Raw genomic sequence first — 120,350 nt, 5'->3', positions numbered from 1 at the left:
GATAGAAGCTGATTATCCAGCAAATGATAATAGTTATAATTAATAGTAGATTAATTTGTAGTATTTACCTTTATGATTGGTTTTATTGAATGAATATGAAAATTTAAGTTTTTTAATGCAAAATGCAATTTCTCAATTGTAAGCTATTGTTGTGATGAATGAGTAATACATTAACTCATTTTACGCGTGATTTTGAAAAGTCGTTCAATAGATATTATATACGATGGAAAACTGAGCCAAAAAATACTCAGAATAAAAGGTTGGGTATGGGATTATCGTATCAAATCCGTTAAAATGGAATTAAAACTGAATGCAAAATTTATAAAAAAAATGTTTAAAACGAAAATCTAGCTACAACTCAGTCAGTCGATATTAATACATTTTATAAATAATACAACTCCGCAACATGACATAACAGGCACTATATTTTCCGCACAGTTTGAATCTGAAATCTCAGTTTGTACTCAAACTGTTTGAATTATAAAATTGAAAAGATCCGAACAATTTAAGATTAAACTTCGAAGTTAGAACTTTGATCGAAAATTTTAAGCATTAGTTTAATGTCCTCGTATAGAACTCTTCATCTACGTTTCTTATATTATTTACTGTCCTATAATTCTTGATAAGACATTTGCACTTAGCAATGATCTAACGATTATATTTATTAACATTAAATATATGTATTACCATACAGTAATACATATGCTAATCGTTCATTAGCTGTATAATAATTATTTACAGTAATAAAAGTTAGCACTTGAACGTGTAATTACGCAATTTAGAAACTTCAAAAATTTGTTTTTCGCAAAATATATCTCGAATAAAATTTTGATTTATCATTATATCGAAAGTAATTATTGGTTTACAATATACTCTAATTTAAACTTTGTATAAGCTGCGAATTTTTAGATAGTTTTTTTAATACTATAAATAAAAAAAAGATTCTAATAGAAGGAGCACTTGTATACATATTTCATTATAATATTTATTATATATATATTTATAGATAATTTTATAGATAATTTTTTCGTTTTTGCAGGATAAACAAATATAAAATAATTTTAAAATAAAAAGTTATAATATTTTAAGATAAATAAAGAAAATATAGAAAGTGTGCTTGATTGCCATCTAGGAATAAAGCGTGGAACTACAGGTAGTCAACATATAATATTCTAGTATTCAATAATGTTGTGTGTGTATATATATATATATATCGCAATCTTCCTTATTAATATATTGTCGGCAGATCATCAGTCGAATTCATCTATTATTAATATCTTTTGCAATTTCTTCGATAATACTTTCGCCAATTATAGAAAATATATTGTTAGAATTTATTGAATCATTATATTATATTATAATATAAAAAGAATGATTTTATTCCTATTTGAAAAATACACATTGTTTTGACAGGTAGTAGTGCGAGAATTACTATTATCTAAATTCATAGTAATTTTATCGGGCATAACATTAAAAGAGTCTAAAAACTCTACAAACTTCTAACAAATTTCAGCCGCAAGAATGACTTCTTGCATGAATGATTGGTAACTAAAAGAGTCGACATTGTTATAAATTATACAAAATAACAAATTGTTTTATTAAAATTACAAATTAAATTATTATTATAAAATATTAAATCATGTTAATTTATTAAATAGTTCAACGTTATTAAGCTAACTCTATGAATGCTCGAATCTAACACAAGTCATCCTTCAATCGTCGTTTTTGGCGAAGCATTTTCGCACGGTCGGCTGACTCTGCAATATTAAAAACTTTACAAATTACCGTGGCTGAGATCCACGGTTAAATCCACCGCCCTAGATCGTAGATTACAGCAATTGTGGCGGAGAGATAGGAACGCGAAAGAGTGCGCGCCGCTGGTGGTGGCGGTGGCGGTGGTGGCAGCGGCAGCGAGGGTGGAAATACGAAGGAAGAGAGTCTGAGGCTGTTCGAAACACGAAAAGAATCCACGGGAGGAAACGCGCGGATCGTAGGGAGTCCAAATACACGGCGGGAGAAAACATAGGGCCACGTTTCGCCATACAATACACACGTACGTGTGCGCGCGACGTTACGCGTGTGTGGCACGTTTTCCTCGGGATACAGTCGTGCCGCTTTCACGCATACACACAAACACATGTATATACGTACACATACGTACACAACTTACACAGCCGCGGCCGGGCCACACCGACGCATAGATTGCATACTTATGTCGGCACTGTGCACATAAAGTTAGGGGGGCGCGCGCTCTCCTTCGCTGCCGCACAAGAATAAGAAACACGGTAGCATACATAAACAAGAAGGTTGGGGATGCAGCAATTTAAAACGTACCCCGGAATTCCTCCCAGTGGAGTCGTAGAGCGGCCCTCCGTATTACGAATTCCTCCCTTCCCCTTACGCCGGTGTCCTCCTGCATCTTACTGGGAATTTCGGTCGTATAAAGTGGTACTATGGGCGCGAGAAGCCGTGTATTAGCGGATATATCTGTCCGACGATCGCTACCTGAGACCCCAGATCGTGGATTTCGATGACGTGTAATCGGTCGTATATGCGGGGGTGTTTCCCTGTCGCACGCGCGCGCGCGCGCGCGCGCACAAATATGCGGTGTCCGCGAAGATGAGCGGTCAGTAGAAGAATTTCGCGATCTGTGAAATTTTGTGGCGATTTTTACGCCTGCAAAGTGAATCTTTTATATTTTTTAATTCGCACAAATGCCAATTTCTTATTTTTTCAAAAACAAAAAGTGTTTTGTAAACATTCGAGAAAGATTGCAATGTCGCTAGCTTGTTAGAATTTCTTAACTTCCGGATGATGTCTACACACCTTTGAAACATACTTTTATTGATCTTTTTAATCGCTTCTCTGCAGCCATTTTTTTTAAAATCATTTTTCGCTAATTACTTTATTTTAAGATAAATGAAAAATGAAACTGCTACGATAACTTGTGAGTTTCGAGAGATCATTTGTATAAGTGCACGTTGGAGATGTATAGTTAGAAAAATGCTTATCTTTTTATGCGTGTCTCTGAAAGGGATATGTTTTATAACTAGAATGAAAGAATAAAACCTGAACAATATTTATTTAATTTGTATGAATTAAACAGACAAATAGATACCACGAGGAAAAATTTCAAAAATATTTTTTTATCTGTTAACTGGCCAAATTAGATTTCATGAATACTCCTCTAAGTAGTTTTCATACGTGACAAAGCAAACGTATTTACATAATTTTCTTACACGCGGAAACCGAGTGTTCGTAATTTGCAGTTAGATATAATGTTACTTAACAGAATTGTAAGAAATGTACATATATCCTTTATGAAAATTTTACGCGAAACTTTATAAATATTCATAAATGACGCACAAAGTAGCGCCTGCGCCATACACATGGGACTGAACATTTCGCAAGATAGCGTTCACACGGTACGTGGAATGCAACAGACCTGAAAAAAAATAAAAAAAAATATAATACTTTGTAAAGGTATCTGGCTCTTATTATACATGAAGTGCACAATTTTGAAACAACTTCAACTTATAATTCTTAAATACTCGTCTTAATTTGCATTATACCGCTATTTAGATACTGCTTAATTTTACTTTTATAAAGAAAACTGAATTAAATTTGAAATCTATTTATCAAGAGAAAAACAAGCGTTTCCATAAATTATTGAATCAAACAGCAGACAAAAAGTATGTGCACTTTTATAAGTTTAGCCATAAAAAATTAGTATAAAATGCCAGATGTTATTGTCAGAGTATCGGCACAAATAGTGTAAAGTTTTGTCACAGATATATTTTTCAGTTTTAATGTTGCATCGAGAATCCATGATTCTGACTCGCGAATTGAAAGGTGTTAAACGTATCCAGGAGTAACAGACAGAATTTTCGGTAAGATTTTAACGTGCACAGTCGCCAGTCATGTTCGTATTAAACAATCTTTAGTTGAAAGTGCACAAAATATCCGTCACAAGATGAATAAAAGAAACAAAATAAAAACTAGAGCATTGGTTTAGTATTGATTCATTTACAATATCAAAATATCAAATGTCAATTTAGCGTGCGGTATTCATGTAACATATTTCTTATAATTTATCGGATTTTCTGATATAATAATTCTCTGTCAAATCTTACAGAGAAAACATAAGGAGGAAAAAATATCTCAAATCAAATTTTTAAATTTAAACTCGCAAATTGCACATGAAATATTTCGTTCTAAATTTCCTCGTGTCGTTCCCGAAGAAATCTGCGAGCCGTCGACAGCGTTGCGCGGCGCACGGGCCTTAATCATGGTGCTCGGGGAACTTAAGCGAACAATATGAATCCTTTCACGATATTATTACCTATTATGGAGATCAGCGCGCCGGCATCAGCGCGCGGATAAGTCAAATAACGTTAACAATGGAGAATTTCATGTTACTTCGGCGTTGTGAATCGAGCGATTGAGTGTTTGAACGGCGGTGTCGCCTCGGGCGGCTGTGTTTGCAGATATAAGGGAGTCGGGAGCCGCGGGGAGGTCCCCCTCCCTCTCTCTTTTTCTCTCTCTCTCTCTCACTCGCGGCAAGTTGGGGGAGTTCAATTGGTGGCAGCAATCCTAGTAATGTACCCGTGGGGCTGTGTCAAAGTGCTCTCTGCAAGAGCACGACGTTGCATTCTGCATTCTACACCTTCGTTCTTAGGCACGGCGGATGGGGAGAGGATGGAAAGGCAGTACGCGAGCAGGAAGCGGCGACTCCTGTCGGAATCCATTCGTCCTTCATCCTTCGACTTATCGGCGAGATAACAAAGATACCTGCGGGAGATGAATAATTTAGGGGAGCTGACAAATCGTGAATATTTGAGCGGCGGAACAGAAATTCGGGGGCACGTGGAAACAAGTCTTTTTCGGATGCGAGTAGCTGTAAAATGCGCGGCGGGATATACGTATTGTTTATACAGACGACTACGTGAATCGAGCGCGATATGGCTGCTCTCGTGACTTGCGAATTATTTATATAAAGGCGTATTACTCGGCGGAAAAAATATAAAATAAAAAAAGTAAGAGGGGGAGACAAAGAAAATATACATGAATTGTTTGACAAAAATTGTATTGTTATACTTTTGCATAATTTGATTTATCAAAACCCAGTCGTGGCTGCCTTATCATCGGTTGTACCAAAAACCGAGCGTGAACAGAGACTCTTAGAGCTCTACAGAGCTATAATCCGGTGAAGACCGGTTATAAAGGCGCGAACGCAATTGCCATTCTTATTCCGCTAAGAGATTACTCTCGCGCGCCCATCCCGCCGCTCGCGTTAATGGCGCCGTGCGAAATCCGGCAGTTTAATTGAATGTCGGTAGCGAGTCGCGCGACTCCGCTGGCATACATTTTAATTCTGCAGATGCGGCTTTGAATAGGCCTTCGGTCTTTTCGCACCTTTCGCGCCCCGGCGACTTCGCTTTAAAAACCGTCGCGGCTAAATAATGCATATCACGGCGGCGAGAGCGGGCGGTAAAACAGTTATAAAAACACCGGCAACTACGTTAGGATCAATTATTTAAGATGTACAGCTCCGTAAAGAGAGAGTAGACCAGTCGTAAAGGGGGCGGAAGAAAGTAGCGCTTCTAGGATGGTTTCAACGGGGCAGGGAGAGGCGGAAGCTGCCGCGGGAGTTATAAAGGTTGCAGTTAAAAGTTCCTTGAATTATCAAGGGATTGACTAGTCGGAGACATAGCTGACGGTTATTTTAAAATGACGCGCTGAAATTTCAATTCCGCAACGTCCGTCGGCGCCGCGTCGAAAATACGCTCCTTCTAATTGATAGCGCGTTCCAATTCTCGCGAACGATCGATTTTCGAATGACCCGCGTCTATTATTTATTACATGTCGCACCGTAATGAATCGGTCCCTTTTTTCTAGACTTTTTTTTACGATTTTTATGTTTAAAATGTAAGTCAGACGTATGTTTATTCTGCATCATTTCGTTAGAGAGAATCGGAAAAAGAATGACAATTTTATACCATATATATTTTATCTTATTTGTGTCAGAAGAATTCTACTGTCTCTGAAATATTTATAAAACTATGATAGTCTTTTCTCTATATATTTAAAAATTTAATTAAATAAGAGAGAAATCAATTACAGTAGAGATTTAAAAGATAATGTTTGATTAAGACAAATCTTTATTTATAAGTATAGATTCAAAGATGTTAAGATAAAAATTATGTAAACACTTAAAGCATTTATGTGTCTTAATTAATATAAATATAAAATACAGTCTGTTGTAGAGGCTTCAATTACTACATCATTGTATGTTACATTATGTATAATTGGATTCAAAAAGTTTATTTTAATTAGCTCGATTATGACGATTCTCTGCACAGAGACGTTAATGTTTCGAGATCAGCCGAAGTGATAAAGAAGTTCGTCTCAGACGAATTGAAGCGGCCAGTTAGGAATTTTTGCAAATTGTTAGAAAGTACGTATACTTTTCGAGCGTCATTATCGATAACTACATCTTGAGGAAACACCAATGTCGTGTTGTCCTGCGCCACTAATTCTGAAAATAACAATTATACATAATTTTAATATATGCATAATATGTATATATACATATATATTTTAACATATAACATGAGCTTATGAAACAAAATAGATTATAATTATTCATTATTCTATTAATTCATTAAGAATAATTTTTACATGTTATTGTATCCGAAGTTAATGGCTGAAATAACACGGGAGCATACACGGAAAAAAAAGTAGTGTCAAATCAAAGCTTATATACTCAAATTAACGCGTTCATTGTTTCGTATATACGCAACAATTTATAATCTTCCGACAAGAATTTAATAATCTTAAATTTTAACAATACTATTGTCTTATATATATATATATATATATATATATATATATATATATATATATATATATATATATATTTCCATTTTATAATGATTACTTGAAGAATACAATATTTAATTTTACTCTAAGAAAATTATAATCTTTTATTTGAAAAATATGTTATTTTCTATCCAACATTTTTTCTTTTCCATTCAAGAAAATTATTCTTAAATAATAAGAATATTTTTTTCTTGGTTGAACTATATAAAATGATTTCATTCAAGCCAGTTTTCTTTGTTTAAAGCAATATAATCTCATTTCAAGATTTTCATGTTAAAAATAAAGATATTTTAAAAATAAGAATATCTTTTTTTCCGTGTATTAACAGATTGTATATCTTTACTACTTGTAAAGTACTCGTAAACACGGACATTTTAGAGACATCTCTGATGAAATATGTGGACTAGATTTCAGTAGATTATTCGACTTTGCAATATTTTGTTGAATAATACAAGCGAGATAGAAAAGTTTTTATTTTTAAAATCAATATTTTTTTAAATTTAATTTTCAAACATAATTTATCGACTTGATAAGCTAATAAATACCGACAAAACATTTTGTTGAACCAATTAATAAGGATTTTATTACAGAATACTCACTGAATGTTTCCGGATTTAATTTCGTTGTAGTATCCCAACACGCGATGCCGTTTCTGTTCACTTGAGCAAAATAATTGATACACGTTTCCGGATCAATGACGGAAGATGGTCCTTGAGTCAGCGGTCCCTTGGTACCAGCGATGTGAAAATTATGATAGGTATCTGACTTTTTTAATGTATTATCCTGCAGAACGCTTGTAGACACGCTAAATTCCGTGATACCGGACATAGCGTGGAAATACAGTGTTCTATATCCATCGTTATCAATTGGCGACAGCGACATTCCAAAAACACCGTCAGTCCATTGGAAGTTGTAGCCGCTGATATTATAATCACCTGCCAATGATTATAATTTTAATAATAAAACATTCGTGAAATAATAAGAATTAAATAATTAATAATAAAATAGAAATTTAATTAAATGAAATTAAATTATATAAAAATTAATTTAATGCATTATATTAATTTTATTTAATGCACAAATAAAACTTGTAAATTAGATTTTTTTAAATTATATTTTAATGGAAAGAATTTAATTTACTAATTGTGTAAAAATGTAGTGGTATAAAACGCAATATATATATGAATAGAACAAACAAGAAAAGCAGAATCAGAGAATTGTTATTTCTATTTCTATTTTTGTGACGTATTACCATGCAGTGGATCGAAATGGAAGAAGTTGTGATTAATCCGCCAGGAATCATTTCTTTCCAAACTGAACACCACTATGCCATACTCGGTCAAGTCACTCATATATGCGTACGCTTTGTCACATTGTCCAGGTGCAACATCGACCACAAGATCGGCGATGAAACTTTCCGTTTTTACGTCTTTATCTTTCAAAGGGTATCGTAGAATAATCTGCAACACACAAATATGTGCACTCATATTATAAATATGCAATTCTGCGATTTTAATGCACGAATCAGATAACTTGAAAATCTTTCAATATTTTCTAGAATTAACGTTAACCGCATAGATCAATAACAGTCGTTGCGAAGTCTGATTAAAGTCCGAATCATTTAGATTAATAGATAAATTATGACAGTGCAGCAAGAAAATAGTGTATACGAAATAATACCTTATTCGTTTTTAAGTCGATTACAATGAGTCTCATCGGTTGCACGACTTTTGTATCTCCCAAAATATCGTTTACTCCCGTGTCGAGACCCCACAAACGATCGCAAGCATCGACTCTGGCGCGAAAAATGCTCACAAGGCCATCGGACGAATGAATGTTATTTGCCTCAAGATCAGGATACGGCATAAAAACTGGACTCTCTAAATGAATCAAATGATCGAAAGTAAGATATCTCTTTGTTACAAAACAAATGTATTTCAGATATTTCTTATGTTTCTTTTTTTACTAAGTTTACGTTCGACATTTTAGATATATCTGTACATATTAAACACTTTGTTTATTTTTATTATTAATTTACTTACGCGTATCATCTTCCGTTGAAAGAGTATTTAAAGTCGCCAGAACACCATTTTTCCACCGCGGTATTGTAACGAACACTTTTTTATGCCAAATGGCCAAACCTAATGGCATATTATTCTCCGGGACGAAATCGCCGGAAGCTATGTACTCGTTTCGGATGGTATCATTTGGAAGTTTAAAATCGACCTGCTTCCACGAGAAAACGGTACTAAAGGTGTGGCCAGTTGCCGCGGCCAAACAAGCCAAGAATGATAAGTAGAACATATCTGTAAAAAATCAATTCCCATACGAGATTGTTACAAAAACTGTTATATAAAAATTAGTACATATTATATACAGTAAAATAAAACCATTATCACAAAAAACAATAAATAATTAATAAGAACATAAAATATAATTACAAAATGTACAACAAAAATAAGCTTTTTTACAATGCGAAGTACGACTATGAATTCTTACTAATTCCGACACAAGATTAAATGTTGAATGTCGCGTCCGTAATCATCGTAATCATAATGCAATCGTAAATGACAACCATTCTTAGAAACGTTAGATGCAAAGCTAATTATTCACACTCGATGGAGAATTTAACTTTTATCACAAGACAACACTATTTATAAGACAAAGATGAACACGATAATTTCAATAATGATTTATTGGAAAAAATAGAAAATGATGTTACGTATAGTTATATATATATATATATATATATATATTTTTTAATTTTTATAACAATATAATTATTGTCATATGTACTTGCAGCGAAAGAAATTAAAAATTACAGCATAATTGGAACAATAGCAAATATTAATTATATCGGTTTTTAAGGAAAGCCATTTTTATTATTATAACAATATTTGTTGAAAATTTTTATATATTTTTGTAAAATTTTCTGGACACGAGGAGGTTTCGCTTGCATTTTTAAAACTAATCTTCTTGAGTTTTCAGCGTTTCTTACTTTCCGCTTGAATTGCCAAGTTTTTAGAACATTTTATGGATTTTTCTGTTAATTGTAACTCTGGTATATCACATACACATTGAAAGACATTATTTGTTCAATTTTAGATTACTACAAATTTTAAAATTGGAACAAACACGCAAAAAAGTAACTATTAAAAACAAGTGAATTTAAACAAATTATTAACTTTAATAAAGTATAAAAAAAGTTCTTAATATAATGATACATCTTTGTGTTTGCATATTGCATAATGAGATACTAAAGACTTTTCCTGTTTTATCCATTCAGATTTTATATACATCATTTAAATCGACTAATGATTCTGGGAGATTTCTAATAGATGCGGTATATTACATAATTTTGACATAAAAGAGATAACCTTGACTAAAACCGATATTTTATGAATAGTATGATTAACGGCCGTAACGAAAGCGTAAAGTGATGCGGATGTAAATCGATTTAACTCGAAAATGATCAAGAATGGAAAAAAAGACAAGCGTGGCAATAAAATTGTTATAAGTTGCTTAATAAACATTCTTACTTGTTCAATTGACTAATAAAATTTATTTTATTATTCTATCAAATAACAAACAACGTTTGTGTGGGTTTTTGAAAAGTTTACTATTAGGAAAATCGATTGAATTTTGTTGGTTATCTTACATTAAATTGTCTTACATTACTTTAATTGTTACAACAAAATTTGTCAAATTTTTTAACGGTAATACAGAATTTTTCATCAATTGTTTTATTTCTACTTTATAATGATAAATTAATGTATTGTAAGACTTTTGATTAAATGTACTATTGATTAATTCTGAACATGCAATGTCAATGTCAAAGACATAAGATATCAATATAAATGTAGAATGCGCCTTCGGCAAAATATTTAAATCAAATCCGTAGCTAAAAACTCCAGAATCCTGTTTTGTAACAGAACAGGATTTACAAGTTCTTGGTCTAATGCCTTAGCACACAATGTGTATTTATAAAACTGTTGGACGAATCGTTTTTAAAGATTGAAAGGTTTTTTCGAATTAAATGTTAGATGCTGATAAATAATGAAATTTAATCTTTTATTTAATGTTAAATACATTGTATTAAAAATTATATTAAAATTGCAATATTGGTTATAAACATGAAAGAATATTATTAAATATAGTTACGCAAGTATAAATTTATATTACAGACACAATTGCTAACATAAAAATAAACTTGATAATTTTCGGCATTATAAATATTTATTTTCTAATCAAATAAAAATTAGTTTTTTTACTAAATAAAAATCAATGTGATGTTCGAATTTTATATTATTAAACCATTAAATTTAAGTTGCTCCACATTTATAGAAAAACAAGATACTTTAAATAATTGATGCACAAAGTACTCACCGCTTGAACTGGTAAACCGGTCTTCTCTGCCAGGATACAAGGTGGAATGATGTATAGTACTGCGTGTCACCAGCTTTTATACACGATACTCCCTTCCAACAGCAAGTGTCTAATAGTAAGTCTATTGAAAAAAATACAAATGGCAACCAAATGCTGGATAAAATACCGAATAAAAATACATGTGGTATCAATAATTAAAAAGTTTTTTTTTTGTACAGCTTAGTAACTTTTAACAAATTACTTTAATTTTTACTTTAATATAGTTTTTGAACCAATACTCAATAACAATCTTTATTTTAAAGTGTAAAATTTGAAACATAAAGAACAGAATATACGTACGTTAATAGTATGTCACGCAATCTTGTAACATTTAATATTTTATAGCATTAAATATATTTGAAATAATTTTGCAGCGTAATTTTATTTTCTCCGCAGCATATGGCGTACGTGATGAATGAACAATCATCTTATCATTGGCAAAAGTAGTTTAGGCGTTACATAGCCGCGGCGGAGAAGGAAATTCACTTCCTTCCGCAAAACGTCGCGAGTTCGCGAATTAAACATTTTTCTTGCTTTGCAATGCAGTAAATTAAGTTTGATCCCTTCCAAGGGTACACCTTGTCGCGGTGGAAGGGCTCAGTACCTGATAGGTTTATTCTGAAGGGGAAGCTAACGTATCCATTCGCGTGTTATTAACATTTAAAGTATTGTTGAAAGTGTCGCGCAGTCGTTGTGGCGCCGCTATAAAATTCGTGTCGAAAGTATCGTGCAAAGGTGTCGCGCGTTTGTTGTTTTTTAATTAGTACACAATCGTAATTAACCGTGTGTCTTCGCGAAAGATCGTCGTGTCGGAAGAAGTACCGTGCTGCGTAAATTATTTCCGCGAGTGAAAATGTAAGCACCGTGAAGAAGCAATCACCAATGGACCATTCTGAGAGGAGGAGGAAACTCAGAGAGTGTCCGGCATCGGCGGAACAATCGTGAGTTGCATAATTTACTCTTTCTTAATTCATTAGTTATTTTTTTGTTTATTTTTAGAATGACATGATTTATTATATAATACTTTTATGAAATATTTTTCTAAAAAAGAAAAATTTCAATGCACGATGTATCGGATTGTGTAATAAGTAATTTCAGAATTTCCAATAGAAAACTTAATGAAATGAATCTAAAATAACTTATTACACAACGCAATATTATATTTCTTTCATGTAATATTTAAAATATTAATTATTTTCAACGATGCTATAATTTTGATATATTTGTGTAATATAATACAAATTAGTATTTCCACTCTTTTGAGTTAAAATATTTTATATTTTATTTTTATTAGAATTAATTATATGTATTATAGAAAACTTTTAATAGTGTAAATGGAGATCGAAAACTGGAAAATAATAAGGATGGCACTGTCGGAGAGGATAATGTGTCGAATAAAACGTCGTATGAAACGATCTGCCCTCAGTCTGTCCTGTACGAGGTGTCGCCATACGCATGATAAGGGTATAATAAACGACTTCGACGCTACTTTGTTTTTGATGTGTTTATTGCCCCCTTATTATTCGCTCGGTTTCGCGACACTTGAACGGAGTAGATTGTTCCGTATAAGCGTGTTATCTTCTCCAATAATACTTTTCTTATTATTTCCCGTACTGTTCAGTTTTATCCTTTCAGTCGTTATTTATTACGAATGCGCAGAGTGTCGAACGTATAATCCATGCGATATTATTCCGTGCAAGTTTTACTTTTGTCTTAATATGACAAAGTACGCATTGGTAGTGCCGTTTAAAATATTGTGTGATTTTTGTATTCGTGCCCGCGAACGCGAGTGAATCCTTTAAAGAACTGTAAGGAGGACTGACGATGCAAAGAGGAGGAGGCGGAGGCGCAGGAAGGGCGGTGGAGCAACTTTACAGTAAATAATCATTTATTTATTATCTATTATTTGCAAAATATTGAAAATAAAATAGCAAATATCAAATAGCATATTGCAAATAAAATATTGCACATAAAATATTAAATAATGTAAAATTCTACGCACAATAGAGAAAATATTAAAAATAAGAATAAATATTAAATATTAGGAAGCGCAATTTGGAATTATTTTACTTTAAACAAGGGAACGGAATGGATTAATTATTTCTAATTCTTATTTCCTAATTCATGATATGTTAATCTATTTCATTTTCTTGTTTTTGAAATGAAATTATATTCTTACTTTTATAAATATATATAAATATAAATATAAATATTTAATATTTATTCTTATTCTCAATATTTTCTCTATTGTGCGTTAAGCCTAAAGGCATAGAAGCAGATAGAAAATTTAAAACATTTAGTAAAGAATTTGCAATTTTTATTATTTTTAGTTATTAGATATAAATACATTTTTTATTAGAAATTTGCGTGAAAGAGATGAGTTAAAGATTAATGTGCGTAATAATTATTTTAAACTGCTATAATTTGGATGTATCTTGTTAAAATGTTACAGATTATCGACTTCTGAACAACTCCGCTGCTGCGCATCGTGTCGGTAAGTCAATCCAATGTTTAGTTTTAATATCATTAACTGATTAGATTTAAAAAAATATAAAAGGTGTCTCAGACGTATCATATTATCAGTTAATAGCAAATTTCTGAAGTTTCTCATATGGTAAGAATATAAAAATTAATATGCGACGTGCTTGAACGCATGAATTTTTGATAATCTGATTGATCAATTTTAAATATTTTGCATTTAAAAACTACTGTAGTTTTGATATTTGGGTATAAAAATTTTTATTTCTAAATAAACTCAAGAATCTACTATTAACGGGTAATACGATTAATCTGTAAACATTCTGTATATTATATTTTATATACTGCATCCATTTTTTAATGGAAACTATATGTTGTGTGTGTATATTATATTTAAATGTATATTTGAGACATTTCTTCTGATTTACACTTTGTGGATTTAGTAAGAACATATGTATGTCAAACAACAGTGTTTACCGGTAGTACGAAAGGCAGATGTGGCTATGTAGTTCCAATTCTAAAATGGATTCAGATAGCGGTACTAAACAGCGATTAATAAACGTAAATTATTGTTTTTTCTACTGACGTTATTATGAGAAGACAATGATAAATTCAAACAAATAGAGCAATTCAAGCAAATAGAAAGATTCTAAATAATTAAAGTAAATTTTTTATAGAATAATTATTATTAAAATTAAGTCATTAATATTTGAGCAATTGCCTAATTTTTCACGATGCAAATAGATAAACTTACGCAAATAAAAATTATACATATTATTATTAACATAATTTTATTACGTTAACAATATAATTGGCAAAGTTGAGAAACACATGTCACACTATTGACAAAGATGATTATTCTTTTCTCCTTTATCGTTAATCGTGATTATGTCATTTCACAATCTATATTGTCAGAAGATTATTTTTAATTCTCAGACCAAAAGATCATAGATATAATAACTATCACGTAACAATCGTAAATTATTTGCTATTTGCTTACTTACGCAACTGGGATCGAGGAATTATCTCGCGTCCTCAATTAAAAGTAAGCAGTTTTAATAATTATGCAGAAAAAAAAGTTTGAAAAATAAATTTCGCGCAATGTTCACTGTGTATGAAACAATAAAATATCAATTTTTGCATAAAAATTTATATTTATATTTGTAATATATATTACAATAAATTATATAATACATTAAAGCACTAAATATTTAAATTTTTCAAAAATTGTTTGGAAGAAATAAAGTTACGAACAAAAGTTAGTATTTTTGGAAAAGCTTATATAAGGTGTATTCTAATATATGACAATTATATTTTTTATTATATATATTCATATTTATAACATATATTGCATGCGAAGAAATAGAAACCGTCTGAATAGATATTAGATGTTCACACGATGTTACGATCACAAAGATGAAAAAAAAATAACGGATATTATTGAGTATTGAGTATTTAATGAATAAAAAGATGTTCTTATAAAAGAAAATTTCTATTTATACACATATACAGCCGATCAAATCTTACAGAACATTTACGTATATTTATTATTTGGCAGTATAAAAAGCTCAGTTAATACTTTCGAAACGTGTTTGTGAATTTTTCAAAAAATCTTTCATCATAAAATATGTTAAAAATACTCTTCATTACTTATACTTTTGAACTATAATATAAAGAATATGAATCACAAATGTAAATGAGATGAGTAGCTATTGCGTTAATATTGCCAAAGTAATTTAATAAATAAAAATTGCTAAATATGCACACGCCTGATTGTAGAACGTGAAAAACTTGCTTTCAATTAGCATTCAACTTGCATTAAATTTGCTAATATTTCGGCTTGGAAATATTTAAAATTATGGTGACCAGTTTAGAATGCCGCTTCTGTTTCGATATCTCCATGTTTTTTTTTCAATTTGCACTTCCTGGATATAAAAAAGCAAATGTTTTATCGTATATTGAAATTATATCTAATATAAATTGCTTCTTCTTGGCATTATATACATCAGCATATTATGTTATTTACCTATAATTTACACATCAAAAACATAAAAAGCGATATATATACAATTCTGTCAAAGAAATTGATAATAGTTTATGAAAAAATACCATATATTTGCATAAAAAGAATATTACTTACTTTCCAAACTCTTCGCCATCTTGAAGCGTTTCCGGTAATGTACATCCGGCAGTTTCTGGTAACAATAAGCACAATGCCGCTCCAATTAATGGTAAAATACCGAATATAATGGGTGGTAGCCACGCTTCAATATAATTCTGAAATAATATCCGCAATTGATAATCTAGGGAATTATGAACAGGCCGCGACTTGATTTAGCACAAATTTAGTCAAATATTTAAATATGTATGTATAACAGACAAAAATCAAAGTAGTTTTGCATATTTTGTTCATATATACAATCAATTTTAAAGTAAATTTACCAATGAGACTACAAAGGGTGCTAGAATAGAGCCTAGTCTGGCGCACATGCTGCTCGTGCCAACTCCGATGTTCCTTACGACTGTAGGAAATAGTTCGCCGGAGAAAAGGTAGGCTGTTGTAAACGACACCGACATGCCGACAATACCGAGGCATGCCAGCACCAATCTTAACCAAGCCATATCTATTAGAATAAATATATGAATTAATACATAAATTTGGAAATTATCGCTTATTATTTAGTAAGAAAGTCAGGCAACTTTTTTACCATCTGAAACGATTATTAAAAATAGACAAGCCACGCCGGCTATAGAATTGCTGCAGATCAGAGTGATCCGTCGGCCTAATTTAGTCATCGCCCACCACGCGACAAAGTTTCCGGGAATCTGCATTGCACCGGACACCGCGAAGTTGATGAAAATATCGCCACCGACTTGGCCGATGTATTGTGACATGCCGAACAGACCCATTCCACAAACGATCCAGTTAAAGAAAATTGAGAGAGATTTTGTTCGCATGTTCGGTGTGCGAAACAGGTCCAAAAACGAGGCTTTGTGATCCAACGCGGATTTCTTAGAATTCTAAAATGTAAAGAAATATGCATTACAAGAATTTAGCGCTTTTTAAACCGTGCAATAGTTTTTGTGAATTATAAACTAAATTCGAAAAAATTACGAAAATCATATTCATATGTTTGAATTGATTTTTCAAGATATTTTGGTACACAAAAAATTACTCTTACTTGATGCAAACAATGCTTTCTGACTACTTCAGGAATATCCACATTCTCCACTTTATTAATATGGGTAGCTTTCTGTAGTATTTTACATGCTGCTCTTTGCCTTCCCATGGCCAGTAACCATCTGGGTGATTCAGGTACTATCCACCAGTAACTTAAAAGAATGATGGATGGAAGTGTGATGGCAATTTGCAGTTGTTGCCAATGTCGAAACCAGTATGCAAGTCCTGCTAACGACATGTGACCGAGACTGTACGGAATTTGATATAAAACAGTGATGGCGGCTCGCCATTGTGTACCCACGATTTCCATACCTGGAAAATATATTTATAATTAGAGAAAATCATTCTAATCGATTACGCTTTATCTCGGCGCAAATAAATCATGATTGTTAATTATTTTCACAACATACAAATACACATATATTACAATACATTAGACTTATGATTCAAAGTTCTAAGAATCAGATATTACCTTATTAATAAATTTGTTTAAATATTTAATTAGCATTTAAATTGATATTTTAAACATTCATTTTTTATATGAAGACAATTGCAAGATCGAAAGATTGATTACAAGCTTTTATTATTTATCTTTGCAGAAATGTCTTTCCTCATGTTTTGTAATAGTTTTTATACTTTTAAAAGCCGAGATACTTACAAATTACATAACTAGTGACCATTGTGCCTCCAGTGGCTAATGCACTTAATAATTTCATCACCAATAATGCTTGAAACCAAGGAACTACGGCGCATCCAATACCTGATAACAGTTGGAGAATAACTGATATCATCAACGGCATTTTCCTGCCATATCTGTAAGATATCCATGTACTTTTACTCCTTTGTGACCGTTTTACGCTTATGCGATTTAATCACTCGTTTAATAATATATGCACTTGCCTGTCTGCTAAACTGCCGAAGATTATGTTACCGAGAAGCACCCCGAACATAAGAATGGATTGCTGAATGTTTGCATAATGCGTGTGATCGCACACTAAATTCCACTGAAACGATAATAGCTCTAGAATAGCTGTCAGAACATTGATTAAATCAATACTAGATCTAAAAGCGCAACTAATGCATAGCGACAGAGCACTCAAATTATTAATTATATTATTAAGTAAAATCTAATACTTAGCATTTGATAGTTCTATTTGTCTTACAAAATACTTTTCAAAAAATTAAAGTTACAGTTACATAAAGAAATGTCATGAATCATGTATCAGTTGCATTTTATTTATAAACACGTCGGTTTCCAGTTCAAAACCAATAATGTTTGATCAATTCGTATAATTCTTTTTCACTTACTTGCGATATGATAGTCTCCGGAAATATTTTTCTATCGTACTCCCATTCCGTGCATTTTACCAGTGTGCCGTTTAGATTGACCGAGCATTGGTCCTTCGAGTCTACAATGGCAGGTTCCGTGCAATTGTAGTCTTGATGAGCCGCCATAAAAACGATCGCTAATTGGTGCCATGCTACCGGAAATTTAATTAGAGAAATTGCCAAGCAAACAACAATTTGCCACTTGCCGAGGTTACCGATCGTGATTTGCACGGCATCGACACTTGCGCCAGAATCGACGTGATCGTCCTTGCCATTGGAAACTTGCTTACCATTCACGTCCGCTACAATTGAAAGAAAATAATATTCAAATATATTTTTGATGTTTTACAATCACGTTCTTCGATATTTCATATGAAATTAAAATTGAATTTTATAGTCTGTAATATTTATTGATGTATTTACTATAAATATTCTTTACTCGGAATCTCCTGAAAAATTACCATTTTTTTCTGTTAGAAAACAATCTGTTTTCTATGTAAATGCTTGTATGGTACTAAAGAAAGCGATAGAATCATAAAACATTTGTTCAAACTTTCTCTGTTAATAAAATAGTTCGTCATGAAAGACATTTGCATCGGTAATACATTTACCGAGTATATACCTGTTCACACAAGCTTTTATTTGTACAACTGGTAATTTATGAGCGTCGACATATAATGGTTTCTCGACAATGATAACACGCACGAGAAATTGTGTAAAAACAATTGCGCACACGTACGAAGTCTAGCGGGGACTGAAATAAAGAGTCAATTAGTGAGAAAAACAACTTATGATTTTCCTCCTTTAATACCACAGAATCGAAATTAAATCATCAATCCGTGATTACATTTGTCAGGTATAACTACGTAATAAAAGATTTAACCTCGCCTGCTCGTGACAAATGGCTCATAAATATGCATACATGAAACAATGCTCGTACAAATAATTCTGAGTAAGCTTCAAATAATTTCCTTAATGTAATCAAATCGACCTGTTATACAAGATGCGACAAAAACATAGAAATTGAAATCAATAAATTAGAATCGTCTAAGAATTAATAAACATTCGAAAAGCCCTTGTCTTTAAAATTATCAAACAATTTTTATATATAAATGATTTAATTTCTTCTCTTTTTTGTATCCCACGAATAGAATACGTATGAACGTTTAGTTATGCAGATGGAAATTTTGTTAAAATTAATTATACAGTCAAGTAATCATGAAATCTGCAACGAGCGATATAGGCATTGCTGATAATTGTTTGATAACACATGTGCGCGATAGGACATATATATGTAGTAAATGTACATACTATGTACAGAGCGGTAAACGACGACCAAACCAGTTCGTAGAAAAAAAAACGTTAGACAGTGCATGTGAACCATAAAATGTATGTTAACCTCGAGACATCAAAAAGACCTTCGATCTCGAACGTTCCAACTTATCGGCATCCTTCTTCGGTGACTTGAAAGGTCAGTCTTGCCTTTCAAGCAGCCCTGTCTCTCAATACGGATTCGAAACTTCTACCGTTGTTATGCACTAGTTGTCAAAATAAGAGCGCATCATATTCATAGGGCTAATTTTTCTATCGAATTTTGAGTCGATTTTTATTTCACAAAAACAAAAAGATTACCTCTATCGTAACTTTCGTAAGTTTTATATAATTGCAATCCTTGTGTATACTTGCGGTTGAAAACTCTTACTTAAAATTGCATCGATGTCCACATGAAATTAACTAAACAATATGGTTTTGTTATCTACTTGTTTCCTTGAGTTTCTCAAAGTAATCAAATTCAGTAGTAAAATTCAGTTTATGTAATACGCACATAAATTTAACATCTGTTCTTGGGCTTGTTAAATTTTCACGAGATTTCTTAATGTTTTATTTAGTAACGTACCATATTCGTTGGTTTTCGTATCCTTCATATCACGGCCTGCTTCCACTTTCCGTTAAGTTAATCTTTTCAATACTCGGATATCTGTAACATGGATGATAAAAGATGTAAATATGCCAATGACAAGTTAAAGATACTGATCGTTACTGACTATATATTTCATTAATCATTATTAATTATTTATTAGATGAACAAGACAATGCGTGCCAGTTCGTATTAATCGTTATTAAAAAATAGAATTTTCTTATTTTTCTAACCTTTTCTTTTCTTTCCTCCTTTCACTTCTACTGTTTTTCTCCTACCTCTTTTACTTATAATGTAGCAAGTAAAATGTTTTTCGCAATAGCGGACATTCCTGAACCCGTAACACAACAAGGCTAATGGCACCTGACGCGGCGATGAATTCGCGGCATTACATGACAACAAACAGCCAATTGTAATTAACTAGAACAACCATTGATCATTGACAACTGACCTATACAAATTGGTTTAAACTAGATTAAAACCAGACATCTTATACGTATTTGTTTCGCTATCAGAGGAGAGTTTGATGTTCTTGATATATCGCAGTCTTTTCTTTTTTTAATATTGCTTATTTGTTATTTCTTCTAATACCGTCTTGAAAAAATTTTGTATTTCAAAGAGTAAATAAAAAATAAAAAATATTAGCTGTCTCTTGTAGACTAATTTATTAAATAATTCTTTAAGAAAATAAAATTAAAAATGTAGCACTAACATCCTACGACGGCTCTCGATGCCATTCTATTATATTTGTTAAAAAATATTAGTTTTACAATAGCAATTTAAAAATTTCAGAGAAAAATTTCGAACAAAATACTCAAACTTAAATAAGCACATCTGAAATATGTTAACTGATTATAATTGCAATGAAGTATTGAACGATCTATTTATAATAAATTACATTTATTCTTGGAAAAGAGAGGATCTCGAGTCAAAGCAGGATTTCAGTTGCTTCAATAATCTTCTTTATTCAAATGTTTCAGTCGAGCTTTTGATCATCTTCAATATACAGAATCGTAGTAGTTTATATTGTTAAATTAAATTAAGAGGTTAAATGTATAAATTTTTTAAAAAACATTTTTGTCTTGCCCTATTTTTACAATATAAGACAATTTTAAAACATGCCTGATAAACTGATGTAATTACGCATAATCCATGTAAGGTACAATATTATTTATATTATATTATAAGGGGGGTGATTTAATATATAAATACAATATATTTATATATTAAATTATATTTAATCAATGGACAAAATAATATTCAATCTACTAAGTTTCATTTTCTTTGACTTTTTTTTATATTTTGATATAGCAATCGATTTTATGTACAATTTGTACAATTAGAAAGCGAGTTTTTAGTATATCATCACTTTTATTCAGATATTAAATAAAGTTTTAGCATCCGACATCGGGATGAATAAATTTTGTTCATCTAGCTCTTAATATATAATCAAGAGTGATTTATGATATCTTGTGTTATGACATTCGATAATTAATTTTGTGTTTACAATATCTTGCAAAAATAAGCCTTGAGATATTGCTGTAAATGACAATATTTATGCCATGATGTTTATTAACATCATGTCAAAATGTTGGGACGTTGACCCAAACAGAGAGAAAGGAAACAACGAGAAGGAAGTGAACGCCGTTACGAAGGGCACAGAAATATGCAGGCGCACTTAATAACGCCTCTCGCAGACGCAGCTTTTCTTCACTGTTATTACCGCGTTATTACTGTTATCATGCCTGCTGCGGCCTAATTACGATTGGGGCGCGGAAACCGCAAGTGGCGTCGACGCGCAGTCACACCTGGCAATTTAAGCAGATTTTTGCAGACGATCTCAATCCTTACATATGCACTTTGTGTTGCAGTTTTAAGGAAGTTGTTTCGAAACGTATTGAATTACAAACAATTAAATAAAAACTTATGAATCAGCTTTTGAATTGAAGAGGCAGATAAACAATTCAAAATCATAATCTTTTTTTAATTTTAAGTGAACTTTAACAGAATTTTAATTTATGGTTTAGCCATATAAAAATTGAAAAAGAAATTTTTAATTATGATAAATGTTATCATTTTTTTCTGACGCACCTTTTCGCGTGGTAGGAAAATCGATATTAATTATGTCAAAGAACTTGTTATTAAAATTGACGTTCATAAAGCATTCCGTATTCATGCAATAAATTATAGAATTTTAGATTATTCAAACTTATCGAATAATCGTAATTAGATTGATGGAAAAATTTCGAGTCAACTCGCATTTTATAAGTTCCGCGTTAAAATGGATTAATCGCACGATAAGTGGTTACGATAGAAAGCATAAATTCATTCAAGAGTTAGTATTAACTGTGCATCAATTAATGAAAATCTATTAGACACGTGCTTACGTGAATGAAACTCGAATATCCGTATTGGCTTGAAAGATCGACAGACCGAACCCGCGCACTCGCATAACACCACGCACAAGTTAATGAAGTGGCAAATGCGTTTGCACTCGCGTATAGATCGTGTGAAACTGACGGCTCGAACGTAACGACTATCGCATACTCGAGACGTAAGTCGCACAAAATTCTTTCAAGCTGCTTGTTCTCCAATCGAAGAGGAGGGATGCCGGCGCCGAACGTCACGTTGAGACGCGGCGCCGCTATATAGAACTGCAGGAAAAACCTACCCGGGGTTTGCAACCTGCAATTTAATGCGCGAGATGACAGAAGTAAATCAATGCCATCTTCCAGGAATGAACTGGCCGTGAAGTTCATCCTAGAATACTAATTACGCGTTTGCGCTAGTTGCATTTTTTATACTTTGCAGTTGTTTTTTTTTTATGTTTTTCCTTAAAATTTTGAATATGTATACCGAATATGTTACCGTATACGTTATGCCATTTTAAATATAAAAGTATCTGCAAGAAATAAAATTGAAATAAATTCAACAGTTACAGTTGAAATTTATTCGGTACAAAAAAGTGATAAATTTTGTTATCAATGTTATATTATCTAACAAAATAAAAGATAAATTTTGCGTCGTTAAGTCATCTTTGTGTGTGTGTGTGGGGGGGGGGGGTGTATATATATATATATATATATATATATATATTATTATTATATATATTATAATTTGATTTCTCTCACATAAGCGTATTAAAATTTCCTAATAAATGTTTGAAAGAACATGCAGAGTATAGTAAATTTAATGATTAATATTCAGTAGAGTGTAGTATTTCAAAGCGCTTTGCACGTGTTAGATAATCGTTTAATGGTAATTGTGTGCACTAATCATTTATATTGGCACTGCATGAAGTAATACATCAATTAGTACCATTTTAAATTTTTCTTCAATGGAATATTTTGCTACGTCGCTGATAAGAACGACGCACCGTTGAGCGGCATTCTAATGTCGAAGAACCGTCACTCAAGCTGCAATTTACATACCTCGCAAAACGGTCGGTTGCTTTCGATATTGTGTGTACTCTTATGTTTAAAAGATTGAAACTGCCTTAAATATATCTGAGTGACTTGCAACCGTCATATGAAATGTTGAGAGCGAATTTTTTTTACATAAACTGAAACAAAAAAAATTTATATCGGGAAATTTGAAGGCTCCGATCGTTTTCGAGGTGTTCGATCAAAAATAAAGGCCCTCTCGCGAGTCACACTTTAGAGATGTAGAAAACTGATACAATTTTACTCCTCGTTTATAATTTCGAGTGAGCTTTAACGGATTTTTAATTTAGAGATTAATAAAAAGTAATTGAAAGCTAAAAATTGAAAACGCGGTTATAATCAAAGCAGTTTTTACCGCAAATCGTTAATAAAAAATTCAATTTCTTTTATTAACGATGTGCAGCGCAAACTACTTTGGCCGTAACTACGTTTTTATTTTTGCAAATAAATAATAATCTTTTTTGATGTTTTTAAAAATAAATTCCAATAAATACGAAATTTCAATGCTAAGTATACCTTTCCAAAAAAGAGAAAATCTTTTCGGAAAATACTGATCAGTTTTTTTTAATAAGTTTTTTTTCGATATGGAAAGCATAAAAAATTACATGGTTTTTTCCAATAAAAAAATTACGTGAATACGTGAATATTATTCTAAATGAAAGCACACAAAGTAAATACTTGATGAGAATATTTTAGAATCGAAGTGTACGTTTAATAAATAACATATATCTATACTTTTTAATATTTTGTTTTTAATTTTAATTACTACTGTGCTATTAGTTTTTTGAATAATAAAAATTATAAGTGAAATTTTTTGTTTACTTATTACAACTAATAATTGTAATTCTTCTTAAATTGTAAAGTTTGAAAGATGGACAGAGCTGAAATTAAATTCAGGTTTCATATATTTTGTAACAAAAATCGTACAAGACATCGTATCGTTGCTGTCAGTTTGTCAGTTTCACTGAATTAGCTAAAGCCGATTTTTGTGAACAGTTCTTGCATTATATACAAAATTTCTAATTAAACGTGCGGTTTTATAAACAAATGTCTCGATTTGTTCTACAAGTGTGCGATCGTTTATAATGTTGTACGTAATATTAATTATCAATTTTCTAATACGATATTTTTTCGAAAAATTTAACAAATTATAAAACCAAGATAAAGTTCAACAAGTTAATTTTTTTACGTATTATACGTACTGAATTTTGTCAAATATTTAATTATTTTTACATTTATAGAGGGATATGTTATTTAATCTTGAATTACACGTCAATATGATACGACCGGCAAATTAAACATGCAAAAGCTATGTAACACAGTCGTTTCCCCATTAACCTCAATTAACTTAGTCTTTTAAAGATATTAGCCATGTGCAGAACGTGTCGATGTGCGAGGCATAGACATTTCCATTTGCATTAAGTGGCTTAATTGTCACAAATTTGTTGACCACCGTACGCTAATCGGAGAAATGATTCGGTCAGTGTTCTTACAGCGTCTTGGTAGTATGATTTCTCAATTTTATTCTTAAAGTTTTATTTCCTAACATATTACTTATAATTGAAAAGTTATTGATGATCCTTAGTTTATCCAAGCATTTTGGCAACAATCTATTTTTTCTAATTATATAAATGCAAGAATGAGGCAAACGGTCAATTAAATGAGAATTACAAATTATGATATATATCTTTATACTAATAGCAGTTGAATTATCTTTTATCGCGACAAATGCTTGATGACCCCAAAGTTTCTGAACTCGTGTAACTAGGATACGAGTTTATACAATAATGCCCGAATTTAACTCGTTAGATATCTCCTAGAACTATGTGGTATAATATAAGCTTAATAATTTTTGTTTTATAACATTATATAACATATTATGTAACATATTATACGATACAATAAAATAAAGTTCGTATAACAGACAGCTTATTATTTAAAAAGGATAGAATTGATTAAAACACTTAAGGCTTAAAGTTTTTCTAAAGTTGAAGTGTTTTAAATTTTTCATAATTTTGAAAAAAGATAGTTTTACATAAATGTTTCTATTACAATTGTAATAATGCTCGTATCTTTGCGTTATTAATAAAATTTAATTATAATTTATAAATACAATATTTAGAATATTTAGAATTTTTTTTTCGAAATTATTATAAATCTGAGATTCTTAGAAAGTTTCTCGGAAAACTATATCAAACTAAATTAGATATTTATACGATAATAAAAATATATTAATTTGCCAAATCTTGATTTGCATATCGCAACTGATAACAAGTTTTACTTGTGATCACTGCTCAGAGTAGTTGCCACATGGTGGCGTAGAAATGTATCTTGTCCATAGTGCAGTCGGTTCATTTTACCTCTAAACGATAATGTGCGCCTAATATACTGTTGCTTGACTAGTATAAATCGATAAAATTTATTTACGATAGTATATTGACGCTTATAATATTTATTCTTAAACAAATTTTTAAGAAATTAATTTAATTTTTTAAACTTAAAAATTATACCAATGAAAACAATAATTCCAGATGCAATAATGCAAAAATTTTTTACGCAATTGATGATTTTATGTAAAACATAATCTAGCTGTGAAGTGCATGATATAATAATTTTGATAATTTTATTATAATTAAATATAGGTAAATTTAAGAAAGATATTTTTTCTATAATTTGATTAATAATAAAATTATTACAAAAAATAAATTTATAATCTATTATTTCGACTTTAAAAAATCATACGTGTATAATACAATACGCATATATATACATATTTTTTTTGTGTGATATAAAATATATGAGATTTATAAGGCACTCTTCAACCAAAAAACTACGCTAGTGATAATTTCTTCAAATCACTGACATTTCATCACTCACATTTAATTTTTATTTTTTATTATTACACTCACAATTTCGTTCTATTTTTTATCTTATGATATTGTTCACATGCTACAATATAATAACAAATATATTAAATATTTTCCATTACAAATCACTTTTATAAGGTGATAATAAATAAACCTTAAGTTTATATAGTAGAAGAAATGTTTAATGTCATTGAATTAATTTTGAAACTGTAATGGCATCCAGGAAGACCATGGATACATTGCAGGCATTTGCATATAATTACTACCAATACCTTCGAACTTGATAATCTCTACTCTCGAAATACCGCTGTGTACGCTTGTAAAATCAGTTGTGTTGTTATTAGACACATGAGATGTGTGTAGACGTTCACGAATTCGTAAATTGCTGATTACCGAAGGCTTCTGGTTACAAATACTGTAGTGATAAAAACGATCACCTGTAAAGAATTATTCATAAATATACTGTTTAATTTTATACATATCCGCTATAGTACTAAAAAAGCTATAGTACAAAAATTGTATAAAATTTTACATATTTTTAAATATTACATTGTTGGTATCAAAAAGTTGGTTTTTTCGGAACTGTTACAAGAGTGAAGAAAATTATTTTTTAAATATTTTTTATGGTTTATTAGATGTTTTTTTCTGAGAGATAGAATCCCGAATCTGTTGAAAAGAGTAAAAAAAGGACCTCTCACTTTTTTAAATAAGATAGTATATGAAGTTTTTTTTGTCATAGAATAAATTGAATAAATCCCGTATAATCTAAAAACAATATTGTTGTTACCGTGTGATCTCATATGATGATGCAAAGCGCCAAGTTTACAAAATCCTCTGTTACACACTGAACAGCGCAATGGCCAGTTACCAGTATGAGAATATCCGTGAGCTCTCAAATCACCGGGAGTTGGAAAAGATCGTCCGCATTCATCGCATTTATGTGGCTTCTCCTGCATTTTGAATAAAAAATACACATTATAATATTAGTATACATTTTTCGTTCAGAAATAATTTATATTCACAATTATTACATGAGTATTTAATAGCTTTTGGCTGTAAAAAAACTAAGTTTTAGATCGATTTATTTTGTATTAATCTATCATGCATTTCGAAGCTGTATTGATGCGCAATATTTAAAAAACTCATGGATAAGTTACCTTATAATGCGTCATGCGATGATAATACAAATTTGATGAAGCAGTAAAGCGTTTCCCACACATTGGGCATTCATGAGGGCGTTCACCAGTATGAATCCTAATATGAGTATTCAATGAACTGCTCGTGCTAAACATTTTGCCGCATATTGTGCAGCCGTGTGGTTTTTCGCCTGAAATTAATTTTGTTATATTAATCGTTTCCGAAAGTACAAAGAAAAATCCCAATTTTGAAACCAATCTTTTTACACAAATTTTTCATGGAGTTTTCAATTATTTTAAAAATATTGTCACAAATATTTACAAAAATACTATGATCCTTCGGTATCGGAAAGATTAAAAAAAAAAAGACGAATTCTTTACATTTTTCTCGCGAACTTACCTGTATGCGTTCGCAGATGTCTTTTTAAAAGAGATGGTCTGTCGAAACTTTTACCGCAAGCTTGACAGGGAAGACGCCGTTGAAATTTAAAAGTATTGACAGTATTAGTCTTCCATGCAGTCCCATGTCTGCTTAGATCCAAAGGTGCATTTTGCGTTACGCTCCATACTATTATCATATTTATCCAAACAGTATTAATATATAAATTATGTAGAATTACACAGAATATTTACTAGTGAAAACAAAAAAAAATTTTGACAAATATTGATTTTACAGATGTTTATTCAGACTTGTTCCCTTATTAAAATTTATAACATATTTCATAAAAGTTAATAAAATTTTTTGGAAGCACTTTATATAAATAGTCACGTTTTTATTGAAACTTTCCACTTTAATTATTGATAGGACAGAATCACTTTTACATAAAAATGTGTTATTTTTGGAACATTTAAGTATTAACTTGAGATGCTTTGTTTATTAGCTATTTGTATATTTATATGTTTTTGGCACACGCTCTATTATATAAATTAATCTCTGTAACAGAAATTATTTTTCTCGAAAAATTATTTTTAATGCTTACCAGACATTACGACTTTTTATTTTTGACGACTTAACAAATTAGGCGAGTGATTGTTTGACGACGAATAAACGAGTTTGCCGTGTCGAATTACAGAGTTTAGTTCACACAAGTAACATCTTACCACTTCGCGGACAGATTAACGCGTGATTAGAGGTAAGAAGCGGTGCAGCCGCTAAAACGACCCTCCGGCGCATGACGAAGGCGGTGTTCTCACACAGGGCGGAGTTTGATCGCCGTTTGGATAAATATGCTTTGTAATTGTGCATGGGGCACGCCTAGCAATTTCTCAGATTAAACATCAATCTCAGTGCAAATTGCAAAAAAACAATGGTAGGAACAGTTAAATTTCTGATTTGTCAAATATACGATGTGTGAAAGTAAAATCGCTACAGAAAATGCAGTGAGAGATCAAAAAGCAATTGTTATTTAATCAAAATATGATGGCAAAGAGACACGAGTGTGTGAAGCAAAAATTATGATTATTACATTTTATGTAATATTTGTTTGAAATAATATAAAATTATTAATGTTTTATTTTTTTCAAAATGTTTTGCTTTGAAAAAATCTATAGTCAAAATTCTGTCTTGATTTTTTGAAATTTTCGGCATGAGTATTGATTGTCTCATAAACATAGCTAGATTTTTTGATAGTTTGCATTATAAGCAGTGCTGAATTTTTGGAATGATAAATCTAGATCATTCGCCAATTTCATAAAATAAATAAATGCTTGATATTGGATTTTAACAATGAAGAATTTTAACGATAAGCTCGCTATGACTTTTAGTTCGTGAGATAATATGATCGCATTATACTACTGTTGGCGCCGTCTGGTACAAACCGCTACAATAGAGGACACAATAGAACTTCCGCGTGGCGCGACAAGGGTACACGACTTGTTTGCATTCGTCCAATATTTCTTTATGATTGTTATGATTAGAAGAGAAAAAAATATGATAAAATACATATATAAATAATAATTAAGCTTCTTTAAATTTAACATTTAGAAATAGCGTTTTTATAATGTTATAATGTTTCAAACATATATATTAATTTTTAATATTAATCAATAATTTTTTCAACTTGATGAAGACTTAAAACATCTTGATAACATAATTATTTTACATTCCAGTTATTATTTAAGTTATTCTTATGTCTTATTATTAACTTTATCATAATTTTTTAAGGCAATTAATTGTTGTTTCTTTTTTGCGTATCTTTTTTATTTAACTTGATTTTAGGAAGAGAGTTTTTTCAATCGAATAATCTAATAATCATTAAAATACCCAAAAAACACAATGTGCAGAATATGGAATATTGCGTGTTTACTGATTATGTCGTATGGATCCCGTATAGATCCCGAACAATGAAGCGGAGTGACGCAACTTTCACGTAAAATTGCAATTCAACCCTGAAATTGTCAGAAATCTAGTTAATTGATTTGTAAAGAAGATACTTTCAAGGTCATAACTGGTCTTTCTGACGTCTAGGCGGTATTGAATGGAGCTCTTTCATTGTAAAATATGTGAATCCATAATATTCTTTGCACCTCCAGCATTTATTTGTTTATATCTTATCACATTTATATGGAAAAATATACTACATATACGTGTCTGTTAGATCTTAAGATAAATTCTACCGCACGAATGAAGTACGCATAGTAGGCTGCCAGTAAATGCTTCGTCATCATACTCATTATCACCCATAGTATTCGCCTGGAACGGCGTGAGGTGGAGGTGAGATAATTCGTCGTGTGACATCGGTCTATCGGGCATCCTGCCGCGCGGATCCCTCATTTGTCAACGCGAAGGATATTAAAGCTATTGAATGCCCCTACGGGATCTTTACAAATCGGTTCTTCATCGACCATAGCCGACAATGTGCATATTTTTGCTGTGTAGCGTCGTGGTATTATCGAAGTTGATCGATTTCCGTAGCGTGGAAACTACCGCGAAATCTTCCTCTTTGAATGCTTTTATGTTTTACAGATATCGGGATGACGTGTTTTCAAAGTGTGTTTTAAACTTTTAACAGGCGAAATAAGATAAAGACAGTTTTAAATCGCGTTGATTTATTAATTTGTAGTAATCGAAAATTTCATCAACAAAATTTTCTTGTCATTCCGAATCAATTTATTTTGTCATAAAATATATTTGCAACAACGTTAATTATTTGATGCACAAGTATCGAAGAATTTAAATATTGTTCAATTAAATTTCTACATAGCATGATTCACACTCCAGTTTATCAAAGAATATAATTAAAAAATATATATACAACCTCCTAGGACATTCCATTTATAGATAAATATATTTCAGACGAAATATTTTGCGCAATAGCGTTGTATATTTTGTATGTAGCCATATGCATTTTACATTTAAAACTAATTTGCAATATAACTTGTGTTACCGACATTCCGTTAATGCGTTTAGATAGCACGGAATCAAACCTAAGTCGCGTGTTATCTAGAAAAATTTGCATAACTAGCTACGAGTTTCTAAAGAGAGATAAATGGATATAGATTGCGTTTTCGCTGAAATTAATTTTTGCTGTCAATATAAAATAAAAATAAAATTAGGATTGAAACAAAAGTTTAGTTTTATTATATTATAATTATACTTTTTACAAGTTTGTAAGTATAAGTTAACTTTAAATATAAAACAATTAAACAAAAACGATTAAGTAATATAATACAGGAAGATACAAGGCGGATGATTTATTTTATGCTCTTTTTTGTTAATTGTAATTATGTATGAGTTGAATGTATTTTATGGATACGTACACTTTAGGTGCCAATCTATAAATACACGTTGTTCCATGCACATATTTTTTAACGTTGATTTCGAAATTGAGTTGAATGAATTGTTTAACTATTTAAATTCAGCGATGCTGTGCCCAAGTTTGGTACGGCTTGAAACTTCATCTTTCTCGTCTGCGACACGTATTCCAGTTCCAATATAATCAATTCGTTCTCGCCTGTACGAAGATACGGAGCTGGAACGTACAGGGTTATTTGCGGGCCGACTAAAGGCCAGTATCTGCCGAGATTGTAGCCATTTACAAAGGCTACTCCTTTTCCCCAGCCAGTAGTATCCAAATACGTGTCTAGCGGTTGTCCGTTAATTGTAAAGTGCCCACGCAGGAATACTGGACCATTGTTCAGAGTTCCGCTCTCTATATTTACAGTCGTCAAGTTCCGCAGAGAGGATATGTCAGAAAATGCATATCCGGTCATAGTCCAATTGGATAGTGAAATTCCGCTAATAGTCACGTTTGATATACCCTGAAAAGCCAGAAGAGCGAAAATATAAAACAAATATTGAAAAACGTTGAACGCCGAAAGTGAACAAATTCGCACGCATTCATAAATGAACAGGATTATTTTTCTTTTTCATTTCTCGTTAGTATAAAAATTATCTCTCTTTCTCTTTTATTATAACTTTGAAAGTATAATTATTATAATTAGAAAAACATTTCTCAGTTCTCTGAAAATTATGTAAGTCGTACATGTATCAATTTTAATGTCTGGTAATACCTTAAAATCGTGGATTTCGTTGCCGAAATTCAAGCGTCCTTGATTCTCCACCAATAAATTCAGGCGACGACCATACGGGCTTTCTAATGGTATAGTAAATATCTTATCTATGCGACTCAGAGTACCGCATAGCCGATTATCCACGTAAACCAGTGCTCTGTCACTCGTTTTCGCTCGCAGTATAGCTGGATCTGAGATAGAAGACGGCAAGTCCGTCTCGTAAAGCACAAATCCTTGATTCACAGAGAGAGCCTCGAAGGTTTTAGGTTGCTCGCCGGTCGCCAGACTCACCACAAATGGAGACTGACTGTCGAGTAACTTCTGTATCGGTTCCAATAATACTGGACCGTAATTGCCCTTTGGTGATGCGACCGGCAGAGTCATGTTCGGCAATGGCAAATACTGCAATTTCAGAGCATGAGCTTTCGCAAAGTATTGATTCTTATCGAGAATAAAAATATTTATTATTTGTTATAAACAATTACATAACAATATACAAGAAGCGAGATATTGTGAAATTTTAATTACTGCTAAGATATGACAGTAAAAAACATACTTGACAGATATCAAATGGAAGATGCGCTGATAGCATATTATCAAAAAAAAATTCTCACCTGACCAATAACATCTCTTATGGCATAATATTTATCTGTTGGATCTCCAGCTTCGGTCAAAGGAGCGTCATAATCATAAGAAGTCAATTGTGGACTGTAAGCACCTGCGCCGCCATTAGCTCCTGTCAATAATGATTATGTTACATAAAATGTACTATTTATATTTGCTGATACAGTCACTGTTAATATTGTTGTTATATAAAAGTGACGAATTTTAATTAATTTAAAATATTACCACAAAGACACATTTTTGAAAATGCACTTCTTTTCGACAAATTATGAAATTATGCATACGAACCGATGCATTAATTTATAATTCGATTAAATGCAGTTTTTCCAATATAAGAAAAAAATACAAGTTATAGAAAAATATAGTAAGAGATATAGTCATGATCTACTACTTACTATTAACTTAAAACTAGAAAAATCCACTAACCAGAAGTGAAACCAAAGTTTGTGCCGCCGTAAAACATATAAATATTAACGGAGGCACCTACATCAAGCATTTCCCTCAATGTCCTCGTGACAGCCTCGGTTTTTATTCGCTGAAACGCTTCCCCCCAATGCGTTAACCATCCTGGGTAAAATTCAGAGTTCACCAACGGGCCCTAATTTTTAGAAATGCTTAAATGCGTCAATTTTTCAAGATTTATAATTTTAACTAAACGGCATCACTTACTCGTGGTTGATAAAGACGCATGGACTGAAAACTGTTGGTGATATTAACAGATGTCCCGAAGTCGACAGTGGCATATGCACCAGGTACGAATCCGCAACGAAGTAAGGATGCGGATGCACCGTCAGTTGTGTACAAGAGAGCTTTGTTGCCAATTTTTTCAATTATAATGTCCTTCAACATATCCGTATAATCCGTATCGCAAGCTTTGTAACTGCCGTATTCGTTCTCTACCTGTTAATGCAAGAGCAATAAAACGATAATGAAGATAAGACATTTCTAATATTGTATTAAAGTAAAAACATTTAAGTACATGTGTGTGCAATTTTAAATTTCTTCAAATCTGATTTTATCTATAATTATTGGTTTTACTACTAATTACTTTATTACTACATAAAATAATTACAATCTCTTGATGTTTTCCAATAGATCGTAATATATTATTGTACTTATTATAAAAATACTGCGATTTTTAAGCGTATATTGGTATTCATCGATATAAGCATAATTCGAAATCAGTGGAGAGCGATAATGTAGATTAAATGTATTATTTCGGAGCACACTGTCAGCCGTAAGAGATAACCTTTGATAATCTCTGACATATCTGATGTTTTCGTAAATAACATAACAATAACAATATTCATTATTTAACAGTGTTACCTGAACCATGATTATCGGTCCTCCATTGCCTCTTAGAAGCGGCTTTATTTTTTCTAATACCTGATTTAAATATGACGTAGCGTGTTTCATGAAAGCTGTGAAAACGGAAAAATGAGTAAGCTTGATTTAATTGGCTGCTGCAATAGTACGTGTCATTTTACTACATTATCAATGCGTTTAGGCAGTAAGAAGCATGAAAAGGAAGAGTCATTATAATCACAGAATAAAAAATATTTATCTCTTATCACGCAAGTATTGGGTCGTTGCGCATGACATGTCGATTTTGTATCAAGTAATTTTCGAAAGAACCAAAGCTATCTAATTAAAATAATTTAGTGATGTTTTTTACATTTTTGAGAATAAGGAAAAATTCTTATTACTTTATTATTTTGGTGAATTGCAAGATAGAAAGTTCTAAAAATCTAAAGTAAAACTTTCAGCTTTATATTCTAGATATTACTCGAAAATTTATATTGAAAATTGTTTCTGATGTCATAAATCATAAAATAATTATTTGCTTACTTCATAACAATCGCTCATAAGGAGAATTTACCAAGAAGAATTATATCTTACCTACATCTTTTGTGCGTAACCGTATATTCGGCTCGTCACGAAGCAACCAATAAGGTAAGCCACCCTAAAAACAGATATACATATATTAAAATTATTTAAAAAATATATATAAAGAGCTAATGAACCAGGTTGGTTGTTCACACTTAAAGCATGTTTTTAATCGATCTGTCGAAATGTCTGTTTGATCGAACAGACATTTCGGCATGAACAACTAGCCTAGTTTATTAATCTCGATATACAATAAATTTAGATTTTTGAATCAATTGAATCATAATTTTCTTATAATTAAGCATTAGCTTTTAGTTAATCGAAATGAGATTACAAAAAAGCACGGAAGTTCATAAAATTACCCTATAATTTATTATAATTAATGAAAAGCTTAATTTATAACTTTAAAATTCAATTTATTACAAATCTCATATTTTCAATTTCTAATTATTCGGTAACTAAGTATTCTGATATTTTTATTGAGAAAAAAGCGACATCAATTTTTGTTATGTGAATATTTTTGTTATAATGAATGAAAAGAAAAGGCGAGTTTTTAATTTTTGCTTTAGATGCAAGAGAACAGCAACTCTAACTTTAGAAAATATGTATTTACCAAATCTCTTTCTGCGCAAATATATGGGCCCGGTCGCAACAATACGAGCAAGTCTTCCTCTTGCGCAATATTTAAAAATTCTACTAGATCTGCGTCGCCGACCCAGTTAAACTGACCTGGTTCCGGTTCGTGAAGACTCCATTCAACATAGCTATGTGTTACGAGAGTAAAAATCAAATTTAATGAATTTTTCAAGAGATTAATAATAATTAATTAATATTGAGATAAAATCTTTTTGTGAGAACGTATTATACAAATTGCGAACTTACGTAGAGATAGCATTAAGTCCTGCAGCGCGCATTTTCCTTAAACGATCTCTCCAATACTGTCGAGGTGCTCGAAAATAATGGAAACTGCCGGAAACATATCGGAAAGGTTTGCCATCCAACAGGAACTGATTATTCTCGTAATCAACACCGAAGCTGTATTGCCATTCCGAATCCTGCAATCGTTTGTAATAAACTTTTGCTGAGATATTTGTAAAAAATTAATTATTAACATATCACTTTTTACAAATATCTCAGGAAACTTCGAGGATATTGTTTACTTTAATTATTAATAATCAATTTTTATATAACTTTTTTATTTATATAATATGCTGTATTGAATTGGAAACATTTGTTCTAGGCTATTTTATTTATTTTGTGGCCGAATTAATTATAACTGTACTATTCAGTTTTTTTTATTTGTACAGAATATGCATAGCGCGTGTACGCGTTTTACGTTACTGACACAGGTCTTATTACATTCTTAGCAAGCCGGTTAGTGAATTTTAACGGAAATATGGAACGGAATCAGCCTATCTGCTTATCAGCTTATCAGCTATAATGAGTATAATCAGCTAATTCTTTTACTTGTCTGTAATTAACATATTCAGAATATGCCACACATGTATATGTGTTTCAAGTTACTTGCACAGGTTTTATTACATCCTTGCAAGCCGGTTAGCAAATTTTAACGGAAATATGCATATAAAGCAGGTTATCGTAAAAGCAGTTGATTCTTGATGTTTTCTTGTCTTCCTGCTCAACGGCTGTACTAGGACAACTGTACTATTATAATAAGACAACTGTGCGAGAACTATTTTTATATTCGTTAATCATAAAATAAATGTACATATTTTTACAATAATATGCAGTGTGGTAGATATTTTGACGAGTATCTTTTTATTATTTATCGCAAAGAAAAATCGCGAACAAATAAACAATATGTATCAATATGTATCTCTAACTACATAGACGAAATTTTTCCTTTATTATGTGAAGCAGATTATTTTATATACAGCTGAAATGCATTTCGTTTAAAATTTTAGTTAAAATTTAATTATGCCTTAAATATGATTTTGTCTGTGTGCCTGTATAAAAAGTGGGTATAAATTCAAGTAACGTTTTAGTATTCGATTAACGATGATTCTATGTGGGATATGGGGTCGAGGACAATCATCAATCGGTAGAATCAATCTACCTACTTTATGACTTGCATTTAAATTTCGTGATTTATGCGAACGTAGACAAGAGCCGTATCATGAGAATCACGTCTTTAGGATCGCTTTATTTTATTAGATTATATTTTATTTTACACTTATATCTTTACTTTCACAGTAACATCTATATTCCTATCCGAGAAAAAATGGTATAATTGGTCAGATATAAATATATATAATTGGTTATGAAAAGATCTCATAACACATATGTAATTTTATATGATTATATAAAATATTACATGTTATCAGATCTTTTCATAACTAATTATATATATTTACATCTGACCATATTATACCATTTTTTCTCAGGTATTGTAACTATAAAACCTATAATAACTATAATATCTATAATCCTAATAACTATAAAAATTATAGTTGGTATAATTTTGTTTCTAATTCAAAAGAGCTTCAAAAGAGCTAACAAATAGATTGAAAAAACGACACTGAATCCCATGATTTATTTTCTTGTAAACAGAATAACAGTTTATTATACAAAAATCCGTTTCTTCTAAAATTGTCGTTTTTTGTTCAACTAAATAATAAAATGTATACATTTCATTTACATACTTCTGTTCAGTTATGTGTTTATTTATAAATATTTTGATATAAAGACTAATATTGCATAAATAGGTGAAAGCATTTTTCATTCAAAATATTTTTTTAAAAAATTAGAAATATAAAAGCCGTGTACAGAATTGCTACTAATTATAGATAAAAAATAATCTACATTTGTATTTCTCAAGAAGAAAGTATTAGAATTGTTTAATTTTGCAAAGATTAACCTATAGATTACTTTAATATTTATTCTAATGATAAGAGAACCAAGAGAGACTCTTTACACAAAAGGAGTGCGTTATTATAACGATCATAATATTTTAAATAGTGTTTACGTACATTGCGCGGTAGATTCACTGTCTCTGCTATAGCACTACTTAATGCCAAGGTTGTCACGAACATTAACGGCCACATTTTCGGACTAATCTGACGTCGTTAGTTCTGTCGCGATCTCGACTGTTACTCACTTTCCACGCTGGCGCGTTACTGACGATACGTAGCGTGTCCAAGACAAGCCACTCATGTTTCAAGTTTATCGGGGGTGATACTCGCCGGTCATACTACTACTATCACTCGTGTATTGGTTGATGTTGTGCAGGTATTAGTTATGTCATTATAATTATCCTCGACTTATCAATCACAATTTCCTGTGAACGATTCAAATGTAGATATCTTCGTGATATTTTACAGTTGTTTCGAAATAAAGTAAACACTTTTTGACTTATAATTTATTTGCACATTTATATTTAATTATTTTATTAAATTTGTTCTATTATTTAGGTTTAATGAGATTGTTACTAAGCTGTAAATATAATAAATTATATCTTACGTTATTAGGATGACGAAATAATTCTGGAAAATATTATTAATATAAATACATTAAAATATTAGAATGATACAAGTTAAAAATACAAATGACAAATTTGTTTCAGAAATCGAAATTTAGATAAGATTTTAATTTAATTTAGATTTAGATTTTAATTTAGAAAAAAATATATTTTGCAAATATTCTTAGTTTATCATCATATTACGTGGAGAGGAAGATTACATATTGTTTACGATGATATCTGGTTCATATTTTTTTTATGATAAATAGAACGAGTTTCTCGAAAACACTAGTTTTCTATTTGCTTCTTGAATATGAGATAAATATTTATGCGTACAAAAAATCTTATTAAAAGTCTATTATTTTAATAAATAAATTAAAATAGCTTTTTATTTACATGTGATACCAGTAGATACGGTCTATATGTTTTTTAACATGTTGATCGAATCGAGATCTACTTCAATGTTTATCTAATCAATGTATTATTATAGAATTTTTTGTAAGATATCAAACAATTAAGTATCCTAGTAAATAAAATTTTATCTTTTGTTTTTCATAACAATAATTTTATTATTTTGATTATTTTTGCTAGACAAATAAAAATTTTATTGACATACACAGCATGATTTGCACCGTGATAAGTTACTTTTTCTTGAAAAGAAAGATTGTTATAATCTGCAGAAAAAAAAGTTATATCTATAACATAATAGAATAAGTTATATTTATAATATAATAGAATGGGCCGAAAAAATCAACTGGGATAATAGAAGAAAAATTTTGCTGTCCAAATTTTAATGAGATACTAATGTACATTATGTACAAATCAATTTTAATTATAGATATTTTGTGCGCAAAATGCAGATTATTTTGCGAATCTTTAATTCTCTGACAATATGATTAAACAATCGTGCTATTGACGTACGCTACATTTTATAATTCAAATTGCGTGAGTTTTGGAATATGTACTTTCTTACTCCAGTACGTTTTGCAACCTGGGAACGCAGCAATATGTTGGAATATCGAATATACTTCCTCAATTCCGTCAAACCGCAAGATTGTTATAATTGTCATAATTGTCGTACTTCCGTAAATTATCAGTTATAATTAATGGCAGAGTTGTTAATGACAGTTGTTAATTGCAGTTATTAACTCTGAGTCGCATGGGGATGTAAAGTGGGGGATGCAAACATAGTCACCCGCAATATTTCACGAACTTTTGCTGCGTTTGCTTTTCTCCGTATTAGTTACTGTCATTTACGCGGAAGAGTATACATATAAATTGAAGTTATACGTTGCGTTTTATTCAAGGCTGTTTAAGATATAAAACTGTATTGTGTACATGGATATATGTGTAAAGTAGGTTCATACAAATCTCAAAATTATTTAGTACGTGTAGCATTATGATAATTGAAAAAATAGCGCAATCTCTTTCTCGAACGCTACAATCGTAAAGTCGAAAAATATCATCAATTATCTATGTGTAAAGTAGACGATTGAGAATTATGAGGTAAAATTTAAAGTCTTTAGCTGTTAAAATAGAGAAGGAATAATTCTCAGCGAAATATAAATATAAAAATTTTGCTATTTTACAAACACCTGTTATACCTTTAGAACATTCAAATGTGCATATCTTATTATTTCCAACGTATTTATGTAAGTATTTCATCCTATTTTATCTCCAAATTTCAATGTATTCTTTTCACTTTTAACAGCTAGGAATTTTAAACATTATTTGCTAAAGTTTGAAGCAATGTAATTATTTATATTTATTTACATTTAAATAATTTCAAATTATTGTAGTTTTAATATTAATATAATCTTTCATTATTAATTCATTATTAATTGTTATTTTAGCATAATGATTCTGCTACGTCTTAAAAGCCTTGCGCAGATTATATGAACTGCATTGTTTAAACTAGACAGCTTTAGAAAAATTGAGGTCACACATCTTATTTGATTGCTACAATAGTATAAATGGAGATACTATCTCTTAATTTCCTATTATACACTATGAGTGGCGTGTGGCGACCGATCGAATGGACATCGATACCCGCCAAGCTCTTGTATGGCATATTTACTTGTTCCACGCTATATTTGTTAAACTTTTCGATGATGACTCAGTTGATGGACATTCTTCTTGTTGTTGACAATATGGATGATTTTGCTACGACTTCCTTAATGTTTCTTACGGCTATCGGTGCATTCTGTAAAGCAGTTACTGCCGTAATTCGCCGCGATGAAATTATTAACTTGATCAAGATATTACAAGACAAACCGTGCAAACCTGATAACGATGATGAGATTAATATACAGATGAAATACGATCGCTTAATCAGGTTAGTAGATACAACTAATCATATAACTATTGATAACTTTGCTAAATAACTGGTTAAATTAATCAATATTACACTGTCAAATAGATATTGTAAATATAATAGAAGAATCTATAAATGAGAAAAGAGAATGACATTAAATTGTATTTTCAGAATAACATCTACAGATTAAAATATTATAAATGTTTACTAAAATTAATTTTTCTTTGTTTACAATAATAAAATAATAAAATTAAAAGTGAAAAAAGTAAAAAATAAAAAGTTTGTGATATTTTGGTCTGGAAAAATATTGTGCCTCTTTTTAAATAAAATTTGTATAACATTGCAGACAATAAATAAATTTTAAGTTTTTAGAAACAGATCTTTATTTCTGAGGAAATTTCTTTTTCAGAAAATTGAATAGATTTCTTTTTAACTTCTTAAAAAATTGATTAATTTTTTATTTTATTGAATCTTTCCATGTCTGTTCATATTTTATATATTTTATTTCGAACTGCATGCAGATTATGTTCCATAAGTTACACGCTTTTGGCATCGTTTTCTGCCACTGGTGCTACTGTGGGAGAGATATTCGCTGTCTTACAAGGCGAATTACCGTACCGGGGGTGGGTACCCTATGACATAAACAATTCGTTCGTTAACTTCTTGCTTACATCCCTTCAAGAAATGTTAGCTCTAGTTTTCGGGACGATCGTAAACATCGCTACGGAAACTTTGGTATTAGGATTTTGCTTACAAACATGTGCGCAACTCGAAATTCTTAAATGTCGCCTCGAAATGGTGACAAAATTCACAGGGAATGAAGAAATTTTAGAAAAGTCGTTAAACAGAGTATCGAATAGGACAAACAGATTGTCAGAACACATTCGTTATCATCTCTGTATAATTAGGTTAGTTAAGCAGTTAAAGAAATTATTTTACCGCACACGATTACTAAAATTTTATTTTGCTTGTATGTTTTTCGATTAAATTTATTGAATAATATTTGATTTAATTATTGCTGATAAGATATCTTACGTTATGAATAAAGTTAATACAGTTTACTGATTTATAACATTTAATTTGCTACATAATAGCTATATATTACGTGTATATTTATAGATTCGCAGAAATGGCCAATGATATATTCAGTCAAGTACTCTTTGTTCAATTTTTTGGAAGCATATTGATATTATGCTCAACTGTCTACTATTTATCCTCTCATATGACTGTCGCCGATTTCGTGAAACTAATAATTTATACATTTTGCATGTTTGTACAGATTTTCGTTTATTGCTGGGCTGGAAACGAAGTAATCCTCAAGGTGGTTATCACTTTTTATGGATACAAAAATTAATTTTAATAATTAATTAATTTAACAAAATAAAAATATAACATTACCATAAAATGCATTTGTGTGTTACAAGTTATTTGCAATCACAAATCATTTTGATAATGACTGATTATATCGATCGTTTTCATAGAGTACTGGATTGAGTGAGGCGGTATATGAAATAGACTGGATGCTGCTGACGATCAGCGAGCAAAAAGATTTACTGATGATTATGAAGCGTAGCACAAGACCTATCAAATTTACCAGTAGCTTCTTGGTGACGTTGTCCTTGGATTCTTATACCAGTGTCAGTACTGCAATGAATTTTTCTCGATATATTGAATACAGCACACAATATCTACTAAAATTTTATTTTGCTTTATAGATTCTCAAAACGTCTTATTCTGCTTTTAACTTACTGCAACAATATTGAAATTCGGATATTGTAACAATATTCGAATAATGAAAATCTAGGTTTTCACAATGCACAATATAATATATGAAGACTTATTATGAATAAATACATCACTTGTCAGAGTATGGAATTATTATTTAAAAAGTATAAAAATAGAAAGATATATATGTACGCGTACACACACACACACACATATGCATAAATAGACTTGAATTTAAATGTTATTAATGTCTTCCATTTTTTAATCAAACATTATTTTACATCCCCCAGCATGACATAAATATGAATATCATTTACGGATGAATAAATATTCTGTAATGTCAAATAATACTTGTGTATATTTCATAATTTATTTTGTATTTTACACAATTATATGAACCCCAAGAAAAAATAAAGAAACATTTTTGATTAATTCGGAAATAAAAAAAATCTTTTACTTTGCCACTTTTGTATAAAAGATTATTTTTGTTGCTACATTAATTTTTCGTCAGATTAGAGCACTTCAAAAATTTGATGCATGTGTACGCGCGTGCAATGTATAGTGCGTGTAACTTTTTTATAACTATGATCAGCTGACTAATAAAGTAATAAGATATTACGGTATTACAATCAGCTGGTCGGTAATAAGATGGCAATAAATCGAACGAAATGGCAGTTGTTAATCGATTTTGTTTTAGGTCGAGATTACTCGGAAAACATGATTATAGATCGATAACAGTTGTCAATATCCCCTGCACAACGAATTCTACTAAGTTTTATTTGTTGAGATTTTAACACTTTTTTATAAGTTTAGAATTATGTATTTATTTTAGATAATTGACTTCCAAGATATCGATTAATTATTAATATAAAATTAACTCTTTCGATACGCGCCATAAGCGGTCGAATGCGCTCTCCTAACTTAAAGGATAAAAAAATCCAAAACATTTTTATTAACGAATTATTGTATAACGTGATCTGTTTGTTAATTTTATGTGAAATCTGTTGCCTTTGTCGAGCACTTAAAAAGCAGTATTTATGCAATCTAATTAAATTATTAATTATATTAGTATTAATTATATTGATCTCTGTTCTTTTATGTTTCACTAAACATATAGATATATACAATAGAAATTTATATGTATACACCCTGTACGCACCGCGTTCACTTGAACAATATTACAAATGAACTTTACAGATTCTTACACCTCTGATGATATAACGAGACATCATTGATGTACGGTACTTTATAATTAAAATCGCGTATTTTGAAATAAATACTTCCAGTAGAGTGCTTTATTTCCTGGGAATGCAACAGCATGTTGGAGCATCGAATATTCTTCTTCGGTTTCAAGAACCGTAAAATTACGTCGTAATTATAATTTCCATACCGATGGAAAGCATCGGGTGCGCTACAATAGCCATCACTCAAGTTATTTATGATCGTTGTCAACATCATACTGTATGGAACAAAGTTGGGGGTGTAACCGCAGTTACCCGCCGACGTTTGTCGCGTTCTGTAGTAATTATTTCCATCGACACCGGAAATTGTACGTATAATTATATAGTTATATGCTTCGTTTTACCATTGGTTTACGCAGGACATTATGACAAGAAATAAGACAGCAAGAAGCTCGAACTGTAACATTGTAGAATCGGCCAGCACCGAACTCAGTTACACGCGTAATTGATGCAGAGTGAATTAGAAGTTTTTTCTGCTGAAATTTTTTCGTCCAAATTACAAATACACGCAGTGCACAGTGTAACATGTATTATTTGATTGTTAATATTTGATTGAAAACATTCTTTTTTCTTCTTCTAAATATTATTCGAGAGATATACGCAATGTATAATTAACTGTGAATTAGTTTGGACTTATACTTAAAATACTATAATGTTTTAGTAATTTTAATTAATATTAACGATACTATATTTTTTTAATGAGAAGTTTTTCTGGTTTTAGCAACTGTAATAAATGCAGATACTATCTCTGAATTTTTTATTCTACACCATCGGCGGTGTGTGGCGACCTATCGAATGGTCATCGAAGTGCTCCATATATTTGTACAATGCGTACACCTTCTTCGTTATGTATTTAATGAATTTTTGCGCTTTGGCGTTTTGCATGGATATTATCCTTGTTGTTGATAATGTGGACGATTTTACCTCGACTTCCCTAATATTCTTTTCGCTTGTCGTTACGATATGCAAAGGAGCTATTGCCGTAATTCGTCGCGGTGAAATTATTAACTTGGTCAAAATATTACAAGAGAAACCATGTAAACCCTGTGACGAGGAGGAAATTGACATTCAGAAGAAATACGATCGTTTAATTAGGTAAAAATAACTTTTTACAATATTAACAAGTGGGTAGTTAATTAAAAGCGTGATTGTATATGTCAACTGTTGAATATATTTTGCAGTACAAAAAGAATCTAATTAAAGTTGATAATATTACAGAATTAATTACAGAATTTGTAATAATTATATTGCGCAAAAAATATAAATTTTGTATCTTTATGCAATATTTTTATTAATTATTTTATATTTCTATATGATAAATTAGTTTAAAAAGACTGTTTAAAAAGACACTATTTCCGTAAAAAATTATTTATAAAATTGTAGTCTGTGCACAACGCAACAAGATAATTTTAAATTAACTTTTTTATAAATTCTTATCTTAAATTTGATAAAATTAATATAAAAAAATTTTCTTTTTAAGTTTAATCGAAATTTATACGTGGATCATTACAATAATTTTTGGAATAAAATAGAAAAATAATTTATATTTTTTTAAAAATTGGCAATTTTTTTTATTTTTATTAATGCTATTTTGTTCCGAAAAATTGTCAAATGATTCATGTATTATATTGAGGTTTTTACTCTTATAATACATTGTTTGTACATATATTATATGTTTATTGTATGCTTTGAATTATATGCAGATCGTGTTCCATAAGTTACGTGCTTCTAGCATCGATGTCTGTTACTGCTGGTACAATAGCAGAAATTTTCGTTACTTTACAAGGCGAATTACCTTTTAGGGCGTGGGTACCCTATGATTATAATTCGCTCTTTTTATTCTGGCTTACATCCCTTCATGAAATAGTAGCTATGATTTTCGCAACGCTTGTAAACATTGCTACAGAAACTTTGGTACTAGGATTTTGCTTGCAAACATGCGCAAAACTTGAGATTCTTAAACATCGTCTTCAAGAAGTGGTGAAATTTAACGATAAGATTGAAATTTGCAAGAATTTCAACAATATGCCGAAAAAGACAAGTAGATTATCAGAACACATTTGTTATCATTTATGTATAATCAGGTTGGTCAAACAGTTGAAGATATTATTTTATTTCTATTTATTGTTTATTTATGTGTTAAACAATGCTTCGTGTTGCTATTTATTGATGATAAATATATAATTTATCTCGAGAATGTGTCAAATTAAAATAATAGAAAATTATGCGAGCGTAAATTTATATCACATTACATAAACATATTTTAAATACTGACTAATTATTATATAATATGCAGTTAGAGCGTTGGACTTTTTTATATAGTGGCTTATAACATTTTATTTGCTAATTACTATATAATACTATATATTTTTAGATTTGCCGAACTGGTCAATGATATATTCAACCAAGTAGTATTTATCCAATTTTTTACCAGCATAATTGTAATATGTTCCAGTGTGTATTATCTGTCTTCTCATATAATGTTTATAGACTTCATGCACTTAGCAATTTTTACATTCTGCATGTTTGTGCAGATTTTTGTTTATTGCTGGGCAGGGAATGAAGTTATACTTAAGGTAATTTTTTAATATTTTATTAAGGATACAAATAAGTTTTAAAGCGTTTTTTGTAGAACATAAAAAAGTAATTCAAAATTTAAATATTCTCCCGCTCTTTTCCGTTTTTGTAATGTTTATATGGTAACATAAAAAATAACAATCAACTTCACGATATTGTTTGTGTAACCTAAAATTGCAGCAACTTGAAAATGGCAAACGAGAAACAATTTATTCGGCACTGCATTCGCTATGAATTCCATCAAAAAAAGAGCGCCGCAAAAGCGTGTGCATCAATTTGTTTGACTCTTGGAGATAATGTTGTATCCAAAAGTACGTGTAAATTTTGGTTCAGACGGTTTAAAGAAGGTGATTTCGATGTTAGCGATCGTGAACGTAGCGGAGCCCTTCTCAAGACTGAGGACGATGAATTGCAAGCATTACTCGATGAAAATTCGTCCCAAACGCAAAAAGAGCTTGCATTACAACTGGGAGTAAAGCAACAAACCGTTTCCAACCGTTTACAGAAGATGGGAAAGATTTAGAAAGAGGGAAAGTGGTACCATCAACAGTACCACCAACAGTACCACACGAATTGAGCCAGAAGAACAAAGATAACCGTGTCGAAATGTGTCTGAATCTGTACAACAAACAGCACAGAAAGTCTTTTCTGTGGAAAATCGTAACGGGTGATGAAAAGTGAATATATTACGATAATCCCAAGCGAAAAAAATCATGGGTAAACCCCGGCCAATCATCCACATCAACGCCAAAGCGGAATATCCACGACCAAAAGGTGTAATGCTCTGTATATGGTGGGATATGCAGGGTGTGCTATATTATGAGCTTCTGCAACCACGTGAAATGGTTGATGGTGATTGTTATAGTCGACAACTATTGAGATTGAACGAAGAAATCCGTCGAAAACGTCCATATACTGACAAAGGATTGCGTCCGGTGAAATTGCTTCATGACAACGCTAGGCCTCATGTCGCTAAAACGGTCAAAGAAACATTATTGACGCTTGGTTGGGATGTTCTACCGCACCCGGCCTATTCGCCAGATATAGCGTCAAGTGATTATCACTTGTTCCGGTCGATGCAAAACGCATTGTCTGAGGTACGCTTCCGGAATATTGAAGTGCGAAAATGGGTCGACTTTATTAAATCAAAAGACGAAACTTTCTTCACTGCCGGAATTCGTAAGCTGCCCGAAAGATGGCGCAAGGTCATAGATAATAACGGAGAATATTTTGATACTTAAATGTATTATTGAATTTCTGCAAAAAAATCTTGAATTTTCAAAAAAACGCTTTAAAACTTATTTGTACCCCTAATATATATAAAGAAATATGTTCAGACAAACGACAGTGTTACAGCATAATACTTTAATATGCAAGCTTTTTGCAATCACAATTTGTCTCTGATTACAATTTTATTATTCTAACTTTTGATTCTTTATTTTTACAGAGTGTTGAATTAAGTGAAGCAGTGTACCAAATAGATTGGATGCTGCTGACGATCAGCGAACAAAAAGATCTTCTGATGATTATGAAGCGCAGCACAAAACCTATCAAATTTACCAGCAGCTTTTTGGTGACATTGTCTTTGGATTCGTATACTAATGTAAGTACTACGATAAATTGTTTTTTTGATTTTGCTTTTATACATAATTTCTATATTAAAATTTTATCTGATATTATAGATTCTCAAAACGTCTTATTCTGCATTTAACCTTTTGCAACAATCTTGAAATTCAAACAATGAAAATTTAGGTTTTTACAATGCACACTGTATGTGATAACATGTAACATTATGAATAAATTATTTGTCAGAGTATGGAATTATTATTTAAAAAATATAGGAATATAGATATAAATACACACGTGTGCGTTCGCTTAAGTTTGAATTTCGCACCACGCAACGTTTAGTTTACCACTTCCAGAAATGAATTTAGATGGCGTTTAAGAATATTTGAAAGAGAAAAGTTGGCATAGGGCGGTATTCATAGGCCGGTATTCATAGTCCGTTCTTATATTTAAGATTGTCTTAAGCACGGACTTATATTCGCTCTCTTCGTCACACATAGATTGTGTCTGACAAAGAGAGCGAATATAAGTTCGTGCTTAAGACGATCTTGAATATAAGAACGGACTATGAATACCGCCCATAGTCCGTTCTTATATTCAAGATCGTCTTAAGCACGAACTTATATTCGCTCTCTTCGTCAGACACAATCTATGTGTGACGAAGAGAGCGAATATAAGTCCGTGCTTAAGACAATCTTAAATATAAGAACGGACTATGAATACCGGCCATAGAAGTATGGATTCTTAATTCGTCACAACCTAGGTTAGGTTACCTAACCTGACCAAATAATCCTTGTACACAAAAGCATATGACCGGTTTATTGAGATTTTTTAAATCTATTTAATAGTATAATAAATGTGTATTGTGACAAAAAATTAATATAAAACATTAGTGTAGCATACACATTTCGGGAACGATATTAAATAACATTTTTAATTGAATCTTCAAAATAAAAATGCTACTGAAGATCGTGCAATCATCGTTTAGATCGATTTACAGTGCAGAACTTCTGAGAACAGTTAATTTAAAACCAATAAACAAATGTAGATATGGTACTAGGTGGACTAGTCGGAAACCTGTAGCGATTGTTAATGAAGATGAATTTTTTGATACTAATGATACAGAAAAAACTGTAACTAATGTACCTAGAAAAACTCAATCACATAGGAAGAAATTTAATCAACAGAAATCTAATAAACAGAAAAAGGAAGAAGATGAAGCTACAGAAGTTGAGAGTGAAACTGATTCCATAAAATCAAAGTATAAAACTCTCAAAGCAGACGATAAACTCATAAGGTGGGTAGTTTTTTACATAATACATAAATAATACTTGGAAAATGTAACTATAAGAATAATAATAATAACATATGTACTTCATGTTTCAGCTCTTTGATGATACAAGTCAAAGCAAGAAATAAAAAAGAAAAGAACCAACTAATGTTATTAGAAGGTTTTCGATTACTTGAAGATGCACTCCAAGCAGGGGTGAAACCAAAAGTAATATTTTTCAGTAGATTATCTGATGTACTAAAATTGCAACTTCCACAGGAAGTATTATTGTATAAAATTCCATATCGTACGATTCAATTATGGTCAAACTTAACAACTTCTCCTGGAATAGTTGGTAAAAATTTTGATTTTATAAAGTGTTGGAAGAAAAATTGAGTAATCAGTATGAGTCAAAAAATTAAGTATAATTACATATATGTATGTGTATTGTCATTATTTCTGCTCCAGGAATCTTTGATATTCCTGATATGAGTGATAAGCAACCTGCTGAGGATGCTATACCTCTCACCATCATATGTGACAATATTAGAGAACCTGGAAATTTGGGAGCTATTGTGAGATGTGCTGCAGCAGTTGGCTGCGAAAAATTATTGTTAATGAAAGGTGACTGGCATATTGATTACTATTTGAGTCTTAAATTTTTTTTTTGTTAATTTATATATTTTTTATTAATCAGGATGCGTAGATTTGTGGGACTCCAAAGTTTTACGCTCTGCTGTAGGTGCACATTTTCGATTACCAATACTTACAAATCTTTTATGGGATGACATTCCGACATTAATAAGCAACGAATCGAGATTGTTTCTAGCAGATAACAATATAACGTACGAAAATGAATGGAATAAGTGTACAGTTAATCCAGAATCAGATAAAAGCACTTCCAATGAAGTTGGTAATAATGATATAAACAAGGATGATGCAGATGTAAACATTAATGAAATGAGCGAAGATAATGATGCAATAGATCAAGTGATAAATCAAACTAAAGCAAACAAACCAACTACAAAAACCAAGTTGCTGATAAAAAGATTAGTATCTCAACTTCCAGTTGTACCTTATTATTCGTTAGATTATACACAAAGAGAAACAGTACTCATCATTAGTGGAGAAACTGAGAGTGTAAGTCTTGAATCGTACAAATTACTTAAAGCAAGAAATTGCATTCGTGTTAATGTACCGTTGACCAATGGAGTTGATAGCTTAAATGTTGGTGCAGCTCTTGGTATTGTTACATACGAAATGAAAAAACAATTTATAACTCGCAAAGTTGATGAATAAAATTGTTCATAAGTATATACAGGCGACATTTCATAAACTTCTAATTATCATTACTTACAGTGATACATAAGTTAAGGATATTGGTATTATACTTAATTTAATTGTTATATTTTATTGTTGAATAATTTAATAATCTAAAATAATTTGCATCTTAGGTGTAAATATGTTTAGTGTTACAGAAAAGAGTGCTGAGAACAAAAGATAATAGAAATAACACTGATGTTTATTACAAAATTTTTAAATGTTAAATACATAGCAACATAATTTCAATAATATAAAAATAGCTTGTTTTCTGAACACTGCACTAATTTCCTAATATGGCAAGAAATTAAACATAGTGAGTATGGCTTAAATATGGCATAAGAAGTTTAGCTTAAAGTGTATGCTTTTATATCTATCAATAAGAAAAATCGTGATAATAAAAAATATACATTGATTTAATCTAATAAAAATAAATAATGATAAATTCGTACATAATAAAGATACTGTAATTTTAGCTTTATTATGTCGAAAATAACAGAAGTAGCAAAAATAATACTATCTACTATCAAACATGGCAACACTAATTTACACTATTAGAGAGCATCTTATATTCTATAGTGAAAAATATTTTTTGATTGATAATGTAGGAATATCGAGTTCAATTAACACAACAAAAAAGTACACGTCTCCAACGACATCGTTTGTGATTAGTATTTCGTCTTAAATCTGTACTGTATGCACTAATGTCCGAGATAGTTTCACTTAATAGAGAGCCATGGACTGATACAGTCTCGTTATCTTGAAACCATTCTGGACCACTGTCATATGTCGGTTGGTGGCTGGATTTTTTATTAACTGGATTGTTGGTTTTAAGATTTGAAGCATTTTGATTAAAATCAGGTGCAGTGCAAGTGGGAATTTTTGATTTGTTTTGAAGAGAATTCTTGTTAATTTCAGAATCAGTATTATAGTTCAGAATTGTACTAGTCGTTTTCAAAGCTCTATCAGAACACATTTCAGCTTCTAAATTCGGTAAACTCAAATCATCTTTATTAGATGATTTTTTCCGTGATATGGTTTGCAACGGGGCAAGCGCTAATCGTGCATGACTTAAAGTAAAATCGTTTTCTTTAGAATCAAAATTAGGTGTTAGCGGGGTTTGCGCCTCAGGGATATTTTTCTGAACCTCTATTTCCACATGTGACAATATTTGTTTTTCCAAAAATATCCTAAATGTATGTTTACTTAGTTCAGCGTTTCTCAAATTGGTTCTACACCTTCTTTTGTGCAAAGCGACAGAGTCATCGTTATCTGTCGTCATTTTGGGTGATTGTGGTCTATAAAAAAAATTTGTGGTATCATGATGCCGATATAAAGAACAAAACGAAGGATGATCACTGAAAAAATCAAACATGCTTTTAGCCTTACTATTAAATTCAGATGAATTCTGCTCGTTGGGGGCATTGCATTTATTAGAATTATGTCTTGTATTGTTGAAGGTTTCTAATAAATTTTCCGCTGCCGATTGTCACTTGCATCCAAAGAAAGTTTGATCACTTTGTCGACGGTGTTGATACGTTAATGGCACAACTAATCGGCTGTCTTTACTCTTGTAATATTCGTTAAAATCTAATCGTACACTAAGTAATTGCAGCGATACATCTTCAGCAGAAGCAAGCATTAGTAAAAATTTTTTCACACGATCCTGAAAGAAAACAGTATATCTTTTATATCATAAATATCATAAATGTGTAAATTATTGTCATATTTTGATTAAAGAACGGTGCAAATAGGAGAATAATAGTAACATATCAAAATTAGTACAATTGATATTGATATTTTACTTCATTATTACCTGATACGTTCTCGAAAGTAATCTCAGTTGTATTGAAAGTGTGTTGAGATATTTTGAAAATGCTGCCTCTCTTTCTACAGTCTCTTGATCTATTTTATTTGTACGCCCCCACTTTTTCGTTTGTTCATTTGATGCCTGCTTATCGGCATTCAATCTTGCCTCATATTCCTGTGTAGCACGCGCAAGAAAAGTTTCCTCCAGATTTTGAAGGTCTAATATTGGACTATAGACAGAGCGTAAATGATCCATAAGTTCCTACAAAAATACGAACATAAATTCAATATACATCGTCCAAATGTATGCATTTGCATAAATACAATCTAATACTCACTTGTGATTTTTCATCCAATAATGTACCATGTCTTACAGAATCTACAAAATGATTGTGAGCTGCAATTATATCATCGAGAGATGTTGCCTGAAGAAGTTGCTTCGCAAATGTATCCCAAGAACATTCGATTACCTTTAATTTTAATATAAATTTCTCATTTGGGGTGCTTAATGTGACAAATTTCAGAAATGGTAAATTAATGATAGATTTTAATTCTTAACAATTGCTGAATTACCTCAAACAAGAAGTAATATTGCATTTGGTGAACCAAATGGACCATGCTACTGGTGATTAGATGAATGTGATTCTGAATCGGCAACACTTCCGGCATTTTTCTGAACATTTTGGCCGATGTTGTTTGCTGGTTCCATATAGCAGACAAAATCGATTCCATTCTCTTTGCTCTCCATAAGGCAAAGAATACAGTTTGATACGTCTGTCTACACGGCTCCAAAATCTAAATACAGTAACAATAAAATTTGATTATTTGTTAAATACTTAACAAATTTATGCAATTGCTACATTATAACTCGATCCCTTACTGTTCCAATAGGTCCATCGACATTATAATCCAGAATAAAAACGTCCCATCCTGTTTCACTCTCTGAAGGTGCTAATAATCTGACGTCTAAACGTTTTTGCACATCTAACTCATCTAACTTCGTGCTAGTTGCTCTTATTGCAGTTTCAAGTATAGATGATAAGTTGTGAGGATATAAAGAACTTGCCGGTTTAGCCAGTTCAGGCCTGTAATGTATAATTGAAATAGTTTTTCAAACTTGAATTGTATACTAGAATAAAAAAGTATTATCATAATTGCACAAAAGATATCCTTACTCTAATAAGTGCATAAGATGTTGAATAAAATGGCCTTGACCAAGTAAAAGATATCCCTTAATGCCCTGTAAATGGTCCATGAGATGATATTGTTTCATCAATATTTCAACAACTCGTGCTGAAGTTTCTTTATAAGCAGCATCCATCATGGTTTGCAAGCGACCATCCGGATCCATATCGAAAAAGACTTCGACTGGAAGGTAAATAAATAGCATTAAATATTTTTCCAAGCTTGGCAAAATTATATTCTACTTAAGGGGATATTCTCGTGTGGCAGGTAAAAAAAAAATTTTTTTTGCATATTTTTATAGTGTTTGGGGTCTTGAAAATGTGTCCATAAAATATTAAGGTAAAATTTGTGAAATTCGTAAAATTGACCGAGCTATAAAGGTTTAAAGGGCGCAGCTAAAGAGAACACGGCTACAATATTCTTAACTTCTTTTCGATTTTTTCTGCCATCAGTGCGCTTATTATTTGTGAAAAGTGTACAAAAAACATAACATTTAGTGAAGCAAGTTCCCGTGGATTGAGATTCACCTGATATAGCCGACTAAAAGTAAGTTACTGAAATTATTCATTATCCACATCGTAACTGCATGAAAAACTTTAAACGCGTTTTTCTCAAAACGACATTTTTCAAATCGGATGTGTATTCTTCTCACAAACTACTGGACCGATCGACTTGCAGTTTTGCACACATATAGTGCACATATTAGGCTATCGTTTCACCCTCCGACAATTTGATCTCTTTAAAATTACTATTTTTCCGGGCCGCGAGAAGTGAAAATTTTTTAGTAAAAATCAGAGTACTTTTTTTCAAGCGCCGCCATTTTATCAATTTTTATTCAAATTATTTATTCGAGGGTCGAACGATAACCACATTCGTAAGAAATAAAATTTAAAAAAATTTGTTTATTTCAGATGATGAGGACAGCGGCAATTGTCACGCCCGATAAAAAAGGTTTTTTGCGACATGACCTGTGCGTCCACCTGTATCTTATAAAATTTATAATAAAAAGCTTTGTAAAAATTTGAGGTGTTACTTGAAATATGAATAAATGTGAATACAAAACTTGAGTTCTGTAGGTTTAACCATTTTTATAAATTTAATTCCCAAAAATCACCTTGAAAACGTGTGTTCACACTAGAATACTCCCTTAATTTTAGTCAAATTTTTGATCAACTACGAATAATTTTAGTAATTAGAAAATATTCATAAAATTATTATAAAAAAATAATCATTATAAGTTCATTACTAACCATTATATTCCTCATCACTGTTTCTAAACACATCTGCATGCCTATCTTGCCACGGCGAGAAATCTTTGCAAACCTCGCGTAAGAAATTGATACTTTTTCCTGTTCCTAGGATCTTCTTGGCTTGCGCTTTAGTGATGAAGGACGGCACCATCGAATTTCTCACTTGATATTTCTCATGCCACATTCTGTCTCCGCCAACATCGGCGCATGCTTGAATGAAAAACTCTTTGTAGGGATCGTCTAATTCTCCATCAGCAATCCATCTCATTAACATATTGTACAAGGGATTGCAAACACTTTCCAAGACTCTTTTCACTAAATTCTTCACGACGGCATCTCCGTGATAACTGAACTCGTAAACAGTAGATGCCAATGCACCACCTTTCTGGCCTTGACAAGCTCTCACTATACTTGCTAACCACTTCAGAGTTTCCAAAGGATCACATGTCCAAAGATGTAAGTGAGACAATGTAACTCCATACGTAACCATTTGATTTTGTGACCTATTTTAGATACATATAACAGAATGTTATAAATAAGCTCTTCAAGCATGTTTCAACTAAGAAGATATCACATTACTGAACCTTCTTTTATGCTTTTGAATTATATATTTTATTTATTAATTTTTACCTATTCATTTCTTCTTGCATTATAGCTATAAATCTATAATATTCCGACAATTCTTTGTGCAGAACAGCAACAAAACTGTCGGCAACTCTGCCTGCGCCAGCTACGGACATTCTCTCCAATCCCTTTCGCACTACATTATGTAAGTATCCCAATTCGCTCAGTCTTAAAACAGCTTGCCTTTGTGATCTATTAATTTTCGCCATAGGATCTATCTGAAAGCCGTAACTCGAATCTAGCTTTAGAATCTTTCCTTCCACACTTTGAAAAGAATATATCAAGTCCTGGACTAATACATCCTCTGAAATGCATTCCTCGTTGAATATTTTACTTGGATTTACTAACATTCCTCTTGAGTTAGTCTCTGTAGTGTTCAACGATACAATTTGTGCCGGTGAACAGAAAGTTTGCGATGATTGTCCTAAATAAAAAGACAATTAGCTAATGTTTTGATAAATATCATAATATTTCTCTTACCACTAGTGGATGGAATTGAGCTTAAACCCAATTTCATGTCTGGAAACGAAAAAGTTCTATCCTTTATCTGTTCTGCCGACTGACCCATGTTCAGCAGAAATATTAGAATACTTATACGATGCTTCAGTGGCTAATGAAAGAACAACATTTATGTAAAAAAATATTCAGCAGATTATCAGTACATTAAAATATATTTACATATTGTATTATGTTATTTTAAATAATATCATTTTAGATTACATCTAAATATTATTTTAAATAGATATCAAAATATCACACAAAAGGCTTGAAAAAATTTCTAAATTATAAAATTTTATATTACCCCATCTTTTAAATCATTATGTAATTTATCAAATTGTAGTGCATCACGTGATGATAATTTGCTCTTTATATATGTTGCTACAGTCACTTCATCTTCCTTCAATATTTCTATACCTTGAGTTGAAGATAATAATCCAAGGGAAAAACGCATAAACCTTCTGATCAACTCTATAATATATGAGAAATCATTACATATAAGAATTATTACATGTACATGTTGCATATTATTATGTATTATATTAACAAGTTTATATGCTACAAATTATGTATCATAAGATCCAAAATATATATTATAAAATTAATTATAATAATTCAAAGAATACATTATACATGTCAGAGCCAAATTTGCTAGAAAAACAATTGTTTGAATTTAAATTTAACTATAAGATATTAGAAATTAAGAACAAAAATAAAGATTACTAGCTTCTTGAAGATAGACAGAAACAAACGTTTTTGTCAATAGACTATTAGAACCAGAACACGACATAAACAAATTTTTAAGAAATTAGATGATTCTTATTTTAAACTTTTGGCACAATCCGATATTTATTTTACAAACTTGTTCATATATTTAAAATAACATCAATTTATAAAGTAATTTTATAAAGGTTATTGCAATATGATGAGATGTAAATAGGGATAAGATCACAGCAACATGATAGAATGATAATAATACGACAAGACATTAATAATGCTTAATGACAATATTTAAAATGAATAATACTGCAATTAATTTCAGTGGAATTTTGTAGCACAAATCTTTCTGAGTATAAATTATTAATAGTACTGCAGCTGCAAAAAACTAACCTGGCTTTTGTTCGCCGCATAAAGAGACAATCATATTCTGCACCAAATCGGCAATAGTTTCAGCTTCCGCGGGATTCATTTTTATATTGTGTGTTTCTGCTATATCTTTCTTTATATTTTATGTCACATTTAATAATGATTAAAATTTCAACGTCATTTGCGGCTGACGCTTACGATAAAGTGGCAAACATAATTTAACATTTCGTTATTTCTTTCTTTTCAGAAGTGACTCGAGAGTGTGTATGATCACGCCGAGATTTTCGTGAAGCTGGCGTCTCCAGTACGCCATCTACATTTATTTTAAAGTTGAAATGTCGGAATCACGTTCATATTTACCGATCGGTGAGAGCGCGCCATTTTGCTATGCATCACTGTGATATCAAGAAATATCAAATGCCGTCCGTATGCAGATTTTATGCATTACCTCTTTAATTGCGTTATCGAATAAACATATATATATATATATATATATATAGAGGTAAACATACACATTAATACAAAAAATATTAAAAATATGCAAAGCAGTCACACATGTGAAAAGTAGAGTAATTATTCTTTTTCTAAACAGAGAAAAATGTTTATGACCATACCTTTTCGTAACTTTATACATCGAGTTTTTACCGCTTACATTTTATTTTCCATAGATATTTAATGGCAATTATCTAAAGATATATCGTACTTCACAGTTTATTAAATCATCGCCTATTTTACATTTGTCCATATTTGTACTTCAAACAATAAGTTCTCAAAAAAATTAGTAGATTACGTGTGACGAATATTGCCAATCAGTTTCAAACAAATGTTAATAAAGTGTATGCATCTATTTTCAATATGCGTTACATTATTATTAGGTATGCAGTCTTCAGTTTCAATAAATATCGGTATTTCGCTATTTAAAATATGAGGTGCAAATGTATATAATAATCTTCATTAATAATCTTACATAGAATAGAAAACAAGGTTATGACAAAATTTATAGACAAAAGTTTATGGCGATTACTAATTTATCAACAACACTATTACTATTATTAATACTATTAATACTATTACTCTAAAATACTATTACTATTACTATGTATCCAAATATGATTTTGATTATCTCATATCTTAGGATTGTTGTAGCACATTGAATGCAGAGTATGATGTTTTCAAGATCTGCAAGAAAAAATTATGGTAGAGGTTAATGTAAACGTTTGTGCACTTGTTACAGCTTCTGATTTCTCGCTGTAATTTATAAGGTTAAAAGCGAGAGAGGTTATATGTCGTCGTATGTGAAAACTAATTTCTATACATATTGCCAGCAAAAAAATTCACATAATTCTTGCTTCTAACGTCATAATTTAATATAACTGCAGTGAAAAAATTAAGAAAGCCGTAAGATTCTGTTTTCCATGAACAAAAAAAGATAAACATTCGTGTTTCACTGCTACATATATATCGTTATATTTTTGAATATATTATAAGTATTGATTTAGATACTATTACTCAGATAACAGTACTCACGTTACTGTAAGCTTGGAGAGATAATGTTATTAAGAAACTGCTGCTAAACTTGGTAGGAATTGTACTGCGCATCATGATCATCCACAGATCTTTTTTCTCGCTAACTGATAACGAAGGCCAATCCGAATTATATACTGCATCTCCTACACTCATACTCTGTCAGCAAAAATATAATTGCCTCGCGATTAAATTGGTTATAATTTATCAAATTGATATACAATTTTATACAATAATTTTTATATGAATGCATATACATCTATACATATATGTATCTCATGCAAATATTCCAGTATTTGGAATATTAGGATCAAATTCGTCAGTATTCTATTTCATAGGTCTAAGAATTAATTATAAAATATGATTAGCAGTTCATTGACAGTTATCAAATAGAAAAGCGCAAATATTATATCTATTATACATATTATTATCTCTATTATATTGTAGAATAAATTTATATCGATATATTTGCGCTACAATCAGGTCTGTGTTCGAAAGAGATACCTCATTCACACCCTCTATGATTTATTGATTTTTATTACATGATTCACATGTAATCGTTCGAAATAGTTGAGCTCAATATTACTATCGATTTTAACTATCCAAGTGTATAATATATAATAGCAGTTCATTATTTATAATCTTAGCATGATTACATGATGGATCTGAGATTGATTGATAATCTCATCGATTACAGATAGTAGAAATTCACAATTCATAATAATTATAATTTACTTTAACATTTAATTTATTTCACAAAATATATTTATTGGAACTTATAGAATACAAAAAGTTGATTACCTTAAGTATGACTTCGTTCCCAGACCAACAATAAAGATAAATTTGTACAAACATGCAAATGATGTAAGTTAGCAAAGTCACAGTTTCGGACTCCGTAATATGTATTGATATGTAATATACGCACGAACATAATATCAAAATACTGCCACAGAATTGAAGAAAAAGTGCTTGGTTAAATACAGCATTCACTGTCTTGGCATATCTGTAATGATGTCACGTGATAGGAGCAATCTCCATATATTATTTGGTATTAGACGTGAATTTTATAAATCAAAAATTTCTGACAATATTCTAACATTTATTTCACTTTTTTACAATACATAATTTTAAATAAAATTTTATTTATTTAAAGAGTTGAGTAATTCAAAATGCGATAGATCATGAAAACTTCTAAAATATTTTTTTTTCAAGCCTTTAATAATTATCTACCATTTTCAAATAAATTGCATTCATTATTTTTTTTACTTTTTGAAGTACATTTAAAAGTATAAATATAGTATTAAGTTTAAATATTTATATAAATAAAAATAAATTCTCATATCAACTAACTTGTAAATGATGAGGTGATGGCGTATATAGTCCGATATTATTATTTTTTTATTTGACAAAGTAGGATACTGTTCCATAAATCTAGTTTTGTCAGTTACTAATTTGAGAAGACGACATTCAAAAATTTCAAACTGGACGCATGTTTGCAAGAACAATCCGAATACTAAAGTTTCTGTGCCAATATTTATGATAGTGGCGAAAATTACAGTCATAATCTGCTGTATAGATATAATCCAGAATATCAGAGGTATATTAGTATCGAATGGTAGCCATACTCTATAAGGCAAGTGACCTTGCATAACAGCCAACACTGATCCAATTGTTACACTTGTGACGGACCCCGTCGCCAAAAGTAAATATTTTATAGTGCACGATCTGCAGATGTAGAATTGAGTATTTAGGGATAAACATTCTAGAAATATTTACAATTACAATTTATTTTTACTTTCAATGGTAAAATTATTTTGGGAAAACGTTATATAGTTTTAATGTTTTCTTTAGAATATATCTTTTAGAAGATATTTCTTAGTTTAATAAAATGTAAAGAATTAATACGTGATATTGAAATAATTGTATGCACTTACTTGATGAAATCATCGAATTTTGCTTGTATTAATATTTCGTTCTCGTTTCTAGGTTTGCATGGCTCCTTCAACAATAGTTGCACTAAATTAATGATTGCTTGTCGACGTTTTGTGACGATGGTCGCTTTACAACAAACGGCGATAGCACCCACAAGAATGAAAGAATTAGTAACGAAATCATCGATATTGTCGACAACAAGAGCGATATATAGAAATTGGCTTAACACCAAGAAATATAACATGAACAGAATAATAAAGGTAAACGTATCATATGACAGTTTAGCACCATTGGATGACCACTCGATAGGCCGCCATACGCCACCGATTGTATAGATTAAAAAATTCAATGTAAGTAATTGCATATTTACTATTTCAAAATAATACTTTTTTTTGTATCTTTTTTCTTTTCTTCTTACATATGTCAATTAACTGTCGAATTAATTTGATTCGATATTGAATTGAATAATGCAAATTTAAGAAAAATTGAATCCAATAAAAGGGACACTATAAACCTTCATGAAACGATGACATGAAATGGATTATACGATGATAAATTTCACAAATGGTTTGCGAATCTCACATTTCTCATTGTTTTATCGCGTTTTGCAAATTTTATGTCCAACAGTAAAAGAAACTACTTAGAGCCAAATTAAAAATTTACTGCATAAATATTTAATGACTTAAATGTTTACGTATCAACTAGTACTGTACAAGTACTTGTTGGCTCCAATTAGTCTAATTCTTTTTTTTGTTACCGAATTTAACACAATTTAACACAAATCGCGTATAACACTATCATAAGTTCTTATTTAACTTGTAATGTAATATATAAATACTTTTTATCGCACATGAATACGTGTTTTACTATCGTGAAAATTATAAAATTTTAACTAAATGTAATCCGGCATGTTTTGCAACACACTACACATTATTTTACTCGCTGAAGCTTCTTATAATTTCCATGCTACTAATTATGGTTATCATCGTTTATCGTAGTTTGCTACAAAGTTTACGCTTACGTTATTTCCGTTCATCTAAATATTGCAATTATGAACATAGTCTTGCAGCGATCGAAGGGATGTCGTTCTTTACAGCGAAACATATTGTGACATTCTCATAAAATAAAATACTCGTATATTTTCATGTCATCGACAACAATTAAATATAAGACTCTATTTCCCTCAATGCTTTTAACTTTATTGCAAATAAAAGTACAAGATATAAGAGAAGAGATAAAATGTAGAACATTTGTAGACTTATTTCCCAACTGTTTCTACATCTGTCAAGACAGTACGACAAGTGTGCTAGAAAACAATGTAGAATATTTACTGTAGCGCAAAGTATCACATAGTACGGTAAAACGATTTTTTTGTAATTAAATCAAAATTATTGCTGTTTGTACATTAGAACACATTGTTGCATGGCATCGTAGTCACATGTGTGTTTTCAGCATATGCATAATACATTATACATTTATGTTTCATAGTATATGTGTATTGTTCAATTTTTTTCAATTTCATTTAGTTTATTATGTTATATTATTAATATATCATTATTTATTGCTAGAAAGACAATTTTATTTAGTAACAAATGTTCGTAATTTACCATGTAAAATAGTGAGATAAACAAAAAGTATAATTTTAAATAAACATGAAGTAGATAATTTTAAAGGCAGTGAAATAGGTTGAAATAAGAGAGTTTGAAATAAATATGAAGACAATTTTTAAGATTTAAAACCACTAAGATTTATTACTATTATGTCAAAATATTGTTGTGCAAAATTATTTATATTTTAGGACTGTTGTAACACATTAAATGCCGAGTATGATGTTTTTAAGATCTGAAAGAAAAATTGTAGAATAGATTGATGCAAAAAATTATTCATTTGCAAAAGAATTTTGGTTTTAGATGCATTGTTAGACAAATGATAGCATTCGTATTGACATTTTTATATTTATCAATATTTTAGGCACAAGTACTTATTTTATTATAAAAAGACTTACGTTGCTATAAGACTCAAGAGACAATATTATCAAGAAACTGCTGGTAAATTTTATTGGTCTTGTAGTACGTATCATAATCAATAACAAATCTTTTTTCTCGCTGACTGATAGTGAAGGCCAGTCCATATGATATATCGTATCTCCTACGCTGTTACTCTGTCAATGTAGCACAAATGAAACTATTATTTTATAATAATATTATTAATAAGTTTATTATAATATCCTTATATACATTTATGTTTATACAAATGTATATGATTTGCAAACATTTTTTATATCTTTTAAAAAATTTTAACATAATTTTAAAATAGTGATAAGCAGTACATTATTTTGAAAACTTATGAATACATAATTTTTGAGAGTACTTGCGATTTGCTTTAGTTCGAAAAGTTTATGTCGAAATAGATCGTAAAATACAAAGTTGCTTACCTTAAGTATGACTTCGTTTCCTGGCCAGCAAAAGAAATAAATTTGTACAAACATGCAGATAGTGTACATGAAAAAAAAAGTCGCAATTTCGTACTCTGTAATATGTGCTGACATGTAATATATATTTGTACATAGTATCAAAATACTGGCGAAAAATTGGGAAAATAGTATCTCGTTCAATATAACGTTTACCATTTTGGCGTATCTGTAACAATGTCATTTTGATTCTACTTTGCACATAACAAGAGGTATCTTATTATTTCGTACTAGATGTGATTTTTATAATTTTAAGAAATATGAAAATATTTTAATACTTTTGTTTTTTACTTTATAAGTCAAGAATTCTATTTACTTTCGCGCGCGCGCGCGCGGGAAGCTAATATAATTTAGAACAACTTATAAGATCAGTTTTAATATATTTTCTTTCAACAATAATCGATTTAATAAAGAAACACATCAGTTACTTGCTAATTCTATAATATCAATTATTATTGTTATGCATAATAGCGATTTGTAAACATTGCAGAATTTTTTAAAATTTATATTATTTTATTAATGATATTTAAAATCATAAATTAAAGAATATGTAAATATGTGTGTGTATATAAGAGAACTGATTTTCGTATAACTCACTTGTAAATAGTGAGATGATGGCGTATATGATCCGATATTACTGCTTTTTTTTTACTTGGTGAAGTCAATAATTGTTCCAAACATTTAGCTTGTTTAGTTCTTTTAGTTACAAATTTATAAAGCCGATATTCAAAAATTTCAAGCTGTGCGCATGTTTGTAGGAATAATCCAAATACAAAAGTTTCCGCAGCAACATTTATGATACTACCATAAACCAAACATATCATCTGCTGCATGCTTGTAATCCAGAACATTATTGGTATAGTAGAATTATATGGTAGCCATGCTCTGTAAGGAAATTGACCTTGCAGAACAAGCAGCACAGATTTTATTGTAAAGCTCGTGAGTGAACTTGATACTAAAATTGCATATCTTACTGTCCATAATCTGCAAATGCAAAATTGAGAATTTATGATATACATTTTAATAACATTTGCATTTTTGTGGCGATTAAAAAACTTATTTCTATTTGAATAATAACAAAAAATATATATATTTCGTACTTTGTGACAGCATATGATATAATTTTAAACTATTTTTTGCAACATTTTTAAAATATATTTTTAAATGCTAAGATGTTGAAGATTAAAACATGTAATTGAGATAGTAATAACATCTATTCTACCTGATAAAATCATCGAATTTTGCTTGTATTGCTGTTTCTTTCTCATCTTGTGGTTTACATGGTTCTTCCAATAACATTTGAATTAAATTGATGATTGCACTTCGACGTACTATCATAACAGTCGCTTTACAACAAATAACAAATACACTCACGGATATGAAAGAATTATTTATGTAATCTTCAACACTATCGACAACTAAAATGATATCCAATAATAATGTTATCAAGAAGAAATATATTAAAAATAATATTAAAAAAGTGAATATATTATATAAAAACTTAGCACTGTTTGATGACCAATCGATAGGTCGCCATAAGCCAGAGATCGTATATATTAAAAAATTTAGTGTTAATAATTTCATGTTAACAATTACAACCGTATTGCACTAAGATATAGCACTTATTTTTATGTACAATTTTTTCAAGAAAATTTTTCCAATATTGACAAATATCTTCTTAAATTATTAGTTAATTATTTATTAATTGAATGATTAAGTTGTTACGATTTTGAGAAAAATAAAGTTTAATATGATATAATTTAATATAATAGCGCAATAATCTTAAATTAAATAGATAATGTATGAATTTTATAAACGACTTTGCATTTCACATTTATCACTGTTTCATTGTAGTCTACAATTTTTATTCTTGATAAATATAAATATTTATCGCGCACTTAATCCTTTTCGTGATGTTGCAAAACTTTTTTATTTATTGTTTTTTTAACAATATTTTTAGTTAGCAGTGTAATAGATGCCAACACAATTACCACGTGAACTAACGGAAAGACAATTAAATTTCAAGTAGCGTACATCCATACAACAGAATGCGTAAGTATAGTTTCATTTGCTATAACTTCTTAACTCCGATGCCATTAATTATAACTATTATCGGGGAAACGTATAATACTGTAGGGTATATTACATACTGTAGGGTATACTTTTAAATTCTAATTATTAGCAAACAACTTGCGTGGCTAGATATCTCTTTTGTCATATCTAATATTATCATGGAATTTATTATTGCTTATTACGGCGGATGTTAATTTCGCTCTTATCAGGATTGCAATATTACCTGTAATAATGAGGGAAGTATTGCTCTTTGTAATGAAACATATTCTCATCGAGTAAGATATTTTCACATTTTCATGGCATCGGTAATCACTTAATGCAAGATTATTTCGATAAAGTCTGACTTTATGTCGTACAATAATGTTAAAAGTACAATGTAATGCAGAAAGAAACTTAACGTAGTACATTTAGACGTTTGCCAAGTTGTCTGTTGCAACCACATCATTTTGCCAAGTGTATGACGAGTGTATCGCAAGATTGTATACTTATTATAATATGCGGAAAGTTTATATTGAAAGCGATTTTTTAACTAACGATTAAAACCCTACATTATTATTTTCTATTAAACTAAATTACTTTGCACTGTGTGATCACATGAGTATATTCAGTGTATGGCAATCGTTTGTAACGCACGATTCTTGAACAAGAAAAAAACAACAGAAAAAAGACTGTGATTCAAAAGCGTGAATATAATATAATATTACAAATTTAAATAGATTAAAACTTTTTTTTTTACTTTGTTTTAATTTGTGATATTTTTTGCGCTTATCAACATTTGCACTTTTGGTTCACAATTTCTTTTTTGTTTAGCCCTGTGCATAATATGTTCTATATGTTTTATAATATGTATTGTTTATATTGTTTGTTCTTTTCGTTTAGCTTTTCTATTATATTTCTAATTAATTTGGGTAATCATTTATTGTTGAAAAAGCCAGTCTTGTATTTAATAGTAAATAGTAATACATAATTTGCCTTTTGAAGCATGACAAAAATAAATTTAATAATTCTAAACAGTAGCGCTTAAAATGTGAATAGGAAATAAAATTGAAATAAATGGTAACAAAGATAACAATTTTCAAATTTTTACAGTCACTAAAACTTTTTATTATTGTGCCTAAATATTGGCGCGCGAAATTACTTGTATATTTCAAGATTGTTGTAACACATTAAATGCCGAATATGATGTTTTTAATATCTGAAAAGAATTATAGAAAGAATTAATGTAAAAGATTATATATTTACGAAAAATTTTGATTTACGTTGGATCTCTTCGTATACTATAAAGAAATTCGATGAATTTACACAAATAAGATGTAAAAGTTATCGGATAAATAACGGAAATATACTAAATAAATAATATAAAATTTTTGATATATTTTACTATATTTATTTTGTATAATTTTCATTATTTATCAAGCAATTTTTACATATTATTTGTTTAAATTTACTGAATTTTTTTACAATGTGGGTATAAATTCACTCCTGGTAATAAACATTTCTTTTATTGTTTAATACTTTGCACAAAAGTTTTACGCTTATTTTTTCTTAAAAATAATGATACTTACGGTAGTATAAGACTGAAGAGTTAAAGTTATCAAAAAGCTGCTAGTAAATGTTATAGGCATTGTGCTACGCTTCATGATTATCAACAGATCTTTCTTTTCGCTGACTGATAGTGAAGGCCAGTCCGTACAATATATCGCGTCTCCTATGCTCTTACTCTGTCAACAAGTAAAATAATTTTTTGCTGTTTATTTGTTAACAGCTTTATATATGCATAAATATATGTATACAAAAATATATATCTTGCAAATATTCTTGTACATTCATATACTGTGAATTTTTAATGTATCTTTAAGTATTTGTGCGATAAGTGAAAAATTATTTTGAAAGGAAACTATTAAGTTTTGAAAATTCTTGTAAATATTTTAATTTAAAAAGTATATCTTTAGAAAGTCGGAATTAATTATAGAACACAATTATTTGCCTTAAGCATGACTTCGTTTCCAGACCAGCAGTAAAGATAAATTTGCACAAACATGCAAATTGTATATACCAGAAAAGACGCAGCTTCCTTAATATGTATTGATATGTAATATATACTTGTACATAATACCAAAATACTGCCAAAGAATTGGAAAAAGAGTACTGGGTTAAATATAACGTTCACCATTTTGGCGTATCTGTAACGTTATAAATTTTTAGAAAAATGAAAACATTTTTTAATTTATTCTATTATTACTTTCTGACTTCAAGAATATTTCTTTTGTTGGAACTTTAAATATTATAAACTAAAAGCGCGAATATAAAAGCGCTGATTCTCGTATGAAAATACTAACTTGTAAATTTCAAGATGATGACGTACGTATTCAGATATTTCTATTTCTTTTTTACTTGAAGAAATAGTCAAATATTCGATATATCCAACTGTTTTGTTAGCAATTAGGTTGTGAAGCCGATGTTCAAAAATTTCGAGCTGGGCACATGTTTGCAAGAACAATCCAAATACTAAAGTTTCCGTGCCAATATTTATGATAGTGGCGAATAACACAGTTACAATCTGCTGTATAGATGTAATCCAGAATATCAGAGGTGTATTAGTATCGAATGGTAGCCATACTCTACAAGGCAAGTGACCTTGCATAGCGTTCAACACTGATCCTATCGTTACGCTTGTGAGAGAACCCAATGCCAATAGTAAGTATTTTATTGTCCATGATCTGCAAATATATATATATATTTAGTTGAGAATTTAAAAGATATTATAAACATGTTATAAATTTGCATTTTTATGGCAATTAAAATTTATTTCTACTTCAGATGGTGACCAATTTTCTTCCCAATTTTTTGACAGAGTGTAGTTCAATTTTAACTTATTTTTTTGAAAAATATTTCTTGATTTAATAAAGAGTACAAAATTTAATGTATATAAAATTAAGAAATGCTGTTGAGATAATAATTAGATTTAATTTACCTAATAAATTCATCGAATTTTGTTTGTATCCCCATTTCATTCTCGTTTTCAGGCTTGCACGGTTTTTCCAACAACATTTGTAATAAATTGATGACTGCACTTCGACGTGTTACGATAATAGTCGCTTTACAACAAACAGCAACAATACTCACGAACATTAAAGAATTAGAAACAAAATCATCGACATTGTCGACAACAAAAATGATATCCGTAAATTGAGTTAGCATCAAGAAATATAACATAAATAGTATAACAAAGGTGAATATATTATACAACAATTTAGCACCATTTGATGACCACTCGATAGGTGACCATATACCGCCAATTGTATATATTAAAAAATTTAGTGTAAGTATTTTCATATTAATTGTTATAAACGCGCGCGCGCGTATGTACTATATATTGCACATAGAACACTTTTTACGTATACAATATTTAGAAAAACATTTTTACTACGCTGCCATATATCTTAAATGTATTAAATGTATTAATTGTTTGGAACTGACAAGTGACGTAGATATATAACAATTTGAGCAAAATAGAGATTAATATAAAATACGCCGTGAACTTCAACACAATAAATCGTGCATGAATGAATTCCACAATGCCATTCGCATCTCGCATTTAATACTGTTGTATCGCATATTATTTTCGATAGGTGTTGATAAGTATGGTTTGCTCTTTTTTCTTTTGTTATAACATAAGTTATAACATAAACATTTCTCAAAATACTATTTCTTGCATGTTTAGTTGCTAGATGTAAGAGTTAAAAGATGCTTTGCTAACTAAACGATAATTAAATTTTAACTAAATGTAATCCGGCACGTTTTCCAGCAGACTACGTATTGTTATACTACCGTACAACTTTTTTACCCCATTGCCATCAATTTGCGATCAATAGCAACTCGATTATATTATAGTATATTACGGTATACGTTATTCCCACACATATAAATTATAATTGTAAAAACCGTCTTACCTTACGATGATTGCAGAGGGTGCCGCCCACTATGAGACATATTGTCACATTCCCATCGAATAAATGTGTATATTTTCATGTTTTCCGCAACAATGCTAGATCATATTTCTCATAAAATGTCTAACTTTATTGCATTTAAAAGTACAAGATAATAGAGAGCATAATGTACAGTACATTTAGATATTTTCCAAGTTAACTGCCTGCATTATAAAATATGCGATCTGCTTAATGTATGACGAGCGTGCCGGAAGACAATGCATAAACTCTATATACACTCATGGCATTAATCAAAAAATGATTCTTTCTACTACTATTTCAATCAAAATTATTGCTGCTGTATATCGAAATCGTTGCATTGCTGTCACATGTCTATATTTGGTATACGTGTATGATGCATAACGTTTCAAATAGATGTTTCTGTATGATGTATGTATTGCGTGTAAAACGTTTCTCTTTTTAATCTTCCTTAATCTCTTATTTAATTTTCCTAATGATTGTTTTTTGGATAAATTCTTTGCGTTTAGTACTAAATATTAATAGATCATTACCAGATGCGGGCAAATAGTAGTTTTAAATGGTAAAAGTACCAGAGTAAGGAATAAGGTTGTAATAAATATGAGAAGACGGCAATTTTAAGATTTATAATCACTAAAATTGATCAAAAACTACAATACTATTATTATGTACAATAGAATAAAATACTATTATTTGTGTCTATGATTGTTGTAACACATTAAATGCAGAATATGATGTTTTTAAGATCTGAAAAAGAATATAACATAAAAGATTATGTACTAGTTATATATTCAGTCGCGTTTTTTAGGGATATCTTTTTATATCTCTCAATATATCTCACACAAATATATTTTTTTTTACAGGTGCAATGGTACTCACGTTGCTGTAGGAGTCAAGAGACAAAGTTATCAAAAAGCTGCTAGTAAATTTTATGGGCCTCGTGCTACGTATCATGATAATCAACAGATCTTTCTTTTCGCTGACTGATAGTAAAGGCCAGTCCGTATGATATATCGCATGACCTGTCTTCATACTCTGTCAACATAAAATGGAATTGTCTCACGATTAACAACATTAGTTTATTAACTGTATTATAGATATGTATATCTTACAAACATATGTTTATACAGGTATGTATCTTGCAAACATTGTTTTATATACGACGTTTTATATTTTTGGAATGTAATTTCTTAAATTGGAGATAAGTAATATTTTTCACAGTAATATTTTGAACAGTAAGAAACTATGTTCTGAAAATACTCGCGGTTTTTGACTATTTTAGTTTGGAAAATGCGTCGATTGGAATGGATGTTGATTGTCGAATACAAACAATTATTTACCATAAGCATGACCTCATTTCCGCACCAGCAGTAAAGATAAATTTGTACAATCATGCCAATAGTGTACAGTAACAAAGTCGCTGCTCTGGTTTCCGTAATATGTTCTGCTAAATAATATATACTTGTACATAATACCAAAATACTGCTAAAGAATTGTACAAAGAACACCTGGTTGAATATAATATTTACCATTTTAGCATATCTATAAAAATGTTCTATTAGTTTTGCACTGATGATACAAATTTTATCATAGTTATATTGAAAAATAAAAAAAAATGAATAACGTATGTACAAAAGAAAGGATTAACTTATAAATGGTGAGATGATGGTATATGCATTCCGACAATATCGCTTTATCTTTATTTAACGAAGTAGGTACATGTTTCAGATAACTAGCTGTTTTATTAATTACTAATTTGTGAAAACGATTTTCGAAAATTTCAAGCTGGGCGCATGTTTGCAGGAACAATCCAAAAAGTAGAGTTTCCATGCCAATAGCGTGGAAAGTGGCGAATATCACAATTACAATCTGCTGTATAGATGTAATCCAGAATATCAGAGATGTATTAGTATCGAATGGTAGCCATACTCTGTAAGGCAAGTGACCTTGCATAGCGTTCAACACCGATCCTATTGTTACACTTATAACGGAAATCATCGCCAAAAGTGAGTATTTTATTGACCACGTTCTATAAATGTAGAATTAAGATTTATCTATTTTGTTGATGCTTGCAAAATTTTATAATAACATTATTCTGTGATGAAATGTGGCATAACGCGTACAATTTTAAAGGATTTCTTGGAGTATATTTTTATATATAATATTTTTTTACTGTGAATTTAATTATGTTTTTTAAAATATTTATTTAATATGAATAGTATTAATGTCTTCGTGAACATGACGCTCAAGTAGAAGATTCACAAATCTCAAGAAAAGATGGGCAGTTTATAAATTATTTGCATAAGCAAGTTTTATTTGCATTTCAAGTTTTAATTGTACATACTCACCTGATAAATTCATCAAATTTCGTTTGTATTGCTATTTCGTCTTCATTTTGAATTTTACATGGTTCCAGCAACAGCATTTGTACTAAGTCAATAACTGCATTCTGACGTACGACAATAACAGTCGCTTTGCAACAAACACCAATAATAGTCAGACACATTAGAATATTGGTAGAGAAATCGTCAATATTATCGACAACGAGAATGATATCCATGAACTGAGTTGTTACCAAAAAATATTCCAAGATTAGTATAACGAAAGTCAATGCATTGTACAGCAACTTAGCACAATTCGATGACCACTCGACAGGCCGCCACACACCACTAATGGTAAATATTAAAAAATTTACAGAAAGTATTTGCATGTTTGTGAACGCAAACAACTTATTGAAATGTTTTACAAAAATATTTAATGTGGTTTCAAAAGAACGCTCTTAAATATTTTTTAAAATATATTAATTAATTATTGCAAATTGATTGCTCGGATCGTTAGAATCGTTTTAAGAAAAACAAAATGCAGAATACAATATAATTTCCTATAAAATAAATTACACGATAAGTGAATTCTCCAAAAAACATTCGCATTTCACATTCATCATTGAATATAATTTTCTGTAACAAGTTTTCTTTATCTAACACAGAGATCGCGTAAATGGAATGATACTCAGACGATCTATAATAAAATGTATGATGAATGTAAATGCAGATTAAAAACTAGCATAAATTTCTATCGCGTTTATCAGAATAATGCGCTTCACATTTTTAACCGTACAGAATTAATAATATGTCTACTAATACTGAGATACTTGTTTTAATATCGTGACGGTAATAAAAACTTTACCTAAATGTATTCGAGCACATATTGCATATTGCAAGAAAGACTTTTAAAGTGACATTTCCGCTTCAATTTCTTAACTGTATATTATTAATTACGGTTGTTAGCAATTTTACGTGGAGTCTATTACAGTTTATTACACTACACATTATTTTCCGCTCGTATGCATACTGTTATGTAAATCGTTTTACTACTGGTGGAGGTCGTTTTTTACAGTAAAACATATTGTCACATTCCCATCAAATAAAATATATGTACAATTTTATGTCATCGGCAGCAACTGAATGCAATGATAGTGTTTCCCGTAAAACCTGACTTTATTGCATAAAAGTATAAGATAATACAGCAAGAGGGGTAATATATAAATACATATTGCATGTTTTCCAAGTTAATCCCGTCTGCACATCTGTTCACTAAGTATGACTAGCGTATGCATATTAAAGACTATATATATTAACTCTACACAGCGTGTTGCATGGAATATATTGAAAGTATTTTTTCTCGCTAACTAACGCTTGAGGAAAAATTGTTGTTGATTCTACATTAACTTGAATCATTGCATTGTGGTATGACGAGTATATTCGAGTGTGTACACTTGTTTGATATATTATGTTTTGCGTTGAGAAAAACATGTTTAATGTCTTAAAAGATGTTAAAAGAGTTGAAAGATGCCGCTCATTATGAAATATATTATCACATTCCTATTGAATAAATGCGTATATTTTCATGTTTTTCGAAACAACTGACTGCTAAATCATATTTCTCATAAAGTGTCTGACTTTATTGCATTTAAAAGTACAAGATAATGGAGGGATAATGTACAATATATTTAGATATTTTCCAAGTTAGCTGCCTGCACTGTAAAATATACAACCTGCTTATTGCATAACGAGCGTGCAGGAAGACAATGCATAAATTCTAATATGTACTCATGGCATAATCAAAAAAATAATTTTTTGACTGCTATTTAAATCAAAATTATTGCTGCTGTATATCGTACAAAATCATTGCATTGTATTGCTGTCTTATGTCTACATTCAGTATACGTGTATGTATGCGTTTTACATAAACGTTTCTGTATCATGTATGCATTATGTGTAAAATATTTCTTCTTTCAATCTTGCTTAATCTCTTATTTAATTTTTGTTTGATTGTTTCTTGGATAAATTCTTTGCGTTTAGTACTAAATATTAATAGATTGTTATCAGAAGAGCGGACAAATATAATAGTTTTAAACGGTAAAAACATTCGAGTAAAGAATAAGGTTGAGATAAATATGAGAAGGTGGCGATTTTGAGATTTATAATCACTAAAATTTGTCAAAAACTACAATACTATTAATATGTTTCAATAGAATAAAATACTATTATTTGTGTCTAGGACTGTTGTAAGACATTAAATGCTGAATATGATGTTTTTAAGATCTGAAAAAAATGTAACGTAAAACATTTTATACTTGTTATAAATTCAATCGCGTTTTTATGGGTATCTTTATATATCTCACGCAAATATATTTTGTTACAGATGCAATAGTACTTACGTTGCTGTAGGATTCAAGAGACAAAGTTATCAGAAAGCTGCTGGTAAATTTTATTGGCCTTGTGCTACGCATCATAATCATCAACAGGTCTTTCTTTTCCCTGACTGATAGTAAAGGCCAGTTTGTATGATATATCGCGTGGCCTGTCTTCATACTCTGTCAACATAACACAAATGGAATTGTTTCACAATTAAAAACATTAGTTTATTAACTATATTATAAATATATATATCTTGCAAACATTTTGTTTTATATATTTTGCTTCATACTTTTTGAACGTAATTTCTTAAATTTGAGGTAAGTAATATTTTTAATAGTAGCAACTTATGTTCTGAAAAGATTCGCGATTTTTAACTATTTTAGCTTGGAAAATGCGTTGATTGGAATGGATATTAGTGTCGAACACAAACAATTATTTACCATAAGCATAACCTCATTTCCGGACCAGCAAAGAAAATAAATTTGTACAAACATACCAATAGTGTACACTAACAAAGTCGCAGCTTTGGTTTCCATAACATGTGCTGCTAAATAATATACACTTGTACATAACACCAAAATACTGCTAAAGAATTGGACAAAGAACACCTGGTTGAATATATTATTTACCATTTTAGCATACCTATAAAAATGACCTATTAGTTTTGGACTAATGATACAAATTTTATCAACATAGTTATATTGAAAAACGAAGAAGAGTAAAAAACGAATGTATAAAAGAAAAGATTAACTTATAAATGGTGAGATGATGGTATATGCATTCCGATAACATCGTTTTATATTTATTCAACGAGGCAGGTACATGTTTCAAATAACTAGCTGTTGTATTTATTACTAATTTGTGAAGACGATTTTCGAAAATTTCAAGCTGGGCGCATGTTTGCAGGAACAATCCAAAAACTAGTGTTTCCATGCCAGCATTTATGAGGCCGGCGATCGCCACAGTTACAATTTGTTGTATAGATATAATCCAGAATATCAGAGATGTATTAGTATCGAATGGTAGCCATACTCTGTAAGGCAAGTGACCTTGCATAGTGTCCAACACTGATCCTATTGTTACACTTATAACGGAAATCATCACCAAAAGTAAGTATTTTATTGTCGACGTTCTGCGAATGTAGAATTAAGATTTATCTGCTTTGTTGATACTTGCAAAACTTTATAATAACAATACATATTATTCTGCGATGAAATGTATAACGTGTACAAATTTAAAAGAATTTTTGGAATACATTTTAATATAAATTTTATATAATATTATGTTATTAATTTAATCTTTTTTTTATACTTACTTAATATAAATAATATTAATATTTTCGTGAACATAACGCTCAAATATAAGATTAACAAATCTCAGGAAAAGATAATCAGCTTATAAATTATTTGCATTATAAATTTTTACATGAGTATTTCAAGTTTTATTTGTACGTTCCCACCTGATAAATTGATCAAATTTTGTTTGTATTGCTATTTCGTCCTCATTTTGAAATTTACATGGTTCTTTCAACAGCATTTGTACTAAGTCAATTACTGCATTCCGACGTACGACAATAACAGTCGCTTTGCAACAAACAGCAATAATAGTCAGACACATTAGAATATTGATAGAGAAATCATCAATATTATCGACAACGAGAATGACATCCATGAACTGAGTTGTTACCAAAAAATATTCCGAGATTAGTATAACGTAAGTCAGCACATTGTACAGCAACTTAGCACAATTTGATGACCACTCGACAGGCCGCCACATACCACTGATGGTAAATATTAAAAAATTTACAGAAAGTATTTGCATGTTTGAGAATGCAAACAACTTATTGAAACGTTTTACAAAAATATTTAATGTAGTTTTCAAAAGAACGTTTTTAAATGTTTTTTTAAATATATTAATTAAGTATTGCGATTTTATTGCTGCAAATCGTTAAAACCGTTTTAAGAAAAACAAAATACAGAATACAGTATAATTTTCTATCAAATAAATTACGCGATAAGTAAATCCTTCTAAAAACGCTCGCATTTCACATTCAGCATTGAATATAGTTTTCTGTAACGAGTTTTCTTTATCTAACACAGAGATTACGTAAATGGAATGATACTAGGACGACCTTATTTTACTATAATAAAATGTGTGATGCATGAAAATGCAAATTAAAAGAAGTATAAGTGCTCTTTCGCGTACTTTTATCAGAATATTGCGCCTCACATTTTTAACCGTACAGAATTATTGTCTACTAATACCGAGATACTTGTTTTAATATCGTGACGATAATAAAAAGTTTAACTAAGTGTATTCGAGCACATATTGCATATTGCAAGAAAGACTTTTAAAGTGAACTTTTTGCTTCTTTTTCTTAACTGTATATTATTAATTACGGTTGTTAACGACTTTACGTGGAGTCTATTGCAGTTTATTACGATACACGTTATTTTCCGCTTGTGTGCGTACTGTTATTATGTAGATCGTTTTACTACTGGATGTCGTTCTTTACAGTGAAACATGTTGTCACATTCCCATCGAATGAAATATATGTACAATTTTATGTCATCGGCAGTAACTGAATACAATGTAGTGTTTCCCGCAAAGCCTGACTTTATTGCATAAAAGTATAAGATAATACAGCATGAGGGGTAATGTATAAATACATATAAACGTTCTCCAAGTTTACCCTGTCTGCACATCTGTTCACTAAGTATGACGAGCTTATGCATATTAAAGACTATATATATTAACTCTACACAGCGTGTTGCATGGAATATATTGAAAGTATTTTTTCTCACTAACGCTTGAGGAAAAATTGTTGTTGATTCTACATTAACTTGAACCATTGCATTGTGGTATGACAAGTATATTCAATGTCTACGCCTGTTTGACATATTATACAGGGTGTTTTGCGTTGAGAAAAGTGTGTTTAATGTTTTACATAAAAATGCTTAATTTAGAAATGCTATTGAAAAGGTAATTTTTATTTTTAATAATTGAATAGCTTGCTATTTAAAATACGAACAAATTTGATAATTTAAGATACTGATGGTATATAATTTTTAACATTTTGATAGAGAGAAATAAATTTTGTACATTTTGAATAGGGAATAAGAGTGGAAGATTGAAAAAAAAAAGGACACTCAGATAACATGTAATGACTAATTTATCAAAAACTACAACATTTTTATTCCAAACACACTTTTGATTATTTATATCTCACTTTTGTAGCACATTAAATGCAGAATATGACGTTTTCAAGATCTGAAAGAAAAATTATAAAAAAGATTAAGAATTATATATTTGTTAAAACTTCTGGTATTAGCTTGTGTTTTCGTGAGTCTAGGCAAGATTTTTATCGATGTCACGGATATCTTTATATTTCTAAATTATCAGTTTTTTTTATCATTTTAATAGTACTCACGTTAGTATAAGACTGAAGAGATAAAGTTATTAAGAAGCTGCTAGTAAATTTTATTGGACTTGAGCTACGTATCATGATCATCAACAATTCTTTCTTTTCGTTGATAGACAGGAAGGGCCAATTCATTCGATATATCGCATCTCCTATGCTCATACTCTGGCAGTTTAACATAAATATAATAATTACAATATAATTGTATTTCTCTTAACAGATTTATATATATATATATATATATGTGTACATTTATGTACGTATATATATTTTGCAGGCATTTCTACATTAAGACTAGTTTTATTTTTACGGTAAGCACCTCTGTGAAGTTGGCACCCCATTTTTAAAAAAATCAATTTTTTTTTAGAGTTCTGAATGCACCCCAAAGAGTTCTAGAGTTCTCCATAAAATTTATAAATAGTTCCGGCGAATTAGACAAAAAAATCAATTATTGAAAGTATGGGGTGCTAACTTCACAAAACGTTATCACAAAATTGACGATAACAGCTTAATCGTCGGAAATAATTGAAAATATTAGAATTATTTGTAGAACTCTTGAGGTGCTACCCAGAACTCCAACGAAAAAATAAAATTCCAGAAAAATTTTATTCTTATTGGAACTTAGAATATTTTCTTAATCGGTGATACGAAAAATAGTGAGAACTTGTTATATATTGGTCTGAGCGCTTTGAACCTTAATAATTATCGTTAGAACTCTTGAGGTGCTACCCGGAACTTCAATAAAATAATCAAAATTCCAAAAAAATTTCTCACTCTTCCTGACCTAGAAAATTTTCAATCGGTGATACAAAAAATTGCGAGAACTTTTTATATATTGGTCTGAGCGCTTCGAACCTTAATAATTATCGTTAGAACTCTTGAGGTGCTACCCGGAACTCCAATAAAATAATCAAAATTCCAAAAAAATTTCTCACTCTTCGGGACTTCAAAAATTTTCGATCGGTGATACAAAAAATAGCGAGAACTTTTTATATATTGGTCTGAGCGCTTCGAACCTTAATAATTATCGTTAGAACTCTTGAGGTGCTACTCAGAACTCCAATAAAATAATCAAAACTCCAACAAAATTTCTCGCTTTTCCTGACCTAGAAAATTTTCAATCGGTGATACAAAAAATTGCGAGAACTTTTTATATATTGGTCTGAGCGTTTCGAACCTTAATAATTATCGTTAGAACTCTTGAGGTGCTACTCAGAACTTCAATAAAATAATCAAAATTCCAAAAAAATTTCTCACTCTTCCTGACCTAGAAAATTTTCAATCGGTGATACAAAAAATAGCGAGAACTTTTTATATATTGGTCTGAGCCCTTTGAACCTTAATAATTATCGTTAGAACTTTTGAGGTGCTACCCGGAACTCCAATAAAATAATCAAAATTCCAAAAAAATTTCTCACTTTTTGGGACTTCAAAAATTTTCGATCGGTGATACAAAAAATAGCGAGAACTTTTTATATATTGATCTGAGCGTTTCGAACCTTAATAATTATCGTTAGAACTCTTGAGGTGCTACTCAGAACTTCAATAAAATAATCAAAATTCCAAAAAAATTTCTCACTCTTCCTGACCTAGAAAATTTTCAATTGGTGATACAAAAAATTGCGAGAACTTTTTATATATTGGTCTGAGCGTTTTGAACCTTAATAATTATCGTTAGAACTCTTGAGGTGCTACCCGGAACTCCAATAAAATAATCAAAATTCCAAAAAAATTTCTCACTTTTCGGGACTTCAAAAATTTTCGATCGGTGATACAAAAAATAGCGAGAACTTTTTATATATTGATCTGAGCGTTTCGAACCTTAATAATTATCGTTAGAACTCTTGAGGTGCTACTCAGAACTTCAATAAAATAATCAAAATTCCAAAAAAATTTCTCACTCTTCCTGACCTAGAAAATTTTCAATTGGTGATACAAAAAATTGCGAGAACTTTTTATATATTGGTCTGAGCGTTTTGAACCTTAATAATTATCGTTAGAACTCTTGAGGTGCTACCCGGAACTCCAATAAAATAATCAAAATTCCAAAAAAGTTCTCGCTATTTTTTGTATCACCGATCGAAAATTTTTGAAGTCCCGAAGAGTGAAAAATTTTTTTGGAATTTTGATTATTTTATTGGAGTTCCGGGTTGCACCTCAAGAGTTCTAACGATAATTATTAAGGTTCAAAGCGCTCAGACCAATATATAACAAGTTCTCGCTATTTTTCGTATCACCGATTAAGAAAATATTCTAAGTTCCAATAAGAATAAAATTTTTTTGGAATTTTAATTTTTTCGTTAGAGTTCTGGGTAGCACCTCAAGAGTTCTACAAATAATTCTAATGATATTTTCAATTATTTCCGACGATTAAGCTGTTATCGTCAATTTTGTGATAACGTTTTGTGAAGTTAGCACCCCATACTTTCAATAATTGATTTTTTTGTCTAATTCGCCGGAACTATTTATAAATTTTATGGAGAACTCTAGAACTCTTTGGGGTGCATTCAGAACTCTAAAAAAAAATTGATTTTTTTAAAAATGGGGTGCCAACTTCACAGAGGTACGGTAAGCAATTACTTCCAAAGCTCGTGGAAAGGCCAATTTTGAAAATACTCGCAATTTTAAATTATTGTATTTCACAATTTATTAAACTGGATTTTAAATTATAAAATGATACTTGCCTTAAGTATTACTTCATTTCCGGACCAGCAGTAAACGTAAATTTGTACAAACATGCAAATAGTATACACCACCAAAGTCACAGATTCAGTTTCAGTAATATGTGATGCCAAATAATATACACTTGTACATAATACTATAATACTGCCAAAGAATTGAACGAAAAGTGCTTGGTTGAATATAACATTTACCGTCTTAGCAAATCTGTAATGATTTTATATTAATTCTGCATTATAAACGATGAGAATATTTTCATTAATATTGACCATTTTTATAAATAATATATTTGAAAAAATATTCTAGCAGCTTTTTACTTCTTTTTGAATAAGAATTACATAATTTAAAATAAAATTTTATTTACTTTAAAAAATAAAATAATTCAAAATTAATTCATAAAAATATGTATTATTTTCTCGAGCTTAATTATCTATTAATTTTAAATAAACACGTCTATTACATTAAATTACTTTTAATTGACAGATCGGTATATTTTCGAATGTATTTTAAATAATTTTTTAACAGCATTTAAATAAATGCAATAAGAACATGTGTGACCAACTTGTAAATGCTAAGATGATGGCGTATATATTCCGATATTATTTCTTTTTTTTTATCTGACGAAGCTGATACATGTTTCAGGTATTTGGATGTCCTGTTGATTATTAATTTGTGAAGACGAGTTTCGAAAATTTCGAGCTGGGCGCATGTTTGCAAAAACAATCCAAAAACAAGAGTTTCCGTGCCAACATTTATAATGGTGACAAAAACCACAGCTACAATTTGTTGTATAGATACAATCCAGAACATCGGAAATACATTATAATCATATGGCAGCCATACTCTGTAAGGTAAGTGACCTTGCATAACGTTTAACACTGATCTTACTGTCACGCCTGTAACGGAACTCGTCGCTAAAAGTGAATATTTAATCGAGCATGACCTACAAATACAGAATTCCGATTTGGTGAACTTTCTTTTCTCAATATATAAAATTAAAATTTAACTATATATTTTCACTGTGCACAAAATTTTCACTTAATGACAAAATTTCGTTAATTTTGTAAAATATTTTTCTATAAAATATTTATTAATTTGATGCAAGGTACGAAGAAAACTAATATGACTTATTCATGAATGTAATATTTATACGATAATTCTCCAATGTGAGATTAACAAGATTCAACAAAGATATGTATTAGATGTACACGAATTGAATTATTGCATGAGCACTTGATAAATCATTGATACTTTATCGTTAAAGTGTTCTAATAATTATACATACCTGATAAATCTGTCAAACTTTCTTTGTATTGCTATTTCGTCCTCGTCTCGAGGTTTATACGGTTCTTTCAACAACGCTTGCATTAATTTGATAATTGCTTTCCGACGTGCTACAACGATAGTCCCTTTGCAACAAACGGCAACAATAGTCGGAAACATTAGAGCATTAGTAGCAAAATCGTCGAGATTATCGATAACAAGAACGATATCCGTGAATTGGGTTATCGCCAAAAAATATATTAGGGCTAATACAATAAAGGTAAATATGTTATACAACAGTTTAGCAATATTCGACGACCATTCGATAGGTCGCCATACACCACCGATGGTGAACATTTTAAAATTTAGAGAAAGAATTTGCATGTTTGTTATTACAAGCAACTTATCGAGACATTGTACAAAAAGATTTAAAAGAGTAGTTTAAAAACTACTCAAGTATTTTTTTTCAAATATAGCAATTAATTATTGGAAATTTAGTGCTCAAATATATGAATTGATTTTGAGAGAAATCAAATTTAATACAGAGTAGAAATATAATTCTGTAATAAACAAATCGTGCAATGAATAAATTCCCCGAACGATGTTTGCATCTCACATTTAGCGTCTAACTGTAACAAGTTTTATTTTACGCACACACAGCTATCGTATATAACGTTATCATTAATGGATCGCATGAGTGGGTAGAAGTCTCGGACGACCTTATTTCGCTATAATAAAATGTAAATACAAATTAAAAAATCGGTACAAGTATTTATCGTGCATTTTTCGAAATATTGCGTCTCACATTTTTAGCAATACCACAGAGAATTATCTAACTAGCGCGAGAATAACTCATTTCTTAGCGTTCCGTGAAGATAATCAAATTTCGACAGAATATATTCGAGCGCGTGTTGCAGGAGACTACGTATGAATTTACTCGCGTCATCTTCTTGACCCTACGCCATTATTCACTGTCATTAGCGACTTGACATATAGCGACTCCATTATAGTTTATTACGGCGAATGTTATTTTCCGTTTACGCGAATACTATAATGATGACTGTAGTGATGACTGTAAAGGTCGACTTACGTCTAACGATGAAACAAACGCATTTATCCTTGCATGCTGTCGTATTCCCATCAAATGATATGTTTATTCATTTTTATGTCGTCAAAAGTAATTCAATATAAGAAGATATTTGCCACAAGAGAAAAATATGAGCTATTATTTTTCTCCCTCGCTACATTTCTTTGCTAGTACAAAGTAGCGAGTATGTACAGAACAATTGGATTTTTTTCTCTTAAGTTATACGTTCTGTATGTCTGATCGGTAGGTATGACGAGTCTCAACGGTATACGTATTTAACTCTAGCTATTGTGTTTCATATACGATTCATGAGAAATAATTCTCTTTTTTTCTAGTGTATTAATTCTATTAATATTATTTGTGTATTAAATTGTGAAGCCTTGCATATCATTGTACATTTAACTTTGCATGTACTCCGCAACGTGCAGTAAGAAGTGTAACGCGTATTAACGACTGCACGCTGGTCGTTACAGAAGATATGAAATTGAAATTTTATATTATGTGATGAACGATTTATTCATGACAAGTTGCTGTATACATGGTGTATTGCGAGAGAATAAAGTTTTAATCCTGTTTCAACATGTTAAACGCAGAGTAAGACGCCTTCAAAAGCTGCAAGGTAAAATTAAAAAAAAATTTTATATTAATTAAGTATACTGTCTGAGGAGGTAGCTTCAATTCTGATACTGACGTTGCTATATGAGTTCAGAGACAATGTCACCAAGAAGCTGCTGGTAAACTTGATGGGTCTTGTGCTACGCATCATAATCATCAGTAGATCTTTCCGTTCGCTGATCGTCATAAATATCCAGTCCATTTCGTACACAGTATTACCTAAATCTGTACTCTGCACAAAGATTTTAAATTAGAAGTAAATTGTGTCATCGCAATATGATTTGCAAAAGTTTCAGCATGAATGCGCTTTGTATCGCTATCTTTTGTACGAATAGTTTCCTTTATATATACCTTAATTATAATTTCGTTTCCAGCCCAACAATAAACAAAAATCTGCAAGAACATTGCAATTGTGTAGACAACGAAGGTGGTCATTTCTGTGAGTTTTGTGTGAGAAGACAGATAGTACAGGCTCGAACACAACACCAGTATGCTGACGAAAAATTGAACAAAGATTACTTGGCTGAATGTGTCGTTGATCATTTCGGCAAGCCTGTAGATATTTTCACATTATATCGCAAATTAAATGCAATTAGAAAGTCATTAAGACCGCCTTGTATATCGAGCATTGGTCCATTATATTTAATAGAGAGATGCGCACATAAAATAACGTTACCATCTACTTGACGAACCTGACTATACACAAATGATGTGAAATGTGTTCCGACAATCTGTCCGACTTACTCGGCGCACCGTTCAATAAACTTTCGGCAATGTTTTTCTTCACGCTAGATTTCACCACTCTTTGAAGACGATATGACAGTATCTCGAATTGCGCGCATATTTGCAAGCAAAGCCCTAACACAATGGTATCCGTAGCGACGTTCATAATTGTTCCGAAAATTATAGCTAGAATCCCTTGAAGAGACGTAAACCAGAACAGAAAAAGCGAAGTGCAATCCCAAGGTACCCATCCTCTATAAGGTAATCGGCCTTCTAAAGTTTCGAGCACTCCTCCTGCCACAGCGCCCATCATAGAAAACGCGCACAAAAGCAAATAACTTATAGAAAGTGATCTGCGTACAATTCAGAAACATATAACAAGATATGCAATCAGCATATAATAAAAATAGACAAGAGCTGCTTAGCGAAAACAGACTTGTGTGCATTAATAAATCCAGCTTTTTTCAGAACTTAACAAAACTAACTTGGTTCAATTTAATTAAGCAATTCTAATTTATCAACTTACTAAGATTGACAACGATCGAACACACCAACCTGATTGTACGATCGAATTTCATCTGAATATCAATCTCTTCTTTGTTGCAGGCTTTGTGAGGTTTAGCTTGTATTATCTGGAGCACGTTGATAATGTCGTCGCGGCGAATCGCAGCGACAAATACTTTGCACACTACACTGATGAGCGAAATGCACGTTAAGGAATTTGTTATAATGTCATCCACGTTATCAATGATGAGGATGATCTCCAGCAACTGACTTAGCATCAGAAAAAGCATCAGATACAATGTGCAGACAGTAAATATGCCATACAGCAGCTTGGAGCATCTCGAAGACCATTCGATTGGCCGCCACAAACCGCCGATGGTGTACAGTGAAAAATTGAGGGAAAGTATCTGCATTTCTACGATTACTAATTAAACGTCAATTTTTTAAAATTTTTCTAAATTTTTCAAAATTTTTACTCAATATGTTTAAAAGCTGCAGGGAAGAGATACAGCAGCGCCTCGAGTCAAGTGTAACAATCGCACTATAGACGCTGCAACATATTTTTTTATAAAAAGTTATTTTTCGTACAACTGATTATATAACTCTCTTTAATTGAAATTGTTTTTCGAAAGTATATTAATAGAGCTATTTTTTGCATACGTTTTTTTTTGCATAGAACAATCTTGTATGAGTCTTGTGCAGCAGTCTTGTGTAATCTTACGGTTCAGTGTCTCTGGCTAAATAAAATTATTTATATGTATCGGTAAAAATAACTAATGCAGAGTAATACGCATGCGATAGAAGTTCGTATGGCACTACGAGTAAGTGCCTTCGCGGTCAACTTTCCCCGCGGTTGAAAATTAATGATTCATTAATAACTTGATGTAGCGGTGTCTGTCGATACTCACTCGTGTACCAAAGATGTAATTATAACCGTGTTGTCGTTTCGTACAATTGAGAGTGTCTCCGGTGAATTCTAACATATTGTCGCGTTCCCAGGAAATGAAATATACATGCATGTAAACGCCTGTATCGCGAAATTCCCGCAAATAACAGCACTAACGAGGTCTTCATTAAATCGGCGACCTTTTTTCTTTAACTGCATAATTGCGTACTTTTTTTTTTTTTTTTTTTTTTTTTCTTTTGTTGCAAAAAGTGTTTTAAATATCTGTAATATTGCAATTTAGAAGAAAACTTTTATTAAATCTTTGTATAATTATTTCAAGATGAACACTTTAGATGATTTTTTGATGATAAATTATGAACAACTGACAATTCTGAGAAACATAATTATTTTCTAGAGGAAGAAACTATCGGTTTATTCTCGGCAGTTTATTTTTAACAGCGTTCCTCTTCGCGTTCCTCTCTGGTTATTAATTACGGTCATCGTTAAGTCTATACTGCGGAGTTTGTAAATATTCACCCTCGTCGTAAGTATAATTACATATTTATGCACAACTGTGGACGTTACGATCAGTTTCGAAGAAAGCATAGTTGTCCCAACGTATTGCCGCTTTTCCACTCGCTAGAAAGTTATTTTCGATTTGTCCCAAAGTACGTTTTTAATATGTAAAACTCCCATTTCTTGGTCGTGCTCATTTGGTTAATTTTGTGAACCTTAACATATGGCATACCTTGCTTTGACAAACAATCTGTTACAAAAGAACTCTGACAACGGTGGGAGAGAAGTGCGAAGGAAGGTTCATATCTCAAGGTAAGCCATCGACCGTCCGTCTTCAGGAACTTCAAGTTCGAATTCTTTTCTCCTTCTCTCTCTCTCTCTCTCCCTCCCTCTCTCTTTCTCTGTCTCTCTCTCTCTCTCTTGTTCCATCCGCACCATCCTCCCATCCGCTCCCCACCTTCTTCATTTCACTCGCTACGTCACGGTGACACACTTCTGGCTGAAATTCTTTTTTCAGTTTGTTTCACCTTCCTTCCTGCCACGGGTTCAATGATCCATCCGAAACCGTGGATCTGAGTCTCCGGTGGGCGGGTGGCCGGGCGGACGGGCACCGCTAGTAGGACACCGTCCTCAATAGCTCGAAAGTATGTAGTAGTGGATGTCGGTGATCTTTACGAATATACTATCGACCTGCATACCTTCTCTGTGATGGTGTCTCGGTCGGATGAACGGGTGGCTCATTATACTCGAAAATATAGCACCTAGAGCTGACGCGAAAATCGCCTATGACAACGGGGTGGGTGGGCGGGGGCGGCTCGTGTGCCAAACATCAAGAACGAAAACCCTCTTCACCTCAATTAACACCGGCGCTGGTAGTGGTGACGCCGGTGGTAGTGGTGGAGCGACGGTAGTAGTGGTTCGTAAACGCTACACGCGAGTTGATATGTACTCGTCCTCTTTACGTGCAAAACGACGCTAGATCGCGAAATTAGTTTGTAACGCGTAAAGAGTGTCATTTGAGCCTATTGACCTATAAATAATTTGCACTCGGGCAAAAACGTGTTGTATCAACGGCAGGGATCTTCAATGAAACGTATCTCTTATTAATTCGATACGCCTTTATAAAAAATGAGATTTTTCAAATCATTTGTTATAAATGTAGCGAGTGTTTTTTTTCTATATATTTAATACAAATATCTATTTAACAAAACAAGTACATGATTTTTTTAAGTAGTACAGTTTACGAATTGATGCGCCGCTACATTTGAACGCTCGTTTGTACTTTAATATCATTAAAACTCATTTACTTGTTTGTAACTTGTTTACATATTTCTTTTTGCAGATCACGCATCTCGCTCTTTATTCTGTTACAATGCGACACAAAGCTTGCTGTTTTTGCATCCACGAGAGATTTCCAGATATCACGCTGAACGCACGCTGAATGTGTGCGAAATAACAATTCGCTACGATACGCTTGACGGGTTGCTCATTGTACCGCCCAGTGACGTGTGGTAGTGCAGAGATGAGACGGTAAACGGGCTGTCTCCTAGCTGGTACACATTGTGCCAGTGGTTGGTCTACAACAGCCAGAGCAGACAGCCAGATACCAGCGACGGAGGAAGTGGGTTTCATTAGTAGTGGTGGTGGCGTCAGCGACGGTGGTGGTGCTTGATGCCTGGTGCTGGTGCTGGTTGCTGCTGGTGGTGGTAGTAGTGAGTGCACGGCATATTTCGCTTCTCTTTGTAAGTTCACAGTATCACACATCTCGCCGCTGCTCTCACGGGCGAGCTACACCTTCCTTCCTACGTTCGGACGTGCCGCGCGGACCTCGTTCTCACTGCCGTTCCTCTTCTTCTTTTTTTCTTCTTTTTTTCTCTTCCGATTCACTTCCGCAAATGCCGTCCGTTGACTTGTCCGCTATCCGTGTGCCAACGAAAAGTGCGCGCTGTTGAACGCCGGCCGCGTAAACGACACATAAAAACGCGGCGTCGAGACGAAAAGCCGGAGAGCATAAAAAAAATAAACAAATAAATAAAAACTTGTGCCAATTGTCGCTCACGTACACTGCCCTGGATCGCTTTCACGGATAGTTCTACGTACGCGCGAACGCGGAAGGTCGCACGCGTACGGTCGCTCCGGAGTTGGTGTGATTGACAACTTTTTTTAACGTTCATCGCTGTCACGTTCATATGACCAGGTAATGTAAATTTCTAATAATCAAAATTTATGTCAGAGTATCTGCTAATGTCTTTTAATCGTTGCATAACAGTAATATTAATTATTTTGAAATGTTTTCTCATAAAAATAGTGTAATGTTTAATTTCTGAATGATATAATTAAAAAACAGATTATTAACGTTATTAAATAACAACCTATACGCCAAAAACGCGCGCGCACATGAGAAGATATATAGAATATTGTTTCAATTTTCTCATTAAAGTACATGCTGTGCTTATGTCACTAAATGATAGTACATTGAGAGATAACATTTTATGTTTTTTTTTTTCTTCTAATTCTACTTCTTTTATAGATATTATAATATTTTTATTTTCAATGTGTTCATTCTTACTTTGACATGTTTAAATTAATATCGAATAATATTTAGAATAAAAAGAATGATTAGTCTTGATTGCATTTCGCTAAATTTATCACAAGTACATTACGACTTGCAGAATGTATCGCGTGCTATTTTTTCTCATCTCTATTTATGGGAGTATCCGCGGAATGCAATTCCCCAACAAAGGAGACGTGCCTCGTCAATATCATCCGCGTTATTTAATGTACGAGGAGCCGTACAACATTGAGTTTAAGTATCACAATTACGAGCAGATGAGCCGCTTTCTTCGCGCGACATCTCTTCGATTTCAAAATCTGACGGCTTTGTACTCGATAGGAAAGTCGGTGAAAGGTATGGTCCTCTAGTTATGTCGATAAAAAATTAGTGCAAATAAGCATGATTAAAGAACAAACATCCTCGATTTCGCTAAACACAACGTGAAAAGAATATCAGTGTTAAATTTTTTTTTATATCTGTAAATCAATTATGTAATAGAAAATATTCGATATACTACACATTGATAGTTTATGTATAGTAAAATCCATAGATATATATATATTATAATAATTTATGAGAAACTAAACGTGATAGAAAAAGAAGAATTATATGATTTTGAACTTGGTTAAAAAATCATTGATAAAATTTCAGAAATTATGCGGAATAGTATTTAAAAAATAGAAATTTGATATTCACAGATTTTTTATTCAAAGCAATGGAATATTAATCAAATAATGTTTGTACAGGTCGCGATTTATGGGTGATGGTAGTATCATCGTCGCCTTACGAGCACATGATCGGGAAGCCCGATGTAAAGTATATCGCTAACATACACGGAAACGAAGCTGTGGGACGCGAATTAATGCTACATCTCATTCATGTACGTAATTATCGCGCCAAGCGTTGGAATTTCCACTTTACATTACACTTGTGTGCGATGATGAGCGTATATCCTTTACAATTCAAATGACTGTGCTATTTCGTGAAGCAAGATTTATTCACATAAGATTATTTTTGATACATTTTCATTGAGTACGTAAAAAAAAGGACAAGTTTTTGTTTGACAAACAAAGAGTGACAATGTATTCCTAAATGTAATCTTATTTCTTTTCTTTTTTTCTTTAGTTTCTCGTGACATCATATGGATCAGATGCATATATTACATGGTTATTGGATAATACAAGGATTCATATTTTGCCATCAATGAATCCTGATGGCTTTGAAGTTTCTAAAGAAGGACGCTGCGATGGCGGTCAAGGCAGGTTAGATATTTAAATAAACTATTTCTGCCTTTCACTGTTTAAACTGTTTCTGCCTTTTATTGAATAATTTTGTTTCTGCTAAAGATGCTTCGAAGTGTTAAACATTATATTATCATTTTTTTATTTTCTACAAAAAGAGGAAGGAAAAAATCTAAATCCTTGATTTTTACATCTGTGTTTTGAATAGGTATAACGCGCGTGGCTTTGACCTGAATCGAAACTTCCCCGACTACTTTAAGCAAAACAATAAAAAAAGTCAGCCGGAGACCGAGGCTGTTAAGGAATGGGTCTCGAAGATTCAATTCGTGCTGTCGGGCAGTCTGCACGGCGGTGCGCTTGTAGCCAGCTACCCCTTCGACAATACTCCAAATTCGCGTAAGTTGAATTTCCTTAAAATTTTACCATTGCGCGAGGCAATCGTTAAAATACGGATCTACGGTTCGTTCAATCGCCTATCTGAGCCACAAAATGATCACAACATAGTGCTGTCGTGTCATTCTGTATGAGATTATTCCGAAGTAAAGAACGTTTTATTATGTTTCGAGTGTCTTCCAGCAACGGAAGCCGATTTTAACTGCCCGATTTCGATAACTCGTTAACGTTCCGTTTATGTAAGATTACAGACAGCTATGACTATAACTGCGCATAGCTTTGAAGCTGTCATGATATTATGTAAACTTTCATGCCGTCAGGAATATGTCGATCAGCGCCACTATGTGCAGGTATTGTGCAATATATGATTTATTTTATTGTTAGCATCTACACACAGTAGTCAACGGCATTATCATTTACTTTCAAACCCCAAAAAGTATGAAAAATATATAATTATTCCTAATATCAGATTTTCAACATCTTTTCAATATCTTTCAATAAGAAGATTGGCTCAGGTGATCTTAAAGAAGTAAATGATAAAGTCTACGGTTTCTTAGGCGGTTTCGTTTGGCATGAAATGCGTGCATCCTTGAACGGCTTTGCTCTAACAAAAAAAGAAAGGTGAGACATAGAAGAGATGATTAGAGAGAAAAAAGAAGGAGATGATTTCTCGTGTAAAAGTGAAAACTATAGGCGCCTGGATATTTTCGTCGAAAAAAAAAAAAAGAAAGAAAGGGACACAGATTCCGAATCGGGCAAGAAAAATTTGTAAAGTGAAAGGAATTTGGTGGTTTTGGGACCGCCTGTAGATTACACAAATCATCTTCGTGCTAACGGGACAGACGAATATTCATCGTTTAAACAGTAACAGTCTCATATAGAGAGAATAGTGTTTCAGAGTTTTACGTCGACGCCGAGTATCTCGCCGGATGATGACGTATTCCAACACTTGTCGTTGACGTACTCTCGAAACCACGGATCCATGTATCAGGGATTACCGTGCTCGCCGTCGCAGCCCGCATTTAAGCGCGGTATCACTAACGGTGCTGAGTGGTACCCGCTTACCGGTGGCATGCAGGACTTCAACTACGTATGGAACGGATGTATGGAAATCACCTTGGAACTTTCTTGCTGCAAATATCCGCCGGCTTCAGATCTACCGCACTACTGGGAGGAGAATAGAGCGGTAAGAACTTGCAATAATAAGTTTAATGCTTTAAAAATACGTATATTTTATTCAAATATAGCATGCATATATTTATCTTGCATTTAATAATACTTCTTTAATGTATATATCTTGCATTGAAATATTTCTTTCTTTTTATAAAAGTATGCTGTTGAAGGTACGCATTGATGCATAATTTATGTTTCTTTTTTTTTAGTCACTGATCAAGTTTCTGTCAGAAGCTCACAGAGGTATTCATGGTTTTGTTGTCGATGAAAACGGTAATCCTATTGAGAGAGCATCCGTTAAAGTGAAATCACGAGATGTTAGTTTTTCGACGACTAAATACGGCGAATTTTGGAGAATCTTGTTGCCTGGCATTTATAAATTAGAGGTATGCTAATAATATAATAGTAATCTTTTTTAAATACCAGCGAAAGTCACTATTTTCTCATATTAATAAAGCATAAAGTTAGTGACATTTAAAAAATGTATTAAAAGCAACGTTATTTATTCGTTGTATTATCATGAATTCAATATATTATGTATAGGTATTCTCGAACGGATATGTACCTCGTGAAGTGGAATTTATGGTAGTCGAGCAACACCCGACGCTCCTCAATGTTACACTTTACTCGTTGAAAGTAAGTAATGCCAGTAGCAAATGCAGTGGAAGAACGATATTCGCGATTTAATATTTGCTATTATTTTTTCACGAGCTAATATTTGCTCATTCGTTAAATTTCTTTTCAATTCAATTTGACAAAACAGTTGATTACATCATAAAATCTATCGTTAAATGTTTTTGCAATTCTATATATATACCTATTATTATTTTATAAATTAATATTAAAAAATTTATATTAATTTATTATTTATCGTATTGGAAACAGAGGCAGTACGATGAAGAAAACGGATCTATTTTATTTAACGGAAACACCGGCGGAAGGCCATACCCGCATCGAGAGCACACGTTACATTACCGACCACAATCGGGAGTCAATACCGCGGCCGATGCCAACAGCGGTATCTTCTCGTCTATCAGTAACGGATTTAACACCTTTGTGAGCAATCTCTTTGGATAATCTCGTTGCGCGCGGATATTTAATCATTTATTCTATATTATCGTGTAAAATAGAGGAAATCGAGTAAATGGTAAGTTTAGTCTATCTATACTTTGGAAATGTTGGTGCAAACAGATGTTGATTCAATTAATGGGCAAAATACTGCCAGACAATATCTCATAGTGTGAACTATCGCATGTTAAGTTTGATTTAATCCCTATGAAGTATTTATATAGTCGCCAAAAATATATATTAAGACGTACTTTTTATTGTATTTATAAAAACAGAAACGGAGACTATTTTTATTGTACGCAGTCAGCAATACATAATGTAATATAGTACCTGGTATCTGCAGTACCTAAATGTTACATAGAAGTTATAGTTAACACAATCACGAAATATCTTCCTTCAGATAATAAACTCGTTAATCATAATCAATTTTTGTCTCTATTGTTTATTGGCGATGACTCAAGTATAATTGTTAGTTAAAAAAAAAAATAGTAAACACGCTAATTGCTAAATTGCGCGATTGTTTGCGCAATAGCTGTGATCCACGTTGCTGCGGCATACGCTCCTGCATCCACTTCTGTTAAATATTGAGCTTGTTTTATGTAACTAGCTCGTCCCACTCTATAAATAAATGCATCCCCAAGTTAAATCTTTTACTACGGAAGATAGTTAAATTAAAAGAAATTGACACAAATTTGTACCTCTCAAAATTAGATTTCTTTTATTTTCAAAATGCAAGATAACTTAAATATAAAAAAAAAAATAATTTTTTAATTATAATTCTTACTCACATGGGTTTCATATTTTTCGTAGAATCGCATCCTTTCCGTGCCGCCGCAATTATTTTCTCATAAAATTCACTCGGATATGCGTTTAACAATTTTTCATACATCTTAAGTGTCGCATCCATTGTGTCAATCTAAGTATATTTTTTATATTGTAGTTTTCTTTTAATTTATATAAGAATGAATGAAGAAATATTTTTATTATTACAAACTTTATTCTTACAAACAATATAATGTAGATGGAGTATAAATACTAACCATTGACCTGTTTCCAGCCTTCGCTTTTCCGTATTTCTCCAAACAGTTCAGTCCGCTGCGAAACGTGCAAAACCAGATATATCGCAGATTTTCTTTGTTTGAATAACTTTGTTTGAATAACGTCAATTCTTTCGCGCCGGTCGTGAAAAATAAACAGTAGAGAGCTCCAGAAGTCCCACCCATACATTCCTCCGCTATATTCGCTATTTCCGACAATAATGCCACTGGATGTGATAGAGACAATTCGTCCAAATTATTCAAGATATCTGTAAATACATAAAATTATTCTTACAAGCAATATAACGATACAATAAAATTAGTGAACTTATTGAACGCTTACGATAGAGGCATTAACATCGGTAATTTTCCAATATTAAATATCAATACTATTTTCTTCAATATAGCAATATTGTAATATTTTTTTAACGTGCACGTACTATCGGCCAATCTTTTTAGTGTCGAACCGCAGTCTCCGTCCCCGCAACCGCGGTCGAGCTCGTTGAGGTGCGTCTCCTTCTCGATAATAGCTGTACATGCGTTTTTCAAACATAATTTAATTAAACCCTGCTCCCGATCGTTTAAGGATATCCCTGTCTTCTCGACTTTCTTCCTTTCCGCGGTTTTAAACGGGGTGCGTGTAATAGTCGAAGGGATGCTATAGCTGCGGCCTGGCCAGCAAGGTGCCATCGTTTCGTCGTCAAGACACTTGACAAATGTATCCCTGTGACTTTCGGTCAATCTTAACAAACTTATATGTATACCGGCGCTATTCAAAGATGTCATTAAAACGCCGGAATATACGCGAACAGGCTCTATGTTCTTATTCCCTGCATCACAAAAGATGTAATATTATTACAAGTAAATTATTTTGTTATATAACATTGTAGCAAAAACTACTATAAATAAAAGATTTATAAAAATGAGTTAAATTACAATTAAAAAAAAGATTCATAATGATAACAATTGACAATAATTGTCTCAAAAGTAAAAATCTTTCACGAAGATTCGAAATTTTTAAAGTTTATAACTATTTTTCGAAAATGATACGCCACATAAAACTAGTTCCATAGCTATTAAATGTCTCCTGTTTTACAATTCTTTGTTTTAACATTTTCTTTTTTTTTTTTTTTTTTTTTTTTTAGATTCGACACTTTTGAAGATATTAATGTGCCGCACGTTAAACGGCTCGTACTGTGTACAAGACAAAATGGAGATAATAAAGGTCACTCACGAAGTTGATTTACAATCTCATAAACGACGATTCCCTGCTCCAGTTGGCTTAAAGCACCGAAGTTATTAACTATCACTGCGACCGAGTCATTAGCAGCTAAAGATAAGGCCTCGCAAATGCGCTGCAACATTAGCGCTACCAATTCGGACGCGGTTTTGAGCTTGATTCTCTCATATCCCGCCTCTCCGTGCACACCCATCCCGCATTCTATCTCGTCCTGTGCAAGCTCGAACATCAGACCTTGACCTGCATTCAATTTTCATTCACAGTCAATAGCATACAATTCTAAAGTAATCGCGATATTCTGCGATGCGTGAATCGATCTCTCCTCAACAAGAATTGAAACGTTGACAGCGTTCAAGTCAGAAGCAAACTCGACTTTCTCAAAAAATGACTCATGTAACACAATATTATCTGATATTTTCACGAGATTTTGAATATTTTTTTTCAGAGAAGTGACTGAGCAACAACAATGGAGGACGTAATTTTTCGAGGTCTGACAATCCACCGGATGGAAAGAGTTGCGTACAATTGGTGCTTGCCCGTGTGTAAAACGATGCGGGCGATTTTCACAATCTCCCATTTAACGGTAACTTGCATGTTTGTCACGTACCTGGTATGGCGCAGGCGGACAGCCCGACCCCGAAAGTTGCTGTGTTTTGTGAAACGCATTGCGCAACTTCCGCTACTTCACGCAAGGGAGATCCTCTTTCGGCGAAAGCGCCGGCGATTTTGATAACGAATAACATGCCCACCAACCCGCGTCCACCGGCGACGCTCTGCTCATTCTCAGGAATGCTACAGTCGTCGCTGACAATTATTTCCTCCACCTGTGATATTTTTCGAACGTTTATTTTAATACACTCGCAATTTTAATTTGTCTAAACTGTGTCATTTTTGCAGGACAGACCATTTTTGTTAATCTTACCTTGGCGCCCGCTTGTTGAGCCTTCTTGATTGCTATACCAAAATTCAGACGATCTCCCGTATAATTAGGCACCACGACTAAAATACCAGCTAAAAGATATCAATACAACGTTAGCAAGAAGCTTTTATACCAGAAAGGATCTTGTTAAATTTGTATGAAGAATAAATATAAGATAAAACCTTCGTTATTCTCTGCGATGCACTGAAGAGCATGTGTGATGTGTATAGACGGTGGTGCTGCAAAAATGGATCCCGCTATAGAAGCCGTCAACATGCCGCTCCCAACAAAGCCTACAAATATGTAAGAAGTACTATTGTAGTCAAATATTGACAAAAATTCATGAAACAATAGGTACACTCTTATATGTATTAACTTTTATGATGCCTTTATGATACTTTTATGATACTAATCTGCACATTTTTATGAGCATGAGAATTAATTACCTGCAGCAAATGGTTCATGTCCGCTACCGCCACCGCAAATCAACGCCACTTTATCTTTACGATCCCTGCACTGAAGGATATATAAATAGAAGAGAGAAGTGTATTATTTATAATAAAATTACATAAATGGATTAATCTTTTGGAATGGCGTAATAAGGAAACTGCAAGAAAAACGATTGAGTGATCTATATAAAAAGGAACAAAAATTTCTTTAAAGATATAAGTTTTCACAAATTAAAAATAAAATTGTGAAAATTAAGAATCTTAAAGTATTTCACACATGGAAAGAAGTTCCTTTTTTTATCTTTATGAATATCTAAATATTTAAATAATAATTTAAATGTAAAAATGCCAAAAGAAGAAGCATCTAATAACTAATTTAAATACTTAATATAAAATTGAAATATATAATAATATATCTAAACAGATTATTGTATTAAATATGAAAATTTTAATCTATAAGAATAATTTCTTATTTAAGAATTTAAATTTGTAGCAGACAGAAGAATCGCTCTGGACATCAAATGCTCGAAGTACGTTCCTGTTATTATCGCAACTCGATCACGACCAAGTAATGGAACTAATTGTACGCAGCTATGCATAGAAGCGTTTTTTTTATATACATACATCTGGCGACAGCACGACTCTGTGTGATACGTAATGTTCTAATTGCGGATATGCGTAAGATAATCCCGATAAAGTTTCCGACACGGTACTGTCTAGTGAATTAATCAAATTCTTCGACGTTGCCATTGTAATACACGATCATCAAATGGACGCACTGATTGACCGCGTCAAAACACTACAATCACTATAAACTTCTTTCAGCCCTGATCTCTGCTTTAAGATAGGTTATCGGAACATTTCGAGTGACGCAGAGTATGATAACTAAGATCTGTGACGAAACTGACATTACGTTTAATTCTTTGCTGTTCACTGGCGCGTGGAACGCACGTAACAGTCGTAGAATGAATGATTTACATTTATGACTTTGTGCTCAAGCATTTCTTAAATCGACAATTACAAGGAGCATTAAAGAGGTACATACATGAGCATTTGCAAATTCTATCATTTTTAAAATAAATTTCTTTAAAAGAATTAACTAAACAATTTTTTTAATGTACTCTCAAAATGTTGATAATTAAATATATTGAATTTCTGTCCAGTGAAGTTTACTCGAACTTGAATAAAAAAAAGAATATATCTATTTAAAATTCATGAAAATACTATAGCATTATTTATAGAAAGATTTTTTAGAAATGTATATTTTAATTTATATTTAGATGTAATTCATATTTTTCAAGTAAGACCATTTTCTCAAAGACTTAATATTTTATCGAAATATATATCCGAATTTTTATTTTTTGACCTTCTGTTCAATTAAATTTTATGATTATTAAAATCTTGATATATAATATTAAATTCATATTTTGTATGCATGCCGGTTGCGCTAAAATTCATTCGTTATAGCGCCACTTGCAGCGCTTCTACCTTATGGTATTGACATCTTTCGTTAATTCTACTAAATAATATTAATTAAACATTTTGCAAAAACTCAATCACGATAATACAGTAATGCATCGTTTGCTTAGAATCTCAAAGGCTCCACGAGAGATGACACTACAATAATTAAAGCGACGCTGCACTTTTTTTCGCGTGCAAAGTTTGTATATGTACCCCGTGGTTCGTAGTCGCGACTGTCACGCATTTTCTGTTTGTGAGCCCGGGTGCAAGACGCCGTCGGGGTCGTCGTCGCCGGGCCTCGATGAAGATGAAGCGAATGAAAAACGAGGTGATCAGTGCGACTGTCGACTCTTATTTAAAGCGACGTCACTATCAGGTGCAAAATTGTGCTCACAAGCTTTTTCGTGCTTAAGTTGCCATACAAACCCTGCGTCACATAACCTCGCCACCGCTGTTTTGCAGGCAAACGACTTCTTTAAGGCCGAACAGTTCTTTTGTCAGAGCAGCGATCAAATGACACTGAACGCAACCGCCGAATGCGGTACTTCGCGGGATAATTCTGTCGTTTTTAGTGCCATCACCATTGATATTAGCGCAGCGGAACAGGCTTATCAACGGTAAGGTTCAACCCTAGCAGTACAGATTGGTGACGCAAACGTGTATATTTTTGTTTACAATTCTTAAAATGTATATTTTGAAATATATTTTTTTGTCTCGGAAAGTTTAAACTCCGAGTAAAATAACGATATAATCAACAATCAAAAGAATTAATAAACTTTTGCGTTGTTGAAAAATAATCAAGTTAGATAAAAACACGTACTCTTAAATCCAAGACTCTATTGCTAGGGTTGATAATCTAATTTCACAACGTCACATTTACAATTTGGAAGGATAAAACATTACATCTGGTTACATTATATTGTGATTTTGACACAATGTTTAATTCTTCAGAAGAAGATTTTGACAATGTATGTTATACATATCTCATAGTATTTCCATCTACATGAAAAATACAGGCAGCTTTCCAATTATAATATATATTAATGTGCTAAAATCTCAATTGTATTTTTTAGATTAAAGAAATGGATAAATACCATACTCAATGAAAAGCTAAAACTGGAATTGCGAGGACTTTTGTATCCGATGTTTTGTCATCTTTACTTGGAGATGTTACATGCTGGTAACCGACAGGCTGCAATTCAGTTCTTAAAGGCGCATCAGAATGAATTTGTCAACGAAACAGAGAAAGATTTCTTAGAAGAATTGTCTAGCGTATTTTCTGTACAAGATATTGAATTGAGACCTTTGGTAAACGCGTTCAGAACTAGAAAGTATAAAGTAGATCTATCTGATTCAGCTCACATTTGCTTGCAGCAATATTTTATTAAATATGGATATATAACATTAATACAGGTAATTAATTTTTTTTTAAATATATTTTTTGTTGCTTATTCAAATTTCATAGAAGCTCATCACTCTCTATTCCACACTTTTAACATATTAAATCTATGCTAGTTTACTAAAATATTAGTATTAAAATAATATTTATTTTTATATAAACTTTAATATTTTACTTCTTTTTAAGTGATATGAATATTTTTATTGATATTGAACAATTGAAAAGCTAACAGATCAATTGCACAACTGCAGAATAATAAGGCTCTTGTTTCTTACAATTCTGTACAGATTATAAATACGCATATCACAATAATCAGAAAGGCAGACAATCCCCAAGTGGATGGAGAAGTGCATGAAGAGAAAGGTCAAAGATACGAAGCAGGTATTAATGGCCATATGGAGCAGCCGTCCGGTACAGGCGTAGATCGTGAAATGAGAGAATTGCAGGAATCTATACGATTAATGAATCACGCTCATCAGCCGTTAAGAATATTTACCATAAAAAATGCTATAGAAAAGTAAGTAGTATTACAATTTTTTTAAATGCGATTTCTATTATATTTCTATTACATTTGTATCTATTGTATCTTCTCTATATATCATTTTATAGCGCAAGTTGCGGTCTTATTGCTCCTAAAATGGATAAATTAGCTGTGGGATTTAGCACAGCCGAGATACGCTTGTGGGGTATAGGTGAAACAGTCTTAATTAAATCAAAAGCTAAACAAACATATGTTCCATTTGCCTGTGATGTGTCTCCATTTTCTAAATACAATGAGCAAGAAAACGCAGTGTAAGTTCCAATTGTATGATTTTTTTTATTTTAATTTAATTTAATAACATATTATGTGACATAATTTTGCGACAACAGAAGAAGCGAAGCAGGAGCGATAATACTAAGAGGACACACAGATGTAGTGCACGATTTAAGGTTTATTCCAGAAGCAGATGTTCTTCTTTCTGTATCAAGCGACAAGGATATGAGAGCATGGAGGCTCAATGATTATTCATGTGCAGCGGTATACAGGTAATCGATTACGTCATAACGAACAAATTCTCTTTTTTTTTTTCAAAATTTTATATATAAAATGTTTTAATATACAATTTGCAACAAGTAGCAGTGTAATCTGAATGTTTGTAAAAATAACCAATGAAAGCACTTGTCAATTTTCCGATACTTTTGTTATATAATACTACATTTTTTTCAATAAACTTTAAAACAAAATAAAGAAAAAAAATAAAATTATATAATTTTAAAGTAATTTTTTAAAATTGAGGTAGTCATCGATTTCAATGTATTTTTTTTTTCTTTGGACTTTTACATAATGTTTTTTTTTTTTTATTTTAGTGGTCATAATTATCCAGTATGGTGCATGGATACCAGTGTGTTCAATTTATACACCGCTACAGGTTCACACGATAGAACTGCCAAATTGTGGTCATTGGATAGGACATTTCCTCTACGAATATTTGCTGGACATTTTTTAGACGTCAATGTATGCCTCTCATCATTATTGTAATCCGCATTTGTTCGCAATATAGTAGTACAATACACACGTTCTGTTTCAGTGCATAAAATTTCATCCGAGCGCCCGATATTTAGCAACTGGCTCCGCCGACAAGACTATAAGATTGTGGGCCAAAGATGACGGGACTCTGGTACGAGTGTATGTAGGAGCGCAATCGACCATTTACACTTTAGCTTTTAGTCCGGATGGAAAATATTTGGCTGCAGGAGGTAATTAATTAAATATGAAAATATTCAAAGTGTTAAACGAATGTATGTCTCTTACTGGAAACAATGTTGCTCAGGTGATGATAAGTCCATATCCATATGGGATTTATCATCTAATGCATTGTTGACTGAATTGAAGGGCCATAAAGATACAATCATGAATGTAGACTGGAGTTTAGACGGTCAGTACATCGCCAGTGCAAGCATAGATGGGATTGTACGACTGTGGCCTACTCAAGATTTTGTCAACACTTTGAATGGGTATGTTTAAATCCTCTTTTTGTTTCATAATTTGATTTTATTATTACATATTGTACCTTATCTTTTCAGAGGTTCGTCAAGTGCAATCTCTCAGTTGGAGGCACAAATATATTCAACATGTTGCTCAAGCATTCTCTCGCTGAATTATTATAAGAAAAACAATTCGTTGATTTGTATTGGCACAGCGTAAGATTTTTATTATTTATTACTACGTTATTCGGGTAAAAACGTACTTCTAAAATTAGATTCTTTTATTTTTAATTTTCGGTAAATTTGCTTGTTTTTTATTAAATTCATTTTATACGTTGTGCGTTCTAGTTAAGAATTGTTTCTTATTTATACCATCCAGCATAATAATGTTTTTGTACATTATTGTATATACGAAGCGCATTACCATCTCAGTATATCACATATAACAATTTATGTTACCTACTATAACTTATCGATTGTGTCTAATTTTATTTTTGTATTATTAATTTTTTAACACTTTGACCGCAAGACTTATTTTTATTGTATGTCTCATATGTATTGTTTAGCCAAACGAACATAATGAAGTATTTCTCTCCTTTCAGATTAATAATTTTTTTATTTTTATTGTCAATCGTGTATTTCATCTTAAATCGAATCTTATGTTTATTGTATGTTACGCAAAGCCAAATATTTCTCGCAAATTCTACAAGTTGTAATTTTCGGCTTTTACATATGAGAAAAAAATTATATATGTGTAGAGAGTACAAATTTCATTTTCAGCCATTGTTTAGTGTAGAAAATTGGAGTCACTTCCGTTTCGTATTTTTAATCTCAGCTATGCTCCTGCCTACCTGGTGATAAATGTAAATTATTTGTAACGAAGAATATAATTTAATGATATTTCAATAAGAAATTATCAGACATTGTTATATGTCTAACTGTGCGTGTAAGTTTCCTGTGGGAATATTGTCTAACAATAATACATTGACAATTTTACGTCTTGTTATAAAGACTTTGTAAGTTATGAATAACGTTATATAGCAAGAGAATACAATTTTTATAAAACAATCCCGGTGTTTTTATTACAGATGGAGAAATTTTTGCCACATTTCTTGAACAAGTGTTTATCGCCAGAGCGATGAGAAGCAATAATGATGAATAATTAAGTAATCATTGTAAAGTTGTAGAGCAAATTTTATTTCAGCAAATGCGTCAAGAATATTATGCGATTCGTATTACACTTGAAAAATCATAATATTCTTAATTTTTCTTCTTTTTCTTCTTTCCAATTTTTTTGTTTTGAACATTGGCTGACTCTTGAACTTCTGCCTTCCGTTTCAATGCCTCTTTTGTAGAGTCATCTTCGGTGACGCTGAGAGTTTCTGTATTTAATGGAGGAACGCTGAAATCTGGAATCTAATTAAATAGAAATTAGTGGATTATACTGTTAACAATGTAAAGCTGTGCAAATCTTTTTTTTTATATTACATGTTGATATAAATCATGTTTTTTGTTTTCTATGCCTGTACTTACTTCCGGTTTCACAAGTTTGAAAAATAATTTCTCATGTTGAACGTTGGACCTGTCCAGACTCATTTGCACGACAATAGGATCAAATGCCCGAAATACGACATCTCCGCAAGTTTGCGATTGATCCTCTGAATTGTACGTGAACGTGATGGACGGTGAAGTAGTACTATTTAGATACAATATTCCTTCTAAACCATATTTCGGAATAAGCACTTGCAAAGCATTTTTCCGAACAAAGAGAATGTATCCTTCTTCATCCTGAATCTTTTCGCGGAAAAATATCTGGAAGATGTAAAGTGATCGAGTTAAAAGTCTGACAGTTTTAACTTTCCAAATCTTTTGTGTGGAAAAATATAAGGAATTTTTATAATAAACCGACATGTGTGTGAAGCGCCACTGAAGCTCGGCCGGCATATTGTGCCATTCGATTGCGATAATTCAGATTATGACACAGCAAATGACTCTTCTTCTTATCCAGCAATTCCGGATAAGTCGCATCGGCACCTATACACACGGCTAACAGTCGATGCACGATTATATCAGCATATCTGTAAAATACGATGTAACTTGGAATAAATTTAATATTTGTAATAACTTTCAGATATATATATAATAATTTTCAGATAGCTTGCCTTCGAATAGGAGACGTGAAATGAGTGTAAATGGGACACGCCAATCCATAATGCTTAAATTCGTCCGCCTGATGCATGCCGCTGATAAAATACACCGCCTGCATCATGCATCGCGTAGCTAATATTTTCAACATTGTATTGAAGTAAGGATTTGATTCTTTTTTAGCTCCTTCCAGTGATTGAGCCAACTCCTTGCCGGTATTTGTATTAATAGTGAAACCCTGTAATCAATTTCATTGACTGATATTAAAAAGAGATTTCCTTTTTAAACCTGAGATAAAAATTCTTAAATGATTCTTACATAAATATTGAGAAATTATTATTCAGCGCTGCTTTTAAATTTTCGACATTAAATATCTTTGCAAATTTGGAAAATTCTAAACTAAAATAACAATACCTGATGTTTTGCAGCTTTAACCAATGGTTCAAAGTTACTTTGTGGCGGTTCAGGATGTCTCCTTAGCATGGCGCATTCCGGAAACTCGGCCAATATTTTTTCAGCGACACTGATATTTGCAAGCAACATAAATTCCTCCACCATAGAATTAGTTTCCCTTAACTTTTTCGCCTCCACATCAATAGGATCGTGCGTTTCACTGTCTATTTGGAAACGTATCTCTGGAGATGCTAAAGATAAGGCACTGCAAAGAAAAAAATCCTTGTGCTAAAATTCTATGCTGATATTTCATATTTTACATTAATGAGATATTTTTCCAAAATTATAAAGAAATCTTTTTTTCTATGTAGAAAATTTTAATTATAAAATCTAATCATGTAATAATAAAAAAGAATTAGAAAATTTGACAGAACATTTACTATAATTCAGAATAATATAATAAATTCAGAAAAAATAAAATAATTCAGAATTCAACATAGACATTGCAATAGGATAAGCATACCCATTCTTAAAGCGTCTCGCCTTCAATTTTTTTGCCAACTGATTTAGCCCCCTCAATGATAACGTAATGGAATCTTGCTGGGTAGCATCATCAATCTTCAATTGTGCCTCTTCATACGTCATAGCCTGACGTGAACAAATTATAGATTTACAAAATCTTGTACCGACTATGTTTGCATCAGGATCTATCTCCCATATGCAAGAGAACGCGAATCTTTCTTCCTCACCACGCAAGGAACAGAGATTTGAGCTAAGTAACTCTAAAATAAAAAAAAAAACGTTTTATATTACATAATTTAGGCTGCAACTGCGTACAATATTGTCTGATACAAAATGTTTCTATTTTTACCAGGAACCATATCGATTCGTTTATCGACGAGGTATACAGTGGTGGCGCGTAAAGCCGCTTCTTTGTCCAGCGCAGTCCCGGGTCTTATAAAATGAGATACATCAGCAATATGCACGCCGACTTCGTAATTGCCGTTCGATAAACTTCTGCAATGTAACGCATCGTCGATATCCGTGCAGCCCGGCGGATCCACAGAACAGATATCCAGGTGTCGAAGGTCTTCCCTTTGCGCTACATCCTATAGATTCAATTATTTATTTTGATTAACTAAATTATTTAAAATTTATTCAATTAAAACTTTGTTTTTCAATTTTTATATTTTTGATTCACATTTCTATATATCACATATTGTAAATTGATCTTGCGATTCTGCATAGCTACATCATTCATCGAATTACCTGTATATTTTAATTACTTCAGCAGTTCAAAATAATTCAGTTATCCGAGTAGGTATACATACCGCATCTGTGATGATCCATGGTAGCTTTGGGAGAAAACTAAGAACGGCATCAGAGAAACGGCTGTGCGGCACATCGTGTTCCAAGAGTAACACTTCATTCTCCGTGTTTTTGTCTCCAATATTACCAAGTGCTCGTACGAAGTGACCAAGCGGATACTTTGAATTTCGCGGCCACGCGTCCAGGGCGACGATAATTCTCTGCTTACTCAATATCTCAGACTGTCGAGTTTCGATTCTTATTTTCGGGATCTTTCTTTCAGCCGGAACAAATAGATGCCTCACATTCTGTACATTGATAATGGAGAAGATAAGAATATGGATACACAGCAAAATTATTTAAATATCACAATATGGCAGAGATTCTTACTCCTTTGATTGCACTCGGCTGCAATATTCCGCAATATTGTCTCCACTTTCGCCTAATAATACCGACAATTTTACCCGTAGGTGTCTTTTCCACTGTTTTCGACGAATTCTGTTTAACGAGCACTTTCTCATCTTCTGGAACGTCATCGGCATCCGCACCTTCCTCATCCTGCAGAACAATTTCACTAGGGGATGACCACTGGTCCTCTGGAAATATTTCAACTGCGACTGTATCGCCATCGACCGCCCTATTAAGATTAATACGTCCTTGTACAAATATCTAAAATAAAAAATGGTAATGTAATTCTGAAAAATTAATATGCATCTATTGTCAAACAAGGAAAAATTCAGCAATATTTAGTAATAATGAGAGAAATTGTTTTAAAAAATTCATTATATTAAAAATTTTATTTTAATCACAGTTTTCATTGATGTGATACCTATTATTTTGCAAAAAATCCATAAAAATTTAACTTACATCTTAAATAGTTTACATAAATTATTCATACTATTAGAAAAAAATTCATGGCTTAAAAACTTTTTGCTTAAACTGAACAAAAATAATGCTATATTTAAGCATCTATATATATATTAACAATTATATATATCTTACAGGTTTTTCCCTTCCTTCAACGTTTACATTTCCTTCGAGAAAATTTTCTCTAGATGCTAAAAATGCTCCCTGCAGCAGTTTACCAGATGATATGCCATTATGCACTTCCGCAGGCGTTAAATGACAAGGAAACAAATCCGGGCTCTTACTATCCAAAATGTAAGAACGTTTACATAATTTATCCAGCAGGTAATTTGAATTTTCCAATGATCCAACGTAATCTTCCACTATGTAAAAAATATATGTTATTTTTTACACAATTGTATCAATTGTATAGCTTTAAGTAAATTGGAATTGAGTAAGTCATACTTGATGCAACAAATAGTCCATCCTCAGTTGCAAGTGTTCTATTTTCTACATCATCTGTTAGTAGAACAATTTTTATATTACAATCTTCAGAGTCCAAATGCGTATTATACCATTTAACTGCAACTCGTATTGCTCTATCATTACGATTATTTGTCTTTTCACCTGGTTCTCTTTCAATATAAGTGTCTCTAAAAACAATATATAATATAAAATATTTTTTTATTATTACATAGAATGCAACACATAAAATATTTAAAATCCAATATAAAAATTTATCACAAAACAGTAATATATTAATGATTATATTATATCATAACAGAATATAAGATTAATCATACAATTTACTTCTATATTGCACATACCGATGATGTTCATTAATGAACACAAAAAATTTTCGCTTTGTGTCTGCTATAATGTTTTTCAATTTCTTATATACAGTAGAACTTCTATGTCGAATTTCTTCCAACACTGTTTGCAGGATAATTACATTGGTGATAACATCTTCTTCCAATATGTCTATCTATTATTGAAAGAAAATTAGTCTGTTTAAATCGATCGATGTAAAATCATTGTAAATACAAAAAAATCAATTAAAATTATAATAGATCACATTCGATAGGACAATACTTACTTGATCCAAAATTATATTTGTGTCAAGTACAAGAAAATACGGAACTAGAATTAAAGAAGACTTTGCACCAACATTCTCTTCATCTAATATCATGTCTCGTGGCCTTGCCCTACATTTCTTACACATTTTAAAACCACAGTAAATGTCATCTCTAAGATAATGCTCTCTGACGGTCTAATGGATAAAAGTCAAAATATTCATACTGTTTTCAATGATTGAAATTTTATATATAATTATATTTAAACGTAAATTGCTATAAGTAAATTTCCAGGATAAATTTATATCCAGCAGACATACCTTAAATATGTTTCCTCCCTTCGTCTTTCGAAAAAAGACTTTTGTCGTTAACATATTGATGTAGTATGTATACGTTCATTTAAATGTATATGATTTCTTTCATAAATTGATTCATACACACTAGTGATTTTGTTGATCACTGTGCGTCGACCTGAGGATTCTTAGGTTATGATTACAGCGTGAACATGCACCGTGGTTAAAATATCGATGTATCAAAGTTTCGATATTTTTTCGAATTAAATTAAACTCCGATATATCGATACATTAATTAACAAATAGTTTACTTGTAATAATAGAACAATATAATAAAAAAGCTTTTGTATTTTTTTTCTTGGTGCTTTACAAAGCATCAATATAAAAAAAAAAACTTTCTACTGTTTTAAAAATATTATTTTTTTTAAGATAGTGCAGTTTTACAAAAAATTAAAAAAAAATCAATATTTTGAATTTTTTTAAAGTATTATGAATTTTCACAACTTTGTTAGTGTAAAAATTTTTTCTACTACAATATATTTTATGAACTAATTAAAATCAAAAGAAATTGTTAATTGCTTCAAAAAGTAATTGTTTGAATGTGGAATAGCTAATTAGCAAATTTCTTTAATTTATATAATTTCTGAATACAAATAATTTTATAAAAGCGGAAAGCATACGTAATATCAGGGTTTATTTTCAGTAGCAAATAGTGATGTGATATACCGCTAAAAGAACAACGATTTATATGTAGTCGACGTTAGAACAGTTTAATTTTGGACGATCCGCGCATTTTTAGATCAGATTTGAATTTATGGTTTGTTGGTAAAATCGTAATGGACACTTAACCTATTTGTCGGACCAAATTCATCGGACGCTGTCATGCGTTTCGCCGGAGTTGGGTTGTCTTCTGCATTGTAATTGCAAATTTTTGTAAGAAATAAGACACGAGAGGTTAATCGGCGATTGTGGGAATCGAGAAAATGTAATTATTTATTGATGAAATATTTATTCTAGAATTATTCGTGAAATGTCATTGAGAGATGTGAGATGTGATAATATATTATTAGTGAAATAATATGACAAGTCTTCCCAGTCAATGTGCCTAATAATATCGTACATATTGATAACACTCAAATAAACGTCTGTTTTCAAATACATTTTTTGAATTTGGAAAGATGTGTAATCTATAAAATCTCTTACTATCACGCAGAAATAAATCTAATGTATCATTTGTTGCAATAATATGAAAAATATGTATTCTACTTATTTACGTTTTACTTTCAGTCTTTTATATTAACATAATGCATGTATAAACACAAATTTTTTTTACAGATTGCTCATTGAATTCTAAAGCGACACAATGCCTGGAAAAATAAAGGTGAAAATACTGGCAGGCCGTAATTTACCAGTTATGGACCGTTCTGGTGATACAACAGATGCATACGTGGAACTGAAATTCGGCAATATTACTTACAAGACGGATGTATGTCGAAAATCGCTGAACCCACAGTGGAATTCGGAATGGTATAAATTTGAAGTTGACGATGCAGAATTGCAGGATGAGCCATTACAGATCAGGCTAATGGATCACGATACGTATTCTGCAAATGACGCAATAGGCAAAGTTTATGTAAACTTGAATCCGTTGTTGTTACCTGGTGTGTTGCCTCCAGTAAAAAACATTTGGACCTTGGAGGCAACCATGAACACCAGTGCTGGCTCACAAGGTGATCTAAATGGAATATGGAGGATGTTGTGTATTTTATGTTATTTCTTAAGTATTTCCTTACTGTTTTATACATTTGCTTGTAGGATCAGTTATGACCGGATGGATACCTGTATACGATACAATGCATGGCATACGTGGTGAAGTGAATATTATTATCAAGGTGGAGTTGTTCTCCGATTTTAACAAGTTTAGACAGTCGTCCTGTGGAGTACAATTTTTTTACTGTAAGTATATTTAATTTCTACAGATTTTTAGAACCCAATTTTAACAGTGACATATATCATGAGCATGTATATGCATTATATGATATCTGTAATTGATTAGTTTTGTGATGTATTTCTTTGTATGGAGATTTTTTTCTTAAAATTTTTATAATAAACAATTAAAATACATTTTAGCGCCGAATATACCATATGGATACCATGCACAGATGATACACGGATTTGTTGAGGAACTTGTAGTTAGCGATGATCCAGAATACAAGTGGATCGACAAAATAAGAACTCCTAGAGCATCAAACGAGGCACGACAGACTCTATTTTTTAAATTAAGCGGAGAAGTTCAGAGGAAAATTGGATTGAAGGCACTGGATCTTGGTGGAAATGCTGTGATTGGGTACATCTTTTTTTTTATAGAAGTAAAATTCTTAATTCTGTAGGCACTAACATTTCAATCTCAAGTGAAAATTGTGAAAGAGTTGATTAAAATTGTCTTAATATCCAGATATTTGTTACGTTATTGTCTAATTTGATATCAGGTATCTGCAAAACTTCGATCTGGAAGGTGAATCCGGCATTGTCGCCAGAGGAATAGGCACAGCGGTGACGCTCGTAAAATTGCATGACGTCCTCGGCTTTCCTTGCGACAATATTAACATCGAGGAGTAAGTACTTTCGTACGTCCAATTATGTATTATATCGGAAGAGGCGGTGCCTCATCCGAATATAACTGCATGTTTGATCGTCGCGATAAATGGTAAATTACCACGCAATTGCGTCTGGCATAGCACGAGCCAATTAAGCGTGTCGCCAACTCGTATAAATGGCGATAAACTTGGCGCTCGCTAACGAGCTATTTCAAGAATTTTATACAGGGAAATGCTGCCACTTCTGTTTTACGGCTGAGATAATCTACTTCGCGACTGAACATAATTTACGCGGGATGGATATGTGCGATCCGAAAACGAATTATTTATCGAACGAATTGAATCTAATCTACAGAGAGCAATTAGGTGATCGAATCGATTCGGTGTTGATTATCTTCCCGTCACTTTAGCACATCACGAATTCAATGTTATTCACGAGATTGTACCGAATTGTTCATTGATTAGCTACTGATAATCAAGTTACTTTGTTTGATTTCGTGTTCTACTTTTTCCGAGTTGCATTATTTTCTCTTCTTTTTTCTTGTCGCATACTTCTCTTGATTTGACATCTACTTTTCTCACATTAGCCTCACCACTTTTTTCTTTCTTTTTCTTATTGTACACTTGTTTTAAAAAAATGGTTTTTATGTTGCATAAATAACAATTTTCCCTTTTTGTTTAAATCAAATCTGTCTCCTGTTGTTGCTATTTACAATGAGTTTTTGCAAAGGGTACATGAAGATTAATAGATATTTTTTTTGTCTTCCCCACCCGCATGCGTTTGTATAGGATCGCATTCGCGCTTTCCTCACGCATTAAAGCGGAACGTTTAGACGACAGCGCGCCGTTCATCCTCACGTCTCTTCCCGCTCGTGTTCCCGCTTTGTATCCCACGCGCATACCGATGAAACCCATAAACAAAAGTCTTTCGTCCTTCGCGAGGTCCACGTCATCGTTAACACGCCTAGAACGCGCCACGAAACCGTGGTTCGAGACTCCTGGGTGTGCCAGAACGCGAGGGAAACGCGTCAAGCGCATTCCGTTTTTCCGATGCAACACTTCGAGCACTCTGAACCTGAGGATCTCCAGCGGTTCGGATCTCACCCCATCCCCGGAGTGCTTAATCGACGAGGCGGTGAGATCACTGCGCACCGCGCTGACGCCAGCAGACGCGAAGAGAGAAACGCCGAAGGGCCGACTGTCCAGGCAAATCAGGCATCTTCGCAGCAAATTCGATTCCGTCGGCGAGGAGCATCGTGCCGCCGAGTCCGATCGCGATTCTGATGCCGACTCGATCAGATTCCCCGTCGTGAATTTAAAAACAGAGAGAAATCTCAAGGAAGCCAAGACCACCGGCGGCTTAATGGCCGCATTGCTGATCGGTTCCATACATAGCATGCCTCTGGAGAAGACAGAGCTCGCTGAATGCACTCCAATTCCCCGCAGCGATCAAGTATCCAACGACGAAGCATCGAGCGAAGTAGCGGATGGCGAGAAAATTCTTAAAGAGAAGTCTCGGGAAAACGCGGAAGAGGAAAGTAACGAGGTCAAGGACGAAGGACAGCGGCGGAACGCCTCGTCGTTGGTCGACGAGACGGAGATGTCGTCCTTCGACGACAATTCCACTGGCAACGAATCGTCGGACGACACCGCCAGTTACAATATCCTGGACGATTCCAGGTACTCGGTCGAGCGGGACTCCGACGAAACGTCGGATTGCCAGGAGACAATCCCCATCGCCCGTTCGAGCGCGGAGAGCTGCACGGAATCCACCCTGCAAGTGGACTCGGACGCGGCGACGAATCGTTTATCGCCAGCGGCGGATTCAGCGAGCGGAACTGTCGAGCCGCGCAACGATGTCATCCCTATAATTACCGTGGACGCTCACGAGAGCACGGACTCGGACACGTCGGTCGACGCATTCGCATTGTCGAATGATGAAGAACGGTCCGACATCGCGACCTCGCGCAGCCCGGCCGAGAGCAACACTCTCGTCTCGCAGTCGAGTCAGTCGTCGGCTGACAATCGAGAAATCAACGACGCCGGGAAAACGTCCGACACTTCTGGAAAGTGTCAGACGTTGAGTTTACAGAAGGAGAAGCGACACAGCGGCGCTGAACCCGACGATGCGTTTCGCGAGGTGCATCGCGTTCACCTCACGAGACACGAGCGGGATCTATGCCGGGCGCGTAGACAGTCCGCTCATCAACGAGAAGAGCGATCCCCATCGGTCGCTGAAGCGGAAGAGAGAGACGCCACCGACGCGCCCGAGCTGTCGGGCTCGACGGCGCGCGCCAGCGCGTCCAACGACGAACTCGGCGCGAGGGCGACTATCGCGAGACGACGATGCATGCACGACCTGATCAGGTTGATCGACACGAAGCTGATGTCGTCCACGCATCACGGTAAAAAAATCACGTCGCCGAAGAGCAAGCGAAGGAGACGCGAGAAGAAGGCGTGCAGAGTTCCGGCGGAGTCGCTTGACAAGTTTCCCACCCGCCGCACATCCAGGAGACGCGCGTCGCACAGACGTCGCAAGGACGTCGTTTCGCGCGTTCCCCGCGTCCACTCGACCCCCGAAAATCTGTTCTCGGGCGAGCACCCGATCTTTTACGCCGCCTCCCGCTCCTGCGGTTCCTCTCTCGTCAATTTAACCGATCGTACGCGCGTAGCGAGCTCGAAGCGAGCCGCTTCCCCGGCCGACCGTCCGCTCGACGGTTCGCCGAGGAGCGACCGCGGCAAATTAGACGCGATAGCCGCGGTAGAACTCGAAGGCGACAGTATTCACGTAGCAGCGCCCACCGATCATCATCATCATCATCATCATCATCATCATCCATCGTGCGACACGATGACAGTCGCGATACGCAAATGCAATAGCGTCTGTAATCTAGGGATAGCGTCATGTCATATTGATTGCACTAAGCCCACTAACACGGCTAATATGACTTACAACATGTGTGTGTCCCGTCCTTCTCCCAATCTTAGGCAGCAGGACGAAGCATCGGTCAGTCCGTCCTGTCCATTGCCGACCGTGCCATCGGTGGCCGCTCAGAAAATGTCCCAGTCACCGGCGACCAGGACGCTCGCCAGTGTGCCGCTTCACCGGAGATCGAGCGATTCCGATCTGAGTGTTACTCCGAAAGGTGAGAGTTCCAGTTCCAAATAAAAGGAGTAGAATAAGCAAGGATGTTCCAATTAATTTCATCAATTTATATACTGCAATTGTACAATTAATTCGAGCATATAAGTTAATTGCAATAATTTGCACAATAATTAATTTAATTAATCGAAGCTATCGGAAGATTGCTTCTCAAAATTATTTTATACGTTACAAGTTTTGTAGAAAGAGAAAAATTATGCGCATGTATCACGCTGTTGCCATTTAGGATCCAGTTTTTTTTTTCAGCGGTTCAATTAAAAGCGAAGAGAAAAATTGAAAAGTCATATTGTGTATCTCAGGTAACTCTCTAGGCAGCAGTGATAGATCGATGGCAGGACCCTTGAGGGCACCGGCTGCGGTGGTGAGACCGATGAATCAAGACACGCTGGAAATGTTAGAATACCCATTCATCACGATGCAACATTACCCGCCCGACTTCATATTACACATCGGTAATTAAGCCTTGCTACGTGCCTCGAGAATCATACGATTAATCAAATGTGTTTAGTCATTTTGGCGATAAATAAAAACAATCGAGTCTAAAAATTCTGCGCGAATTGAATGTCGCGGGAAACTAAGTCATGTGTGTGATGGAGACAGGTGGCCTGGTGAGCTCGAGGTCGGTGAAACTGCTCGAAAGGATAAGTAATTTGGAGGAGCCAGAGGGCCGTGATGCGTGGTGGACCGAAATTAGAATGGAAGTCAGGTCGCATGCGAGAGCGTTGGCTTGCAACGTCGTTATAGGCTACAAGGAAGAAACTAGCATATGGTGAGCTTCGGAAGAAACTAGCAATGCTGCGCAAAGCGTGACGAGTCTTGAATTAATGTAACACGGATTTTAAGATTTCTGAACGAAATTAATGTGTGAAATAATTCAAGGCTAATGCTTGGCGTATATAAAAATATAGAATATATAGAAATAAAGAAAATATAGCTTGAACACCCATTTGGTTTTGCGTAGCTCACTTTGGTATCATATTTTACATGATTATATTCCTTTATATAAATTTTTGCAACACACACTCACACGATTCTCTCTCCACAGTGATGACGTGTGCGTGCTGAGCGCTTCCGGTACGGCGGCAATCATAAATTTGCACAACTCCGGCCAAGATCCGGACGGGATTGTTCTGAATAAACTTCAGCAGAACGTGCCGGCGGCTGCCGTGGATTCCGATCGCGAGAAGAGTCAGCAGAAGTCGACGGCGACGAAGGTGGAGAAGGTCGACGGCGACGCGCCTATCATGCCTCACTCGGAGCGACAGAGCGCGAAAGCCTGCAGGCATTCGTCCGACAGCAACGATCACGAGGGCTCCTGCGGCCAGTCGCAATTGCGGTGCAATCTATGCCACCTGCCCTACAGCGAGAACAGCGTGCCATTCAGAGTCAACGTGTCCAAGTGCGCAATATGCAAACGCGCCAAAGTCCCGGACGTGATGTTCACGACGATAGAAGTGCCCGCGAACATACCGACGACCGGAAGAGGCTGCTTCATCCAGGCGACTGTATGCAAGAGCAAGAAGGATCTGCGGGGCGAGTTGAACGCGAAGGAAATATCTGACTGCCTGCCCTTCCTGGAATACGAGCTTCACAGTTTGCTGTTAAACAAGCTCAGAATTAAAGGCATGAACGCGATCTTCGGCCTCAGGCTGCAGGTCTCCGTCGGCGAGCGATTCATAATCGGCATGGCGGTGGGCACCGCGATCTACCTGACAGCACTGCCGCCGCCTAACATCCCGCAAATAGCGTCTGGCAATTCGTGGCACAACGAGGAGCAATTAGCGGAGATGCAGAAGTCAATTGTGGACACGGTGAAGAAGAACAGAGAGTTTTATCACCTAAAACCCATCGTAGCAAACGTATGTAGGACTTGGTTTCCGCAGTTGTATAGGAAAATAGCTTACTTTTTCATAATCGATTGTTAAAATCGTCAAAAGCCTCTTTGAATCTTACTCATTTCGAAGCAAAGGAAAAAGCGTGAAAAGTTTGATTGTTAATCGATCGTCGCACGATTGTAGGAAGTGGAAAACGGACGGGTTCCGAGCACCTCCGACACGGACGAGTCGGACGAGGATCTGCCGGAGCTCGATCTCGGATTGGGCACTCGCGACGCGTGCGTTTTGGAAGTGGACGACATCGAAGACATGGATCGGATATCGTCGCTGATGGACAACAGGCCGCCTGACGATTTCCATGTCGTCAACACGCAAACGATACCCGGTCTCGAAGATTTAGAGATCGTTCGAAACTTGCAAATGTTCACGCAGGTCTCGAGAGCTAAGATTCCTACGGGACAATTCGCGACGATGCCGTCGAAATACTTTGCTAGGTTACTTCAGGTACGATTTCTCGAAAATGTTTTCTACAAAATGTACTTTTTATTTTATACCGCATTTTAGCGGATCCTCAATGCTAAAATATTTTGCGAGAAAAAAAATTGTAAGCTGCTTTTCCATCTGATTATAATATTTCTTACTTTTTATTTTAGTCTTTGTACTTCAAGTTAAGAAGGATGGTTCCTTGCGCACTGTGCGATATGCAATTTAAAGTAGCATTACCCGAGCAGGATGAAATACAATTGACTGTCGTTGGCATGGCGCTTGGATTAGGAGAACCCTTGAATACGAATAAGTATAAAAGGAAAATTGTGTGTCGTTCCTTAAGCAAGGATCAAGTGAGAAAGTCAGGTACTTATTGAAGCAATACTCTTTATAAATTGCATTTACATTTCTATCCGAGATTGTGACCGGATTTTGCTGCACTTTACAGTTATGGCTTTTTACTGACTGAGCATCTAATGTTATTTTTTTTTATCTATTTTATATTTTCTGCATTTTATATTTTATCTCTGTTTAGATGACAATGATATGATATTCAGTCTTGACGAGGATCATTTAGAGAACAATGTCGCATCCGAGAATGTAACGCGCACTTGTATAGGAAATCCGACGACCTTAAGCAGCGCCCCTGTGCAAAAGCCGAGACCACGCTCACCTCAACGTTTGAAATCATTCACTATTCATAGACGTAAACATGTGAGAATTTTTTCTTTAAATACGTACAAATTTAATATTTAGCTATGACTAGTCTATAATTTTAATGCCTAATGAAATTCACAATAATCTGCTGAGCATTAAGGTCTTTAACAAGTTTTGCTTTATTTTAGGTGCCTTTGAAAGCAAGATACGGCGTAGATATAACACCTTTATCCTATTTGCCTGGCGGAAGAATAGAGAGATATCAAGGCAATTTAAATTTCTTTTTCATCCGCGAAAGCACGTCGATACGAGAAGTGAGTTTTGCATAGAATTGATAACAATTATCATTCTCGAAGTGTTGCCATTGCGACGGTAATCGTTAATAATCCAAATTGTTTGCAGAATGGTGGACTAAGCGGTTTCACCCACAGTTTTGTTATGGAGGTTCTGGCGATTGTTCGCGCGCACATTACGGCATTAGGGGGTAATGCGATGGTAGCGTTCTTTATGACACAGTGCGTGCTTCTACACAACCCTCACAAAAGTCAAGTTAGTGAAAATATTTTATTTTTGTAAATCAGCAAAGCCAAGCAAGATACTTGAGCGTATTTTGTTTCAATTTTAACAAATAATTGTTAATATATATTAATCAAATATTAATATTTATATCATTAATATTACTATTAAATTGTATTTATGTATTTGTCACTTATTTTATATTTCATCAAAAAATGTGTTTTCAGGGCCAGTGTCTAATTAACGTAGGCGGTGATGTGGTAACAGTATCTTATTATGCCGATGAGAAGCATAATGCTGTTTCAAATTGCTGACCCCAGCCTCCACACTCAGCACCGCCATAAACGACTACAAACTTGACAAATTATTTGTCAAATTTTTAATTATTTGACTTAAATGCCGATATCAGCGTTGTTATAGATAAGACCAGACCGTTGCGGCTTTTGGGAGTACATTGTGCAATATATAGTCGCATGATAGTTTTTAATATTATGCGACATCGATATTGTTATTTAATAATTTATTTTGAAATGCCAAAGCCATGAGTCTATTGTTACATACTTGCAATATCTGATAATATTACTTCATTTTTATAATTTAACAAAATACTCAATTATACAAAAGTAATTCGTTGTTGGTGTAATTGGAAAAAAATAAGTGTTCGACTTACAAGTAATTAAATCGAAGGAACAATTTCTCTCAACTATGTAAATATAATACATAAAAATATAGAAATTTACATTTTTTATTTATTTCTTCATGCAATAATAACCGCCTTGCCGGTTACACCGCAAATAACGGATTACTTTATTGGTAGTGTGTTAATCTAGAATACACTATTATCATCTCTTGTTCGAAAGTTTCCTTAGAAACTTTTAGAACGATAGGATTACATTTTATTGAACACTAGAATACACTAAAGGCAATACCATTTTTAGGATAATAACGAAATAGTTTATCCATTTTGGAAATCACAGTATAGTTTCGGTCACTAGGTGCCTTTGAAATTGTGCAGAAAGGAGTTGCGTGTACAGCATATTCTTCCGCGTTATACAAGATGTAGCTAATATATCTAGCATATAATCGCGGATTCTTCCAACTTAGGACTTGTCTATAATCTTGACAAAAAGAGCACTGTTATTTCGAAGAGTTAAATATAAGAATTTCCTGAAGTAGGCCACCTAAATGCCTTTAGTTGTGTTGAAAATGCTCGAAAAAGTAAGTTAATGAAAAATAAATGGTTTGACAGTCTTGAAAACCATTTAAAAGAAATACTTTGATAACATCTCGAGGTAAGCGATCAATAATAAAATAATAACACCTATTCGGCATTTTACATTCTTTCCATTATTGGTCGCATTTAATTCTGTAAATACTTATTACACATGTAAAAAGCATGGTCCCATTAGAGAATGTAGAGAATGATTATGAAAAAAATGTGTCCAATATTTGTTCACAATTAATCACGTAGCAAGACTATTTATTACAATTATATCAGTCTCGAATAAACAATGCGTTTGTTGGTCGAATAATACGTGACAAGACGCATTGAACTACGAGAAAATGTTATGTTTTACATCTCAAGTGAAATATTTAGATAAAAATTTTAACTTCTAACATTGTCCGATTGAGATTTACAAACTGTGTTATATATCTTTATCTCTAATTGATAAGAATCATGAATCACGACACGAATATCCATTCGAGTATTCAAACTCTAGTCAAAGTTGTTTGTTTTTCTGTTATTTTTAAACAATTTTTAAAGCTTCATTGTTAAACTAACAGTTTATTAATGTGGGTATGGTCATGCAGCGTCACCGTGACTTGTTCTGATTTCTAATTTTTTTTTAAACATTTTTATTGGGATATGAGTGTAATGTACTTTTGTTGCTAAACATATACTGTGTATAAAACATTGTAATGATATGAGAGATAATTCTAAGATAAAGAACAAAAATGTAATAATACAGATTACAATATACGGACACCGTGACCAACCCTGGTTGAGTTTAGGATCATTTGAAATAAGTGGAAAATATTGTAATGTCCCTTCCAATGATTCTATTAATCACATTTTACCGTACTTAGAAGTAAGTGATAAGTATATTGTTTTTTTCTATTTCAAAAATATTTCTCCTTTTATAATAAAATGTCAAAGAATATTTTTTGTCTTAATTTCCTGCATTGCTATTCAGAATTCTATGATGTTGAAAGACTAAACCGTGGTATTTTTAACCAATATTCCAAATTTGATAAGTATTTTTTATAATTAGATTGCTGTCATAAGAATGGAATAAAAATAATATACAAATATACTGAAAATTAATATATTTTTGCATTAATTTAAATTAAAAATTTTGCTTTCAATATATATAAATCTCTAAAATAAAACAATAAACTAATTTTTTTTATAAATGTTTTTACTTTAAAAATTTATTTTAGATTTTTTTACTAGCAATATGTTATTATATACTTAATTCTAATAGCCAAGACTCAAACTATTTAGTCGAGACTTAAACCTAACTTGCGTTAGAGATTTACACTTTATTTAAGGCCGGTTGTTCCAACTTTTTCTAGTTGGAATACCAAGTAAAATTACCTTTTGGTAATAACAATAGAGGTAATTTGGTATTCCAATCACTGAGTAAGGATTATTGATATTTATCAATAAATAACTGGTGGGTAAACCTACTGAGAAGTTGGAAAAATCGGCCCTTAGCTAGAAAAAATATCACTTACCTGAGACATAAAACCTTATTAGTTAAGACTCGAATCATTTGGTTTGAGTTTAGGTTTAAGTCTTGACTAAATGGTTTGAGTTTTGTCTGTTAGAGTTAAGTGTATAATAGCATATTGCTAGTAAAAAGTTTCTAAAAATAAATTTTTAAAGCAAAAAATTTGCGTCTATCAACAAATATTAATTTATTATGTTTTATTTTAGAGGTTTATATATTTAAAAGCAATTTAAATATTATATATTTAAGAGCAAAATTTGAAATTATGTGTGTACAAAAATATAATCTAATTATAAAAAATACTTATCAAATTTGGAATATTAGATAAAAATACCATGATTTAGTCTTCCAACATTATTGAATTTTGATAGCAACGCAAGAAATTAAGACAAATAAATAGTTTGAGTCTCCGCTTTTATATGATATATAAAGCGCAGAAATTAAATTATAACATCGTTGAGACGTTACAATTTAACTTTTGTGTTTTTTCTCCAAGTTATTATATAATAACTTTAACTATTTATATATAACCAGAAAAAGTTGCTCTAGTTTTTCTTTATTTTTTAATTTTGAACAAGTGCTTTTGCTTCTTGAAATACTTCTGTCCTATTACATCTACTAAATTTTGCAATTGTGTATTTCTCGCGTTGTAAATTTCAATGTCTCATTCCGGTGTTGCTGACGCACATAGTAATATACGTCCGCGAAAGTGTTTGCTTGTCGCGTTTCTCGGTACTATTTTGCGCGGTCGCGCGGTAGACGAGATAAATTCCCGCGCGACAGGAATAAAATACGAGCTGTGAGATGCACACGGGGGCTAAATTAGGGAACACGCGATATAACATGGCAGGATCCTATCTCGTCGCCCGATACATACGATAAAGACTACTTAGGATGCAGGATAGTCGGCGGGGCAGAAGCAAATATTGCCGCAGAGGTAATTGTTAAGAGCGACGGACGACTCGGTGAGACATCAATCTTCCGAGTCGCACATCGTTGCCCCGGTTTATTATTGTCGGTCCTCAAATTTGCGCTTTCTTTCGGCAATAGCTATAGCTATTCTTTTATAGCGCTTCTTTTATAGCGGTCCTTTTTCTTTTATTTGATAAATGTCTGCCGTAAAAAATTACAATATAGCGCCACGTTTTATTTTCTTTCTTCTATTTCTCATTACTGATGATTAAGCTGTATTTTACTACCATTTTCAAAATTATTTTGTTAAAACAGTGGCCGAAGGTTCCAGAGTTCTTTCTTATTATTTTTTTGATCTAGTGTTCGATATTCTTATAAGCTTTCGAACCGCGTCCGTAAAACCTTCGTATCAAGATAGAAAACCTATGTGTCTACGACAGTACGGACAGTTATTCCAAATAGGCTATAAATATTTTACTAGATCATATATTTGCCAATGCCTCTCATAAATATTATCATTAATGATAGACTTGTGTACAAATTTATTGCGACATTTACACATAAATAGAGTAAAAGAAATTCATCATTACTTGAAGTATCTATTATTCATCACGTGCTTCTCTTCTGGCTTTTGAGCATCGTAGCGACACAAAGCAAAAAGCTGACACGTACACAAATATAATTGACGTTGATAAGTGGACTAGTGAAGGAAATACAGCGGGCAGTCATACGTACTGCGGAAACTTAAAATGTCTCCAATAAAAATGCAATAAAACAGACCATCAAATAAGTACTTCGTGTACTGAGCAATAAATATAAAATGTTACAAGTGTTATCTTAGAAAGTATTAACGATAAGAACACGATTGCTTTTTTACGTTTTATGAGTTAAAACTATCTATGTGATGCGTCGAATGTATTAAGCGCGTTAAAAAAAAGAGAGAGAGAAAAGAAAAGACAATTCTTAGATACGGAATCGCGAGGCAACTTATTCTGCCAAATATAATCAATTAGGCGAATACTGTGTTTTCTATTTTTAAAAGTTTCCATTATAACTTTTTACTTACTTTGCATAGTTAGTTTTATTGATACTCCATCCATTCGTTCATTCCGACTTCCTTCATTCTCGCTTTTCATCCGTGGATGGTTCGATTTCCGCAAGCTTGGCCTTTCGATCGTCGGCGGAAATCGATTCTCGTTCGAAAATTAGTCTTGTTCGAAGTATTCTTTTTCCAAATTTTTTACTAATCGCTACGTCATTCCGCATGTAAATTACTTCACTGACTCATAAAAGATATGACGTTACGAACTGCGAATCACTATTGCATATTTAAATCAATTCTGCAAAACAAAAATTCCATGTGTAAGAAATATAAAACTAAAAGTATAAAGTACAAAAATAAATATAAAATTGTAAATTGCGGTATTGAATTCGTTTGTTACTAGTCACATGTTACATATATGAATGAGTCTGAGAAAGATATTTTCAATCTCGATTGTTCTTTAA

At 32.2% G+C, this 120,350-nt stretch overlaps 18 protein-coding genes and 1 long non-coding RNA gene across 35 annotated transcripts; 6 read left to right on the top strand and 13 right to left on the bottom strand.

The window, feature by feature from the left end:
* Positions 1-6,143: 6,143 nt before the first annotated feature.
* On the bottom strand, positions 6,144-11,423 carry LOC105672810 (protein yellow). The gene is made up of 6 exons (XM_012367980.2): positions 11,269-11,423; positions 8,925-9,188; positions 8,563-8,762; positions 8,135-8,342; positions 7,482-7,817; positions 6,144-6,538 (listed from the first exon to the last, which is right to left on the bottom strand). The coding sequence occupies exons 2-6, from the start codon at positions 9,184-9,186 to the stop codon at positions 6,342-6,344; spliced, it is 1,203 nt and encodes a 400-aa protein (XP_012223403.1). The 5' UTR covers positions 9,187-9,188; positions 11,269-11,423; the 3' UTR covers positions 6,144-6,341.
* Positions 11,424-15,087: 3,664 nt separating this feature from the next.
* LOC105672804 (organic cation transporter protein-like) lies at positions 15,088-22,760 on the bottom strand. 9 transcript variants are annotated; one of them, XM_067347440.1, is made up of 12 exons: positions 20,121-20,273; positions 19,928-20,029; positions 19,607-19,833; positions 18,757-19,049; positions 18,275-18,597; positions 17,867-17,970; positions 17,625-17,779; positions 16,968-17,278; positions 16,494-16,806; positions 16,228-16,409; positions 15,926-16,062; positions 15,088-15,710 (listed from the first exon to the last, which is right to left on the bottom strand). In XM_067347440.1, the coding sequence occupies exons 5-12, from the start codon at positions 18,419-18,421 to the stop codon at positions 15,656-15,658; spliced, it is 1,404 nt and encodes a 467-aa protein (XP_067203541.1). In that variant the 5' UTR covers positions 18,422-18,597; positions 18,757-19,049; positions 19,607-19,833; positions 19,928-20,029; positions 20,121-20,273; the 3' UTR covers positions 15,088-15,655. The 9 variants fall into 9 exon arrangements, with proteins under 9 accessions (XP_067203541.1, XP_067203542.1, XP_012223394.2 ...); XM_067347441.1 differs by having other exon boundaries at positions 18,918-19,049; XM_012367971.2 differs by lacking the exons at positions 18,757-19,049; positions 19,607-19,833; positions 19,928-20,029 and adding exons at positions 20,447-20,633; positions 22,601-22,748 and having other exon boundaries at positions 20,193-20,273.
* A 749-nt stretch (positions 22,761-23,509) lies between these two features.
* On the bottom strand, positions 23,510-31,071 carry LOC105672784 (zinc finger protein 239-like). 2 transcript variants are annotated; one of them, XM_067347448.1, is made up of 5 exons: positions 28,640-31,071; positions 28,060-28,227; positions 27,681-27,850; positions 27,311-27,473; positions 23,510-26,960 (listed from the first exon to the last, which is right to left on the bottom strand). In XM_067347448.1, exons 1-5 carry the CDS (start codon positions 28,644-28,646, stop codon positions 26,719-26,721), a joined length of 750 nt encoding a protein of 249 aa, XP_067203549.1. In that variant the 5' UTR covers positions 28,647-31,071; the 3' UTR covers positions 23,510-26,718. The 2 variants fall into 2 exon arrangements, with proteins under 2 accessions (XP_067203549.1, XP_012223366.1); XM_012367943.2 differs by having other exon boundaries at positions 28,060-31,071.
* Positions 31,072-31,210: 139 nt separating this feature from the next.
* On the bottom strand, positions 31,211-37,813 carry Ect3 (Ectoderm-expressed 3). Its single transcript, XM_012367977.2, has 10 exons — positions 37,673-37,813; positions 35,565-35,737; positions 35,296-35,446; positions 34,695-34,758; positions 34,122-34,216; positions 33,465-33,695; positions 33,222-33,393; positions 32,786-32,907; positions 32,172-32,573; positions 31,211-31,919 (listed from the first exon to the last, which is right to left on the bottom strand). Exons 1-10 carry the CDS (start codon positions 37,745-37,747, stop codon positions 31,503-31,505), a joined length of 1,902 nt encoding a protein of 633 aa, XP_012223400.1. The 5' UTR covers positions 37,748-37,813; the 3' UTR covers positions 31,211-31,502.
* Positions 37,790-47,831, top strand: LOC105672809 (uncharacterized). The gene is made up of 14 exons (XM_067348002.1): positions 37,790-37,931; positions 39,302-39,812; positions 40,014-40,495; positions 40,996-41,382; positions 41,594-41,795; positions 41,956-42,111; positions 42,190-42,234; positions 44,180-44,535; positions 45,144-45,524; positions 45,815-46,016; positions 46,073-46,083; positions 46,351-46,489; positions 46,716-47,114; positions 47,465-47,831. The coding sequence occupies exons 3-14, from the start codon at positions 40,134-40,136 to the stop codon at positions 47,726-47,728; spliced, it is 2,904 nt and encodes a 967-aa protein (XP_067204103.1). The 5' UTR covers positions 37,790-37,931; positions 39,302-39,812; positions 40,014-40,133; the 3' UTR covers positions 47,729-47,831.
* A 469-nt stretch (positions 47,832-48,300) lies between these two features.
* On the top strand, positions 48,301-50,169 carry LOC105672806 (rRNA methyltransferase 3, mitochondrial). The gene is made up of 4 exons (XM_012367974.2): positions 48,301-48,880; positions 48,970-49,208; positions 49,322-49,477; positions 49,551-50,169. The coding sequence occupies exons 1-4, from the start codon at positions 48,540-48,542 to the stop codon at positions 50,150-50,152; spliced, it is 1,338 nt and encodes a 445-aa protein (XP_012223397.1). The 5' UTR covers positions 48,301-48,539; the 3' UTR covers positions 50,153-50,169.
* Positions 50,170-50,354: 185 nt separating this feature from the next.
* LOC136997121 (uncharacterized) lies at positions 50,355-51,548 on the bottom strand. The gene has a single exon (XM_067347446.1). It carries the CDS (start codon positions 51,546-51,548, stop codon positions 50,793-50,795), a length of 756 nt encoding a protein of 251 aa, XP_067203547.1. The 3' UTR covers positions 50,355-50,792.
* A 40-nt stretch (positions 51,549-51,588) lies between these two features.
* Positions 51,589-56,880, bottom strand: LOC105672807 (gamma-tubulin complex component 3). Its single transcript, XM_012367975.2, has 11 exons — positions 56,650-56,880; positions 55,844-56,010; positions 55,522-55,651; positions 55,048-55,465; positions 54,418-54,920; positions 53,158-53,350; positions 52,863-53,067; positions 52,556-52,777; positions 52,321-52,452; positions 51,990-52,244; positions 51,589-51,839 (listed from the first exon to the last, which is right to left on the bottom strand). The coding sequence occupies exons 1-11, from the start codon at positions 56,726-56,728 to the stop codon at positions 51,663-51,665; spliced, it is 2,481 nt and encodes an 826-aa protein (XP_012223398.2). The 5' UTR covers positions 56,729-56,880; the 3' UTR covers positions 51,589-51,662.
* Positions 56,881-57,178: 298 nt separating this feature from the next.
* LOC105672787 (uncharacterized) lies at positions 57,179-65,111 on the bottom strand. The gene is made up of 10 exons (XM_012367947.2): positions 63,774-65,111; positions 63,149-63,535; positions 62,516-62,720; positions 62,087-62,242; positions 61,883-61,923; positions 60,084-60,491; positions 59,500-59,874; positions 58,951-59,152; positions 58,153-58,308; positions 57,179-57,804 (listed from the first exon to the last, which is right to left on the bottom strand). Exons 1-10 carry the CDS (start codon positions 64,133-64,135, stop codon positions 57,757-57,759), a joined length of 2,340 nt encoding a protein of 779 aa, XP_012223370.2. The 5' UTR covers positions 64,136-65,111; the 3' UTR covers positions 57,179-57,756.
* Positions 65,112-65,583: 472 nt separating this feature from the next.
* Positions 65,584-68,427, bottom strand: LOC105672788 (odorant receptor 46a-like). 2 transcript variants are annotated; one of them, XM_067347445.1, is made up of 5 exons: positions 67,599-68,427; positions 66,964-67,344; positions 66,612-66,747; positions 66,190-66,345; positions 65,584-65,819 (listed from the first exon to the last, which is right to left on the bottom strand). In XM_067347445.1, the coding sequence occupies exons 1-5, from the start codon at positions 67,958-67,960 to the stop codon at positions 65,772-65,774; spliced, it is 1,083 nt and encodes a 360-aa protein (XP_067203546.1). In that variant the 5' UTR covers positions 67,961-68,427; the 3' UTR covers positions 65,584-65,771. The 2 variants fall into 2 exon arrangements, with proteins under 2 accessions (XP_067203546.1, XP_012223371.1); XM_012367948.2 differs by having other exon boundaries at positions 65,594-65,819; positions 66,612-66,807.
* Positions 67,189-70,200, top strand: LOC136997122 (uncharacterized). Its single transcript, XR_010887949.1, has 5 exons — positions 67,189-67,321; positions 67,651-67,946; positions 69,456-69,722; positions 69,875-70,056; positions 70,186-70,200. It is a non-coding gene; the product is annotated as an uncharacterized lncRNA (long non-coding RNA).
* On the bottom strand, positions 68,648-72,929 carry LOC105672798 (odorant receptor 10-like). The gene is made up of 5 exons (XM_067347449.1): positions 70,941-72,929; positions 70,217-70,621; positions 69,933-70,134; positions 69,472-69,627; positions 68,648-69,339 (listed from the first exon to the last, which is right to left on the bottom strand). Exons 1-5 carry the CDS (start codon positions 71,300-71,302, stop codon positions 69,292-69,294), a joined length of 1,173 nt encoding a protein of 390 aa, XP_067203550.1. The 5' UTR covers positions 71,303-72,929; the 3' UTR covers positions 68,648-69,291.
* Positions 72,930-73,057: 128 nt separating this feature from the next.
* On the bottom strand, positions 73,058-75,946 carry LOC105672799 (odorant receptor 46a-like). 3 transcript variants are annotated; one of them, XM_012367963.2, is made up of 5 exons: positions 74,752-75,946; positions 74,044-74,424; positions 73,733-73,934; positions 73,313-73,468; positions 73,058-73,196 (listed from the first exon to the last, which is right to left on the bottom strand). In XM_012367963.2, the coding sequence occupies exons 1-5, from the start codon at positions 75,111-75,113 to the stop codon at positions 73,149-73,151; spliced, it is 1,149 nt and encodes a 382-aa protein (XP_012223386.1). In that variant the 5' UTR covers positions 75,114-75,946; the 3' UTR covers positions 73,058-73,148. The 3 variants fall into 3 exon arrangements, with proteins under 3 accessions (XP_012223386.1, XP_067203544.1, XP_067203545.1); XM_067347443.1 differs by having other exon boundaries at positions 74,044-74,376; XM_067347444.1 differs by having other exon boundaries at positions 74,044-74,325.
* A 500-nt stretch (positions 75,947-76,446) lies between these two features.
* Positions 76,447-84,373, bottom strand: LOC105672795 (uncharacterized). Its single transcript, XM_067348000.1, has 11 exons — positions 84,245-84,373; positions 83,636-84,134; positions 83,050-83,433; positions 82,709-82,910; positions 82,434-82,589; positions 82,310-82,354; positions 80,678-81,069; positions 79,955-80,335; positions 79,398-79,599; positions 76,723-76,878; positions 76,447-76,562 (listed from the first exon to the last, which is right to left on the bottom strand). The coding sequence occupies exons 2-11, from the start codon at positions 83,995-83,997 to the stop codon at positions 76,518-76,520; spliced, it is 2,325 nt and encodes a 774-aa protein (XP_067204101.1). The 5' UTR covers positions 83,998-84,134; positions 84,245-84,373; the 3' UTR covers positions 76,447-76,517.
* Positions 84,374-85,496: 1,123 nt separating this feature from the next.
* LOC105672794 (carboxypeptidase D) lies at positions 85,497-91,841 on the top strand. Of its 3 annotated transcripts, XM_012367957.2 has the most exons (11): positions 85,497-85,630; positions 86,329-87,183; positions 87,659-87,894; positions 88,287-88,420; positions 88,666-88,802; positions 88,990-89,177; positions 89,495-89,524; positions 90,065-90,360; positions 90,557-90,733; positions 90,891-90,983; positions 91,233-91,841. In XM_012367957.2, the coding sequence occupies exons 2-11, from the start codon at positions 87,176-87,178 to the stop codon at positions 91,422-91,424; spliced, it is 1,491 nt and encodes a 496-aa protein (XP_012223380.1). In that variant the 5' UTR covers positions 85,497-85,630; positions 86,329-87,175; the 3' UTR covers positions 91,425-91,841. The 3 variants fall into 3 exon arrangements, with proteins under 3 accessions (XP_012223380.1, XP_012223382.1, XP_012223381.1); XM_012367959.2 differs by lacking the exon at positions 87,659-87,894 and having other exon boundaries at positions 86,329-86,728; XM_012367958.2 differs by lacking the exon at positions 89,495-89,524.
* On the bottom strand, positions 91,652-97,086 carry LOC105672792 (triokinase/FMN cyclase-like). 2 transcript variants are annotated; one of them, XM_012367955.2, is made up of 10 exons: positions 96,948-97,086; positions 95,058-95,127; positions 94,794-94,904; positions 94,615-94,703; positions 94,300-94,516; positions 93,687-93,932; positions 92,893-93,282; positions 92,456-92,721; positions 92,204-92,331; positions 91,652-92,033 (listed from the first exon to the last, which is right to left on the bottom strand). In XM_012367955.2, exons 3-10 carry the CDS (start codon positions 94,885-94,887, stop codon positions 91,913-91,915), a joined length of 1,551 nt encoding a protein of 516 aa, XP_012223378.1. In that variant the 5' UTR covers positions 94,888-94,904; positions 95,058-95,127; positions 96,948-97,086; the 3' UTR covers positions 91,652-91,912. The 2 variants fall into 2 exon arrangements, with proteins under 2 accessions (XP_012223378.1, XP_012223377.1); XM_012367954.2 differs by lacking the exon at positions 96,948-97,086 and adding an exon at positions 95,685-96,233.
* Positions 96,572-100,953, top strand: LOC105672793 (will decrease acetylation). Of its 2 annotated transcripts, XM_012367956.2 has the most exons (10): positions 96,572-96,897; positions 96,984-97,138; positions 97,595-97,934; positions 98,208-98,437; positions 98,530-98,712; positions 98,791-98,946; positions 99,268-99,415; positions 99,489-99,657; positions 99,732-99,915; positions 99,985-100,953. In XM_012367956.2, exons 1-10 carry the CDS (start codon positions 96,823-96,825, stop codon positions 100,103-100,105), a joined length of 1,761 nt encoding a protein of 586 aa, XP_012223379.1. In that variant the 5' UTR covers positions 96,572-96,822; the 3' UTR covers positions 100,106-100,953. The 2 variants fall into 2 exon arrangements, with proteins under 2 accessions (XP_012223379.1, XP_067203538.1); XM_067347437.1 differs by lacking the exon at positions 96,572-96,897 and having other exon boundaries at positions 97,036-97,138; positions 97,602-97,934.
* Positions 100,954-101,058: 105 nt separating this feature from the next.
* Positions 101,059-106,155, bottom strand: Dis3 (exosome complex exonuclease RRP44-like protein Dis3). Its single transcript, XM_012367953.2, has 14 exons — positions 105,971-106,155; positions 105,674-105,847; positions 105,405-105,562; positions 105,043-105,230; positions 104,734-104,960; positions 104,122-104,400; positions 103,755-104,039; positions 103,295-103,532; positions 102,947-103,205; positions 102,445-102,688; positions 102,048-102,268; positions 101,795-101,963; positions 101,419-101,697; positions 101,059-101,301 (listed from the first exon to the last, which is right to left on the bottom strand). Exons 1-14 carry the CDS (start codon positions 106,022-106,024, stop codon positions 101,146-101,148), a joined length of 2,931 nt encoding a protein of 976 aa, XP_012223376.1. The 5' UTR covers positions 106,025-106,155; the 3' UTR covers positions 101,059-101,145.
* Positions 106,156-106,607: 452 nt separating this feature from the next.
* Positions 106,608-117,359, top strand: LOC105672801 (C2 domain-containing protein 5). The gene is made up of 16 exons (XM_067349488.1): positions 106,608-106,928; positions 107,279-107,673; positions 107,759-107,899; positions 108,074-108,290; positions 108,433-108,558; positions 109,330-111,336; positions 111,421-111,686; positions 112,003-112,155; positions 112,304-112,472; positions 112,749-113,562; positions 113,722-114,042; positions 114,192-114,390; positions 114,560-114,738; positions 114,870-114,995; positions 115,084-115,230; positions 115,425-117,359. The coding sequence occupies exons 2-16, from the start codon at positions 107,307-107,309 to the stop codon at positions 115,509-115,511; spliced, it is 5,319 nt and encodes a 1,772-aa protein (XP_067205589.1). The 5' UTR covers positions 106,608-106,928; positions 107,279-107,306; the 3' UTR covers positions 115,512-117,359.
* Positions 117,360-120,350: the final 2,991 nt, after the last annotated feature.

This window comes from Linepithema humile, chromosome 1 (genome assembly GCF_040581485.1).
Source record: "Linepithema humile isolate Giens D197 chromosome 1, Lhum_UNIL_v1.0, whole genome shotgun sequence".
Taxonomy (NCBI): Eukaryota; Metazoa; Arthropoda; class Insecta; order Hymenoptera; family Formicidae; genus Linepithema; species Linepithema humile.
Note: the sequence above shows the minus strand (reverse complement) of the source record. Positions and strands in the feature narration are given on the sequence as shown.

Bases quoted from the DNA above. Each gene is read 5' to 3' on its own strand.
- LOC105672810 (XM_012367980.2), bottom strand. From the start codon at position 9,186: ATGTTCTACTTATCATTCTTGGCTTGTTTGGCCGCGGCAACTGGCCAC. The intron at 8,343-8,562 runs GTATTATTTCGT...TGTGTGTTGCAG, and splicing joins TCGACTTAAAAACGAATAAG to ATTATTCTACGATACCCTTT. The intron at 6,539-7,481 runs GTGAGTATTCTG...TGTTATTTTCAG, and splicing joins ATTAAATCCGGAAACATTCA to AATTAGTGGCGCAGGACAAC.
- LOC105672804 (XM_012367969.2), bottom strand. From the start codon at position 19,679: ATGGTTCACATGCACTGTCTAACGTTTTTTTTTCTACGAACTGGTTTG. The intron at 18,598-19,606 runs GTATGTACATTT...TTTCAATTGTAG, and splicing joins CGTTTACCGCTCTGTACATA to CGGACGTGAATGGTAAGCAA. The intron at 16,063-16,227 runs GTAAATTTACTT...ATATTATTTCAG, and splicing joins CACCCTTTGTAGTCTCATTG to AATTATATTGAAGCGTGGCT.
- LOC105672784 (XM_012367943.2), bottom strand. From the start codon at position 28,237: ATGATAATAGTATGGAGCGTAACGCAAAATGCACCTTTGGATCTAAGC. The intron at 27,474-27,680 runs GTAACTTATCCA...TTCAAAATGCAG, and splicing joins ATCGCATGACGCATTATAAG to GAGAAGCCACATAAATGCGA. The intron at 26,961-27,310 runs GTAACAACAATA...AATTCTTTACAG, and splicing joins TCATCATATGAGATCACACG to GTGATCGTTTTTATCACTAC.
- Ect3 (XM_012367977.2), bottom strand. From the start codon at position 37,747: ATGTGGCCGTTAATGTTCGTGACAACCTTGGCATTAAGTAGTGCTATA. The intron at 35,447-35,564 runs GTAAGTTCGCAA...CGTAACACATAG, and splicing joins GGACTTAATGCTATCTCTAC to CTATGTTGAATGGAGTCTTC. The intron at 34,759-35,295 runs GTAAATACATAT...ATCTGTTTTTAG, and splicing joins TTTGCGCAGAAAGAGATTTG to GGTGGCTTACCTTATTGGTT.
- LOC105672809 (XM_067348002.1), top strand. From the start codon at position 40,134: ATGGAGATACTATCTCTTAATTTCCTATTATACACTATGAGTGGCGTG. The intron at 42,235-44,179 runs TGAAATTCGGAT...TAATAAATGCAG, and splicing joins TTAACTTACTGCAACAATAT to ATACTATCTCTGAATTTTTT. The intron at 45,525-45,814 runs GTTGGTCAAACA...ATATATTTTTAG, and splicing joins TATCATTTATGTATAATCAG to ATTTGCCGAACTGGTCAATG.
- LOC105672806 (XM_012367974.2), top strand. From the start codon at position 48,540: ATGCTACTGAAGATCGTGCAATCATCGTTTAGATCGATTTACAGTGCA. The intron at 48,881-48,969 runs GTGGGTAGTTTT...TTCATGTTTCAG, and splicing joins GCAGACGATAAACTCATAAG to CTCTTTGATGATACAAGTCA. The intron at 49,478-49,550 runs GTGACTGGCATA...TTTATTAATCAG, and splicing joins AAAATTATTGTTAATGAAAG to GATGCGTAGATTTGTGGGAC.
- LOC136997121 (XM_067347446.1), bottom strand. From the start codon at position 51,548: ATGTTTGATTTTTTCAGTGATCATCCTTCGTTTTGTTCTTTATATCGG.
- LOC105672807 (XM_012367975.2), bottom strand. From the start codon at position 56,728: ATGAATCCCGCGGAAGCTGAAACTATTGCCGATTTGGTGCAGAATATG. The intron at 53,068-53,157 runs GTAAGGATATCT...TATACATTACAG, and splicing joins CATCTTATGCACTTATTAGA to GCCTGAACTGGCTAAACCGG. The intron at 52,453-52,555 runs GTAATTCAGCAA...TTAAAATTAAAG, and splicing joins AATATTACTTCTTGTTTGAG to GTAATCGAATGTTCTTGGGA.
- LOC105672787 (XM_012367947.2), bottom strand. From the start codon at position 64,135: ATGAAATTATTAACACTAAATTTTTTAATATATACGATCTCTGGCTTA. The intron at 62,721-63,148 runs GTGAGTTATACG...ACATTGTTACAG, and splicing joins CATCATCTCACTATTTACAA to ATACGCCAAAATGGTAAACG. The intron at 59,875-60,083 runs GTAAGTGCATAC...CTACATCTGCAG, and splicing joins AAATTCGATGATTTCATCAA to ATCGTGCACTATAAAATATT.
- LOC105672788 (XM_012367948.2), bottom strand. From the start codon at position 67,960: ATGAAAATACTTACACTAAATTTTTTAATATATACAATTGGCGGTATA. The intron at 66,808-66,963 runs GTTAGTATTTTC...ATAACGTTACAG, and splicing joins CATCATCTTGAAATTTACAA to ATACGCCAAAATGGTGAACG. The intron at 65,820-66,189 runs GTAAGTATCATT...AATTCTTTTCAG, and splicing joins CTCTTCAGTCTTATACTACC to ATATTAAAAACATCATATTC.
- LOC105672798 (XM_067347449.1), bottom strand. From the start codon at position 71,302: ATGCAAATACTTTCTGTAAATTTTTTAATATTTACCATTAGTGGTGTG. The intron at 70,622-70,940 runs GTGAGTATGTAC...CTACATTTATAG, and splicing joins AAATTTGATGAATTTATCAG to AACGTGGTCAATAAAATACT. The intron at 70,135-70,216 runs GTTATTCATTTT...ACATTTTTATAG, and splicing joins ATCCTTTCTTTTGTACATAC to ATATGCTAAAATGGTAAATA.
- LOC105672799 (XM_012367963.2), bottom strand. From the start codon at position 75,113: ATGCAAATACTTTCTGTAAATTTTTTAATATTTACCATCAGTGGTATG. The intron at 74,425-74,751 runs GTGGGAACGTAC...CTACATTCGCAG, and splicing joins AAATTTGATCAATTTATCAG to AACGTCGACAATAAAATACT. The intron at 73,197-73,312 runs GTAAGTACTATT...CATTTTTTTCAG, and splicing joins CTCTTGAATCCTACAGCAAC to ATCTTAAAAACATCATATTC.
- LOC105672795 (XM_067348000.1), bottom strand. From the start codon at position 83,997: ATGCAGATACTTTCCCTCAATTTTTCACTGTACACCATCGGCGGTTTG. The intron at 82,590-82,708 runs GTATATATAAAG...ATCTTTGTGCAG, and splicing joins GAAACGAAATTATAATTAAG to AGTACAGATTTAGGTAATAC. The intron at 76,563-76,722 runs GTGAGTACTATT...TTTTTCTTTCAG, and splicing joins CTCTTCAGTCTTATACTAAC to ATCTTGAAAACGTCATATTC.
- LOC105672794 (XM_012367957.2), top strand. The intron at 88,803-88,989 runs GTTAGATATTTA...TGTTTTGAATAG, and splicing joins TGCGATGGCGGTCAAGGCAG to GTATAACGCGCGTGGCTTTG. The intron at 90,734-90,890 runs GTATGCTAATAA...TATTATGTATAG, and splicing joins CTGGCATTTATAAATTAGAG to GTATTCTCGAACGGATATGT.
- LOC105672792 (XM_012367954.2), bottom strand. From the start codon at position 95,810: ATGGCAACGTCGAAGAATTTGATTAATTCACTAGACAGTACCGTGTCG. The intron at 94,517-94,614 runs GTAAGATTAACA...AAAATATCACAG, and splicing joins CTCAACAAGCGGGCGCCAAG to GTGGAGGAAATAATTGTCAG. The intron at 92,722-92,892 runs GTACGTGCACGT...ATGTATTTACAG, and splicing joins ACTAAAAAGATTGGCCGATA to ATATCTTGAATAATTTGGAC.
- LOC105672793 (XM_012367956.2), top strand. From the start codon at position 96,823: ATGAAGATGAAGCGAATGAAAAACGAGGTGATCAGTGCGACTGTCGAC. The intron at 97,139-97,594 runs GTAAGGTTCAAC...TGTATTTTTTAG, and splicing joins GCGGAACAGGCTTATCAACG to ATTAAAGAAATGGATAAATA. The intron at 97,935-98,207 runs GTAATTAATTTT...AATTCTGTACAG, and splicing joins GATATATAACATTAATACAG to ATTATAAATACGCATATCAC.
- Dis3 (XM_012367953.2), bottom strand. From the start codon at position 106,024: ATGTTAACGACAAAAGTCTTTTTTCGAAAGACGAAGGGAGGAAACATA. The intron at 101,964-102,047 runs GCAAGCTATCTG...CGTATTTTACAG, and splicing joins TTCACGTCTCCTATTCGAAG to ATATGCTGATATAATCGTGC. The intron at 101,302-101,418 runs GTAAGTACAGGC...CTATTTAATTAG, and splicing joins TCAAACTTGTGAAACCGGAA to ATTCCAGATTTCAGCGTTCC.
- LOC105672801 (XM_067349488.1), top strand. From the start codon at position 107,307: ATGCCTGGAAAAATAAAGGTGAAAATACTGGCAGGCCGTAATTTACCA. The intron at 108,291-108,432 runs GTACATCTTTTT...ATTTGATATCAG, and splicing joins GGTGGAAATGCTGTGATTGG to GTATCTGCAAAACTTCGATC. The intron at 114,739-114,869 runs GTGAGAATTTTT...GCTTTATTTTAG, and splicing joins CTATTCATAGACGTAAACAT to GTGCCTTTGAAAGCAAGATA.